Source organism: Dermacentor variabilis, chromosome 1 (assembly GCF_050947875.1).
Source record: "Dermacentor variabilis isolate Ectoservices chromosome 1, ASM5094787v1, whole genome shotgun sequence".
In the NCBI taxonomy this organism is placed as follows: Eukaryota; Metazoa; Arthropoda; class Arachnida; order Ixodida; family Ixodidae; genus Dermacentor; species Dermacentor variabilis.
In genome coordinates, this window is record NC_134568.1 from 254,345,166 (window position 1) to 254,489,344 (window position 144,179).

The window sequence follows — 144,179 nt, forward strand, 5'->3', positions numbered from 1 at the left end:
GCCAAGTTTGCGAATGATAGCGTTTCCTATGCGATCGCTACAGGGGCTGTATATTTGGTGGCGTTTCGTATAACTACGTAGACCTCTTCCTTCGTTATGGGTCTGTCGAGTGTGGAGTTTTCTGCGCCTTTATACTGTCCGCTATAGTTGGGCGGTAGGTGATTTCCGAAGCATTTCTCTCGTGCTTTCTCGAGCAGCCCAGCTTCCGTACCTTCGAAGGTGTGAAGAAGTCTCACAAGTACCTTATTGGTTTCTCTTTTGGACTTCAAGGGATCAATGAGTGCTCTTAGAATATTCCAAGTGCACGCCGTATTTAATGTGGTAGCCAAAAAGTCGATTAGTTGCTGCCAGTTCAGGCGAGCTAGCCGGGTGGCGTAGGCTTCAGCCTTGACTGTTATTTCAGCGATTTTGAGCTTTAATTGCTGTTATGCTTCTGGCTCTTCTAGCATTTGACTAGACCACGTCTGGCTTTCCAGAATCGTAGAAGATGCCCGTCTACCACTTGTATGTCTGCTGTCCGTTCTGTGTGTTTTGTGCATTAGTTTCGGACCTGCGTGAGGATTTGGCACCATTCTTTGAGGGTGCTTATGTTGCCAAGCCGTTCCTCACTTTCTGCTCGAAAAGCAGTCCAGTCGGTTATTTTGGCTGGTCCAATTTGTCTTCTCGCAATTTTTGAAACTGTTTTTTCGATACGTCGTTCTTTTAAGCAGATAGACTCAATTTCCTTTTTTTTTTCTTTAGATACGCTTGCACGGTCAAGTCTAGATTATTTGTTAAAACCTATAGCGGCGCGCTTGAGTATCACTTCACTGTTCGGAAGCGGTCGCGAGATTTTTCTTTGAAAGTAAAACGCGTTGTTTAACCGAACAGTTTAGAAAGTGATTGTACCGTTCCGTTAAATCGTATCTTGCTCGGACACAGAGAAGCAAAGCGTTGGTGCGTGTCTCGCACGTGTATTCATAAGACGACAGCGTTTTGAGTATCGCTTAGAGCGTGCGTGGTAGAAATTAGACATGAGCTCGAGTCTTCGTGTAGTTTGAAGCGCGTAATTTATTCAATTTTTTGTCATTTATTTAGTGCGGGTACTTTGCTAACCAGAGAAAGAAAATATCAGTACGTGAGCCGCACGAAAGTGGAAGACTTGAGGAGCTTATTCGGAATATGCGTATTGTTTTGAGGGGAAAGCCTTGACTTCACGGCCTGTGCTTGTCTCACCAGACTTTTGCAGAGAATGCCCTCTCTGGTGTGACTCCAGCAACCGTGGTCTAGGTGACGTCCTTGCCCAAATTAACGAAAGCGAGGAAGTGCATCCCTTGCTGTTCCTCAGTCGAAAACTGAGACCGCGAGAAGAGGCGTTTAGCACCTCGCAGAAAGAATGTTGGTGTCTATTATGGGCCATTGAAAAGCTGGAATGCGATATACAAGGCACGAAATTCATGGTCGAGAGCGAACGGGAGATTGCTGAGATAGTCTCATTTGGAAGGAATACAACTTCGACGTCAACTATAGTAAAGGGAGCCGGAATAAAAGTGCAGAAGGGCTAAGCCGGGGATTTTAGGCAACGAGCTCAGAGTACTTTTTTTTAGAAACGTGTTTTGCACGAAGTGCTATCGATGTTATTGAGATAGGCAACCTAATTCTGCCTTGCCGAGAGCTGACCACGACGAGAAAGGATAGAGACAGAGACAGGTGTAGAACATTGTAAAGCGATGCGGGGATCATAGCGTCACGTAGGCGTGTCTCTCGGGCACGCCGACCAGTCGAGTTTTAGATAAGGGGGCGCAAGTGTTGGGGTCCCCAAGCGCTAGGGGGCCCCAACAGTAAGGATCGACGACGATCCTTACTCGACGACGACGCTAGGGGGCCCCAACAGTTAGGATCAGTAAGGATCGACGGCGAATATCTCAGCAACCTTCGGTTTGCCGATGACATTGTTCTATTCAGAAATACTGCAGACGAGTTGCAACAAATGATTGAGGACGTTAACAGAGAGAGTGCAAGAGTGGGGTTGAAGATTAATATGCAGAAGGCAAAGATAATGATCAATAGCTGGGCAAGAGAAGAAGAGTTGAGGATCGCCAGTCAGCCTTTACAGTTTGTGAAGAACTACATTTACCTATGTCATAAACGAGAAGAGAGGGGGTTATCGGGACCCTCGGTTAAACCGAGGGTCCCGATTTTTATTAGTCATATGATAAGAAGCCAACAAACACTGACACCAAGGACAACATAGGGGAAATTACTTGTGCTTAATAAATAAACGTGAACGTTCTCGTGACGCCTGCGGCAAAAAGGACGTTCCATGTCCGCCGCCAAGGTATGTGAGTGGTGGCGCTGGCTAACACTTCCAAGGTTCTACTAGGACACATAAATACCCAAGAAAGTGGATGGGGAAACAGCGCCGCGGTAGCTCAATTGGTAGAGCATCGCACGCGAAATGCGAAGGTTGTGGGTTCTGTTCCCATCTGCGGCAAGTTTCTTTTCATCCACTTTAATTTCCATTAATTTATCGTTTCTTTATTCCATTTATTAAGCACAAGTAATTTCTCCTGTTTTCCTTGGTGTCAGTGTTTGTTGGCTTCTTATGATTTACCTATGTCAGTTATTCACAGGGAACCCTGGTCATGAAAAGGAAATTCATAGAAGAATAAAAATGGGTTGGATCGCGTACGGCAAGCATCGTCAGCTCCTGACTGGAAGCTTACCATTATCATTGAAAAGGAATGTGTACAATCAGTGCATTTTACTGGTGCTGACATATGGGGCAGAGACTTGGTGACTGTCAAAGGAGCTTGATAATAAGTTAAGGACCAAGCAAAGAGCGATAGAACGAAGAATGCTAGGCATAACGTTAAGATACAGAAAGAGAGCGGTTTGGATCAGAGAGCAAACGGGCATAGCCAATAATATAATTGACATAAAGAGAAAAAAATGGAGCTGCGCAGGTCATGTAATGCGCAAGTTAGATAACCGTTGGATCATTAAAGTTACAGAATGGGTACCAAGAGAAGGGAAGCGCAGTCGAGGATTGCAGAAGACTAGGTGGGGCGATGAAATTAGGAAATTCGCGAGCGCTAGTTGGAGTTGGTTGGCGCATGACAGGGGTAATGGAGATCGCACGGAGAGAGAGGCCTTCGTCCTGCAGTGGACATAAAATATGATGATGATGATGATGAAGAAGAAGATGAATCTAAAATTCTAGTCTGCATGCGCGCGCGCGCGCGTGTGTGTGTGTGTGTGTTCTCAGGGAGATGAACACAATGAAGCCGAGCACACGATGTGTCCACACGATATAAATGTCTGGTGGGTTCTGTAGCTTGTATAGTATATTGAGTGCTATTTTGGAGATAACGGCCTTTCTGAAAATTTCTACATAAAAATAGGAGTTTGTAAAAATTGTAATTTGACCCTGACATGTTGTTGTAGCGAGCACAATCGCTGCCTCTTCTGCCGAGTCGGCATCGCTCAGAATGAATGTTGCTGCACTAGGCTCTTATCCCGTTCTGCCTGTGACGCTTACCGCGTGCGCCGTCTTGCTCGGCTATGGAGCGGCATCTTCCCCGTACGCCTACTTGAGTGCTTTGATTCTTGCCTCTCGTCTGCCCTTGGGGTACACCGGGTGCATGTTTGAGGAAACATAGCGGCTGATGCTACAGCCTGAGGTCATACCAACTGGGCATTGCCGAGAGGTGATCGTACTCCGACGCTCATCCCAAAAAGATCAGAAACATTTTAGAACATTAAAGTTTAGACAACCTCATCCCACACTTAGTGGGGAGGATGCCGTGCAGCTGCGAAGACTCCAAACAAGTTTTATCCCACACGCCACATTACTGCAATCGAGTACAGCTGTCAGCTCTGCGGAATAACCAATGCGCTCATCATGTGATTTGGGGGTGCAGCGGTGTCGCGGACGCGCCAGCAAATACAGCGCTATTTGAAGAGCAAAGGGAGCACCTGCTGACCAGACACGAATGGTGGACGGAAAGGAAGCCGCACACTTGAGGGCGACATACACAAGATCGCCGGCTCTATTTTCAGGCGAAGCTCGTATTGCCTCCGTTGTGTCGGCGTTGCTCTACGAAAAAACCCAAGCCGCGCGAAATTGTGCGGCTGCGGCTTCGAACTATACCGACCCCCGGGTTGCGGAACAACCACATTAGACGTCTCATCGTACGCGTCCTTTAAAGCGGAGTCATGAAGAAGTAGACGCAGCTAGAATACACTCTCCTCCTCCGCCCTTCACTCCTCGTTTTTTTCTCTCTTTCACGCTCCCTCCTCGACCGTGGCGCCGCCACGGTCGAAATCTAGCATGCCGGAAATCTAGCGTTCCCCCTGCTGTCCAAGCTTGCTTTGTCCCTATTGGGGGCGAGGACTTACGGAGTCGCCATCTGTCGGAAGCGCCTCCCTTGCGTAGTATGAGGGATCACCCGGCGCGCTCCTCATAGTTTCGCTTACGGAGCTCAACAAAGACACCACGCGGCAGCCCTCCTGGTCATTTATGTAAGTACTCTCAAAACAAGGGAAGTTTTGGCTGTCGATATAATAATCTTGGGCAAACTGAAAAAGGACAGAATCGTTTACAGACGCTATCTCGTTACCGAATACGTACAGTGAACGCCAACGCGCGCGGTCGCCGCGATGGAGTCTCCCGAACCGGCTTCTTGTGTGCAAGGTAGGCAAACGCTGAGGGTAAACTATGTGAAATATGTTCTGAGTGGGCTGTCTGTATAACCAAATGGAGCATAAGAATGAAGCCTCAATGCAGCGACCGACTGCGCGTCTGCATGCATGTCCGCGCACAAAGTTTCGCTTTCGCTGTGAGCGCGTTTTCGCACCGTGCCGTGAGCTTTAGGCCGCCGCATATGAGCATTTGACAGTACACTAGCAACCATTGTTGCGTGGACGCTATCATAACTGTTCAAAAATAATTTCGTGATAGAGACTTCGACGCCTACGGCGACTGTGATGTGCCGTCACGACGATTCAATCTTTTTTGTCTTCTAAATGCTTGGACATTTTCATATTATTTCTCAAATTGTGTCGCACTTTAAGTTTATCGGTATTCTCAGCGTGCGATTTCCCTCTGCTTCTTTTTCGTAACCCAGTGCATTAATTCATAACACAAACATGACCATATGCCATTCCCTTTTTAATGTGCGTCTTACCGCTCCCTTTCCGTTCCAGTGAACTTGCCAGTATCTAGCATCAACAAGTTCATAGACCAAACCGTCATGACATTAGCCGGGCAGCGGGCGCGGGCGAGCGTCTCAGTGCGGGTTTTCTACTACTCACCGAACATCGCACTCCCGGCGCCGTAGCAGAAATCTTCCTTGCGTCTGTGGTTGCTGCATACCCGAGTTGTAGCCGATGGCTGCCTGCCAGTTCTAAGTTTGGCGAACCAAGCTTCACGCAGATCCTTGTCCTGCGGCTACGTGTGAGTAAGGCTGACACCGGGCTCCGTTGCGTACGTCCGGCACTGCGGCACCGAACAGTAGCCTACCATGGTGCACGCCTCCAAAGGTAGCCACTACCTATTATAGCGATCTCTCAAATGTTGTCAAGCAGACACTCCAGGACAGGAAAGCTTCACCACTGCATCAGAACCGCAGCGCAGGTGGAACTTTAAACTTTCGTTTTCAGCTCGTTTCGGCGCTTCCGAAGCAGCCGGCGCGGTCGCTGTGTCCACGTGATCCCTCACAGTGGTGATCCCTCACGCCACGCGACGCCGACGGCGGCGCCAGCTTTTCCAGTGGTGGAGCTCGCCCCCAATACTTGCGCTGCTTCTTTCGAACGCAGCCATAACGCAGCTGTCGAAAGCGTGTTGTTCAGCCAGGTTTCGTTGACAGAGTGATCTGAGCAACCGCATGTGGAATGAGACACTGTGTTAAGTTAGGCCGGCAGAGTGGGGCCGGCAGAGAGTTAGGACGGCAGAGTGAGCCGGCAGAGAGTGGGTTCGTTCTGCAGAAGAGCAGGCTGCGTTGAAGGAACGGCAGCGGGAGCGGGCCGCGCGCCATGCGTTCGACCGAAGAACAGGCAGCGTTCCACGAACGCCGCGGGAAACTCGTTCGAGAACGAGCTCGTCGTACACTTGCCGACCCCGCCAACCCTGCCGTGAGGGAGCGCAAGCCGAGGCGCTACTGAGCATGGTGGCAACTGCCATCACCCCGTTTTAAAGGGGACGCTCCTACCTTACATCCATCCATCCTAGGCACTACGACAACAAAGAGCCGCGGATCCCGAGCTTCGCTTTACAGTAGTAGTGGAAGGGGGGTGAATTCTTTTAATAAAGTATTTTATCATCATTGAAGAGCGGCACATACCTAGTGACCCAGTTTTTTTTTTTTTTTGCAAACACTATATGTTAGTCCGACGCCTGGTTTCGAACAGAGTTACCTCAGCACAGCAACCCAATGCTCTAACCACTAGACCATGTGCTACCCAGTGACCCAAGTTGGGAGGAGAATAAAGAGCCAGGCAGAGGGGGAACAAACAACTCGGGTCGAACCATTCCTATGGTGGCGGATTAGCCAGCGAAGTGAACTTCGCGTCCAGAAACATTCTCTTGAATTTGGAATTCACCCCTGTGAAACTCGAAGCAGGTGGCAACTCGCGCTTCTGCCGCTAGGACGCAGACTCGAACGACCTAGCTTGACGCTCGCGAGCGGCTTCCAGTGCGCGATCTTCATCAGTAGCTTGCGCTCGACGCCGACGATTGGACTCTCGCATCTGCTTTCGCTGGCCTTCGAAGGCAGTCACTGGCAGCATTCTCGACTTTCTCACGGGCACGTTGTCGTTCGTTAAAAGTCGCGTCTCTGCTGTCGACGCCTCTCCTCGTACTCGGCTTGTTCCTCGGCCGTGCACATAATGCGTGGGCTTCCCACTTTTCCCATTTTTGTTGGAGTGGCAACTGCTTCAATGGTCTACCTCTGCAATGCACAATCCGGCGCTCACACACCACGGCGCACATCCCCGTTTTTTCCGCCACAGCTGCTGCGCCGTTGTATTGAGGGCAGACGGCATCAACGGCGGCCAGCGCGGTTGCACTCCCCCACTGCACAGGTGCGGCTCGTGGCGAAATCATGCATGCTTTTCTTACGCGCCGTAGCATCGTTCGTTTTCTTTTTGTTCACTTTACGGACGTTAGCCAGCCCAGATACCCCCCCCCCCCCCCGCGAGGCCATGCATACTGCTTTCATACAGGTCCGTCAGGTAAACCGCTTCGCTGTGAAAAATAGTCACTAGAAAGTGCATGAAGTAGCTCAAGTATGCTAATCACATTAAACAGGGGTGTAATATTCAAAATGTCCTTGTTCAAACTCTATTGGACAGTTATCGGCACCCCCACCCCTACAATATCTCAGCAAAAACCAATCACAGAGACGTGCAGTAGCACTCAAACATGACTTTGCAGAGTAGCATCTGCTGTTTTCACTACTATTCCTACTACTGGAAGCATACAAAACATGCATGAATACTTGTGACTAAAGCCCCTTTCAGATAAGCTCGAATGGTCCTATCACAATTCACGTCAAAACTGAAGAATGCACTTTACTAGTACTACTGATATGCTGAAGGAACCTTGAAAAGGCTTTTTCCCCCAAGACCCAAAGGAAGCCTGCTAATGGTGCCTTTCAAGGCCTGACACTGTTACCGACTGGTATATTACAAACCTGAAGAACGCATTATTTATTTAATACTAGTTAGACGTATGACACTGCATCCAATGCATTTAGGTGTCTTATGCAAGTTACACACAGTCAGCACAGCTACAAAACAACGAAGTCAAGTTGATGCACCGTCACACATTGTTCAATCAACTCGGTAGTGTAGCGAAGGCAGCATTCTGCCTACAGTGGTTCTACCTTCCGCTCTTGACATGAGGATTGTGTGCACGCACACTTGCATTTCCACTGAGCAGCTCTGCGCAATTTTCTAAGAAAAAATGCCAGAATAGTGCACATTCACCATAAAGCATTGCCACGCTTTTCATCAAAGACCTATGATCAATCATCTTGTGGCATCGTTTTGAATCAAGGGACATCACCAGCTCTTCCTGCAAGGTGCGCTGTCCATTCCTAATGAGATTGTCTTATACCCCTGTCACACAGGAAGATTTAATGTCATTCGAATCGAATGGCATTTGATGCATCGAATGCCATTCGGTCTCTTGCGGTGCTACACAGTAAAATATAATGGCATTTGCAAATGATAGCAATGACGATCTGGAACAAAATTTTTGAAATTCAGGGAAATTTTGTGCCTATTAAACGTGTTTAATAACTTTTGTGAGTACTTTTAAAACGGACGAAAACATTTTGACGCCAATTATTCACAACTAAAAGCACTTTGATCAACACATCCAATATGGCCGACTACCGCAACAGACTCCTGATGCAAAGAGTAATAGCGCTTGAGCAGAGCCCATGGTGAAAATATCAATGCAGCAAAAATAATTATTCCTTTTTATAAGTCTAAAAAAATATATTCTGACATTCGGTTCGAAATCGAATGCGAATGAGTTCCCCTAACTCATTTGATGGCAAATGTCATTCCAATCGAATGACATTAAATTTTCCCATGTAAATACCGATTAGTGGGATTATATGCGAATGCCATTCGATTCAAATGACATTAAATCTTCCCATGTGACAGGGGTATTACACTGTGTCTGTGATATGTACATAAAGTGACCATTTCTCCCAGTTTACTTCCAGTAAAACTGCTCCAGCTTAACTGTACACATAGTTGATGCGGCATCCTGTAGAGGATGGTGATGTTGGCATGGCATCAGTGATTGCATCATCCTGCGGCACTTGAAATGTACTTCAGATGTACCTTCAGTCATTCGCGCTGAAAATACTTCACAAATTTGGGTCAGTTATCTGGAAAACTTGCAGTAATGATATAATCATGTTTGCCTGGCTTCAAATCTGGGGTGAATATATTTTAGTTAAAGAATCAGACCACTTCTCCCAAGCATCATCTCTCCCTGTCAGGTGTGCGTCATCCCCCCGGAAGATCCATCTTTGCAAACTTAATGTTATTCCAGGATGTCTGAGTAAGCTCAAACCTAACCTAACATACACTGCTTTTGATTTTATTTTAAAAAGCAAATGATGTCTAATAGAATGAACAAAGGGTCTCAGGTGAATATCCCAAGCTTTTGAAGTACCTCAACCACACATGCACTAGCAGAGCATTAACCTGCATCAGGTCTTGCATGACGCAACAGGTATAGCAAAAGATATCCAATGAGCTTGTTTTCAAGGGCAAGAAACATAATTCTACTGGTACTAATACGCTGACAGTAACCATTTACAGCGGCGCCTTGCAGAACTCATTTAATTTGTGCTCCACGGGCGGCTTTGTACTGCACAACGTTTATTTAGTGGGAAATGTTTTTCCACTGTTTCCAGTGAGAAATGTATCAATTCGCTCCCCGAGTATGGTTATTGGTGCAAGAATGTGAAGATTATTAATGCAGATGAGAAAAACAAACAATTGACAATTTACCAATAATGAAGGATGTTCGAGATCCAGATAGAGGCAGAGGATGGAGGAAGGGCGATAATTTCCACCAGTTTCTATACCCATATGTACATTCATCTAGCTGTCTCCTTCAGCTAGATGAGGCGGAAGACACTGCCCTGAAACACTTTCTCCTCCCTCTGACATGGAATTTTTAAAAGATCTAGGAAAGAAGAATAGATCTAAGGTCACCTGCCTCTCCGTTCAACACATTTCAGAAGGCGAGACAGTAGCAATGTGAGAGCGAGGTTAGGCAAGGGAAAATGGTGGTCCAGGAACATGGAGGGCGAGTACGTGTTAAGGCGAGTCTGTACATGCATGAGTTTAGTTTGTTCCCAGGAACTGGGTTCACTCTACGAGTCAAAAATTTCAAGCAAGTCCAATTCGCTCTGCGAAATATTCGCTCAGCAAGGGACCACTGCATACGAAACAATCATAGTAGTACTGACATTTCTGATGCAACAAGGGAATGTTGTGCATGGACTACGGACATCTCAAAGGAACAGGAGCTTGTCGCAACCATGAAGAATAGCCTATTTCACTAGCTTTTCATAAGCGGCAGCAAGGTTACTAAATTTAAAGCATACAGATAAGTGCAATCCTGTGCAAACATCCTTCAATAGAACAGTAGGCATGATTCTAAATGCAGGAAATAAATCCACATTTTCCTGTAACAAGACACACCTGCAGCTTTGCACCAATGTTTTGGTACCTGACGAATAATTTCTTTAAGGAAAGTATATACTATTACACAGGAAAGCAGGCCCCTTCTAAACTCTTTTTCAGAGCATACACTCCATACTGAATATATGAGACAAAATTTTGCAACAAGTGTAATTACAGGCTCTTAAAACACAATAAAAAACAATCTTCCAAACTTATTTATTATTTTACTAAGATGTGTCCTCTCAGGGGAATAATGCAAATCAGGAAATTTCAGACACAGAGTAAGCAACCGGGTTAAATCTTCAGCACTTCACAAGGCACAGAATTCCAGAAGAGCACCACTTTTTCATACAGCATAAGTGACTATATTATACAATGCTCACAGCCAACATGGGTTAGAAATTTCAAAGCTTTTAGTTAAACATAACTGCACTGGCAGGCATACATTAATGCAAGAAATGAAGTTTGGAGCATTGCATGGTTGACATATTAAGGCAATGCTTCAACACATTAAGCAGCAGTGGCACTACAGAACGGTGCTAGTGGCAGGCTAAGTGGTGCTTGCAGCAAGTGAGCTTCATGATGTGACCCTACAAACAGGGTATGCAGCTAGCCCTTGTTTGAAGACTGTTATATCATTTACATACACTGCTTCTTGTTTTTCAACCACTGACTCAAGGAACTGCAAAGCATAGGTCAAATCTTCACTGCTGATTTCTTCAGTGCTGTTCTGATCCCGAGGGCGCTTGGGTTGCTTCCAGGGGTGCACATTGTGCATGTGCTCAATGCATCGTTGGTAGGAAATTGTTTTGCCCTCAGCGGAGGCATTGTGGATGTCACCAGTGCTGGATGTTGGAATTTGAGTGGGTGAGTATCCGATAGGCTTGGACTCTGCAATAGCTGCCTCTCCGTAGCCAACAATTTGAATTGAGAGTTTTCGTCGGTGTGACTCTCCAGGGTGCTTGAAAGGGAGGAAAAGTTTACAGCATTCTTTGAATTCCTCCAATGTCAATGTCTTCAGGAAGTCAATTTCACGCTGTAGACGATCAAACAGGTAGTCAAAAGAAACTATCTCTGCCCAGTATCTGTCAGACTCTTCTTGAAGGTACAGGTCAGAACAGCTTTTTTGTTTCACTAGCGACGAAACTTGTGTTGCAAACTCTTCTTGGTTGAGCTCAGCAATTTTTTTCGCAAACATAGAAAGGAAGAGCTCAATTTGTTCATCCACATATGAGCAAGTAAACTTCTCAGCAGAGCAGCACACACCAACTGTGAATCCAACAATACCATTAGTATTCCTGTTTGAACAGTTAACATCGTACCCAAGCTGCGATTTTGTTCTCAGGATGTCAAAGCAAGGTTCCTCCATGAAATCGATCATAAGCTCTGCAAGTGCATGCTGCTTAACAGTACCAGGCCCAAGTTGGTAATAGTTCACAATCATCGAATTGTGGTCTTCAATGTTAAAGGAAGCAACTCTGCAATAATGACTGCCAAGGGGAACTTCCATCACTCTAGACTCTGGGATCATGCATGTGGGAAGAGGTGTACAACTAAGTTTTTTCACAACAAGTTCAGCCAAGGCAATGGCTTCAGAAGCAGTAAAGTTTCCATGAGCAAGGCCTTCAACAAAAAGCTGTTTCCTGAACTGCTCGACAAAAGAGAGCAGTGAGGACACAGTAACATCCTTGATGATCATTCGCTTCTCTATGTTTGACCAGTGGCACTGCTGAAGTATAGAGAATCGAGTATCTGTGCAGAGGTGCGATGGCTTCATGAACAAATTGTAGTAACGCTTGTGCAGGTGCTTTTTGAGGTTATCAAAGAGCTGTTGCCTCACTTCAAAGGCAGCTAGATGATGCAAAATAACATCAAAGAGCACTGGCAATTTCTCATTGAAGCCAACAACTCTTATAATTAGACCATTCTCATTCACTGATATTGTGAAGTCAAGGGATGCACAGACAGCAGCATTAGTTTCCTGACTCATGTTCTGGAGCAAAGAGTCACAAAGGAGGTCCATAAGGACAGCATTTTCAGCAGACACATACATGACAGGTGATATAAGCTGAAAGTACACACAAGCTTTAGGCACATTGAATTTAGTGTCCTTCTTGTACCACAGGCGAAATCGCTGATCTTCATGTAGCTTGACAGGCAGTTCTGATTGGTGCTCATTCTCTTCCTTCAAGGTGAAGTCGGAGGCAATGTACTTGTTTCGTTGAGGGACCTCAAAGTATGGATCAGGCACAAGGTTGGACCATGCTGAAAGCCACTCTAGTGGAACCTCCTGGGTGCAGTATGGTGTCTCAAGGTATGGCTCCTTCTTGGTGCAGATGCCTTGTTTTTGGTAGCGGCAGGAGATGATCATGATGTTGGCCTTGCTGGGGATAAGTTGGTCCAGGCACTTTTGAATTAAGGTAGGGTCATACTCAAACAGACAGGTTTCACCATCTAGATAGTGCTTTGGTGGGTAGAGCTGCATGTTAGCACAAAGTCGTTCAACATAGTCCAACGGACTTTCCTCTTCACACCAGCGAAAGTTGTTGTCGGCCACTGTTTGGATTTCATCAAAGATACTCTTGACAGGTCCTGCTTTCTTCACCATAGCTAAGAAGGAAAATACAGCTGTGAGCACCTCCTCAACATTCTTAAGCCCTTCTTCAGTCAAGGAGATTGTGATGTTAAACAAGGAGCAAATGGCGTTATGATGAAATCCAGTTCCCTCATTTCCAGCAACAAGGCCAAGGGCCCAGGATCTGTCCCTCAGATAGGCCAGAATACTACCATTCCCTTCATGCCCCACAACGTAAGAAATGTATTCCAAAGGCTTTGTTCTATACTCATGAAGCAGGGATGGCAATGCCCAAGTAATTGAGACATTGTTCACTTTCTTAACAGGCTGCACCTTATACAGCTTGGCAAACTGCTCCAATGGGAACGGCTCACAAGAAAGAAAGCTTGCAAGTTCAGACACAGGTTCACGTACTGGTATTGCAGAAAATATCTCTCTGACCATGCGTTCCAGTTCATCCAGGGAATGCCTTGATTGCACAGCAAGAGTCATAAGTGCAGGGCTGTAGTGCTGTTCAAAGAATGTGCGTAATGCAGCGTGGACATCTATGCCATCCTTCTCTGGCAGTTTCTTCAAGGAAGCTGTGTTACCCCACATAAATTTCCTCATAGGGTGTTTTTCACGGGCAGCGCTACCAAGTAACTGCTGAAGACGACATGAATCGGAAGGAAGCACCAGCTGAAATTCATTGTCAATGGCTTCCAACTCTCTTTCCATGCTCTCCTTCCTCATAAGCGGCGAGACGAAAAAATTTGCAAATATGTCCAACGCTCGGTTCAAGTGCTTCTGGTGCACTTCCATCTTGTAAACTGTTCTCTCACATTCGGTGTAGGCATTGTCACTACCTCCATGCTTGTTCAGAAAAGCATCGAAAAAGTTCTCACGTGGGTACTTGTCACTGCCCATGAAGACCATGTGCTCAAGAAAGTGCGCCAGCCCTTGCAGATGCTCTGGTTCATGGAAGCTTCCAACGCCAACGCAGAGAGCGGCCGCTGCCATTTTTTCTTTCCTCACATTGCCGTGCTGCTTGCTATCCGCACGGGAATGGTGTCCTGACTCAATATCACTTTCAGGTTCACTCTCGCTGGCACCATGGACACTTACATCGTCGTCACTCATGCTCTCCTCAGAAGTAACGTCTGAAAATGGTCGTTCCATCGACTGAGGTTGGCTCGAGGACCCAGAACCAAGTTCGGTTTTCGTCTCGCAGTGCTCCTCCTCCGGACTTTTCGAGCGCGGAACATCTTCGCATTTGGCAGAGCCCAGGCAGTTTGCTATATAAGATGCAATACTGTTCTTCGGAAGCGAGGACACATGTGTTTCCTCACCCAAATTCACTTCCGGTAGTAGTTCTGCTCCAGCGAGGCAGTCGTGGCTTACCTTATTTGAGCTAGCAGGTGACGACGTGGACTGCCGTGACGAAGAAGAACGTCTGGACGAGGAACCGGACATGGGAGACAGTGGGCGCGACTTGTGGTCGGACACCAGCAGTGCGGTAAGACCATTTTCCAGCGTAATCACCCTGTACTGCCTGGCATCGTTCGGTGACTTGACAATGTCTTCCATTGTAACACGCCCACAGTCTCTTTCCGCAAGGTATTCCAAGGAGCAAATGGGTCTGCTTGGGCGATATTTTAGCGCGGAAAGATCGCAATGCTCACGCACATGTCGAAGGAGCAATGTTCTGCGTCCAGCAAGAGTTTTCGTAACACGAAACGAGTATGTCCAAATGGCACAACGCCGCCACAGTACTGCCGAAAAAGACACAGTTCCACACCTGGGTCATAAGCAAGAACCGGGCATCAATTCTTCACTGTAGAAATCATGCCTGCATTCACAGTTCACGCGTCCTTAACACGGTGCTTTATATGCCGAATAAAAACTGCATGTTCTGTTTTTTGACGAATACATACGGCGAGGCGGCAGTTCAAAAGACTACCACAGATCCGCAATACCTGGGAGCCAAGCTGGCCGGACCACAGAACACCTATACAAACTTACAGAAGGGAAACTGTACCTTCCACAGTGCTACGGAAATAAGCATAGCGGTGGCGTCGTGAACTAAAGTATGCGACCACAGGTGGCGCTGTACAACAGGAAACGGAAACGTGGTTTCGCACAAGCTTTACCAGGTGTTCTGTGGCTTTACTGTGTTTCTGGCTGCTGCGCCTCGCTCGTGCTCCCGCCAGTTTAGTTGCTGTGTAGCAAACGTAGCGCCTTCATATTTATGTAGGCGCTACGTTTGCCACACAGCAACCAAACTGGCGGGAGCACGATCGAGGCGCAGCAGAATACATGTAGCGCTGAGTCATATCGAGTTAAGGCACACTCTGAACTGACTTTTAAGGGCATCCCGAGCGGTTTTTCGTTTATTACGCCGCCGTTACCCTGAGTTAAATTGTGCCGCCGCGCTCCAGCTGTTGCATTTCGTGTAGGGCTACTGACAGAATGCGCTTTCCAGGTGACACGATGGCCTCGACTGGAATAAACGCACACGACACCAAAGATTGAGTAAGCCTGAAAATATTTTATTTGCATTTTACAAGTACAACAAAAAGCACACGTCTACGCATCCACACAAACGCAGTTACATAGTCAAGAACATAGTCAAGAAATGGCTCATTAATAAGGGTAGCACAAACGCACAAGAAAGAAGACCTAAGCTACAAAACGTACGGTCGGCTGCTAAGTATAATAATTTCCCTGTCACCGCGTGTCACTTTTATACAGCATCGTTACAGCACTACCAGGCCGGGTAGTTCGGCGGAAAGAACGCAACAGCTTATACGGCCGTCAGCTGCCTCTTCCTTACGGGTGTCATAATTATCCTAATCTCCGCATCAACGTCGTGCAAGTTCGCATACAGGTATCTGTATCTGAACCATATGTGCCAGCTTAATACACGTGTAGTGAAATTACGATAACCACTGCGTCTTATCAAACGTATTGGTTTTGCAAATGCGCATTACAGCTGACGGAACGACATACTGTAAGTGAAGCACAAGAGAGCAAGGACAAAAGGAGGATACAACACTTGAAGAAATGAAGAATTAGTAGGCATACAGCAAACAAGCGATGACGGAGAACACACAATGATGATCGGGTGTTCTGTGACATCGGTTTGCGTACTTGCGGTGTTATGGAGATCAACGGCATAAAAACGTACCTTCAAGCGTACTCCCTCAACCTCCGCCGCATTCATTATGATAATCAACGCCTAAACAAAATGAGGCACTATTCTTTGCCAAGAGTAGACCTTTTTACAGCAAGTCTATGTAATGACTCGCAGACGAAACCACAGCATGCTTTCGAAAATGTTTTACCGCCGTAGTATTCGAACGCCAACGGCCAGGAAACACATCGATACCAATAGGCTGTCGGCTGTCGGTGGTTAATCGAGCACAAAAACCTTGACGCTATGACTAAAAAGCAGCTTCAACAATCAAATTTTTAAAAAATCAACTGCCTATTTGCCTGAGGTAAGAAAGCATCCTTAGACACCTCGATTGTTTATGTCAATGGTTTGTGTAAATTAAAAAATTCAGCATGTTCAGCGCCCCTAGCAGAGAAAGCACAAATTAAAGTATTCGATCAAATTACAGTAGCTCCACTTGCGCGCTTACGCTGAAACGCGCCTCGATTGATTTTTCGCCCTCTGTGGCCATTTGTTGAACTTGAGAGTGTGCGGGGCCTGGCCGGACATAGAGTTTCCTACAAAATAGGAAACTCTATGTGGCCGGACATAGAGTTTAGTGAGAAACTCTATGTGGCCGGACGAGCTGGCCGGCTGGATGGATGGATGGCGGCTATACCCTTTGTAACGGGCGGCGGCGGGCGCCACCTAGCCTTTTGCTCCCCCTCCTATTTTTTTTTTTCTTTCTTTATATCCTCTTCTCCTTAAACTAGTTTTCACTCCCCTCCTCCACCCAAAATAACTATCTAAAAAAGTATAGGAAACATTATCTCCCCGATTTATGGTATTATCTCTCCCTTGACTTCTCCCCTTCGTTACTGCCCACGGAGGAAGGAAACGGAGGAAGGAAGGCCCTACCTGGTCCGCGCGCTAGGAGAAAAGTGTGGCGGAAATGACGTAGTAGGTTCTCATTTTTTTGCTGCTTTTTTTATTTTTTTTTTCTGTATGGCCACGTTTGTTGGGTTACAATGGCGGCGTTGTTATGGTTTTGAGCGCTCACACGTGATGCTCTGGTAGGTTTCGTGCCGTGGCAAAGGCGCTGTATGGGCGAGTTTGCGTTAGTCACCGTGTCTTGTTACGCTGTGTTACCTGCACCGTGCTCTGCGTGATGTTGCGCCCGCGCTCCGCGCGCGAAACCACGCTCAGCGCGGCGTGGTTTCGCGAAAGATGTAAACAAGAGAGGAGAGTGGCCCAAAAGGTGGAGCATCGCCATGAGCAACGCCAACTTCCGGCTTCACTTTTGCTTCACAAAGAGTGACGTCAGGGCCTCTCCTTAGTTTCCTTCCTCCGTGGTTACTGCCACTCTTTTCTCGTTTATTTGCCCTCGTTCCCCGGGAAAACCCAATGCCCCTTCCATATCTACCACTGTTCCCTCTGCCAGAGTCGGGCGAAGGTCTGTGCATCTCAGCACTATATGCTCTGTGGTCTCCATTTCGGCTCCGCAAGCTGTGCACCAAAGTTCCATGTCTTCAAATTTAGCCCTGTATGTTTTCGTACTCAAAACCCCCGTCCTAGCTTCGAATAATAGTGAGCTGCCCCGCGAGTTATCAAATAAGATCTCTCTCTTAATCTCCTGTTATTGTGACCTATACATAGATAGCGCTGGCTTTCCGAGCATTCTTTCTTCCCACATTTTTCTTTCCGCCTCCTTCACCTCCTTTCCCACACTAGAACCACGTTGGACACCCTCCCTCGGCTATAGGTATCTTATCCCTCAGCTTCCTCGTTCTGAGTGTCCACTTTGTGTTCAAACTTTTCATGTATGGATATTTGTACACTTTTCCTGCCCACCTTTTTTCCTCCAGTGCTGGGAGTCTCTGTTCATATTTTAGCTTACTTATTGCCTCTCTACCTTCGAATGACGTCCATCCCATGTCCCCCTGCACTCCCTCATTAGGGGTGTTCCCGTGCGCTCCTAAGGCCAACCTGCCTACACTTCTCTGTCTCGTTTCCATGCATGCCTGAACTTCCGATTTCATGCACAGTACTGAATTTCCGAATGTGAGGCCAGGTACCATAACCCCTTTCCATACGCCCCTAACCACCTCGTACCTATTATAGTTCCATAGTGCCTTGTGTTTCATTACAGCTGAGTTCCTTTTCACTTTTTCAATCATAATTTTTTCCTGTTCTTCCAAGTACTTTTTGCCCTCGTTTAGCCATATGCCCAAATACTTGTATTTTTCAACATGATCAATCTCAGTGCTTTGTATTTCCAATGGTTCCCCCCTTTCTTCATTGTATACTATTATCCCAGACTTCTCTCTACTGAATTGCAGTCCCAATTTTTTCTCCCTCCTCTCCACATATGCTCATTAGTTCCTGTAGCCCTACTCGGGTGTCAGCAAGCAGTACAATATCATCTGCATACATCAGTCCGGCTAGTACTTGAGCTACCTTCTGCCCTTCCAGCATATAGCTTATGTTGGTTCCTATTGTGCTCTGTTCTAGTATCTTTTCTATTTGGCTCATGTAAATCATAAAAAGCAGAGGCGACAATGAACAGCCCTGCCTGAGACCTCTTCTCCTTGGCTCGCGCTCAGGGTTGCCAGATCGCTCCAACCACAGGTCGCCAAATCGGCCTTCGCAGTAGCCCAAATGTAGCCAAAAGCAATGCCTCATTGCCAAAAGGGAAACATGTGCGTAGCCCCAAAGTAGCCAAAAAGTTCATGGTTATATTGCGCTCAGTTTTACACAGGCGATATTAAGAGGAAGCTTTAGCTCGGGTGCTCCTATCTAAATACATGTAAAAGCAGAATTCGTTTTTCATTGCAACCACTGCACCAAATTTGACGAAATTTGTTGCATTTAAAAGAAAAACTTAAAATCTAGTGAGTGTTGGTTTCGGATTTTTTATTAATTCAATTTTTTATTAAAAAAATGGCAAAAATCGAAATTTTTCAAAAAACGAAACTATGAAGTTTACAACTCTGTAACTCAGCAAAGAAAATTGATAATACAATTCCGTGAACTGCACCTAATAGTACATCTAAAGCGGACAAAATTGATACGTTACACATGAATGTAAAAAAAAATATAGTAAAATGGAAATATAGGTTTTGCAGAACCCAATGTAAACAACGTAACAAATCCACGTAAGATGTAAAATGACGTATCGAATTTGTCCGCTTTCAGTGATCTGATGGATCTCGTTTACAGAACCGCGATATCTGCTCTTGATGCAGAGTTATGAATTTGTAAACTTCGTGCTTCTATTTTTTTCAAACTTTCGAATTTTTGAAAATCTTTTTAACCAAACTCAGGACCTAAATAGAAATTCCACGACCAACAGTCACTAGAATTTCACTTGCCCTCTCAAATACAACAAATTTAATTAAAATCGGTCCTGGGGTTACCTCAGAAAAAACGTTTTTGCGTTTTTACATGTATTTGAATAGCCCGCTTCGGAGTTGGGCCCGAGCTAAAGCTTCCTCTTAAGAGGAAGCTTTAGCTCGGGCCCATGCACTAGCACCAGCTTGGGCGCATTATACTATGTGAGCGTGCACAAGCTGAATCGGAGAAACAGGTTTGCCACCGACTGCTACATAATGAAGTTTTCTAAAAGCTCACCGCATGGAGCTAATATGAATGTCGGCACTGGCATTGTGGTCTTTATTGACTACGTGAATTTGCTTTCAGTGCGTGGTTTATCAGTGCGCCGCTAGGTAAACAGTGCAGTGTGTACATATTGTGACATGCCCAAACAGTCTATCATAAAAATGTGTATAAAGTATGTTAAATATGGTCTTCATATTTATGCCTGATATTACTGCTATCTGCCACACAGCTAGGCTAGAGGCAACTCGGGTAAAGCTATTGAACACCAAGCATGTTCAGCAGCTCGATTTCCAGTCCTTCAGGGGTACACTCAAAGACTATTCCTTGCAAAAGATTACTCGCAAAGGACTCTTCGCTAAAGAATGGTTCAACGTAAAGGGAGCAAGAACGGCATATTTTCATATTAAAAATGCAATAATTCCCATTACGAAAATGTTCTTGCATTAGCAGCAAAATTAAATTCTGGGGTTTTACGTGTCACAACCACGATATGATTATGAGACATGCCGTAGTGAGGCACTCCGGTTTAATTTCGACCACCTGTTCTTAAACGTGCACCCAATGCACGGTGCACGGACTTTATTTGCATTTCGCCCTCATCGAAATGTGGTCGGCACAGTAGACATTTTGATCCCGCGACCTCATGCTTAGCAGCGCAATGCCAAAGCCACTAAGCACCACGTCGGGTTTAATAAGTTCTTACCGTGTTCATAATAGCTAGGTGCTAGTGCATCATGATGTTGGACATATTTTTAAAGGCAACCAGCCAACGGCGCGCAGCTCTTCCGAAGCTTCGTAAATTTGGAACCTGACCATCTCTTCAAGAAACGTCCAGGAGCGCTCCTCAAGTCAATGGACGATCGTACCTTGCCACATGGTTAAAAACATTGTTAAACAAACAGTTGCAGTAAGTGCGTGTTATTCTGCTGACAAAATAGGTTCGTAATTCAATTTATTGCCAACATTTAACGAGTGACACCCTCGTAAAGTGCTCAACAAACCTGAAAATATTTTTTTTCTATTTTTTTGTTCTCAACTATAGATTTGACACACTAAAGAAAGCAATTTCATGTAACTGACAAAGTATTCTTTTGGAACTCCATTTTCATTCATTTCATGGTAATAGGTTGACTGTATGATGAGAAAAAAAAAAGATATGGAAAAGCTTTATTGGTGCAGTGGTTATTATTAATGAGTCACGATGGTCGAGCCATTTAGTCTTGCCATTGACCAATGTATTACTCTCACTGCCAGGTCCGCTAGCCATTTCTGGTAATTCGGATCCAGGTTGAGCAGGTTGGCCTCCCACTGTGCCGTGCATCTGCTGTCTGGTGTTATACCTTTGAGTTTAGGATTGCGTGTGCAGTACCATAGCGTGAGGAGTAAATATACCCCAGTGACCGCAGTGCAGGCATTGTGGCGTTGGATAAACGTCGGAGTAATACTTCTGTAGGGTTACCAGGACTGGAATTAAGTGTGTTTGTGTGGAGCTGTCGGAGTAACAGCTGGCGAGTAAAGTGTGAAGAGCCGGGAATCTACTCCTGCTAAGACGAAGCTCGCGCAGGATCTATCTGTAGGTCACATGCAATGAAGGGCGGTGAAGGGAATGCGGCCGCTGTGTCTGGGACTGGAGAGTAGATCTTTTATTGCCAAGTTGAGAAGCAATAGGGAGAGGACTGCAACTTCAGGGGCGGCTCCCGCTCCCAGCATGATTATAGATTGGACTTGAGGCGCCCTATAGCTAGCTTTGCCTACCGATATTGTAAGAACACCCGAACGTAGTAGTAAATTCTGGCACTGCAATTAGTTTTCGCTAGGGCACAAAGTACGGCCGAGTTCAGGACGTTATCAAAAGCCCTTTGGTGATCAAGGGACAGCATCACGCATGGTTGTGTGCAGTCAGGGTGGAGGTATATACATCCCTGTAGACCAGCAGAAGTACATTGATGGTGCATGGCGAATGGTTTTCACCATTCCTTAGGCTTGGTGAAAAAAACAGCCTGCGGATAGCATACAATACTATGAAAAAAAAAATTAAATTAAGTTCCGGGGCTTTACGTGCCAAAACCACAATCTGATTATGATGGGCACAACAAGAACAAGGTGAAAGCTGGAGCCAACGTTTCGCCAAGTGGACTTGTCTTCTACAAGGTGACCTATGCTTTCCTTGCCACAGTATATATAGGTGGGGTTCTTCTAAAGGGGAGAAGGTGTAAGGTGGGTTAGCGACAAGGGGTAGAATTGAGAATAAAGGAGTGCTGTGCACAAGGCCAGTGACACGGCCATGTGTCTCTGAAAGAGATAATAAAGAAGCGGCAGAAACCAGTGCTCATGAAAAAAAAAAAATCAAAAGAAAATACTGAAATGGAATAAATAAATAAAGAAAAGAAAAGAAAACGAAAAAAATATCTAAGCTACCAAACTTGAAATTTAGCATAGCAAATAGATTCTAAAGCTCCCTTTGACATGTTTATGGCTATTGGTTGCAATGTCTTGAACTTATGGATAAGGTATGATTCTCTGTATTTTCTTTCTTGTTCAGAATGGAAATTTGACTGTAAGATGTAGTTTAAGTTTATCAAAGTTATCATCTGGTTGGTTGAAATGCTCAGCAACGGTTTTGGGAAGCTTTTTAGCTGTGTCCACACGATGTCCATTTAATCTGACGTTTATTGATTGTCCCATTTCATCGATATATTGTTTCATACACAAGGAACATTCAAGCATATAAATCACATCCGAACTTGTACAAGTGAAGCTAGATTTGACTTCGTGTATATAACTATTTGCGGTGCTTTTAATTTTAATGTGGCTTTGAAGGTGCCTGCAGGTTTTCCACCGGGGGCGACAACATGCTTTTATTATGGGGGAATGATGTTGGCTGACTTTTGTATGCACTAACATGACTTTAATGTTCTTGTTGCGGTGATAGGTAACCCTTGGTACATCAAGGAACACTTTCCTCAGACACTCGTTACTTGATAATATTGGGTGGTATTTTGGTAGGATGTTATGTTTGGGAGTGCATTATAAGATTTTGTTATAAAGGCTGGCGGTCTGTCAGATTTTGGTGTAGGCTGTTTTTTCACTCATTCCGACTGTCTCTCCAATTTTGACGCGACATCATAAGCTCTATTGAGAGCAACTTGACGATAGTTTCTTTCTGCTAGCATTGTTTTGAAGTCATTTAGATGGTGGATGTAATCGTGGTCTTCGCTGCAGATTCTTCTAATTCGTCTTGCTTGTCTGATAAAAATTCTTTGCTTGCAGTGTTGTGGGTGATGACTGTTGTAGTCTAAATATTGCTGGCTATCCGTAGGCTTCCGGTAAAGTGTCGCTCTCAGTTTTCCGTTTTTTATGTAGATCGTCATGTCGAGGAAGTTGATCTGACTAGGAGAGGGGCGAGCAATAAATTTAGTACTCGGGTGAAAGTGATTGAAATGGCTAATTAAGTCAGTTAATGCGCTTGTGTCATGTTTCCATATTATAAATATGTCGTCAATGTAACAAAGATAGGTGTGGGGTTTTAACGCGTAGGATTTCAACAGGTCTGCTTCAAGCTGTCCCATGAAAATGTTCGCATACGTGGGAGCAAATGGTGTTCCCATGCTAGCGCCAAAAGTTTGCAGGTAGTGAATAGAATCGAATTCGAAATAGTTGAGCGTGAGAACTAACCTAATGAGCAACAGGTAAACTTCAGGAGCGTGCGCTTGGGAACTGATTGCGAGGGATTTAGAAACGGCTTCAATCGTTTCAGTTTTCGGAGTGTAACTTTTGTATATGCACATGCTTACACATCTGTATATTCTTTGCTACTACAATTATTCATTGGCACTGGTTCTTCATGCTGGTCACTTGCAGAGCTCAACACTTTATGTAAAATGCTGAAAATGAAGAAAGCTGGCAACCATACCTCATAATCCCATTTCATTTTCAATTCTCATAATCTGTCACACTGAGTAAACAATCACGACAATGGCTGCACGGCAGCTTCCAAGCCAATGACGAAAGGCATAATGAATAGACTGTAAAATGGATTGTCATGAAACATGGCCCAAGGCACTTTGCTTTGAAGCAAAGCAAAGCACATGTCCTCATGATATGACTAATTAAAAATGGGCCCCTCGGTCTACCCCCTTTCTTTTCGTGTATTACATAATGAGGGTCTCGAATACGGCAACATGGTAGAATAGAATACGGCCTTCAGGTAGCATGGTGGGTTTATTGACCGGTTGCCTTCACCCAAAAAGATCACATTCTCGTGACACCTGCAGCAGAAAGGATGTTCCACATCCGCCGCCAAGGTCTGTGAGTGGTGGTGCCGGCTAACACTCACAGGGTCTACTAGGAAACAAATACCCAAGAAAGTGTATGGGGAAATGGCGCCGCGGCAGCTCAATTGATAGAGCATCGCACGCAAAATGCAAAAATTCTGGGATCGTTTCCCACCTGCGACAAGTTGTTTTTTCTTCCACTTTCATTTCCATTAATTTATCGTTTCTTTATTTCATTTATTAAGCACACGTAATTTCCGCTATGTTGTCCTTGGTATCAGTGTTTGTTGGCCTCTCATGATATGACTAATAAAAATCGGGCCCCTTGGTTAACCCCCTTTCTTCTCGTGTATGAGCAAGCAAGGTTATATAAGTTTGAAATCTTAATGAGACATTTTTTCCACATACTCAAGTGAATTAAGAAACTGAAAATTGTATGACAATTACACATGTGAAGGCTATACGGTCAAGCCTCACAATAATGAAAGCTCGAGACAATTAAATTCTCGCACAACAAAATATTTTCGTATCCCAGTGAACACCTATAGAATTGAATGCATTTCACATCTCTCGACAACGAAACATCATTTAACTGCCGTCTGGCATCAATGAAATCTGCCAGAAGATTAGATCCCCACATTAACTACCCATGTACAAAAAGATGTTCAAACGCATTTGCTCCCGACTTAAATTGCATAAAATAACACCATAGCGCACTTCTAAGGCTACCGCCATTTTTTGTTTAGAAAAGCAGCAAAGCGCCGAATGCAATCGCATGTGCCGGGTATACAAGTCATGGCTATCATGTTTTTTTTTTTATTGCCTGTTTTAAATGGCATGGCTGCATCCCTCTAGAGACTGACATGTGACGATGGTTTCTGCACACCTAGTGCAGTGCATTAACCTGTGGCTTGGTGAAAAAGACGCAGCAATAAAAAGGAAATCCCATCTCACCAACGTGGACTTGTTTATGGTGCCAGCGTTGACGGTGCTTGAGATGGCAGCCGCAGTGTGGGCTGCTATGCCTTCGGCCATGAGTGAGAAGTGGGATCGCATTGTGACCACGAAAGTGATCACTTGAGCATATGCGTCCCCACCTTCAAGAACACTGATTTCGGTACGACTATAGAAAGGCATCGCATGCGGATTTGGTGTTGCCGAACGTAGATTTGCATGCTGGGGCTGTATTCTCAGTCAAACTCTTTTGAGGATACAAGATACTATCAATTTCGTGCTGTGCACTGGATGTGTCGGTATCTATGGGCGAAAAACTGGAAAAGCTATTGGACAAAAACTGTTGCATGCAGGGAATGCAGTTTCTGCCCGCACCTTCATGTCCTGTGCTGAGTACCGTGAAATCTTGTGAAAATGATCATATCTCTGAAAGTGATTGACTGAGAATGCCGCTCCATGGAGGTGCTGCCATTGCTGACCAATGCATGGGGCGCATATTGTGCTGTCGGTATAGCAGTTATATAGCCTCAAGCATGGCTTGCCAAAGTAGGAATTTTGACAGTGAAGTTTAGTGCTGCGACGCATTCCCTTTATGTGCTGTCTCAATTCACAACAAAATTTTTGTGAAAGCAATTTTCTTTTCTCTTTGTGATGTTCTACTGTATACAGTCCCTTTATCTTCCCAGGCGTTCAATACGTTGTTGCAACTCTTTGATGTCTGCGTCATTGGCATCTGCTGCTTGGCTCAGACGCTCATTCTGCTCCTGCAAACAGAAATACCGGGGCACTGAGAAAACGAATGGGACCTTGCTAGTGATATCCACATAATGTCGGGCGCATATTGCAATATGGTAACGTTACTGAAGACAACACCATGTCCACTGGATAAAAGTGTTTTTCTCCAGTGGCCATGACAACACACACACATAATGTATGTGGTGGCAGCAAGGCCTCCCGTTTGAACATTTGGGGAAGAGGGGGGAGGCCTAGCCTCCATCAGCATAAGGGTTCCTTGTTTTTTACAACCTATGCATTCTAATGGAACCCGCAGATGTGCATCTGCGTATACCAAGCGACACCATGTGAGAATTTAGAAACTGAGCAGTGGAACTGTGGTGATACCAAGGAGGTGATACCCTTTACTCAAAAGACTATCGTATGTAGTCGTATATGGGTCGACCTTTTTTTTTCTTCTTTTTCAGAAATGTTACCCAACAAAGTCACAGTTTTGCCAGACAGGCGAAGTACTGATTGCAATAGCAAATCATTAGTCAGCTATACGACATAAGGTTAGTCGTTTTATCAGCTGCATAAGCTGCAGTAAAGATTCGCTTACTGACTAAATTAACAAGCACATTGTCACATGCGCACAGGCAAACAGGAACACATCTCACCCTATGACCATCGACATTTGCTTTCAGAACGCTGGCATGTTGAAGAGCAGCAGCAGTGGCAAGCTAATTCCCCTTCGTGCTGCTTCTTGCTTCAACACTAACTATAGGCGCACGAGAACACAGTGAACACAAAGACGTCAGCTATCTCAGGTCAGCTAGCCTTTGAACCCAGCACAGACTGCCTCCAGAACGGGACGCACGTGGCCACGCTCAGCCACTGCAGCTGGAGTAGAAGAGATGTGCACTAACTTGCCCCCTCCCCCATCTTAGTGTGTGCATGTCATCTTGCTACTTCCCTTTGTGCGCATAAGAAGATACCACTGCATCAAGCCACCATCTTTCTCGGCTCACCCTCGCAAGCTTTCATTCGCACCTACAGGACGTGGCATGCGGCCACAAGGTTATCGCACTTGGACTTTATACGGAATGTTATTGCAACGAGGACAGTGGAAATTTGCCTGGAGTGTCCAAATAATTGCTATCGCAATTAAATGCATCATCAATGTATATTCATAACCAAAGAGTCTCACCCTATATACTAGTGAACAAAGGTAGCAAAAGTACAGAGCTAAGGGGGTCCCTGCGTCAAGCCCACCATAAAGCCAATCTGGAAATTATTCAGACTGTGTTTAAGAAACGTTGCATATTCAACACATTCGACGGCACTGAGAACAACATCGTTAATGGTGCTGAGCGCACCTGCGAAGCATTCGACGAGAATGACTTCTATGGTAGTTGCGACAAAGATTCAGCTTGTAGCATCCACTTGCAAGATTTAGTAGCGGAGCTTACAGTAAATAATGGTGTGTCATGTTCAAAGTTCTTCATTTTTCTAAAAAGGTATGGGTCGCCCAATATTCGTGTTCATCCCATGTTTGAATAAATACGGCAGTACACTTGTCCTATCTTGCCTAAGGGACAAGTGCATAGGAGTACACAAGAAAAGTAGGGCAGAGGTTTACAAAGCGTGAGTGACCACAGTTTAGCCGGAGAGATCCAGTGATGGGGGTTCCAGTGACAGGATTTGCATCAAACAAAAGCTCTTCCAAATGTTCTCCCCCAGCTGGATGAAGCTTGCGTCTGTCACCACAGATGGTCGGGTGTTTAGCGGGCTGTTGCTGCAGGCTGAGAGATTTATGGCAGAATGTGCCAAGTTCTCAGAAGCTATGTGTCTCTGCTAAACAAGTGCTTGGAGTCTTCTTTTCATGTGTACATGTCGCAAGTATAAAATAAAAAGATATAGTCTTGGCCCAAGTTTTAATGCAATTAGCATTCTGAGCCTACTTCAGCAACATTGTGTCTATCTATCTGGCCTCTTTACGCCGCTCTTCCCAGTGACCCTAGCTGTATACAACTGAGGCCACCAGGTATATGCTAGCTGCAGTCTTGCCGAGCAGACAACATGGGTCACTGGGTACGCAACCGAATTGACAACTTGCTGCTGGCTGCTGCCCAACCTAGCAAACAATTTGAGTCACTGAGTATTAATGAATGAATGTGTGATGTTTAGTGGTGCAAGGGCCAGGTATGGCCAAAGAGTGCCATGCCAGTGTTAATGAGTTTGCAGTGGAGTTATGATTTTTATGAAGTTGATGAGACGTGGCTGTAAAGGGGCCTTAAAAATAGTCGCTATAAAGTGCGTAAAATCTATGCGTAATAAAATTATGGCGATGACAAATGACCGGAACTATGAGCATTAAGATGCATTTTGAGAGAATGATACGATATATAAGATGCGTCTGATGCTAAAATTGGCTACAGCACTGCTGCCTCATTAGAGTCCTTGAAACACAAGGGCCTGGAGGCATGTGCTATGCAAAACACCATAGCAGTATCCTCTGGAAAGAGGATGCGTTATGAGCTTAATGGGCTTATAACATGCAGGACATCATTCAAGAAATCGAGGGCTGTTTTGGTGTTAAAAAGCGATTCCTTACCAAGAAACATAGCTGGGTGAAGAGGGATGCGATAACGGTATGCACGAGGAAAATGTTTCTTTCTCTCAGCTTCGGCTTCTCTCAGCAGTCACTGAGTATATTCCCAAACAGACAACTTGCAACTCAATATTTACATAACATAAACATAACCATAAATATCTCTACCAGTAATGGATTACCCATCACCAAATTACATATGTACCACCACATGAATGCTAATTGCATTAACGTAGATAAATCATCTCCAAAGGATCTGTCCAGCCTCTTACACCACTCGTTAATACTAAACAATTCTTTAAAATTTATCCAGTGTTGGGTAAATTTGAACCTGTGCCACATGGATTCCTCAAGCACAGCAGTACGACGCTTTAGCACTGTGCCACAGATGCCCATGAGCAGAGAGGGATTAATTCTCAGCATTGGTATGCACTGGTGCACAGGGGGTGCAATCTCAGAGGTCACGCAATCTCGGAGGGGGACCTCCCACATGCCGCTAGATGGTGCAGGCATCCAGAGGGAAGCGCGTGAGATGAGCACGGCTCTTTGTGTTTCAGTGGCGGCAATACAGTGTGTCACTATACTACTTAAAAGCTAACTGCATTCAGGTTGACAGTCGTCATGAGATGGGTTCTGCTGGAATTTTTTGGTAATATTTATTTGTATCTGTTTTCTTCCTTGAAATTAGTCTTGTGCCTTACCACTGTCAAAAGCAGGAATGTGTGGGATGTAGGCTTGAACTGTGTGTTGAGGAAGACTAAGGAAAACTTGCAGCGTGCCCAGAGGGAAGAGCAAGAGAGGAGTACAGTACCTGGCTGCAGTACAGGGCTCATACATGACCTGTCTCGACGGTTGCAATACAGTGTGTTGCTATATTGCTTGAATGCTAATCATATTAGCGACGACAGTCATCGTGAGATGAGTTCTGCTGGAACTTTTCGTTATGTTTATTGGCATCTGTTTTCTTACTTGAACTTAGCTTGATCGTGCCTTACCAGTGTCAAAAGCAGGAATGTGTGCAATGCAAGCTTCAACTGTGTGTTTAAGAAGAACAAAGAAAAGTTGCTTTATGTTGGCTAAATCAGCCACCACTGGCCAGGATAGCACTAATTCAGTCTGTGCAGGGGTGCGGAACTGGAAATGTACGACATTTGGTGTTGCAATTATTTAGATGTTTGGTAAAGTGTAGCCCATTGGATCTTTGTTTTACATCAATAAGATTACTTTCTTGAAGCAACTTCAGCCCAGCTACTTTACTGAAGAGCCTGTGGCACACGTTGGTACATTACAGTTGTTGGATTCATCATCGCCCTTTCTCACAAGGTGAGATGCCTTTCCCCAGGACAAAGTAAAGTCCTAATCTCTAGACAAACTATTGTTATTTCGTTTTGTTATCATTCCGCTTTTGCCTGCCCACACTAAGAACATGTCTACCTCACTTGTAGCAGCTGAGCACTGAAGCTGGCAAGCTGGCTTAGCACCATAAAATTGAAGGAGAACCTGACTGCCTTTGCGTTAGTGCATACTACGCAAAACAGAAGAAGAAAGGTTCATTATGGCTCCTTTTCTTGCACATTATTTCAAGCTTATGTGAGGAGGACATTGGCAGCACAACACCTTCAGCCAGATGTACTAGGATTCCCCTTTATAACTGTTCATTTCATTAATTATTTGCCCACCTGGGAGGCTATTTTGTAATTGTCTACCTAGTGGACATGTACATTTTGGCTGCTGCTGATGTGCTGATTGGCTGGGCTGGGGGAAACAGGTGAACACAGCCAGTTTCCTTCTCACTAGTTCAGCTCTAGCCACTCGGCGGTGTCCGAAATGGACATTTCACTAGGTGGACACTTACAGAATACCCTTCCTGGTCTGTTCTATGCAGAAGAAAGGTCACACGGCCACTTGCTTTGTGTACTTGCTCACTCAACTCACTGTTTACGTTTTTTATTGGAGCTTTTCTAACGCGTTTGGTCTCTCTCCCAAGTACAGGCAGTGAACAGCGTCATCTTCACTGAAAAAAAATTAAAACATAGAGAGGATAAAGGCGGACTTTTCTGACAAACAATGCTGTGCTGTGAGCCATCCACAGCAGCTCACATGAAAAGACAAAAACAGATAGGTTGGTAAGGGAAAAAGTGACCGGAAGTGAGTAAGTCGCAGCACACACTGGAGGCATGAAACAAGCAGCACAATAAGCAACCCCATATATTTCTTTCTTGAAAGGCTGAAAATCATAGTTCTTTGGAGAGAGACCAGCCATTATATTGTCCCTGTGAATACCAGTGACAGTACCGTTTCTTGTGCACACAGGGAACATCAGCAACAAGGTCCTCAGGAAACACATACCGGCCAACATGTGAACCTGCCAACTTGACTTTCTGTGGATCAGCACATATTCACTTTATTCACGATGAATTGCCTTTAGACACAACACACAAGAAGCAACAAACTTGGAAGAGCAGTGACTGACAAGCAGCACATTGTTTTGAGATAACTGACTTTTGCAGCGACTTTGATATTGCCGATTTTGTCTGATATGGGAACTTGTCTGCATAAACTAAGTATGCCTCTGATGTTCTTTCACCATCAGAAGATCTTGAAAAATATCTTCAGAGACCAACCAGCTAAATTTTTTAAATAGTTTTTTGTAAAATTTGACACATTCGTATATTGGAGAACGAGCACAAATTCATGAACTTTACAAAAAATGATCAGGAGTTGTCGGGTATAGAAATAAGATCACAGCCTGGCTTTCAGAAACACATGCAGCTCTCAAGAACAATTGGATTGCACAGAGAGAGAACAAGGAAGAGTAAAGTTCTTGTGGCTGCCAAGTTCTCACTAATAAAACACTTTCGCAGTCTTCTAAACAGCAGAAACATGGGCCAAGAGCGGGTGTCAGGAGTCGGAATGCTTCCAAATATCTCAGAGCTGTTGGCCTTTAATTGCACTGCGAATTACAGAAGCCAGAACACAGAAAGTACCCTTACTTGGGATAGTCTGTTTCAGTGATTCTTGTGGTTGAACAAACAATTATGATGGGTGTCGCATGATGACAACCACAAAAGGTGTTGAACGACCACAAAGCCAGGTTCCCGAGTTCCATCTGGACATTTCTTGGGTGAAGACGGATGCCATACATCGATTCGAATCGCCCTGTGCTTAGTGAATGAGCTCACTGTGGTTGAATTCCAGTACTGAGCTCAGTGCAGAACCAGCCCAGCACCTCCTGCACGAGCCCTACACTACCTCTCCGGTGAGTACAGAGAATGCTGTAAACTCATTCAGCATGAAGCCAGCACCAGGCGAGACGAATGGTGACATGCAGATGATGCCATGTTGCGTTGCTGAAACAAATCGTAGGGTGCAGAACCTCAACTAATTCAGGAAAAGTAGGTGGATCAAACGGACCTCCAGTAAAGTTTCGTTTGTTCTCTGTCCTCGCTTCACCGCTGGAACTTGAAGCTTCTCGGACGATGATCGGCAGTTGTTGATCAAACGCAGGCAGGAAGCGATGAGATCAGATGTACAAGAAATATTTATAGGTAAACTTTTCTATATACATGCAGGTAAAACAAATACATTACAAACTTGAACAATTGAGAAACAAAGTCTCACTCTTCGACTGTCTCAATGACTGTTAGAGCCCAGACTCATTTTAACGTACATAGTACGGAGGCTCACTGATCTATCAGCAATCCTGATTTCAGCCAAGTCTGAGGGACAGCATGTCGTCCCGATTTTTATAGCCCAAATACACAAAGAAAAAAAAGGCGGTAGGGCTGTTGGCCCGTCCCACAGGTTCAGTTGCCAATCAGAGTCAACCGTTTGTTAAGCCACAACCCACAGGGATGGGCTTACTCATAAAAATAAACATATTGGAAAACAAAGCTCTGCGAGGACAGAGAACGAACGAAACTTTACTCCTCCTATGTCGGGCAGTTGGCCACTGAATGTGAGTGAAGCTTGCCCGTTATGACCCTATCGACAATAAACTTGCCACCTTGTCATGAGCCTACCAAAGTCTGCCTGTGTTTGTATCTACGTGTTGTAATAAATTTTAAGTATGTTTATGGAATACATTTATGTTTCTGTAGAGGGTTCATATATCATTCCGCATATCTTCCTAACGCATTATGACATTATGTACTTGTTACCTGCATATGCAAACTTTTCGCTACCTCGTAAGAAATTTGCACCCTCCCCTTCCAGAGATGGGAAACTCTACATCTACACACATGCACACCCCACCACTTATGTAAGCAAACAACATTCTAAACAATTCTTACTTGTATCATGTCCACGAGATCTTTACAGTTTGAGCCCCCGCTATTGGCAGCAGGAATTTTTTTGCAATCCACGATGTCCTGCACAAGCAATGTCAACGACTTGCAATCTCTGAAAGAGAAAAAAGGTCAGCATGTAACTACAACCTCTGCATGCTTCAACATGGTGAGTTCCTCCATGGTGGCAAGGCAAGCTGCTATGCTCCGTCTCGCCTACTCTGTGCAGTAAACACTAAGGCCCCTGTCAGCCAGCTGCGTGTTAGAGAAGGAAAAGGTTGCCAACTCTGGGCTATTAGCCCAATCAGGTGCTGTGTACCAATCTACATGCCGAGAAAACACTTCAAATTGGAGCTAATGTAAAATATTGATGTTGAAACATGTCTAAAAGTCTAAAAGCTTTCAGCTGTACCTGCAGCTTAAACTTATTAGTATGCACCAAGTGTGTTACTGAAGTGTTACAACATAAGACATATGTGCATCTGTTACAAAATTAATATGTTGCCCTGTATGAAGGCACTCTTATTTCATTGTTTCTGTCAATAATGATTGGAAATAGGCGAAATTGCTGAAGAAAGAGAGTGACAGAGACAAACATTTATTAAACAAAAATAAACAAAAGGGCATGTCACCTATAGTGCTTCCAGTGGGGTGACTAGATCAAAAGTCTACTGTATCCCTTCGGCAGGTATGACAAGCTGTTGTACACAGCTTTGCGGTAAGAAGGGTTCCCTCTTAGAACAATCCAGTAGTTTAATGTAGTGAATGAGCTCTATAGCCCAGCAAGGCAGATGTTTCATAGTGTGGATAGGACAGACAGTTGTTGTTTTCCAAACACAATTGCAAGAAATAATTTATATAATTCATGCACCTCAAGTATATTTCAGTTCAGGTGTGAAGTCCATATATGAAGACGCAACAAAACACTCCAAAAAATTCAGGATTGCAAACCTGTTGTGCTGCTTCTATGTTTTTAATCACTTCAGGTGCTGTGTGCCCAACTGTACATGCCAAGACAGCATCATAAGCAAAAGCATTGTTAAAAATTATGTTTAAAACATATCGCATAGATCTTGAAATACTTCTGATTGGACATGCGCTGTAAGCTTGAATAATGTAATGTGTTTTAGTAAGACAAGTTGGAAAGTAGGTGGCTGGGTGTTTGTTCTCGGTGTCGGTATGTCATCATGTAGCAGGTTCACTTGTACCATTGTTTTTGAATGTGATTAGAATTCTTTGCCAATTTTTTTGCACAATGTTTTACACCAGGCATACTTTTCAAGTGCCTGGGCAGGTGCTTCCCAAGTATTAAAACTAAATTCTGAGGTTTTACGTGCCAAAACCATGATATGATTATGAGGCATGCTGTAGTGGGGGGCTCCAGATTAGTGTTGACCACTTGAGGTTCTTTAAAGTGCACCCAATGCACACTACAAGAGCGCTTTTGCATTTCGTCCCCATCAAAATGTGGCTGCCGCGGTTGGGAATGGAACCCGCAACCTCGTGCTCAACAGTGCAATGCCAAAGCCACTAGCAACCATGGCAGGCGCTTTTCAAGTATGACAGACATGAAATAGTTGATGTTCTTATATATGATGATCCTGTAAGACATTTCGCAGGCAGTGCACATTCTCTAAACTAGACTAAACTCACTGAAGAATTGAAATTCTTAGTCTTGTCGGATGGAAGTACGGGACACACATTTGCCATACAGCATTTGCTCTCCTGCAGAAATCGCAGATAATTTGAAAGATGTGTTACCACATGCACTTGAGCAAAGGCCATAGTTGTTTAACCCCTTCTGTGCCACATTAATATCTGAAATTCTGACCAAAAATGGCCAATTTTTTATTGTGTAATTTTTTCCAAGAAACACTGCAGACAATTTATGAGGTGTTTATGAAAAATCTCAACGATTATTGCAACTGAAGCTTAACAGCACTATAGCATATACCATGCAATAGGTGTGAAAGGAGAACATGAAACTCTTGTGTTCACCAGCAGAGTACACTTGGAAATACTCCAATGGATCACCTGTGTACTCCACATCAAACATTGCACCTAGAGATGCCAAAAATGGTAGATGAAGCAGGTACACAGGGGCTTTGTCTATGCCGAGTTTGCACCCCTGCCTGACGCCAAAGTCACCAGAAGCAGCACTCTCAGATGAGCTGAATGCATCGATGGAGTATCTCAATGTCGTCTTCACTCAAAGAGCAATACATCTTTGGAATCACTCGATTAATCGCTGAACTCAGCCTTTTCTTTCTTGCAAAGAAGCCAGCAAAGTTTGAGCTGCCAACCGCAACATTTTGAAGATCCCCAGTTGCCAAGTTGTTTTACTTCATCCGCAACACTGAACTCGCTCCTGCTTGCACTGCCCCACATAGTGTGCTGCAAGCGACAAGAAGGCACAACAAAGCACTGGGATGAAGCCAGCTCGTCGCTGGAATCCCTAGAAAATGAAAAATACCACTGAAGAGCATAGCTCAACCTTGACCATTTTTAACGAACACGCGTGGACTAACCCAGCTTGTCCAAGGCACGGAAGGGGTTAAAAGCTGCATCCCCAGCTTAGCAGCCCAAATTTAAAAAGAAAACAAAAAGATTGTCTGCTCTTCAATTCTGAATACATGGAATGTAGTGTCTTTGGGCATTGTGGTGAAAAACTTCAGTCAGAGGCATATTTAACGGCACGGAGGACAACTGTACCTCTGAGTTTGATGACGAACCGTGACAGCAATGGTGACAGCGACCATGCTAAGGACAGACGAACAACAGGTGCATGGTGTGCATATGTGAAAATAATAGTGTTTGCTTCCTTGGTACAAAGGAATCATGGGAGATTATGCACAGCTGGAAAAATTTGACCAAAGTGGCCCTCCCCTGTGTAAGGGCCACACCCCATCTAGATCATTAAAAAATTGGAGTAAATTTTGGGGCTTAACATCCCAAAACTGCACAGTGGGTTATGAAAAACTCAGAAGTGGAGGGCTCCTGGTTATTTTTAACCACCTGGAGTTTTTTGAACATGCACCACACAAGAGTTTCTTTTATTTTGCTCCCATTAAAATGCAGCTGCAGTGAACAGGAACTGAACTTGGGACCTCCCGTTTATCAGCAAAATGCCATAGCCACTGAGCCACCATGGTGGGTATGAAGAGGGATAAATTTTAGCATTGTGACACGCATTTTTGAATCTATAGGCACCAAATAATGGATGCCCCTTTCCTTAAAGGAATATTGAAACAATCAAAAAGCACATCAAGTGCAGTGCAACTTCGAACATGAAATAGGAGACTCAACAAGTCGCGAAAAGTAGAGGTGGCGGTCACGTGGTGTAACAACAACTAAAGAGCCCGCCAGTAAGCAAAGTGTGGTGTTCGAAGGCCATACAATAACCACGTCATGAGAAGCTGTCAAAATGGGCCTTCCAATTGTGCACTTATCTTGAAAACACGGGGACACACTCTCTCCTCTTTTCCCATTGAGTGCTGAATGGACTCGGCTTTCCTCAGCGTGGACACAGTGTGTTCACACATGCCAGTGGTGTCTGCTACCACTAGACTAACGCAACAGGTTTCGATAACTTGATGAGCCTCCTTTTTTATGTCTGAAGACACACTGCTCTTGGTGCGTGTTTTGAAATGGTCCCATTAAAAATAGCATAATTAATTATTTGTTGCACTCTTGGGGAATTGAGGCTACATAGTGTAATTACTGTCTCAACAGCTATTCAAAAAGCAATAAAAACAAGACAAAGATTTCCTCTCAGTACACCTTTAAAGGGGTCCTGAACTACCCCTCGGGCTTGGTGAAAACACACAGTCCGCTGATAACATACGCTGCTGTGAACATCTGAGCCAAATTTTGCTGTAGTGCGTGGTGCGTGGATCTCGCAAGTGGAGCGCTAAGTCACCCTTTTCTCAAACACTCTCTTTGCAACAGAAGCCTGCTCCTCACTCTTTTCTGGACGCTTTATTTTGTAATACAGCAGATTCCCTTACACTGCTGCTATCGGTGAATAGCAGACATCAATCAAGATAAGTGTTTGGATCAGTGAATTTCTTCTTACTGTTACTGTGTATATTTATTGATGCAGTTTAATAAACAAACTGAAGTAAGTTGAAATCTTTTAAATTTCGATAATAATTATGTACTTTTGGAAGAAGCTGACTATTGTCTGCTCACACTCAGCCGCGGCCACCCATGTAGGAATTAAATTTTGGTCACCCTGCTTATCTGTGTCGTAGATGTCGGGTCTCACTAATTTCAACTATTTTCGAACACTGAACTAGACTCGAACTACACGAAACTTAATATCGGCTCACACGCACACTTGCCAGCGTGCACTCACTCCAGGCTGCTCCTGGTTAGATGCCTTGGCAGACTTCGCTTTGTATTGCGCTATTGATAGCACTTCAAAAGGCGCAAGTTGGATGTGGCTCCTATTCATCGGCAAGCTGGTGCAGGAGAGAGCCGATCCGCACCACGCAGCACGGCCAGACTCGAGCGTATGAGTGCGAGCGTGCATTCAAGCCCCCTGTCGTGCACAAAGCAAACGTTGCACATATGCACCACAGTTGCATGTAGCTGCGGCCTGCTACGTAGCGTCAATGCCGTGGCCACCATGAAGTGCCGCGACGACTTCACTGACTAATTGACAGAGTGCACTGCGGCGCGCTGAGGACAACCATGTTTGGCAAGTCGTAGGTGCTCAAATTGGAAGTAGTGGCATCTACCTGAACATTCAAAATCAAATATGAACTGCACGCCACGGTGATGTCTAGCAGGTGGAGCGTTGTGGGTATGCCTACTCCACTGTAGCCTTCGCAATGCAAGTCATCGAAGAAGTGGAAGCACCAAATAGGGTACGTTTGATTGCCAATAACTCTGCTTGCGCTGAACGCATTGAAATACTTTTTGCGGCAAGGTATTTCTGAAATAGTCTACCTTAACTTCAAATTAATTTCTCGACTTCTATAGAAAGCAGTTCACAGCCCCTTTTCTCCCGAGGAAGTTCGCCTGAATAGCTCATTTACATATGAGTGCCTAACAAACATGAAGATCAAGTTGGATATTTTTTCCGTCTTTAGTGCAAAGGAAGGAGCAACCTCATAGAAGCTGCTAAACTAAGCAGCTTGACGAGGCCAGCACCCGCTTAGCTGGTGGCATAGTACAGCCAGTTGCCCAAAATGCAAAAACACTGCTTCATTGTAATATTACCTAAAGTAGACATGAATAAGAAAAATGAAAAGCCTGCACACATGTAAGCACGAACAATTACAACATTATACGCATGTAAAGGAGAAATTCATTCCCAAAGTACACAATAAAATACATTGGTGTTCCAGTTGTTTTTGTACTTCAATGCATAATACAGCATTCTGTTAGGAACAAGAGTGCTTTTTTACAGCAAATTTGGCAGCGCATATATTGAAACCAGTGCCATCCTTAGAATTCGTTCCCAGTGGATATGGCCTGAAAGCTCACTGGCTATAATCCATAAATTGCAATATGTACTGTAAATTAATTAGTTAAAAACTCAAGTGAAATTTTGTTATTTAGTTGATTGTGCATTTTGGTTTTTCTTGCAAGTAATGTCTGCCCCTTCGAAAAATCTAGCTAAAGGACTATAATTGTGTGATCTACAACAGGTGATTTTTTTTTAATTCAGTAGGTTTTAAAAAAAAAAAGCATCTGGTGCAGAAGGCTTTGACGTACTCAGCCCACTTCTTATCAGCCACTATTTTTGTCCCTTCTTGCTTATGACTCTCCTTCAACTTCTTTTCCAGTGTTGCCAGTTGATTGACGGCATAGTCCATCTTGTCCTTCTCTTTTTCTGAAACCAGAACACAATGATGTTTCAAAGAAAATGCTAGAACCTGCCCTGTTGCCATTTAGAAGGCTCTTGACACACAATTGTGCACACTACTGTAATTAGTTACCTTTACAAAAGACAAAGCAGCACATCTGCAACAACGGTGGCATTTAACCATACAAAGCCCAACATATAATTTTGGATAAGCCACATGGTCTCCAGGCTAGCTCCTCTGCCATATGGTCTCAATAACTAATACGTCTATAATATAGTTTACTTCTCTCTCCCTATAGCATTTTGTTCTAGTTTTTTGTACGTTGCAACTTTTATTCTTGTCTTGTTTTTCCCAAAATGCACTTTTTATTATTGTTTTTCTGCAACACAGCATAGATAATGTTTCACCCAGTCAAGATTTACATGCCGATTTCTTGCATATTAAGGTGTGCAATGAACTAGGATTATTGAAACACTCTACTAATTCTTCATAATAGGACCTCCCATTTCAAAACATATCCTTGCAAAAAGCCAGTATTTTTGTGCGTTTAGTCTTTGAAGGGGAGATGCAGGTCGAAAAATCAGTATTTTTTTTTTACAATTTTTTTTTTACATTTCTGCTGCAAAATTATGCTTCAGCATTCTCTTTTTATGTGTACATAAATTAAGGGGTTTCTCCAACCAGAAGACTGCAAAAAATAATTCTGATCGAGGTGTGGTAGCTGTAGAGGTTCAATTTTTCCATTCATACTCGATTGACAAGGCTCCCAACTACAAGGTTTTATGGTGTAAGAACACGTGAGCACCAATCATGGTTGAGCTGGCACCAGCTCATTCTCTAATTTTTGCCAGTGCTCAGGTGAATGCCATGTTTTCGTACATATGAGAGGCTGACAGACAAATAGCTGTTGTCTCGCTGCATTCAAGGCAAAACTCAAAAACACTTATGAGTCTCTCAACAACAAGATTTGGCTGCTGTGTCCCAAAACAAAGAGTGTTCACTTCTAAAGCCATACTGTGGTTCAACAAATGCCACAAAGGCTTTGAGGAGGTCCTACAGGAGTTGGGCGTTCTTCCATCTTGGGAGTTGATCCTTCTGAGCAACCAGACAGACCACAGAAGAATCAAAAGATTTTTCTGGAAAACAGACAGCTGAAGCTAAATCTCAACATCATAAGACAGTAAAGAAAGCCTGCCTGGAGGATCAAGCACATGACACAAAAGACTTGCATTGGGCACTCACAGGGAAAACAAGTGAATCCATACAGGGTGATATGGGCTGGACAAGTTCAACTGAGGGATAATCAGAGTAAAATTGATTTCGAAGAATGTCTGAGGAACATGAAAGAAAGTAAAGGGGTTGTGAGAGTATTCAAGTATTTGTACAGGAAAAATATAGACCCACAGGGGAGGAAAAGAACTAGGGAGTTTACCAGCACTTATTCAGCCGCTAAGGTAAGCAATATTGCAACAAAGAGTGTTAAACACAAAGTCCAAGAGGCTGAGGCAATCTCCTGGGTGGCAGCAATGAAAAAGAAACTGGCTATGAGTAACTACCTAAGAGGTAAAAACGAAATCAGGAGAGAAACATGCTATGATAACTCAAATGGAAGCTTTTTACTTTTCGAAGCGAGATCAGGATGCCTTAGAATGCGTAGTTATAAAGGCAGGTACACCAAGGAAGAAGAAGCTTGTGACTGCTGTGGTAAAGCTATGGAAACGATGAAACATGCTTTGCTAGAATGTGAAGATATCTACCCGACTGTCAGTTTAGGTTCCACTGGCCTCCTTCAAGCCATGGGGCCCACGCATAGCAGGAGGGAAAGTAAACAGACTGTAACACAGATATAGGCGGTTGAGGTTCAGTGGCAGAAAAGAGGAGAGACCACGAACAATAGAGGTGTACAAAAAAAAAGTTCCCAATAATGACTCTGAAAGTTCGATGCTGGGCATTCATTGTCTGTAGAAAAATATGTTAAGAGATTTGGCAAAATAAGAAAAATGGAGCTTGATGACCGAAGCCATCACTTCGTTTCAAAGGGGACACTCATAGCATCCATTTATCATTTGGGTGCACATTTTGAAATGACATTAATATTATAATGAACGATGCAATCATTAATTATTGGTCACATCAGAGCCTCTATGGTTTCATTTAATGATTTTCAGACACAAAACAACTCATTAAAGCATAAAAGTGAAAAACAAATTTTTTTTGTCCGTGGTTCTTAACAAATAGTGTTTTGTTTGAATACCACATTCAATTGTTCCCAACTCCCCCACTGTGGCGTGCATCAATGAAATCATGGTTTTGGCACATAAAACCCCTTGCATTCAATTCAATTCACATTAAAGTATTCTGTTTGTTTTGATATCGTTTTTGTCTCATTCAAAATGACAACTGGCGAAAGCCAGGCACCAGATGTCAAACCCTATGTCACTGTTCAGAAGCATTGGCTTCTGAGCAATGAGTTCCTACCATGAACTTTATGCAAAGCGAAACTACTGTGTGGCATTCCATCCTTACCTATTTGGCTTGGTTTGAGGTACTTGAATTCCTGAACAGCTCGAATCTCGTGCACTTGTGCCTGTGTCTGCAATGTACCAAAATGCACTATTCAAAACAAGAAGGCAAAGTGCTGATTCAAATGGGCAGGTTGAGCTGTGACTATGGCTCAATGTTTAGCAGGTGTACTACATACCTTTGATGCTTCGAGGTACAATAACTTGAGGACTTCGTGTGCCTTCAGATCTTTTTTTTCCTTTTCGATAGAATTTCCAGATGAAGTTGCCATCATTTCAGTGACCTGCATGTCAGGTCACACTATTACACGGACAAAAAATAGAAATAAAGCCGATGTTTCCATGTCAACAAAGACAAACTACCCATGTCACCTGTATGCTTATCCAAGCAGCTTTGACAGCTCCATAAGTTCTCAAGTGTCGTCTCCATGATCACTGCATGCGCGAGAACACCTCCTTTATTGAATATGATGTCATAGCATTCTTTAAAATTTTTTTGTTTATTTTCTCAGATACATCAACGGAGCCAAGAGCAAAGTATCTTCTTCACGTGCTCTGGTTCATTTCTTGCTTTCTGTACTTGCTGTGGAAGATCACAGCAGGTTTAGTTTGTGGATGTTGAGGTGGGCTAGTGTTTGACGACATCTAAGCTTGAGGGCTTCAAGGTCACACTTCACAGCATTGCGATGACACACAAAGGGTGAAGGTGAAACGCTGCTGCGGCACTCAACCACCATATTTTGAATAGACTGAAGCACTGAGCATGAGCCAGTAAACCAATTTTCTGGGCTGCTAGAGTAGTAAGGAATGTTGAACTTGCATTTTTGTATGAAAATATCTTAATAACAGCATTCTGAAAATACATGGACTCCAGAGATGAACCTGTGTCCTTTCTTGCAAGTAAAGAACTAACTTTTCTTAGATTTGTCAACATCTGGCTCTTACACAAGGTTCCATGCAAATTCCACAACTATTCAAACTATCTGCTTCAATATGATTCAACATCAATTATTATTTGCTGGGACATTGCTTCGAACAAATAAAAATTGGATATTTGCACAATTCTAGTAAAATCGCAAAAATGGGCCAAGGCCATTTAGAACATTGTAGAGTTTTAAGTAGTCCTGACACAATTTGCCTTTTTTATTCATACAGAGCTGTGAACCAATTAACTATTTTGTTACCACTAAAAATGTGCTCGTTTTTGGTGCCTTTATGTATTAAAATTTTATTTCAAGAAGCAGTACACACACCGACATATAAAATTTTAGCATGATTACTGGTGCTTCGAATGGATGTACAGCAGTAATAATTTCTCAGTAAATTTTTGAGAGTTCTTATGTGACATTTCAGAGGAACACTTAAAAAGACACGAGCAAAGGTAATAATTTCCTATTTTTAGTACAAGTACCGAGTAAAAAGAAATCTGAAATATACAAAATATGCACCTGGTCCCTAGTTCTCAAATTTTGTTAGTCAGATCACGTCAAAAACTTATTACGAAGATTTGCTGACATCAATACTAGCAGGGCTGGGCAGTATTGAAGCTAATGTATCTTAATTATTATCTTAATATACTCTTTGGGTATCCTGCGCACATCTGTATTAAGATACATTTGACAAAACATGTATCCGTATCTGTATTTTCAATACATCGATTATCGTGCAAGATAACGCCCAAAGCCTAACAAATGCAAACGAAGGCAAGGAAATGAGGAAAACATTTATTCTAAGAGATGGCATTTTTATGCTAACTCACATTTCTAATAACAATAAAAAAGACACACACACATATAATCAGGAATAGAAACGATGCATCAACACAGTGCCACCGTTTAACACTGCACTTTCCAATTTTAATGAATGGCAATTGTGCACTGCCTCTATTATCTTGGGAAAGCTGGATGATGAAACTATTGAATCCCAGCCTCAGCGACTGCATTTCAATGGAGGCGAAATGCAAAAACCCTTGTGTACCGTGCATTGGATGCATGCTGAAGAACCCCACGTAGTCAAAATTAATCTGGAGTCTCCTACTACGGCATGGCTCATAATCAGATTCTGTTTTTGGCACATAAAAACTACAGAATTTTTATCTGGATGATGAAACTTCGTGGATTACAAAAAAATTTGAGTGTAGGACAAGTTTTGCAGTAGAGGGATTGAAAATCTGCCATGAAATAATTGATGTTCAGGTGACAGCTTTCATTTTCCTACAGTACAAAAGCAGTGTTTGGAAGAAAAATTTATTATAATGACCATTGGTAACTGTTACTGTTAGTAATAGTTAATGTTAATCACTGATACCGACACAGACGCTCCACACTTAAGTTTGAAGACGCAAGAGTGGTTTCAGTGCAATTACGGCACTTGTAGCGATCACACGTTTCTCTGTGCATCGCTGTGCTGTGTGGAGTCACAGAATCTAAAAAGATGTCAGATTATTCCACCATAGCAACACCAAATTTGGTCATCAGTTCACCATGCTTAGCCAGCAGCATGAGTGGGTGTTAAAAAGAATGTAGAATGTACACTGTAAAAACTTTCCGGAAAAAGAAACGAAGAAGAAATATATAAATTTTGAGTTGTTACTACAGAAAATTGCTCTTTTGATTAACATCCTCTATTAAAATTTGATTACAAACAATTATTTTCTGTTTATGCTGAAGCACCAAGTTTTTATTGATTTTAACAGAATTGATTCCTACACAGTAAAGTGAGAAATTTGCCATCAATAGTATTAGCGAAATTAGATTTCTTTGTCTCTTTACCCACCTCAATTAACATTTGTGTGCACCTTAACCAGCCATGAAAGTTTAGGCAGATAAATATGAAATGCGTGAGACATCTGGTCTTAATTTCTGAAAAAGTACAGCTGCTCTACAGGCAAGTGGTGCCACTCGGAGCATGGCTATAAATACTGGTATAGTAAAAACTACAATGTGTCGCATAGTGCTGGGTGTCTTGTCACCAGCTTTGTTGTCTTTTCACATCTCGTGTGTTATAGAGAGGGCACGGCACCTGGCTGACGAACAAGATGCCTAAGCCACTGCTACTGCTTTTGCAGGTATTGCCGTGGATTTTCACCATCACAAGAATGAACAACGGACTACTGGCTTTCTTCCGAGTGCCTCGTGGCAATGATACCATGGACTGCACTATCTTTGATCATCGTTCCGCAAGTGTGATGTCATCACTCGACACCGTAGCTAAGAGGCCTCGATGCGACATCCGCTTCAGAGAGCACAGCACCTGGCTGACGAACAAGATACCTAAGCCACTGCTACTGCTTTTGCAGGCAAGTGCTATGGACAGTATAGTTGTTTATCGTAGCGACAACCGCTTTTTTATAGTCTTGCCGTGCCCTCACAAGTGTTGTGATATTTTGTATGACTGCTGTTCAATGCTTCTCTTGTTGCTTATGGTGGGAGATGTTGAGGAGAATCCCGAACCAAAGGTAAACAATATGCTAGAAGAAATTATTCGGAATCAAACTGCGTTCGCTTGTAAGATGGATGACATTAAAAGTGAAATTGTCACACTGAGCGCAAAGACACAGGATACAGAGCCTCTTTGATGCAGTTGATGCAATGAACAGCAGGATTGGGAATTTAGAAAGCATAGTTCAACAGCAGGCTGCAAAGCTAGTCGATTACAAGAACAGAAGCCGACGTAATAATTTGTTAAGTCTTTGATGTCACTGAAACAGGGACTGACTCTGGTGTAGAAACATGAGTCAAAACTAAAATAACTTGTTCTGGAGAATACATTAAAAAAAACTATGGGTGTACAGGTTCATACAGTTGAGCGAATTCATCGCCTTGGTAAACCACAACCAACAAAATGTAGACCAGTTATTCTTAAGTTTCATGACATCAGAGAAAAGAAAAGTTTGCTGAAAAAAGGTGCAAAACTAAAGGGTACTGTTTGGCGTATTAGCCCTGATTATGCCAAAGAAACATTAGATATATGCAGAAAACTATGGGAAAGCGCAGCCGCAGACAGGGCCAAGAAAGCAAAGGTCCTGCTCATTCATGATAAACTTCGCATAAACGATACATATTTTTGGGATCACAACCGCAATGTACGCTGCCTGCTGTCTAAAAGCTTAGGGCATAGGGCTGACAACAGAAAACAGAACAGGTCAGATCGGTCAAGCAGCACTGATGATCCTGATACCATAGGCAACACCTCCGGCTCATCATCACAGATATAGCTACGCCTTTTAAGTTTGAATGTGCAAAGTATTGTAATTAAGACTACACAGTTAGAATATCTGCTCCTTTCACAAAGCCCACATGTTGTAATAACAGAAACGTGGTTGTATAAAAGTATATCTGACTGTATTGTTCGTCCCGTCTATAGAATGTTTAGGAAGGACAGGGACACACGTGGTGGAGGTGTTTGTATCATAGTAAAAAAACGCTGTATCTGCTGTATTGATGGATTGCGGTGTTGCTGAAACGGTTTGGTGCAAGATTACATTTCATGGTATTGCCTACATAGTTGGAGCAGTGTATCGTGCACCCTCTGCCTCGCCTGGGTTGCTGGAAGACCTAAACACTTTCCTACGTGCAAATGTCAAAGCAGATGCAAGTTTAATAATGAACGGTGATTTTAATTTTCATCACATAGATTGGCAAAACCCATGTACTGTTGGCTTCAATTCATCTAGAGTAGAGAAGCTACTGGAGCTTATGTTCATATATAATCTAAATCAAATTGAACAAGAAGACACACAAGTAACGGCCACATCGCAGTCATTGTTGGATCTGGTGTTTGTGTAAGCTAAAGTAGGTGCTTATACTGTTAACGTTGAGAATGGTATCTCTGACCACAAGATGGTTATTGTTACAATCACAGTGGGAACAAGCGTTTGTTTCAGGCCCTACATCCCTGACCATTAAGGATTATGGACGCGCGGATGATGTTTCCATCCTTGACTACCTGGACTCTGCGTTTGGCGACTTTGAAATTGATTTCCATACTAAAACAGTAGAAGAGTTGTGGCAGAACTTTAAGGTAATTGTACAACACTGCAAGGACACCTATATCCCTAAACGCGTAAAGAAGACAAAGCACCGAAGCCCCTGGATAACCAGGAACATAATTCATATGAAAATAAAAATAAAAAGAGTACGTAAAAGCAAAAATAAATCTACTCATGTTTCCTGACTTCGAGCTGAGTTGAAGCAAGCCCTGCAAGATTCTAAAAAAAAATTCTTCAATGACACGCTTAGCCGCTTCCTCAGAACATCACCGCAAAAGTTTTGGCGATACTTCAGTGATAGGAAGGAAGAGGTACAGGAAATCAGGAAAGACAATAATGAATGAAGACCAAGGTTTATGGAGTTTTTGGGGAATCCACCTGAGAAATACACCAATTCATTGTGTCATCTCTTATATATATAAGGCACAACCAAGCCTCTTTTGCATTTGTGAATAAGAGATCCATACAGGCCTTAAATGTCACAAATTTAGTTAACGTTTTTCTTCTGTTGTTGCCTTTGGGGAGTGTTTGTTTATCTACAAGAAAATCTTTTGCAGTGTATTTTCACTCTAGGCTATGTGTATTTACATGACTACAGCTGCCTTATACTATATTTTACCGACAGGTTTGTACACATTTTCTCAACTAGGGTATCTTAAAAACCCAAGGCCTAGGACTTGGTCACTTTGCCTCACTTTTCTCGTGGATGGATACTTTGACATGCTAACAAAACATGGTCAACAGTTTCTGCACTATTTCTTCACACAATGTACGAGTGTCGTCAATAAGCTTTTCTCTTATAACACCACGTTTTCATAATCACATATATGATCTGGCTTAGTATGTTGGTAATGAGCACTTTGAATTATAAAATTTATATCTGAAGTTCAGTCTTTTTCTGTTTTATATAGTTCTATAGCTGGATTTTGTGCATTGCATCTATCCAGATGCTGTTTCTCGATCTCTCACTTTGAAAAAACATTTAATTATGGGGTTTTACGTGCCAAAACCACTTTCTGATTATGAGGCACGCCGTAGTGGGGGGGCTCCAGAAATATGAACCACCTGGGGTTCTTTAATGTGCACCTAAATCTAAGTACACATGTGTTTCGCATTTCGACCTTGTGCTTAGCAGCCCAACACCATAGCCACTAAGCAACCACGGAGGGTATCTCCCACTTTGAGTGACGGTGTTAATTTAGTAACTAACTACTGGTTAATTCTACGGCTCATTTTCTCTACAGTGGGTTAGTGTTTTTACATATTTTTTTGAATGCCTTCAAAGCAGGAAATAAAGAAGCAGTATATAAAAGGCTTGACATAAAAATTGTAACAGCGCAAACACATGCAACTACAAAGTACCAAGGACGAGACACAAGCGCTGACTGTCAACTAAATTTTATTGATGAAATACGGATACCTTATATAAGGGGAAAGGCAGAAGTGAAGGGGGGAGGGAATGATACAATCGGGGAAAATGACATTGCGCATCGATGAACGAACGTGCCAGCAGACAATGGAATCAGGCGCAGGAAAACAAGAAAACTAGAAAAAAGTAAAAAGTAGAAAAAAAGGCGATGGATACTAATATACAATCAAATCAGTAAGCGGTCGCTTCCAAAAACTGAAGCTCTGCAGCAAAAAGCGATACAGAGGGGTACAATACAATACAAAAGCGATACAATTTTTATGTCAAGTATGCACCAACTCGCCCAGAAAGAAGTTTTAATGATATAAAAGGCTATAGTGCTGTTTCCAAATCCACGCAATCTGTACTATAGGCTGCACCATTTAAAATATTTCCAGGAAATTTCTATCATGACCAGTGATACTCGGCATGGAACACCACCTGCTGTTACATGGTGCACTCTTTTTTTGTTCAACCACCTGACGGTGACAAAGTGCAAGTAAACTGAGCAATTCGAATACCATAATCACAGGCATACAGCTGCACGCACTATGAACAATGTTTTCTGCAGTTGTCACTCAGGCTTGCCTATTCTGCCTAAAAACAAAGTTTGTAACATGACAATTAGTTTATAAACTTTAAGCATTACTGCCATGTATGTCTCTGAATACGTGTCAACCTATTGAGTGAACTCTGGTGTAGGTCTTGCAGCTCACGATATATACTTCGTAACGATTATAAAGGCCACATGGAAAAATTTAATTATGCACAGTACCTCCGTTGATCTGTGGCAGTATTTTCAAGTAATCACTGTCGGGGATATGATCATTCTCATGAGATTTTACGTAACAGGGCCCCCAGTGCATCATCTACTACAGGCGTACTTGGAACAGTGCACAGTGTGGTTTATCTATGCGGGGAGTACTGCTAGCCATAAACGGCGACCCATTTGGGGCAGAATTACATGAAATCTCACTAAGCAATTGTATCCACGAATGTGATAATTAAAAAATATTGGTCCTGATGAGTGTTTTAAGACCTATATAGAGTGTTATGGAACCACAGTATATCTAATACCTTGTTAGAACAATGCTTACATGCTAATAAAGAATACAAAAAGAACAAGGTCTGATGACAGGGGAAGGAACTTTCAGGCCAACTATTGTAAACTTGCAGAGGTTTCTACAATGGGTCTATTGAGTAGTTAACTAACGTATTGAAGTAGCTTAAGATACAAATGGCAAGAATTGCATTGGATACAATTGGATCTGTTATAGTATCTTGTATCTGTATCTCAAATACTTATTGCCTTAGTATCTTTATCATCATACATTTTTAAAGTATCTTGGCCCAGCCCTGAATACGTACTAGCCATAGTGATGCCCATACTATACAGGAAAGGAATAAGGGCACTTTACCCGTTGCGGTGGCGGAAAACCAAGGACAACATGAATTCCTACAACGAAATTGTGAAATGGTACCGACTAGAGCGAAGGACTATACCGCCACCTCATCCGGGCTTGACCCGTAAAGACGCAGTTTTATATCGACAACTTCAAACGGGGTCGTTATTCACCCCAGTGCTGATGAGGGACGTGTGTCCAAGTGTTTATGAAAGTGATCTTTGTTGTGTGTACCGAAAGGAAAGAGCCACTGCAGCTCACATCCTTTGGGACTGTGCTAAGAATCCGCACGAAGCTGCAACGATGACAACGATCCCGCCGCGGCTCGAGGCCGCAACGAGGTGCTATGACCAAGATGTCCAAACCCAGGCCGTCCAGCAGATCTCGGCGGCCCTCGAAAGGCAACGACCGAGCGAAACCGGAGGGAGGCTGCCACCCCAAAAGAGGGGCAGGCGCGGTCGACCAAAGGGAATAGTGCGGCCGCGGCCGAAGTACAGGCGCCACAGGCCACGAAGACGTCATGGCTGCGTCACGGTAACGCCTCCCTAACAGGGGAAGGCTAATCGTTCTGCAGGCATTCACAACAAAGTTTCTTCACTCACTCACTCACTTGCACAGACGGTGTTCAAAATGTAAAAGATTAGATAGTCAAGCTTCAGTTGAAGGTCAGTCTAAAATCGACTGCCTGTTCTTGTGCGAGAGAAAACTCCACACGACGGGAAGGATTGCTCACAATAATTTGCACATATGCTGACGAAGCACTGACGGATAAAGCGACCCATGGTGAGGAAAATAAAGTTACACTTGATATTAGTCGAACACAATTATAAAGGTAACATGCACTCATGAGCATCTACCATTGTTTGAGACATCATTAAAATAGCCTAGACGTCAGATCAGAAAATTAGACACCCCAAAAGAGGCTTCTGTGTCTTCACTGCTGCTGCCATTTAAAAATTGTGTTGCTGAGTTGACGAAAGGACCAATTTTTCGACTTTCTATTGAAGAAGTGCTAAGAGCACTGGTGGCTAGTTTGAACAATACTTCCAGTCGAGGTTTTATTTTTCAAGACTACCCAATCTACCGAAGATTGTCAAATCCGCCAAATTGTGAAACTTCAGTCATTTCAGACTGTGCTTGACGTTGCTAGTAGAATAATGGAAATGTTTAACGATACATAGAAATATTGTCAATCAGATTGATTTCTGTAAGCATGGTAACGAGAGTCAAGGTCAGATGCAGGTCAAAAAATCAATTTGTTTCTTTTTAAAAATTATGTTTCAGATTTTATTTGCAAGAAATCAAGGCCTTTCTCCAATCAAAAGACTACAAACAAATTATTCTAATTGAGGCATGATAGTTATAAGGCTTCACTTTTCCATTTGCACTCGACCAATGAGGATCAAAACCACAAGTTTTGCTTAGATGGTGAGCTCTCCTGGTGTAATTGCAAGCAAGCACAAGCCCTGGCTGAGTCTACACCAGCTCATTCTCCAACTTTCACCAGTGCCCAGGCCATGCTTCTAACCTGAATGCCTGACTTATGAAAAGCTGTTGTATTACTACGCCCCAAAACAAAATTTACTTCACACACTACTGTGGAGACACTGCCACTCCTATAGGCATTCTGTGTTTCGGCAAGGGCCACAAGGACTTGGAAGAAGTTCTACAGGAAGCTAGTTCACAGGGGTTCTTAGGGTATCACCTATGCTGAAAGAAAATTTTGAAATTTCACTCTTCTGGAAAGACTAGTCTACGTTCTGGGCAAATTTCATGCAAATCAATCATTTGTGATAGTAAAAAAAAAAAGTGCAGAAACCTTTAGCTTCGATTTAGCTTTTTTTCAATACTCAGCCATTTTTACTGCTTATGCACAAAAATTCTTGTAAATGTGACTCAATCTCGACCAAATTTTGCATGCACAAAAACAGGATGTCGAACGAAGAAGGGACACACAACATGCGCAAACTTCAACTGGCTTTTATTGTGACAGCGCCATATACATACATACATACATATATATATATATATATATATATATATATATATATATATATATATATATATATATATACGCTTAATATAATACGCTTAATCAAATAAGTCACTAATGTTTTGTGCACACTTCGCCTGACAATGTGCAACAGCAGCCAGCCATATTGAACTGAGGTTTGCGGTCTTCTCTGCGGCAAAGCACGAGAGCGACGCAAGGTAAAGCTGCACATCATGAAATCTTGCTGTTGCCTCCCTAGTCAAGTCTTAGTTCGTTTACAGGGTCTTCATCACTGTTGCCCTCTTTGACATTCGCGACCTTTCTGCCTTCGATGGCTTCAAAGAAGTCGTTGGTCACCAATTATGATAATATCACTATGTCATCTTCAGCTGTGACGTATTCATCTGCCATTACACTTGCTGCTGTGTAACAAACAGTGTATGAATTGAGCAATTCCTGGAGCAGTGCACCAGGAATGTAGTGCTCAGTGACATCAGCACGCTCGTCAAGTGCGTTGCTAGCGTGGCCGTTAATGCTGGTGCAGAGCAGAGTTCAGTGGAATCTGCAGCGGACAGTGGCGGCACTGCTACATGGTGTTTCATGTAAAACAACTTAAATTCCTTTGTTGTCCAGACAAATTCTTTGTAGTGGTTTTCATTGTAGAGGCGTTCAACTGTATCTAGGTTTCATTGTAATGGGCAGCAATTTTGATTATGTGAAATACAGAAAACCCGAATCATCAATGTTCTCAACAAATATAGTCGGAATTCAAAATTTGTTTCTAATTATTAGTGAAAATTTTCTGGCCTCCTTGAAATGAATTTTCTATAAAAAGCAATATATGCTATCTTATAAAACTGCCCAATGTTTAGTATAAAGCCCTACCTTAAGAGACTTTTCCCACTTTCTGGGGGCACAGAATAGGATATTAAGAAACTGAAAAACATTAGAAAATACGAGATTAAACTTTATAATCTGTATATATTTGACCAAGTAAGCTTTATTATCAACGAAAATGGATCTCTAAGGCACATCCCTCCTTATTTACAGTATGAAGTTTCAATTCCTTCGGCGCACAACAAATATACTGTCCTTTAATGCGAACATTTCAAAATGTGCCAAAGGCACTGTGGCTCCATGATCAAATGGCATCGGAGTGGTAGATCACATATCACAAATCACCGATGCAAGCCAGACCATCATTATGCCACTGAAAACTGAGCCTTTGCTGCACAAATTTGGCCTTTCCTTTCTGTCTTGGTGCACATTCGGCATGAGATGAGAGGAGACACCTGGAAGTTCAGGGTGATGCTCTATGTTGCCCAAAAAGTGATGGTAGAAAAGTTTGTAATGCAGGCTTATCCTGTGCTGATTACAAACAAATATACGAGTCGGGTTGAAAGGAAGGTCTTATCTAGTGAAGCAAGACTTAGCACACATCTAGAGTCACTCAAAGCACATCCAGGTTTAAGTGGTAGATGCGGTCTGAAAAGTTGGCATGTGCTTCCATGATTTGCATACACACACTGTTACATCGAACGTGTGGTAGCGTTTCATCGAACGTGAGGCAATGTTGCATCAAACACGCTTCGATGTTGCATCGAACACTGCGCAAGACTGCATTGCGACTGTGTCTGGTAGACTTGAGTGTTTGTTCTGCACATGTGCGATGTGAGGTGATAGTTTTCTTTGTTGCTGCGACGTGGCCTGTAGGCCAGATGGAATAAAGATGTTTCACAAGTATGTCTCGCCGATGGTCGCAACAAACTGGTGACGAGGATGGGACACTGTAAGATGCACTGCAAATGGCTACGTCGGGTGCTACACTTGGCAAGCTGCCGGAGTTCGACCCAGACACCGGGGACATTGAAGTCTACCTCGAGTGACTCGAGTACTGCATCACTGCCAAAGACATTGCAGGAGAAAAGAAATCGCAGGCCTTCTTGACTACAATTGGTGAAAAGGCTTATGGAAAGCTCAGGGGCTTGCTTCTTCCAAAGACGGCCAGCAAAGCGACATTCGAGGATGCCGTTGGTGCACAGCAAAAGCACTACATTCCCAACAGTTATAGGTGACGGAAAGGTATTGCTTCCACCGACAAAAACAAGCGAAGCATGAAAGCGCGACAGACTTCATTGTGGGTCTCAAGAAATTGGCAGCAATGCGCACATTCGACGCGTTTCTAGAGGAAGCTCTGCAGGACCGATTAATCGCCGACCTTCAAACAGATGCTATATGCTGCCAACTGTTAGCCACGCCTGACGCTGCACTGACCTGGGAATGCACCTGCACCATCGCTGTGGCTATGGAAGCCGCGTTGAACGACACTCAGCAAATGGTCTCGACGAGAAACGAAGTTCTTGCTGCGGGCGTCTCCGACCTTCACTGGCAAAGACAGGCAACAGGACAGCGTCAACAAGCAAGCATTGGCAAGAACGCCAGGAGCAATGCATTCGCGAAGGCTGGAAAAATGGCGTCGCATAGGACTAGTACAAGTACCTTTGTGTCAGTAGTGAGTGAGTGATTTCCCATGGGAAAGGGCACACTTAGATTTTGCAGCTAAAGAAGGGAATATGTTATTGATTGCTGTGGATGTGTATTTGAAGTGGCTTGAAGTGAAAATTATGCAATCAATGACAGCTACGAAAACGGTGGAAGCTGTATATTTTCTGTTTACTTCGCATAGGCTTCCAGCTTAGGTTGTTACCGATAGTGGCCCTCATTTTGTTGCTGCAGAATTTGAACGCTTCTTGAAAGCTAACAGTGCGAAACATACGCTCACGCCACCGTACCACTCACAATCAAACGGGGCGGCCGAACAAGCAGTACAAACTACAAAAAAGCACTTCTTAAGCATCTACTAGAAGATGAAGGGAAAGGGAAAAGCCAATCGTTGCGGCACAGAATTGACAACTTCTCGTTTTCTTACTTACCTTACTTTCACAGGTAAAACGCCCGCTGAATTCTTTCTGCGATGCGAACTGATAACTTGGCTAATACCCCTGTCACACGGGAATTCAAAAGTCTTTTGAACAAGATTTATCCCGAAAAAGAGTTTCGCTCGCAGACACGCGACAGGGAGCGATCACTTTTACGGCTGAAAAGGAGTAGCCTCGAAACCAGTGGGCGCCAGCAATTGTCATATATATATTTTTTTAAATACTAAGCAAATACATAGTTTTCTGTCACTTTGGCTCATCGCAAAAAATAATTTCATGTCTTGCAGAAGGTGTAGTAAACCCAGCAATGCTCATTTTCTTCTGCAACCTTGCAAGCAGGTCAAACACTCTCTAAACTACAACAATAAATTTTTACATTAACATTTCTTAATCTGGAGTTGTTAAATTTATTTGAAAAACATGTAATACGATAAGTTTTCACTTCACATTTTGAGATACGTCAGTTTACTTTGGTCGATTTTGTTTCGAATGCTAACACCCCATTTTCCATATATTATGTTCAGAAGGAAACACTAAAAACATCATCAGTGCCATGTGTCTGCTGCGCAACACCTCTTCAAAAAAAAGTCTTTCAACTAGGTAAAAGACCGCTTACGTCAAAGAGTTTTTTTAGTGTTCGTGTGACAGCAGTATAACATTGCTTCAACGAAATGTTAGGAATGAACTGCTGGACAAAGTGGAGAGAATGAAAGCGTCTGGAGACAAGCAGTGGGGTATGTCGCAGTCATTTTCTGTCGATGATTCTGTTTTGGTGTGCTCAGTATGAGGCGAAGTTATTAAATGGGTGCCCATAAAAGTGACACATGTGAAATCGCCATGTACGTATTTGGTCCTTATCGGAAACTGTGTGTGATACGTATATGCCGATCATTTGCAAAGGGCTTCTCTGGAAACAGACGAGAACTCTGAGCCTCGTGAAACTGATTTGCCACATGCTGCAGAAGTGCTTGAGCCAAGTTCAGCAGAACCACCGGATGCCCCACTGGTACATCAACAAGAAACACCCAGCCCTGACAGTTCCCCATCAATCACCATCAGAAATGCTACCGAGAGCGACGGCCTCCGAACCATTGGGGTTATAGCCACTCGTAAAATCTATGGGAAGGAGTGTTACGTCGAACACACGGTAGCATTGCATCAAACACATTGCAGCGTTGCCTCGAACACGACGCAAGACTGCACCACCACTGTGATCAGTGGACATGACTTGAGTGTTTGTTCTGTGCATGTGTGATGTGAGTTGAGTGTTCTCTTCGTCACTGCAACGTGGCCTGTAGGCCAGATGGAATGAAGACGTTTCACAAGTACGTCTCGGCATTGGTAAAAAAAAAAAAAAAGAGAAAGAAATTAAAGCAGTCAAATATAGTGTTAGTACTCCTTTACCAGTCTTAGGAGGCATCACTTATTTCCCACATAAACATTCGTAGATGAATGTCAAATTGCCCTACATCCAACAGCAAGCCACAAAATTTCTGTAGTACAGTGTTCTTTTGGGGACAATATAGAGCAGCAACAAAATCATTTAGGCTTACACTTTTCTTCTTTTTGCAATTTCGCTGTGCTGCCTCGTCTTTTCATATTGATTTTCGCTGTCACCCTGCACCTGAAAGATGTCAAAATGTTAACCAGGGGTGTTCGAACAGTGAAATTTTCTGATATAATCGAATACAAAATATTTAAAAGTAATGACCACCGAATATAGAATATTTTCTCATGAAATATGAAGTTTATGCAGGGTCTGTTGGGTAAAAAAAAAAGGAATCAGGCTTATACTGGGTGTTACAGGTAACTTGAGCCAAATATTAAAAAAAAAAAGCAGTTAGCCGCAGCTGGGTGAAACAATGTGCATATTGTTTGCCATCATGTGGCGGTATTCAGAGTGTTATATTCTGCTTAACTAGTTAAATAACTAAGCTGAATTATGAACAAAGATTTAATATTTTCTTTAGGGGCAAGTGCATTTCATTACGTTGTAGATGGAGTTTAGAAACAACTAATCAGATATTTTGTGGCAATGTAGCTCCTGCATGGTGCTCTTTTCTGGCATTTAAAGAAAGCTCACAATAGTATATGGAAAAAGAAATAAAGAAAACATGACTGCACTATCGTATTACAGCGCTCTCAACTGTGCTTCGAGCAAATTAAGCATGTGCACGGCCTTTAAAGGCCCGACTATTGCTTATCAGAGTAATGCCGCCATCTCTGATAAGCAATAGCCACGCTACCGCATGCTTCATTGACCACTGAAAGCCACACATGCTTCCTTCGAGTGAAACGCAGTTGGGAGCGCTGAAATACAATAGCGCATGAGCACAGTCACATGTTTGTTTTCTTCATACTATTTTGCAGACTTTCCTAAGATTCCAAAATAAAGCACCACGCTAGAGGTACGTTGCCACAAAAAAAAATTCACCAACGGTTACGAAGCTCCCCGATGCAAAATTTGAGCACAGCTCTATATGTGTTTCCGTTTCACGATATATTGGCTGGCGCAGACAATCTGTCTCGCTCATGTGGGACGTTACAAATGGAGCAAGTACGCCACGACTGCCTCGCTTATCTGGAGATCGTGGAAGCCAGCACGTGGGTGACGTCTGGCCGCGATTCACAGCAGCCACCGCAGACAGACCTCCACTCATGCAGTGCTTTGTTTCCATACAGACGACACGCACTACTCTGGCACCATCTCGTAGCCATCATCGCCACAGAGCCCCTCTTGCCACAGCACTACGCTTTCCTTCTCATGCTTTCGCCTCTTCCGCTTTCTGCCTCATGGTTCCGCTGCACCCTCTTCCTCCATGCACTCTCTTTGCTATCGCCGTCTTCCACTGCGTTCGCTCTTTCATCCTTCACTGTGCTCATTCGCTCATTTATGAGGGACGCTGACGCTTGCCACAGGAATGAGCACCTAAGTGCTGCTCTCTAATAGGACATTTGTCCTTGAAGTGAATATTAAAGCTTTTTTCATAATTCATCTTAGGTAAATAACTAAATAAGCGGAATATAAAAAATACTCCGAGGAGTGCCACATGATGACAAACAATATGTTGTTGGTTTCACCCAGCTGTGATTTACCACATTTTTAAGATCCTTGGTTCAAGTTATGTGAAATACCCTGTGTACATTGACACACGCATGTAATACCGTTTGCAACTGGACTACCAGTCAGTTGAGGAGCCTGTAAATGAGAAACTACGTTCGGTTATCTAGTGAACCATGACAATGACAGTAATGAACCAAGAAAATAGCATATTACCGGATGCATACATAGTGTTGCGTCCACTAAAGGAAAGAAGTGTGACACTACAGCAACCAACATTATTTAAGAGAAATGCAAACATGATGAAACCTGCTAAATAAATCAGAACAAATTCGTATATAGGCAGCCTAAAAATTAGCCATTCTTACTGAATTACAGGAAATTACTGAGCAGAAGGTACCTGCTTCATGCGTTCACTCAGGAACTGGTGACCTTATGCAACAACTGCAGTTATCCAGCAGCATAATCATTTCGAACCGTTCTCGCTTCTATTGCTCTCTCCTTTAAGACTTCAATAAGTGCCTTTATCCCTTACATATCCAAATAAATGAATATTCAACTTCAAACAGTGAATTCTCGAATTAGATTCATGTTAGATAATTCACACACCCCTACTTTTAACTGACCCTTCTCTCCACACTGTAATGGCTTTGGCGCTGTGGGTACAGCATAAATGAAGAAAGCATGCAAAACCCATTTTTTGTTTTTCTAGTGCAAGTTATATTTTTAACAGAGAAAATTAAGGCTGAACATTTTTCTCGAATTTCACACCCAAACCATAATGCCAGTACATCAGTGGGGCATCACAGGTTTCAACAAATTTTGATTTTGCTCTTTATGCAGAGTAAGTCTCAAAACCTGCTCGGTTAAGCTTTGGTTCTTTTAGAATGCCGTATAGTCAATCTTTACTGATATGCAAATGAGTAGACGCTGTTCAAGTACACATGACAGCGAGTTTGATGCAGAAAATTCCAAGGCAGTGTTGCCAAAAGGCTTCAGCTTTTGTTTTTTCTGGCTTATCAACTTTCCGTCATGGCAAGAATGATTGTTGTGAGAGTATTATTGACTAACAAAGCTTAATATTCATCTCAGTGACCCATTAGACTACCATATTTAACACATGGCTGCACTGATTTGATGCAGCAGGTGTACGATGGCTAGGCATTTAAGAGATCAGTGGTCAAACAAGGGATGTCCTTGCTTCGCCGCTGTTGATCACTTCATCGCCATGTTCACCTTGTCTTTTAAGAGGCACCTGTTTCAGAATGTGCCATCCTCTGAGAGGCTTTCAAATGGGTGGGACCTTTCTAGGTCACCTGCATGGTTCTTTTTTAATTGCTATAAGGGAATCACAATGGGCTATTGTAATCTTTCAAGTAACCTTTTGTCCATTTAATATTGCTAGTAATCCCTTTCAGGGGGAATACTCCAGCATGGTTAAATACCATTATATTAATTAAGTGGCTGCAATGACTGCAGATGGGTGCACTTGCACAATTCAAGCTGTGCACACTCCCCATTCCTCACCTTGGTCCTGGGTGAACTTTGCTGGTTTAAAATGCTAAGCTGCCTATTTGAGAAGAACACTGTTCCTAGAAAGAATGCAGCAATCGGATGGCCAACTTTTTTTTCCCCCTTCACAAAGGTTATAGTACTGAGCATAAATATATATATATTTTTTTGAACATGTGATACTTAGTGCAAGCATGTTAATGCCGCACATGCATGTACTGCACTGTGCTGTTTCTTCCTTTGTGTTCACAGGAGCCACATAGCAGTGACATCACAGAGCTCTACATAGATGTCTATCAATAAACACAAGGGGGCTTTTTGCGTGCCTCCAGGAAACTGAGTAGACACACAAGTCGTCATTTGCGCTGTTGGCTCATGGCCACATGGAATAGTTCGTCTCATATTTTGCATGCAACCAACCAGGGTTGAGTTGATGTTGAGTTTAGGTAGCCCAACATTGGGTGTTGCTCAACTCAAGAAACCTTAAGAAACATATTTTCAAATGTTAGTACCCCTCCTTTACTCCTGTGACGAAATGCGAAAACACCTGTGTACTTAGATTTAGGAGCATGTTAAAGAACCCCAGGTGGTTCAAATTTCCAGAGTCCTCCACTACAGTGTGCCTCATAATCATGTTGTGGCTTTGCATGTAAAAACCTCGCAATTTTATTTTCCATCTTCCTGCAACCATAATTACCAATGCACAAGGTTAGATTTGATGCATACTGCAACAAAACGGTATTATAAATGTTGTGCAATGAATATTTTATACAGCAATATAAAAGTTAGAATTTGCAGTCTTCTGGGGCTGTATATACAAATATTTTCTCTTACAAGTCATATTTCCCATTGGCTGGCCACCTTCGCGAATATGCCCAGCATCAAGATTGGCTGAAATATGCTCTTACAATTCTCTCCAAGAGCTTTTTGTGAACACAGGCCCTGAAATGTAGCAACAAATTTGTCCTGCACATGCCGACAGGAGTGATTCTCATTTCTTATAATTGCTTTTACTGTTTTTACAGATTAACAGTTCCAAGTTTTTGTTTGCACTTTGAATGTGGTGCGTGCATTAAGTGCACAGCTACAAATAGATCTTTTTCTCACAGGAACGAATAGTTTAAGTTGTGCATAAACTGTGGCAACATTTAAACGAACACCCCTGTTTTCTTCTCATTTCCGTAGCGCCCTATATGTAGGCGCCTACCACAAGAATGCTGTCTCTTACTGCCTTAGTTGGGAATATTTCCAGCAATCACTTGTGTCAGTGATTAGCTGCACCGTAAACAAGGTTACATCAGCAATATTCATATACAGCTTGGCGGTTGTGATCCAAAAGCACATAGCGGTGATATCATCTGAAAACCAGTACTTGAACCAACAACGGCTATAATCTACCATTATTTCAAGCATACGACCATTAATTCTCACCACGTCATTTGTTAGAGTGCTAGTACAATTTGCTCCCCCTCAGTAAGCATTGGTGCCAGTCAACGAACAGTGAAGTGCCTAATAGCGGCGGATTACCTAGCGGCACGAGGGTAGTTCACGTACGGTGCCCGGCTGATTCTTCAGGCTGGATGGAAATTTTAATTCGAACCACAACAAACTTCGCGCACTTTGAACGCAACCCCACAACAGCAAGCGGAACCCACGTTCGAGAGTGCTACCGTGCTACCAGGCCCCGCACACTCTCAAGTTCAACAAATGGCCACAGAGGGCGAAAAATCAATCGAGGAGTGTTTCATCGTAAGCGCGCAAGTGGAGCTACTGTAATTTGGACGAATACTTTAATTTGTGCTTTTTCTGCTAGGGGCGCTGAACATGCTGAATTTTTTACTTTACACAAACCATTGACATAAACAATCGAGGTGTCTAAGGATGTTTTGTTACCTCAGGCAAATAGGCAGTTGATCTTCTTTAATTTGATTGTTGAAGCTGCTTTTTAATCATAGCGTCAAGGTTTTTGTACTTGATTAACCGCCGACAGCCTATTGGTATCGATGTGTTTCCTGGCCGTTGGCGTTCGAATACTACGGCGGTAAAACATTTTCGAAAGCATGCTGGTTTCGCCTGCGAGTCATTACACAGACTTGCTGTAAAGAGGTCTACTCTTGGCAAAACATAGTGCCTCCTTTTGTTTAGGCGTTGATTATCATAATGAATGCGGCGGAGGTTGAGGGAGTACGCTTGAAGGTACGTTTTTATGCCGTTGATCTCCATAACACCGTAAGTACGCAAACCGATGTCACAGAACACCCGATGAATCATTGTGTGTTCTCCGTCATCGCTTGTTTGCTGTACGCCTACTAATTCTTCCTTTCTTCAAGTGTTGTATCCTCCTTTTGTCCTTGTTCTCTTGTGCTTCACTTACAGTATGTCGTTCCGTCAGCTGTAATGCGCATTTGCAAAACCAATACGTTTGATAAGACGCACTGGTTATCATAATTTCACTACACATGTATTAAGCTGGCACATATGGTTCAGATACAGATGCCTGTACGCGGACTTGCACGACGTTGATGCGGAGATTTGGATAAATTATGACATCCATAAGGAAGAGGCAGCTGACGGCCGTAAGCTGTTGCGTTCTTTCCGCCAAACTACCCCGCCTGGTAGTGCTGTAAAGATGCTGTATAAAAGTGACACGCGGTGACAGGGAAATTATTACACTTAGCAGCCGACCGTACGTTTTGTAGCTTAGGTCTTCTTTCTTGTGCGTTTGTGCTACCCTTATTAATGAGCCATTTCTTGTCTATGTAACCGCGTTTGTGTGGATGCGTAGACGTGTGCTTTTTGTTGTACTTGTAAAATGCAAATAAAATATTTTCAGGCTTACTCAATCTTTGGTGTCGTGTGCGTTTATTCCAGTCGAGGCCATCGTGCCACCTGGAAACCGCATTCTGTCAGTAGCCCTACACGAAATGCAACAGCTGTAGCGCGGCGCCACAACTCGGGATAACGGCGGCGTAATAAACGAGAAACCGCTCTAAAAGTCAGTTCAGAGTGTGCCTTAACTCGATATGACTCTGCGCTACATGTATTCTGCTGCGCCTCGATCGTGCTCCCGCCAGTTTGGTTGCTGTGTGGCAAACGTAGCGCCTACATATATACGTAGGCGCTACGTTTGCCACACAGCAACTAAGCTGGCGGGAGCACGATCGAGGCGCAGCAGCCAGAAACCAAGTAAAGCCACAGAACACCTGGTAAAGCGTGTGCAAAACCCCGTTTCCGGATGGATGGATGGATGGATGATTGTGGCTGAACCCTTTGAATCGGGCGGCGGCGGCGCGCGCCACCTAGCCTTTAATGGTTCTATATGCATGCACACCTATGTATTTACTCCTTTACTTTTGCGTTGATATTGTCCACCAATCAGATAGCCTCCGTTTAGTTATTTCTACCTGTTCAAAGTCTATTCTACTTTCACTGTCTTTAAAACCCAAGGCTTTGAATAGTTCCCCGTTAGATTCAACTGCAGGGTGAAGTTGTTTACAAGCAAGTATAAGGTGTTCCGCCGTTTCCTCCTCCTCTCTACACGCCTCGCACACCAAATCTATCTCCTGGTATCTGGCTCGGTACGTTTTAGTCCTCAGTACACCTGTCCTGGCTTCGAACAACAATGAGCTTCCCTTAGAGTTATCGTAAATATTTTCTTTGGCTATTTCTTGCTTAAACGTCCTGTATGTCTCCAATGCCGATTTGGTTTGCATCTCTGTACTCCACATACCCCTCTCTGCCTCCTTAACCTTTTTCTTGACAGATGATTCCTTACTTGTTCCCCCGCTACTGCCCAAGTATTTGCTTGTCAATTTTCTAGTTCGCTTCCTCCACCTCGTGTCAACATTCCTCGTGTATAAGTAACTGAAAACCTTAGCCCACCGAATTTCCCCCATTTTTCTCAATCGCTCCTCAAATGCTATCTTGCTACTAGCCTCTCTGCCCTCGAAAGAAGACCATCCCAGATCCCCCTGCACTCCAAGATTTGGTGTCTTGCCATGTGCTCCCAGAGCGAGCCTACCCACACCACGTTGCCTAATTTCCAACTGTTGCCGGGTCTCTGTTCTAATACATAGAACTGCATTGGCAAAAGTCAGGCCTGGTACCATTACCCCCTTCCATATCCCTCGTACTACCTCGTACCTATTGTAGTTCCACAGTGCCCTACTCTTCATAATGGCTGCACTTCTGTTACCTTTAGTCGTTAGATATTTTTCGTACTCTGTCAGATACTCAATGCCATATTATTTATCCACACCCCAAGGTACTTGTATGTATCGACTATCTCCAGCGTGGCCTCCTGTATCTTATGCTCGCCGCAACTGTTATCATTAAAAATCATGACTGCTGATTTTTCTTTGCTAAACTTCAAGCCTAACCTGTCTCCTTCTGTACCACATATGTCCATTAATTCCTGCAGATCTTCTGCATTGTCAGCCATTAATACAATATCATCCGCGTACATCAGTCCTGGTAATGACTGTTCAATCAATTTTCCTTGCTTGAGAAATGATAGGTTGAAGCCGAGTCCGCTTTGCTGTATTTTGGCCTCTAGACCTTGTAGGTACAGCATAAACATCAGAGGAGACAATGGGCACCCCTGCCTAAGCCCCCGCCGAATCATCACAGGCTCCGAAACCTGCTTTTCCCATTGTATAATCACCCGGTTACCTTTATAGATATCTTTTAAGAAATTGGTTACTCCATCTTGCACTCCTAAAGTTTCCAGAATGCCCCACAAGCCCTCTTGAAGTACACTGTCATAGGCTCCCTTGATGTCCAAAAAAGCCAGCCATAGGGGTCTGTGTTCCTTTTCAGCTATTTCAATGCACTGTGTTAGCGAGAACAGATTGTCTTCTAGCCTCCTATGCTTCCGGAACCCATTTTGTAGCTCTCCAAGTACCCCCTCGTTCTCTACCCATGCCTGCAGTCTGTCCTTTATAATCTGCATAACCACCCTGTAAACCACTGACGTCACTGTTATAGGCCGGTAGTTATTTATGTCAGCTTTGTCCCCCTTTCCCTTATATATCATTCTCATCCTACTTAGCCTCCATTCGTCAGGTACTTTACCATCCACTAGCATTTTGCTCACCACCTCTCTCAATGCTTCCTTAGATTTCGGGCCCAATTTCTTTATTAACATAATTGGAATACCATCGGGGCCTGCCGATGTGCTACTTGGTACCCTCTTCTCCGCCCTTTCCCACTCTTTTTGTCCAAGCGGAAGCAGTGGGTTGACCGGGCTATCCCTCTCCGACGTACTGCATGTACCATTTTTCTGTTTTGTAAATTTTTCCCTCATCATGGTTCCTATATGCTCCATTGCCGCCTCTCCTTCTAACCGAGTACCTTGAGCTGTTACTATATACCTCTGCTCTAGGCTTGTCCTATTACCCAAGGAGTTCAAATGTTGCCAGAATTTTCTAGCTGCCTGTTTATCTTTTTTATTGCTTATTTTTTGACAGCCATTGGGACCCTTTTGTCTTGATTTTCTCGTTGATCAAATAAGATGCTTCCCTTTTGCATTTTATGTAGTTTACCCATTTCCTCTCTACTTCTGCTTCAGGTTCTCCCTTACTTTTGGAATACCTGTGTTCCCTGGAGGCTTCCTGACGTTTCTTTATGGCCTTCTTAACCTCTTCATCCCACCAGCTCTTGCGTTTTCGTATCCCTTACCTTGTTTTCCTGACTCGCGCCTTACCTAGCTCACGCTCAAATAGTCTCATTAACTTTGGGTAAGTCCAATCAGTTTCAGTACTCTCTGATATTTTCTCTTCAATTTGTTTGGCCGCTATTTCCACTTCGTCTTCTGAGTAAAAAATCACATCTGGCGTTTCCTCGCGCGTCGTTCGTGCTTTAGTTTCCCTCTTAAAACTCAACTTGATACGTTTGTGGTCGCTACCTATACTTCTGGAGCCCTGTTCATCTATAATCATGGCTCCTAATCTATCGTACATCCTATGTGACATCAACGCATAATCTATTGTCGAGTGTCGACCCCCTACCTCCCATGTTATGATCCCGTTAATCCCGTCACACTTTTCAGTAGAGTTACAGACAACTAAGTTAAGCCTCTCACACATATCCAGCAGCATGTTACCTGTGGAGTCTGTGTACCCATCCATATCTTCAACATGCGCATTCATGTCTCCTAATACAATTACTTCACATCCTTTTCCTAGCTCATTGATGTCCGCTGCTATACAGTCCAACATTTTTTTGTTTTCCTCTTTAGCATTTGATCCTGTCCAAAGGTATACAAAGCCCAGAAGTGTTTTCGCCCCTGCTACTTTTCCTTCTAGCCATAAATGCTCCTTGCATTCTTGTTTGACCCTTTGCCAATTTGTATTTTTATGAATGAATGCTCCAATTCCCCCACCCTTTCTGCTACCCTGCACTCTGTTGCAATATTCCCATGCATAATCAGGGTTACAGGGCGGTTGTTCCATGTCCCTAAGATGTGTCTCTACAAACCCATAAACCATTAAGTTCTCCTGCCTTAGTTGTTCTTCGATTTCCTCCCATTTTAGCCTATTTCTGCCACCTTGCATGTTAATGAACCCTATGTCTGACTTAATTTGGCTCTTGCGCTTATTCTTGTCACCTCTCCTACAGTACCGATGTTCGCGTGTTTGTGGCTCCTGCCTCGAATCGTCCGCCGTTTCCTGTTGTACAGCGCCACCTGTGGTCGCATACTTTAGTTCACGACGCCACCGCTACGCTTATTTCTGTAGCACTGTGGAAGGTACAGTTTCCCTTCTCTAAGTTTGTATAGGTGTTCTGTGGTGCTACATTTCGCGCATGCGCAGCAACTACAAAACCTCGGTTGCGATGTGGCCATTTTAAGGCGGTGGGGGCGTGGGGGTGTGTTGCCATGCGCTTGCGCACGCACGGTTTCAACGCGGCAACATCTATAGTTTGAGTTTGTGCTGCCGTGTTCGTGTGTCGAGGTTCACGAGTTCCGCCCAAAGCGACAGCTGTGATACGCATCAAAAATTGTTGCAAGAGGTAACAGCAGTAACAGTGCGTGCTGTTATGCTGTCAGTCACTTGTTACATAGGAGCGATTGCTTTCTGGACAAGTCGCACGGCATGGATCATGTGGCTGCAGCAGATAACGTTTCGTCTCAGGTAAGGCGCTTACAAGCAGTATCAGGCGATGCCAACGCATCGTGGTACCATTTCATGCCGAAGCATTATTATTGGGCAGCTCAAGCGTATATCTTCATTGATTTTGTATTACTTCAGGCTGACGAAATAGAGGCGTTGAGCGCAATATATCAAGACGACTGGAAAGTGGAAGATGCTGCTAATCGCGTCTACAAAATTGTATTGTGCAGCGAATCCACCGGCGACAAGCTGAGTTTTCAGGTAGTTAGTGACCCAAAGCGCATATGACGGTCATTATCTTGATAATGGAAAAAATTTCAGGTTACGCTGCCACCTGAGTACCCGTCTGAAGCACCACCGTTTTACGAGATAAGGTAAGTACACGACATATTGTACCGAAGCTGACTGTCACCTTCTGATCACGGCCTTGCAGCTAACATATGGGGTGTGTTAGTTGCTGGCATACGTGCATTTTGTGCAAGGACAATTAGCTGGGAAATGCAGACACTATTCTTAATTTTGAGCAGAGAGTGTAGGCACTCGGCACTCCTTAGCTTGCCCGGTGTCATGTAATCATTATCTTCATTTTCTTCTTTATTAAATTTTTAGCGCGCCATGGATGACCCAGGAGAGGAAAGCAAGACTCTTGGCTGCCCTGGATGATCATTTTTAGTATGTCACACTTCACATACTGTTGTCAAGTGCAGTTACATGGCATCATAAATTCTGCACTGTTACTTTTTAAGAATGAGCTGCACAACGTTGTGCTGAGAGTGTTCCAAAGCACAGTAAAAGCCGCCTGTAAGCTGCAGTTTAATAAGTTTTAGAACTACATGCATTTTCGAATTTGGCGAGGTGTACGTGCATGCCCATTTTCAAAACAAAACACAGTGGGAACAAACGAAAACCGGCTCCAATACCTGTATTACTAGAATTATGCACTTAACACATGAAGTCACTGTTTACTTACAACTTGGGTGTTCTGCAGCATCATTGAGAGAAACCCCAGCTCTTTCACATTCAGCCTGGCAGCATTGTAGTAAAGATAACAGGGAAATTTGGCATGTGCTGCAATGTTGTTCAATGATGAACCATGGAGCAATAAGCAAGAACTTGCTCAATGATAAGGCACAAATACTGCAGGAGGGTGGCAATACTTGAATTGGTTCACACCGGAAGGGCGTTCCAGCAAATTACTGCATGGTTTGGCTACAAAAAATCGCAAGCGAATGCAACATACAGGAATATGTCACTGTAGACCGAGTCAGACACAGAAAGTAAATAGATTGTGAAAGAACAGCAGAATTATTTCAACAATTGAAGCAAGCAATTAACCAAGACCTGGGGCTTTATATGAACAACCTCGCAAAAGCAATGGGCATGGCGAGGTCCAGAATCAGTATGGCAGTGCTTGAAGGCCTGCAGTACACATCTTTTGTATTGAGAAACCGCCATATTTTAACTGCTTGACAAGTGTGACAAGAAGCTGATCGTTTAGGCTTTCCTGCATGACCTGAAGGAATGCCAGTGCTGCCTTCCTGAGGTTCTTGGATGAGAACTGCAGTCAAACAGGATGGTGAACCACCATGATTGTTGCATATGCCAGAATGTGACTAACATACCTGCAATTGCGTACAACAAGTTTCCCAACTCTCTGGTGGTGCTGCCTGTAGTCAGCAGTAAAGGTGACTTCTGATGGCCACGTCAATTTATTGGAAACAGTTCTGAAGCCCTGGATAGACAAAGTGGCTGCTGGAAGGAATTACTTGTTCCAGCAGGACTCTGCTATGGTGCACAAAAGCAAGGAAGACAGAATTGTGGCTTTGGGACAATGTGCCCTACCACAGGTCTCCCAATTTGTGCCACCCCCCCCCCCCCATTTCCAGTACCAACTGCAATCCGCTCAGCTACTATGTGTGGGGCGTCGTTGAGGCAAAGCTCTACGCAAAATGCCACAAGACCAAGAATGCCCTCAAGGCATCCATAAAGCATGGTGGTGATGAACCTGGAAGTGAGGCATGTATGCAGCCATTTAAGGTCCAGAGACGAGAAGATTGTGGCAGCTTGTGGACGTTTCTTGCTCTACACAAAATTCTTTATAGACGCATTGATTTTTCCCTTCTACTTTGGATGTTCTTTTTTGCATAGCAACTATTCCTGATTTGCCTCGACGACTGTTGCAAGTTTTATAAGGGTTAGGGCATGTGCCTCTTTGGTTCACAGCAAGTGTATGTTTTTGTAATAGTGACTGTATGTGCTTTCTGCATGATGAATAGGGTGCTGTTCAATACAATTAATTTTCTATTAATATTTGCTTCCTTAGCATGCACTTGGGATGTTTGGCAAGCCTAAATTACAACACAAATATGTTATTACAGTAATCATCTGGGTGAAAACATCCTTTACGACTGGATTGAGATTGCTCGCAAAGTACTTGATGAAGATGCTGCAGAGTGTGAATCACTAGCTGCCAGCGATGATGAAGCGCCTGAAGTGGTGGAACAGTTTCAGCAGCTGACACTGGAATCTGATCGATCTTCAGGTAAAGTGCAATGTCTTGCAGTAAGACTGCGGCTACAGATTTTGAACTGGCATTAATGGGGCTAAAACTTGCAAAAGATGGGGTGAGCAAGCTTGCGTGCAACAATAATCATACTTTTTTATATATCAAATAACATCTTACTACTGCACTTAGCTTCACCAATATCTCTGCCATCAGTAACTTCTTGTTGCAGTACTGAAATGTGTTGGACTGTCGCACTTCTACGGCAAATAATCCGCTCCATCCTCTGATGCGAACCCTGGACAATTCTTCCACTTGGCACTTCTTGAAGGTAATCTGGGTGACGTTTGGCTGAAGATATTAGGACTGATGGAGTGGACTGCCTCACTAGTGTGGTAACCAGTCGGCTTCTGCCACTGACATGAACCCGCAACACATCTGTCTGCATCAACCACTTGCCAAGTGTTGTAGCTTTGACGGGGCGGCCGGACAGAGGATCTACAGCATGAGGCCTAAACGGCCGGGGCGCGCAGCGCCGCATGAAAAAGCCGGACTGCTTCAGTCAGGGACCAGACCAAGAATGACTTTATTTCCGCGAGTGGAAACGCTGCAGGCCTCTTACGGCATTTGGCGCGGAGTGGCGCCCTGTCGCCTGAGGGAAATAAAATCATTCTTGGTCTGGTCCCCGACTGAAACAGTCTGGCTTTTTCTTGCGGTGCTGCACGCCCCAGCAGTTCCTCATGCCGTAGATCCTCTGTCCGGCCGCCCCGTCGAAGCTACAACAAACTGGCGATGAGGATGGGATGACTGCTGGCACAGCCAAAAATTATCTACACCGTTTTAAGAAATGCCAGCCACCACAAAAACACCACCTTGGTAGCTCCAAGGGACGTGTGCCGGAGGTGGCAGGAATAAGGGAAAAGGAGAAGCAGCAGCATGTGGCTACAGCAGTGCGGCTATAATTGGCTGCCGGATGTGTTTTCTCAACATTTTCTTCGAGTTTAAGGACAACCACAGTTGCTGGCGGTATGAGCCTAGAGCCAGCAAACCACCGTTACTATTTCATTCCGCACATGCTAAGTGGGCAAAAAGAGGTGTGGCAAATGTGTGTTTCAAGAATGCTCTGTAGAAATCCTGCCCGCGTTCAATGATGGAAGCTGTATAGTGTCGGTCTGAAAGGTTATCGAAAGCAGGTTACCTGTGCATGTGCAGGTCTTTGTTGCAGAAATTCTCTTCAAAAAATTGATGAGGTAACCAGAATCACAGAATCTAGTAATAAGAAAGCTGGTGTACAATATATTCACGTGGTGTCCCATGATCTAAAGAGAATAGCACAAAGAGAGTTTTGGTTGTTTTCTTTACCCCCCGAAAAACTGTCTTCATTGAGGAGGCTGCCGAGTCAGTATTTTTTGCATCATGCTTAATTACATAATTAGTTTTAATCAACTTCTCAAACATAATAACTATATGAAAAGTGTCAATGACAAAATTGTAGAGCAACATGAAAAAGTCCCGATACAGCTTTCTGCACTTTAATATGTGCTGCATAAAAGTGTTTTTCTGAGCATGAAAGAAGCCCACAAATACACGCAGAGTCATCATCAGCAGGTCCTGATTGCATTTCATCAAAAATGCTGAAGTGTACACAAATATATTCATCGTTTCGAAACTTTTTCAACACTCATTATAAATGTTGGCACTGCCCTCGGACTGGAAGGGTAGCGAAGGTGGTTTGCCATGCATAAGTCGGGTGATGTACACCCGTGAGCAAAAGTATACGGACAATAGGGTCTCCAGAAAAAACTTTATTTCTTTGCAATTAGCATGCATAAACGGAAATTGATGAGTAGGCTGGAATGTTCCCAATGCTAAGTTTGGGCTGCAGTCCTCAGTTTCAAGTTGCATTCACAGGCTGCAGAAAAAATTGCCTTTATCGCGCAATCCCTAGTCCATATACTTTTGCTCATGGGTGTACATTCTCCCGATATTTACCGTCCCATTTCTTTAACATGCATTCCTGTCAAAATCTTCGAGCATATAAAATACTCGCACCTTATGGATTTCCTCGAGTTCAATATTTTTTTCAGTAATTCCCAACACGGGTACCAGAAAACGTTTTGGTGCGAAGCGCCATTGCCATCTTTCACTAACGACCTGTTCACTAAACAGACCTGGGATTTGAACCAGATTATATATTTGTGACACGAGCAGAAGGTTGGGACAGAGACAAACAAGGTCGCCTGAACACTGCCTTTATTCTCAGTCTTCCTCCTTGACCACTAGTTCACCGTACCATCCTTTTACGGTTCGTCGCACGCTTCCCCCTCCCCTCCAAGAGAGACGTAAGTACAGGGACTGATGATACCACCTTAATCGCTTCACATGAACGATGGCAGTCTGGTGACGTCCAGCAGAGCTCAGGTGGCCAAGGCTGGCTCTTGCACCCCGGACGACATATGCATGCCCCGATCTTAAAAGGTTTGGACACGTGGCAGCCATGGGAAATTGGGTGTTATCTTAGTGAATATTTTATATAATACTGGGGGTAAGCTAATGGGCCTATAATTTTTCAATTCTTTAACGTCTCTCTTTTTGTGGATTAGTATGTCGGCATTGTTCCAGTTCGCTGGGACACTTGAAGCCAATAGTTTGCATACAGGGCTGCCAGTTTTTCTATATGTTCAATGTTTCCGTTGGAATAATTCTTGCAACATCATGCGCTCTCTGAAATGACTGAACTTCAACTATTTGTCAGATTGGGAAGTCTGGAAATATAAAACTTCTACTGGAGGTATCGTCGAAACTAGCCTCCAGTGCTCCTAAAACTTCAATAAAAAAAGACACAAAACTTGCACTTTAGTTGACTTGGCAAGATAATTTTTAAATGACAGCAGCAGTGAAGACACAGAAGCTGTCGAGGACAGTAGAAGACTAGGTGGGGCGATGAAATTAGGAAATTCACAGGCACAAGTTGGAATCAGTTAGTGCAGGATGGTAATTGAAGATCGCGGGGGGAGGCATTTGTCCTGCAGTGGACATAAAACAGGCTGATGATGATGAAAAAAAACTGTTGATCAAATTGATCGATTTCTATAGATGTGGTAACAAAATAGTTAATTGAACTCCAGTGATTCTGATTCCTTGGCAGTTTGCCGTTACTTTGAAGGTGAAATGGTGAAGTGATGCAGGCCTTTTAGCTTTCCAGAGGTACTAGCTTGCGTGAATAACTTGCTATCCCTTGCAACTTTCAAATATTTTGCTCGTTAGAGGGGCACCACTGATGATGGTCAGTTCCGAGAGACGTTGGAGGGATTTTGCCTAGGCTTCGTGCTCAGATGTTCCATTTACCAGTAGACTTCAGTGTGTGTCCTGCTAGCATTATTCACAACCAAAAGTGAATTCACAGTTGTTTACAAGCCTCAATACTCTTGTCACTTAAATGATTTACACAAAAACCTGCCATTTTTCTGCCACTTTAAAGGGACACTAAAGCGAAACAGTAAATCAGTTGAGACAAATAAAGCCTTGTTTGAGAACCCTGCAGGCAGTCATTTCAAAATAATATGAGTAAACAAAATTCGAAGTATCAGTATTTGAATTTCGCGCTGAAACCCCGATGCCGGTACGTCAGTGTGACGTCGGGGATACCAAAGTATGTTTTCGCATTAGGGCCTCGTTGGCTGAGTAAAGGTTCCCGAAACTTTCCATGTTCAATATTTGGTTCCTTTAGAACACAGTGTAATCAAGCTGTACCGCTATATAATTAAGTAGGCCCCACAAGATGCCATCAAAATCCATGACGTCACAGCGACCAGGTGCGGGAACTTCAAGGAGGCATTGCCACCTGTCTTTTGTCCTTGCACTTTTTCTGTTTTACCAAGCATCTTATCGTGGTAAGAGTGGTGTTTTCGGTGTCATAGAAAGGTAATTTACTGATGCAGAAGAAATCATTTTTCTCTTTAGTGTCCCTTTAAGCAGCTCAGTTTTTCTGCGATATTTCTGAGAATGATTCCTGCCTTACTGAGTAGGCAGTATCTGTTCCATCTGCCTAGCACCACGAACTTCACAATGCCAAGAGGTTTTGCTGCAGCAATCATACTAGTGCATTCCATTAAAAAAACAGTAGCTTCAGTAATCAAAACTAAGCAGATCAAACTGATCAAATTTCAGGTTGTCAACATAGCTTATGTTCTTACTAATGACAGCAGTAAAATGAGATGGTTTCCTAAATCCGCATACCTTTGTTGACTGCTTTAATTTCAGCCTTAGATCTCGGAGATGGCTTGAATATCTTTCACGGTGGAACACTCGAGGACCGTAGAAGCATATTCCAAGGTCATCTTGCTGAAGTTCACAGCGTGAGAGAGGTGCGTGGCGTGCGAGTGCATGATTCTTGTTTGCTACATCGCAATGATAATTTGCTTCGTGTTGGTTTAAGGAAAAAATCCTCATATGTCGTAACAATTTCTGTTTGTAGTGTGGCTCGTGCTTTGTGTTATGCATGATTTTCCTCAATTTGCTTTATGTTATACACATCATGCTATGTTATGTATGACTACAGGATGAACAATTTTCCCAAAACTAAAAATTGTCAGCTTATGTGCAAGTCAGTGTGCATGGTACTGGCATTTTAACTTTTTCATTGTCATTCAGCTGTAGCAATGAGGTTTAATTCGGCAATCTCTTGCTGGTATATACAGGCTGTAGCAGCTATTTAAAAAAAAAGAAGGAATCATTTTGCATGAATGAAACTATGTAAATATTGTTCACAGTTGAAAAGCTACCAGTAATTTTTTTGTTCATTACATTTGATTAGTTAATTTCAATTGATTACCAGTCACGAATTACTGTGTTAATTTGCAAGAATCCTATTAGTGACTTGTAGAGAGGTATAAATAAATCAGACTGGCATGTTCTCAGCAAAATACAACTAGCTTGCTTAATTCTTTGAGCTAAAAAAGGAAAGCCCTATAATGTAAAAAATACCATGTGAATATGCATCTACCTGCATTTAGAAGGAACGCCCTCAAACAGGCTCACTGGGTACAGAAGGTATTACGAAAGATATTGTAGCACAAGAGAGAACTGTGCACACACTCATTCCATGGCATGCCAATCAAGAACTATTAGTGCTCGTTCTGTATGAACACCAAAGCAATGTGCTTTCACAGGAGTAGCACAACAGATAAAGCCACAACTCTACCACTTCTTGTGCGTGCGTGCGTGCGTGTGTGTGTGTGTGTGTGTGTGTGTGTGTGTGTGTGTGTGTGTGTGTGTGAGAGAGAGAGAGGGAAAGAGGGAGGGTTTCCCCGTGAGCCTGTGTGAGGGTGCTGCTTTCTGATGCAGTTAAATGATTATCACATGGCATTTTTCATGTTTCACGGGCTAGTTGTATCTTGTTTAAAAGGTGCCAGTTTAATGTTCCTTATAACTGTCTACAACTCACTCTTAATATTTTGTCAATTAGGACAGTAGTTAACCAGTCAGATATTCTGATTCTAAATAAAGAAATGAATGTAAATAACAAAATATTGCTGGCGGCTTAAGAACTTGATTGTGAACATCTACTTGGTTCTGTTCGTATGAAAAGAAGGTTTATTTTTAATACTTTGTCACTGTTAGCTGGGACACCTTATGTAGGGTGTCCCAACTATCAAGCCTAAAGTTAAAAAAATAACTGATTAGGCTGTATCGGGAACGCAGCTAGAGTGGGGTACATGAGACGTCTTGTGGATTGGTCCATGGGCACTTGTGTACAGAAATGGTATAACCGAGTGCACAAATGACATTTATTCACTTGTTAGAAAGCTTACATGCCTAACTTAGGTTACAGCTGTTGGGCATCTTACGGTCTAATTTTGTAATTGTGTTTGCTTCCTATTTGTAGTGGACCCGTTTGTTATTGGGAGAATGTTTAGGCACTAGGGTAAAGAAATGCCCCCTACTGGTGGTGCCTGGCATTGTCCTGCGCCGCACCTGCCGCACTCATAGATGGTTGGCACTCCTGCGCTTGCCTCCATTTCTTGCGCTTGCACTCCCTATGCAGATGGAAATGTTCCGCCGTGGTCAAAGTATTGGGGCATCCCTCTGTCCTACTGCCCGAGTCTCTTCACACCATTTCTGTACTGTACGTGTCGAATCCTAGGGGGCCATAGCAAGTGTGAGATTTCTGCAAAAATTGCATACTTGTTAACCTTATAACTCCTGATTAGTACTAGTTTGAGTTTGATAAATTATACCTACTGTGGCATAGTTAGTTGTTTCAAACACAACCATTCCTGCTTGAATGGACAAACGTACTACCAAGCTACACCTCTCTGAACACCACTCACCCACTGAATTTAGCTGATCGCATCATGCATGGCGTAACAATGCTGCCATCTGTGCATGAGACACATGCATGGTCAAATAATGGCTTCTTTCCTCTACACAATGATACCAAAGTAATGCACGTGGGTAGCACAATTTCAAAGGTATAGGCAATGCTGCATGTTTTCATTACTTGTAGTTTAGCAAGCGACCCCCTTGGACCGTTTTTAAAGACATTTCATGCCAGAAGACATGGATCATTATACGTGACTAAGACCAAGTGCATGTTGTTTAGAGTCTTGTTGAGAAACCACCAATAATTTCCTTGCCCCTGACATCCAGTTTAATTCAGTTTAATTCAAATTGATTGTTTAACTGTTTTATTGTTCTAATTGTCAAGATATTTATTAGGCAGTTGTATATAGTCGTAAGATATGCCCAAATGAGGTGTTTCGGGCAAGGTACACATTGTGTGTATACCTTTGCGAACCAATAAAGAAAGCTCGTGAAATAAGAAACACACCATGTGACTGCGCACCTGTACATCCATACAGAATAGCAGCCCCATCAAACATTCTTAGCAGAAAAGCAGGCTGTTCATCTGTTAGTGGGCTAGGCAACAGGGATAACAGCATGCATGGTCTTTCCGCAACATGCTAACGGCTTCCAACGATTATTGCATATCAAGATCAAGGAAATGCACTGCTCTGAATGGCGAGCCTAAGATGAACAGCTTGCTTTCCCTCTGAGACTGTTTGATGTTGCTGCTATTTTGCATGCACAGGTGCGCATTCACGTTATTTTTCTTATATCGCCGGCCTTCACTACTTGCCAGAAAATGTAAACACACAATGAAGCACCTGATTTTGGCCTGTCTTGCAATTCCCTAGAATTGCCTAATTCACAACTTGACAATTAGAATGATTAAAAGGTTAGATAATTACTTTTAATTAAATAATTGAATGTCAGTTGCAAGGATACCGCTAGCAGTTTCTCAACAGCAGTCCAAGAAACATGCACTTGGTCTTACTCAGGTAAATGATCTGTGCTGTTTTAAAACTGTGCATGATAGTTTGGACACCCTGTATGCTGTGTGTGCTCTAGTCGGCATTGGGATGTTTCTCAACATACTTCTCACGAAAGGTTCCTGCAGCACTTTTGTTTCTGTAAAGCAATAACATGCTTCTATGCATATTGCATACTACAGTCTCATGTTGGCCGATTTGTATTGGTTATTTAATTGCTTAGTTAAGTGCAGCCCGGTTGCCCCAAAGACTGAGTCATGTGAGTTGCAGACCAAGTATACCATTTTAAATGTTAGGCTGTGTGAAAAGGTTAGTCAACTTAGTTATTTTTTTTTTGTTCCCCCACATTGCTTTATTATTTTGCTAATGATAAAGACTTGTAATAGTGTGCCTGTTCGTCATTCAAAGGTTGAACAAGTTTTGGATGAGCTGAAGACAAACAAAAAGATTGCAGAGGCCACACACAACATTTGGGCGTATCGGTATGCTGATTCATCATTTCACAATATTAGGGGCGGACATACGGCTATTCACAAAATGTGATAGTAGCCATTTCCTTTCTAGCCTTCTTCAAGCAGAGCCACGGACTGTGCTGTGCAAAGACTCTGAGGATGATGGGGAAACGTATGCAGGAAATCGCCTTCTTCATCTTTTAGATGTAAGTTCAGCTCCAGCAAGTAAGGTTTGTGCGCAAGGGGAATCGAAAGTAAATGAACAGTTTCTGATGCTGTGATGCACACAATATTCTAGAATTCAGGTGACATGCAGCTCATATGCCAGAGCTCAAGTGCTTTAGACTTGTCTACTGCTGTTTCTGTGTTTTGAACAAGTTATGTGCCATCACAGCTAGGTTACCAGAATGCCATGTTTCATTTACTTTTGTTCCCATGTATACTCGGCAGCATGACCTGAAGTGATGCTTGTATGCGCTGATGTGGAGTTTGAAATTAAGATTAAATGTAAAATTTCATTCGCATTCCTTAAAGGGCCCCTGAAACGGTTCAGACAAATTTTGTAGACGCGTAGGGTACAGCTTAAGTAGAACATTCGCACCACAATTTGAGTGAAGCATTACGTATTAATGGAGCTACAAGCGATTAGAAGTTACCCTCCTCCCCATCCACGCTTTTCCTCCTCAACTCGTTCGCCGAGCGAGCGGGGCTACGCTCCACCTTCACTGGTCCTGCGTCACGATGCGACGTCACATCGTCCACTTCCGGTTGTTTTGGAGCCCGCCCCCGCCCGCGCGAGACCTCTCCGCTAGCCGCTTGGCTGTTGACCCCAAGCGAGAGCTATCGAAGCAGCGTGCGTTGCGAGCATTCTGTCGTAGCGCCGAACGTGTCTGGTATTCCGTTAACCACAGGCAAGCTGGTCATTTCGGCAAATCACTGGAGGCATAAACTCAAGCTGATGAAGGAACTTTGGCGTAGACGTATGTGAGCGGCCTGATCGGTCTACGCGGTCCAGACACTTGTTGGCGCAGCGCTTAACCAGCCAAACAAAGCGCTAATATTGCTCTAACCAAGTGTAAAACATTTTAAACATTCATAAAAACAATGTGTCGATGATTACACTCCTGCGAAAAATACGTACCAGCAGCAAAGAAGAATATGCTTCGTTGCTGCTAGTGTGTATGGTTGCGCTTATGCCACCAGGTGGCTGCACCGTGCAGACCATTCACATTTGCCCTTCTGCTCATCTCGGCTCATCCCGTTACGGCACAGTCAAGCGGCCAGACCCTGTCCCCTTGCGCTTACGTTTGCCCTAATACGGGACTCGCGAAACGCTGTTGCGTTAGTAATCTTCCGGTGTAAAGTGACGGCCACAAACGCGCAAATCCTGGCGCCGATCGGATAGCGGTAGTCCGATGCGCAGCAGCCAGTTCGCTCGTACGCTGCCTTGCAGAGAGACACGATGTCGCAGCTTGACATATTGCCAGTCGCTACGTTTTCAGTCCACAAGGCAACAAAGTCGAATCATAGTGCTCGCGAAAAGACTGAGACCAACTGTGACCGCGGAGCTCTCGTCAAAATGGAGTACGTTTTAACACAAGCAGACGGCACTTGCTGTGTGCCGGAAGTGCTTAATGTACTGAAAAATTGTTCTTGTGCATTCTCTTTATGTTACTTTCTTTTCATAAAAACAAATTAACTAACATTCCAACTATTACGAAGATTATTTGTTTACCATAAAGTTGGAAAAATTATTGATCACGCGCCCTGGTCAGCCAATCGGATAGCTCGCCCCACTGACGTCATATGGGTGATTTTGGTCATATGGGTAGGGGTAAAATTCCGCCGAGCAGTGCACTGCGATCAGCAGCGATGTGCATTTTTAAAACCTTATAATAAATTACACGCTTTATGCAGAGCACTTAGATGTGTCAATTAATGATCAGAAGGACCTACTCCAACGACTCAGTACGTTTGTAGAAAATCGTCAAAAGCATTTCAGGGTCTTTTTAAGTGGCTTGGTAATGCCATTTCACATTCTATGTTCCTGCAGTATGTGCTGTTCCTTGTCTGTGCCAAAGCATTTTCCATGATCCCCATCCAAGCTTACTGCACACTGTTATTGCAATTAAATGCATGTTGCCACATGTGCATCATGTGGTGATGCTGTTCCATTTCTCTGCTGGAAAATTCTGGCTGAACCCATCTCATGATGGATGCTGAAGTTAATGTGATTAGCATTGAATCAATGAACGACACCATATTGCCAACACCAAAATGTGTATGCAGCCGCGCTCCTCTATCGTACTTCCCGCTACAAACATTGTGCCATCTAGCGGTGTTGTCAATTCAACACCGCTAGATGCAGGTTCAATTCAATCAAGCACCAGAGAAAATTTAAAGTATTGTGAGGAAGATGACGAACGTGCGAAGATGGCTTTTTTTTTGTCACTGAAGAGCAGCACATATGTAGTGGCACATACCCAGTGACCCAAGTTGGCATCAAAGAGGTTCGTCGAACAGCGGCACATAATGAGTTACCCAAATTGTTCCGACGGTTGGTTTCAAACCTTGTTCCCTCAGAACAGCAGCCCAATTAGCTACCCATTAGACCATAGACTTACCTAGCCAGTGACCCAAGTTGCAGGGAAAATGATGATGACAGACAGACAGACAGACAGACAGACAGACAGACAGACAGACAGACAGACAGACAGACAGACAGACAGACAGACAGACAGACAGACAGACACAGACAGACAGACAGACCGACCCTGGAAGGTTTGTGAAGTACCCTAAGAATACTAATCGCATTAAAACTGCTGCATATGGCTTTGCATCACTATTCTTGGTCTAGCGTCTTAAAATTCTCTTCCTGCCCATCCTCAAAAGAACTAATGCTTGTTCCTGCTCTCTCAGATTCTCGACGTGACAAATGTTCTCATAGTTGTCACTCGCTGGTATGGAGGAATTCACCTCGGTCCAGATCGCTTCAAGCACATCAACAAAGTGGCCAGGGATCTCCTTGAGCAACATGGCTACATTAAAAAGGTGCCAGCACCCAATTCCAAAACCAAAGGAGGAAAGCACAAGAAAACGAAGAGCAAGAAAATGTGACTGGCATACTCCGAACACTGGCTTCTAATCAGTGCCAAGCACTGCCACTGCCATAGTTTGACACTAGAAAAGGCTGGGTAATTACGTGCCAGTGGCAACTGAAATACTCTAGAGAGATTTTCATTCTAGAGTCCAAGAACATTTGTGCCCATGTCGAAGGCTGCTATGAGCAGTGTTCCTGTGGAGGGCTGAAGACAGAGATTTCTTGCAATATGTAGAGGTAGTATTACTTGTGCAGTGTTTTTCTACTTAGCCAGTTTGTAACATACAAGCCATGGCATTTAATTAGGATTTTATTGGATGCTTTTTACCAAATATTTTTAGGTGTTACCTAGAGTAATCATGATATGTGTAAGTGCCTGCATTTTTTGTTAGTTTCATATGTGAGTAATTTCCTATGCAGCACTAGCTTCACTGAATCTACATTGCTTTACTGCATTTTCTTTCTGAAATTATGTTGCAAGTGTCATCTCAGCCATTACCATATTGCACATGGTGCACAATTTCTGTTTTTTTCTTTTTTTACTGTCAGCCTTTCAGCACATGTGAGCCTTCTATGTGCTGCATAGCAGCATTGAGCACTGCTTCAATTGTGGCAGAGCCACAGCTTCTCACAAGAAAGTTGCACTGGTGCTGTAAATAAGTTGTGTGCAGCCAATATGTAGATCTCAAACATCTTAGAACAATGCCATACATGTCTAAATGATTTTAAAATTGTGTGCAGTGAAAAGGCATAGAAGAAACGCAGTTTGCAGCAGAACTAAAGTTGGGAAAGGGAAAACTGAATGCTTGTTTTGATAACAGCACATCTGTAGTGTATTTTGACACATGGAAAGTTAATTTATCTACAAGTGCTTTCACGACAGTTGCTTGCAGTATTGACTGTGCCCTACTCCTATAAGGCATGGTTTCAGAGGTTGCAAGCTTCACACTCCAAGTCACATGGTGATGTGGTATAGTCAGAGAGCCTAAGATTATTAATATCACGCTTGTTGGCAGCAAGTAGTCTGCACTGTAAAAGTTGCGAAGTCATTTGTTTAGTTACTGTCAATAGAGAATAGCGTTTTTATTGATGCACTGAATATTTTTATTTGTTGGTTTTAAATGTTCCCAAATGAGTCTGTGATGTCACTTGTTGGCTATTTACATTATACAATATTGCAACACACACACACACCTGTGCTTCAATGTCTAGTTGTCTTGCTCTGTGACAGCCTTTCTTGACACTGCTACTTCATGAATAAATACGTAGGTCTAAGGGAGAGAGACCATTAAATATAAACAAACAAAAAGAAACATATGTAGTAGCTTCCTTGTTGTATGCATTTTGTGGCTAACTTACTGTCTGTACCGCTCTACCTTTCATTTAGGCTGTCGGTGGAAAGTGTCAGTTATTAAAAAAAGCTTTAAAGGTTTATAGCATAGGCTGTAACTTTCAACCACGAACTATAAATGGCTAACTTTTCCAGTGCACAGCAGTGAAACATTATTTACTAGCTATGAAGAGAGCAACATACTCCTTTAGTGTTGTTAAAGCTGAGCAAGATATAGAGCCCTATAATGCACAACTATTCCATTCCGATTTTATTCCAATCTTGCGACGTCAAATTTACTGAACTAACAATGCAAGCATAGGGCAGTGATCCGCAGCAGTGTTTGAACCCGATCAAATGCCCTCCTCGGTTATAGGAGGGCAGTTTTGTTTACTTTCAAAGCAAATAGCTATCCCGACAGGTTTTTCTTATCTGATTGACTGACAAGAGGCGGGGAACATGCAGAAGTGTAGAGGGTTTGTTGGAGGCAAGCTAGCACAGTGAAAGTAAATAACCGGGTAAGGAGAGTGGTGCAATTGGTTCACTTTCCCATGCTTAGCTTGCAGTGGCTGGTAGAAAATCACGGCAGCATGCAATCGGGAGTTAAAAATGACACTAATATGGGTCCTCACTACAGATAACTTGGCAGCATGATGTCGTATGCGTGAAGAGGTTCAACATTATATTGCCACGCAAACTTTATTATACGCAAAGGAATCTGTTCACGCCGGCAGCTCCGCGTAGCCAGTGCCACAGCGATCAGCAGTCTTCTGTCCCTTTTGGAACAGGGCACTCTCCAGCTATTCCAAACAAATTTAAGTTTTGTTCAGCATATTAATGCACCTTTAGCATCTGTGCATGTCACTTTGATGTGGCGAGTTTTCGTGGTTTTGCAACATCGCAAGGCACAGCCCGAAAAAATTGACAGACAGGTGGAGTGGGCATTGTAATTTGACCAGTCGTGGAAGGCTAATGGCAGAAATGAAATAGAAACATTGGAATAGCTTTACATTGTAGTGCCCATCTTACTGTTAATTAGATGTTGCAGCGTGTTCAGGTCAAATGACCCAATTTAGAATAAGCATTCAGTCTCAACCTTGCTGAAAACAAAATTTTATTGGTCGAAAATATTTCATTGTGCTTATCTGAACTTATAAAGGGGGCACTTAAATACAATCTTGATGTGCTTATATTTATAGTAAAGCACAGTCAGCATTGCATTTGTGCTTAAAGAACCATTCCAAGTCCAGCCTATTCTGCCACGACTATGTTGATGGCTTGGAAGTGGTCACGATGTTTAGGCTATTATTTGAGGAGCTCCATCTACAAAAGCCACTGGTCGAATTCCCACACGTGTTCTCTCTTACTTGCCATTCTTATTGCACTACATACTTCCCCCTCTGCAGCATTCTCCAGAATTCCTTAGTGCTATACTGAGGTTGCATTCTCTATAGTCAAAAGTGCCAGATCCACAAATTTCACTGTTAGCACCTTCAGCAAAACAAGTTGTGCTTATAGGTAATCTACCTACCTGCAAGTTCCAATACAAATTATCTGACACTCAACTATGGTAGAGGTACTAAGCTTGTCCTGCTATATTAGTGAATGGATACCTACATGTTTATAGACTTTTAAACAACATTAAGGGAAATTAACTAAGCAAAAGTTCAATACAGTTCAGAAATATCCACTAAAAATATTGATGAAATTGCAATCGCATACTGTGAATCTGCCTTAAACTCAGCTTGTGTGAAGCCATGGTCTTGATTGTACTGATACTGATTGTACTGGTCTTGATAGGCGCAATGGCCACATACCTACCTGGATTGGGTAAAAGTTATCCAAAAATTTCATGGTGGCATGGCCACCCCTTCTAAGTTGTATCTAGGATCCTGATTCCCAATTAGGCATTGTGCAGAGATTTATCAATCACCATCAGAACTACAGGAGAGAAGCCAAATTCCTGCATCATCCTCCCCTACCACCTATACTCCATTTCTCAAGTCATTTGCAGGACTCCTTATCCACTGGGAAGACGCAGTGTCCCTCAAAGTGTGTTCATCTGCTCACCGCCACAGAATTTGTGGCATACAAGGTGCATACACAAAGCTCCTAACATGTCGTGTATCGCTATAATGCGTTATGTACCAAGCAAAAATGAAACTCTCTAATCCCATCAATAATTGGACAGTTATGCCTAGAACTATATTCCACTACGCAAGGATATTACCTGTGAATGCCTCATACCTTCGGTAGTACTGCAAATGACTTGCAAGATGGAGTATAGGTACCCCACCCTACTTCCCATTCTGTTCCAAGTGGAGGACAAATAGTCCAGAGCGGAAAAATATCCCTAAAAAAGACCTTATAAAGACGTTTTCAAATACTTGCCCAATGGTCTGAAATATGTTCTTTGAGACACTCCATGCCCATGGTTGTCTTCAACAGACATAAGTGTTAAGCACTCATTAGTACTTGTGGCAATGGCAACCAAATTTCACAACTCTTCCAGCCCTTATAAGGCGCAATATTTCAAGCAGGTGCATGCACAAAATAGCATGCACCTTTTCGTTAGTAGCACTTGTAACAGTCTCTCATAGCGCAACTTCACCGAGTGCACTAGCAAATTGTTGCGTGTTGTACCATGTTTGAACTTTCTTCACTTGGTACACTGCTGTAAAATTGGTCACCAAGTGTTTTTTTATTCAAGAACAGTGCACCTTATGTGACCTCACATTTCAGATTGCAGAAATGATCATGGATTGCTTTTAAGTTGTGAAATTTACATTGCTATTTCACAGTCCTCACATGCATTACAGCAAATGCCAGGACACTGGGATGTTACATCTCCACAGTGGTCATAGGGCTACCACGTATTTTGGTGCCATTGGGCAGGTAGTCATTTTAATGAAAGCTGCATTTGAGAAATATGAAGCCTTTGGAAAGTTTGTCAGTTTCAATTGCTTGTGGAGAGTATACTTTGGATCACTTTTACTACACCCTGTACATGGTGTTTTGTAGTAGACTGCATGCTTTTCCTGTTGTGAATTTCATAACTGCATGGAGTTCAACTTGTGTGACATTGTATTGTCCATCATGCTTGTCAAGTCTTGTGGGTTGTGTAACGGTGCTTGTACTTTTTGAGTGTACAAATACACAATATTGTAACTACCCAGTGATCCCTTGCTTTCTATGTGCCGCCACTGTAGATTGACGTTTGCCATACTTTTATTAAAAGTGCTGCAATTTTATAGCAATTGCATTTCCATTGTGAGTCACCAACACAGGATAGCGTTTGTGTCCACCCTTGCTGCAAGGTTACAAGTGGTGTCCGATCATCAGTTAAAGTGAAGGGTATTACACAGCCAACTTCATCACTTGCCACCAGGTTGAACCATGGTGCATTCAATGCTCCACAGTGCTGTATAACAGCTTGACTTGTAGCCTATTGTGCAACTTTGAAATGTAAAACCCTATAAATTAAGATAGGGATGTGCAAGTATTTAACTGATAAAATATAAGGAATTTCTCAAAATTTAACCCATAGTAAGGCCAAAGATGTGACAGACAATAATGCACATACACATTGGAATACGGAAATGTGGCTGAAAAAAATCCACACACATTGTGGTTGTCTGCTATCCAATTTGCATGCCATCTGCTAGCAGATGTACTCAAATATGCTGATGCAAACTTCATACTCCTGCAAAGGGACTGGTTACTAGAGGAGTTCATCTTATGCACAGTAACTTGCTTTGACTTATGAGCAGTAGGTATGTAATATGCTCCACTACACTCGTGGTGTGTGTATATTTCTTTTTTCCCAACCTAGGTGATTTGCAACTGATAACTTGGTGCACTTCAGTGTGAACACATCAAGCTTAAGGTTTCACAAAAGTACCACAAAGTTTTGTTAGCTGTAGATGTTACTTGGAGCTTCATGTCCACCTAGGTACAGATGAGACAACACAGTTTCAAGGAGAATGTCATTAAGGTAGCACGTAAGTTACGTAGCACTTGTTTGGGAAATTAGCTTTTTAATACAGTTTGGTGTAATGTTCCAAGTGCAACACCAGTTAAAATGCTGCTTACGCGAGTCTGGAGAACAGATACGCAAGAACTGTTAATCTTACAGAACATATTGCACAGTCATCTGCAAAATAAAGTTTACTAATGTTATATGGCAAAGGAATCCTTAATATAAACCTGGAATAATAAAGGTATGGATCCCTGTGGAACACCAGTCTACTGTGACCTCGAGAGAATTTCTGTGGCACCTGTTTTTAAATATTGGTCCTCAGTTTAACCTCGCGCTAATGATGTCCTACCTTGCACAAAATATCTCGTTTTTTTTTCTACATATCTCGAATCTACAGTATTGCCACGTTTTCACTGGGCAATTGTAATGTATCAATTCATTTTCATGCATTTAAATCTTATTCTTAAGCTTGAATACTTGATGCAATGACTTTTCTGCCATGTCTGTCCTGGACAAAGCCAGTTTGCTGCACTTTTTAAATGTCCAGTATTTTCCAGTCTAACAGAAGCTGCACAGTCACGTTCCACTGTTAATTTAATGGGTACCAAGTGGTCGACTTATTTTGCATGAAATGTACAATTTTCCTCAATACACGGAAGTGATGACGTACAACTTATACAAAATGGCAGTCTACACTTTTCACTGCCAGTGCAAAACATAATACCATATCCAATTCTAAAAGTTTCAATTATTGCATGTGCACAAAGTTCAGTGGGGCCTGAAACTGTGGTGCACCTATTCTAAGATTACTTTAATAATTCCTATGTTTACTGGGACAAAAGTAAAATTAAGCTGCTATTACCACATTACCTATGCATGAAAGGTTTTTAAAGCATACATAAAAGAAGACAAATCGGAGAACAAGTATTACAAAGTACTATATTTTATTTAGACAATCGGTGACAAAGAGTAGGCGACACTTTCATTTGCATCTATCCTTGGCAGACGAAATTCAGTGAAAAGAAAAAGAAATGGCATTCTTTACAAAAATAATTATCCAAACATTATTTGTATATGTCATAATGACTATAACACCATGCTTTGAGGACAGACAATGCCTAAAAGTAAAATTCATAAAGAAGAGACCATGCCTACATTACACATAAAGTTTATCAACAGTGCTATTTAACTTTTTTTTTTCAGCTACTGTAGTTAGCATCTACATGTTTGAAGGACAGATATGTCTGAATGAAAATTGCGATGAGAAAGCTGCAATCATGTTTAAATGAACTCCACAGAGCTATAAAAACAAGTAAAGGCATCAAAAGCATATCATGTCTCTCCTTCATTTTATACCCACTTTCATAAAACATTTCACAATCTAGTACATGTTCAATGATGATATTACACTCCACTAGCTTCATTAACCTGGAATTAGTGTCGAGATACACTGCTTTTGGCAATAGCATAGGTTGTATTAGCCTCCTTGCTAAATAATCTAGTACAAACTTTCAAACATAATGAAGACATAATATGACTTGCAGCAATGCCTCTGCTATGCTTATGCTGTGTAACAAGTTCTGTTTGCTCATGTGCACAAGACATGCACTAGTGAAGTGCACTGTGGCTATCTTAATTAAAAGGGGAAAAGAAAACAACATGGTCTATTGGGAAAGTGGAAACAATGCAACTACTTTGTATGCCAAGTGAGGGCAGTGAAATCACTGCAAGAAGTAATGTGTAGAAAAATAAGTATCAGCATTAACTGCAGTACACATAAAATCAAAGCTAGAAATGTCAATATGACTAAGTTTGGCCCATTAAAAGAAGCAGCAGAGAGAGACCAGGTACAAAAGTAAGATTAGCCTAGCATTACAATGCCCTCTCTTCTGCTACACGGAAATATATCTTTACAAATGCCATCTACTGTGTGCCATACCAACAGGCATTGTAAAGTGAAAGCCTCCGACATATTCACACAAAAGTGCGTGTTGCATAAGCCTGGCCTACAAGTCGGGATATGCCAGCAACACAAAGCTGTATGGCCGATTACTTGCAAATAATTTGCAAGACATCATAACAGCTCCAAGCACTAGTATTGATGTAAAGTAAACATACAAAGGCCTTCAGGTGTACACTTCTCAAGTTCTGACTTCCCACGGATATTTTAACCACTGCTTTGCCTCGCTAGAATAGCTGCCATTGTAAAAACCACAAGTCCTTGACAAGCGTCACAGTACACTTACATCTTCAAGCTTCGTTCATGTGCTCATACAAGCTTCTCGGTGCACACAATCCAGCACCATGTGTGCTTGCATTAGCTTTGAGAGCGCTCTGTCCATCCCCTGTCGAGACTTAAAAAACTTCACAAAGCAAGAGCCTTGGGTAGTGTAGTGCCACAGGGCCCATCAAAATGAAACCTGGGAGAGAGGACAAATCATTGGATAAAAAAAACTAGGCAGCAGTGTTGCAAAAGCTTACTAATAATTGGAGGCCATAAACCAACATGCTAGTCACAATACGTTTTCTAGCTTTTACAGCAAGACATATTATGAAACACTTCTCTAAATTGACATAGCCAACAGTACATGCCTTATTTAAATGAACTATTATAGAATGGGATACCATGGGTAATTCTCCATAGACGACACTGTTGCTCATGTTAAATTTTCAGAAACAAGAGCTAGCATGAGTATACATGTACACAAAAAAAAAAAAGATGCAGAAATAAGCCTGGGCTTTAGAGCATCAGAAAAATTGGCAGTTTTGCCTGAAGGCAAAGCACTGAAAGCAATGACAAGGTTTAGGATTACGTTCTCACTCCTCGCACGGTGTTCTAGCAATACGCAGAAGTGACATTGCGCAACACACTATGCAAGGCTACTGCTGCGCAGCAGGACCAGCACCCTACTAGAAACCAGGCGTGTCACAACGCTGGCACAGTAATAAATGTGGACAGTGACATTACAAGCATCTTGATAGTACGTAAGATGATAGAAAACTATTGGCATTTGTCAATGCCCAATGAAAGGATTAGGCAGATTTAGCTTGACGTTTAGCTATCCGTTCTGCTCTGACCAGAGTATGCACCACAGTGTGGAAGCCAGAACATTTCGGCTTAGTTCCGATCCACACACCATTAATGTTATTTTTTGTTTCGTTTTTCAGTATTCAGTTACAGTTTGATACTCTGCTAGTAACATTACTTTTTTGCCTAGGTTTTTCTCTATTGTATCTGATCCTTTCACTACCAGGCAACTGGTACCTGTGAATGGCGTAAATAAAGTAGAACCTCATTAATATGTTCCTGTTATCTTTTCCTGGTGGTTGCACTCGTGAAACACCAATCCCATTTAGGGTTGTGTGTTTGCTACGTTCCCAACTCGAGCCTCAATAGCAAGGCACTGCCCTTTAGTATGTTATTGTACAGATTTCCTTCCAGATCTCTTGTCTGCCATATTGGCAAATCCCAATGGCCTTTTCTGTTTCCATTCTTTGCATCCACTTTACTGTCTGTTTCTCTCGCTTTGGGCTGTCTATTTGCACTTCCAATCACCCTGTACTTGGTTTTCAACTTTCTTGAACTCTTCCTCCGGTCTGTATCCACGCTTTTGAGGCAGAGACATTTTTACACTTTATCCGTCCATTTGTTTCATCCATGTCTCCAAGTCTTTCTACAAAACTAATTTTGCTCTGCACATATGGTTACTCAGTGCCACAACCGGTTGCCTTACCAGGGTGGGTATGTGTGCCCGCTTATGCCAATATTTGCCTGAGCTGTTTTGCTTGGTGCTACATCATACGTCTGTTTCGCCAGTTACACGTAAATATCTCCTTCAAAGTAGACAGAAATCAACATCACAGCTAGAGGTAAGAATAACAACAGTGCAGCAGCAGTGCTTTGTTAATGAGCCCAGAACATCCACAGCTTGCATTTGCTTGGCAAGATGCATTCAGTGCACTACAGTACGATCATAAGTCATGTTAATGCAAAGATAACTTGTGATCACGTCAGCAGTTGCACGCATCACTCATCGCAGTATCATAGTTTCTCATGTCGCCACATTTTTTTTACAATAGCAATTATAGACACACTCCAGGCAAATTTCCACTGCTGCTGTGATGTTCCGTATAAATTCGCAGTGCAATAAGATATCATCACATCCCACATACCATATGCTGCAAGTACGAGGAAAGGCATGCCAGGGTGAGCAAAGAAGGATGGTGGCTTAATGTGCGCAGTCTCCCCGCTTGCCCAGTATTGTGCACGCACGTATGAGGAGTGAGGTGAGCATGCACTAGCATCTCCGCTTCTAGCCTGGCCGTTGCTGCGCATGGCGCAGCCGAGCGTGCTCTACCTTGGAGGTAATCTGCGATGGGTGCAAAAGCTACGCAAGCTGAGATGGCTGGTGGCTTTGTGTGCACTGTGTTCTCACATGCCTAATGTTAGAGATCGCGTAAACTGAAGTTTCGGAGTCATGTTGAAGCTACAGGCAGCACTAACCATTTGCTTATCGCTACTGCTGCTCTTCATCATGCTAGTGTTGAGACTAAGTATCCACAGTTATGGAACGAGATCTGTTCATGTTTACCTGTGCATGCATGACACCATGCTTGTTAATTTAATTAGTAAGTGAATGTTTACTGCAATTTAGATGGCTGATAATACTACGACCCTTTCTTCGTGTAGATGTCCAATACCTTGCTAGTGCAATCAATACTCTGCCTTTTAAGCGAAACTGAATTTTCTTTTCTCCATTTCCTAGCTCGAATTTCCTAGATTCGGACAAATTTCCCTTTTCCCCTGAACAAAGCGTAAAATCCCTGGGTCAACAGAAATTTCTCCAAGTTTGGCAGCACCGAGACTTCATGACAAAGTGGAACTTTGCTCACCCAAAGTTTTCAGTGCCAGGAGTGGATTCCAGATTAAACTCCGCAACAGGAACACCCCGAGCAGCAACTTCAGGAGCGAACATTGCTGCCGGGTATACTACAGATGAAGTGCCAATCTGAAATTTAATAAAATTGGCAAATAAATTATATGCCTCCATCATTTCCTAAAGCCAAAACTGCCAGGTAAGCAGGCACATATATTACGCTTCGCATGTGTTTCATACAATAGATTTTTAGCGTGTCCGCTATTCCGGCAAACCGGGGCGGTTTGGGAGGATTACCGGATAGTCGGGGGCGTAAATGTGAGCGGCTGGATTGGTGGCGCCAGCTGGTGGTGCAAAGCTCAACCACCCAAACACAGAGCCAATTACTATATTCTTCTTAGCTAGGGTGTCAATTTTCAACAGCAGCGAAATTGTGAACACAATTACGCCGCTGCCAAAAATTTGCACCAGCAGCGAAGCAGAATAAAGTAGGTTACTGCAATTTTAGCTCTGTGTTTGTCTGATTGAGCTTTACAACACCAGGCGGCTGCACCGCTCCGGCCGCTCACGTTTACGCCCTCGACCATCCTGTAATCCGCCCAAACTGCCCCGGTTTGCCGGAATAACGGACACGCTAAAAGCCTCTGTTAATATGCTTGACAACTTTGAAAGCATAAAAGCTTGCATTAAATATTCTGATAATCGATATTCAGCTTTCTTTTCTTTCTTGAATCGATTCAACATTTGATTCAAAATCTACTATTTGGTATTCGCACACCTCTACTTTCTTTTTATATACATATACACCATACAAGTCAGTTGGGGTAATTAACTAGAGCAATCTTAAAACTTACAGCTACATATACACAAAGCTTGCCACCACAGATACAGCACTGTTTTAAATGTTGCATATTTACACATATGTGCTGCAATATTTGTTCCCATGCACTGTCTGCATTTCTTACACCAGAAGTAATTGCCCGTTCTTTTTCTTTCACCACAGCAACTAAACTGCTTTTTTTTTTTCCACATGAAGGATAAAGGTCAGAATGCAGTTTCTGCTCATCCACTCACCACAAGGCAGAGGTCGCACCGCTCAAGTTCAACATTTGCCTTGGCAAGAACATCTGGCTCTAGCGACTCTCCAAACCAAACAACATGCGGCCTCAGCAATCCAGTGCACTTTTTGCACCTGTTTCAATATACAAGCAAGTACATCAGCACAAATTACACAATAAACCTTGCAATAAAATACTTGAGTTCAAATATGTACATTAACATGTCTCAAATTTTAAATTGTTTACTCAATTGAAATAAACAGCCACAATATTAACAAAGAACAACACTGTGTGGGATTCTCTATCTGTGTCAGTCGCCAGTCTCATTGCCTCATGCAAGAGGGAGAAAGAATAATCAACGAAACAATATATCAGATTTAATAACAGAGACAAAGAAACATACTGGATTGTCTGTATTAATGGAAACAAACTTAATAATTTTTGTGGTAGAGTTGCGATTCCGTCACATCAAATTAAATTATGGGGTTTTATGTGTCAAAACCACGATATGATAATGAGACACACCGTAGTTGGGGGCTCCGAAAATTTTGACCACTCTGGGTTTCTTTAACCTGCACCTAAATCTAAGTACACGGGTGTTTTGGCATTTTGCCCTCATCGAAATGCTGCCGCCGTGGCCGGGATTCGATCCCGTGACCCTGCACTTAGCAGCCGAACACTAGCCATTACGCAACCGCGGCGGATTATTCTGTCACATCAATCGAGTTATTTGAAGATGCTGAGAGTTTTTAAGACAAATTGCAGAGTAGTATTAGCCAGTTAAACTTTTAGCAATTAACTGAAACATGTCCCATTTGCGGTATTCAAGCTGAGTAGTAATGATGCAATACCCATTTAGCATGAATCCTGTGCTTGGCATCAGTTTGAGAAATATGTCCTAAAAATTTGGGGCGAAATGCACTAATGTTCCTGTTAACATTTTATCAGCATTACATTTCCAAATGTGTCTTTCCCATGGGAGTGTCTTTCCCATGGACTAGTAGCACAGACAAGGACACAAGTAGGCGCTGCTTGTGTGTCTGCCTCTCTCCTTGTGCACTGTCTATGCTACAACTCGCTCATTCGGCCCGTTGACTGATGTGCAGGCAAGTAGCTTCACTTTAGTGTGTATGCAATTTGTGCCTCAAAAAGCAGACCCTGCCTATTTTACTGTGCAAGTTTTGAAGAGCTGCTGCATGCATAAAAAGATTCAGTGGCGATTCAGGGGTGAATGCAAGAGAAATGCGATGGGGCATTACGTCACACCTCTTTGAGGTCCCAGATCATGATTTCAAGCACATTGAGTACATTGCAAAGTGTTGTTCAGGAGCTCACTTGACCCACTTCCTGCCTCTTCGAGGAGCCAAGTGCAAATGACAGTGGTCTGGAGCAGACCACTGTACACATTAAACATACATATAAGCAAATATACATATAGATTTTACTCAAGCCTTTGACCGTGTGGTTCGTAACTGCCTAATATATAAAATGAAGCTGATTAACATTGATGAAAAAGTAATAAACTTGATTAAAGAATATTTAAGTAACAAAACGACAAGTCGTGTAGTTATTAATTTGCATTTATCATTTCAACCTGTTAAGTTCAGTGTGCCTCAAGGTTCTGTTTTGGGACCCATTCTATTTTTAATTTATAGAAATGATATTCCTCAGGGTATAGACTCTGAAATCCGGTTATAAGCCGATGAATGCATTTTGTATCGGCCTGTAAAATGCTAGGCTGATTGTGTTAAATTACAAAACGACTTGAATACGATTGAAAGATGGCACTACATTAAACTCATAAGATTTTAGTACTTGCAGTGAAATTACAAAGCACACATACTTCCTTAACGGTGAAGCCCTAGTAACTGTAGAATCATTTAAATACATAGGTGTTCATCTTTCTCCAACCTTGTCTTAGCATAATCATGTGGGTTAGTATATTGCTTCTGTATAGAAATCTCTTGGCTTCTTTCGTCGTATGCTTCGTCAGGCTAAGAGCGATACAAAGCTTCTTGCATATACTGCCATACTTCGCTCAAAACTTGAGCATGCCTCATTTATATGGAACCCGCACCAGATGCATCTCATTAACAAATTAGAATCTTTGCAGAACAAGGGAGCTCTATTTATTGCACATAACTATTCCCAACATTTCAAGCATTACCAAAATAAAACATGACCTAGGACTCATCTCGTTGCAGACTAGAAGAAACGTATCTCTGTTAACATTCTTCCATCAGAATTTTCACCACTCAAATATCTTCTCTCAGACACACATCTTACCTGCCAAAAGGAAATTCCCACAAATTGATCACGAATTTAAGGTTGTACAACCATTTGCATGCACTAAACTATTGAAGTTTTCATGCCCACACTTAGCCATTTCAGAATGGAATCATCTTTCAAAGTAATATAGCCAAAATAACTGACCACACCATATTCAAAGACACACTTACTGAAACTTTCGGAAACTAGAAACACGAAACACTTGTTTTTTTTTTACATTCCTTCTTACATTTAAAAAAAAATTTGCCTACCTTGCTATCACCTTTATTGTAATTATTGTTATGATGCCAGAGGATGTACGATTATTGTTCATATAATGTAAGATTTATTTTTGTATGATGTCAGATGAGAAGAAACATATTGGTTGTATGTAGTATGTACGACTTCATATAGGATGTTTGACTTGCATGTATGTTATCTTACTTTTTCTGTATGTCAACTGTTATCCCCCCCCTTCCTATGTAATGCCCGAACTGGGCCTTTAGGGTAAATAAATGACAAAAATATATGCATATACACTTTGTTCCACTTTGACACTCCTAATGCTAATGCATTAAAATATAATACACACCTTGGCAGCTCACCCACTGGTATTGCAGCCTCAGGAGCATCAGGATCGGGAGCCCTGAATGAACATCATACGTAAAACATTTGTCAAGGCGGCGCTTTGATGTGGCTAGGGGAGGCTAGAAGGCATGGGCTGTAAACAATTTGCAACATAAAATCTTGTTTGATATTGGCAGTTACTCTTTCGTGATTATGACACTGACAGAAGGGATTTTGCACAGACCAAGTATAACAGTGAAGGTGCGATACTTTGAGTAACCCACCATGTTTGTTTGCTGTCACATTCTTCCTGCAGCATGTGCTCTTAAATAATATGGTTTTCAATGACGGCAATGGAAGTCGACGAGACAGCTTATGCTAGTGCATAGCATCTTTCCCATCCTTTATTCAAATCTTATTTTACTTTCTGCACATGCAAAAATTCATTTCCTAGTCCCAATAAGTTTCAGCCATAAGCACAGAGTCTTCTCATTTCCCCCAATGAACTCCTCGTGTAGCTCAACAAACAAGCACAACCGCTCAAGCTGCAGAAGTGGTTCCTTGATGGTGAAAGTAGATGGTACAAGCGTGTGCTAGTACCGCTTGCTTTACTGGGCGTGAAAGCAGACACCATGAACACACTAGTTGCAGATAAATAATTAAACCAACAATTGAAGTTACCAACTGCTTGCCTGTCAAATTTATCTGTCCACATTACGTAAGAACAAAGCACTGAGAAATCGATAGGCTATGCCGAGATTTCTCACACCGCTACACACTGCAATAATAAACAAACCAGCATGAAGAGGACCAGAATAAAACAAATATGCCACAAACATTGCCACCCCGACCATTCATGAAGAATGACACAAACTTTATTAGCACATACTTTTGTTTTCAAGATTCCTCAAATGTGTAATAATGCAATATTTGGCAGACATCGTTACAGCCACCATGTGCTCCATGCACTGAGCTTGTTCATTCAATATGTTCAAACCTATTCAAGGCCTTTTTAAAGAGTAATAAGAGGAAGAACTGGCTGATGCAATTTCAACGCATAATTGTAAATGGCACAAAAAAGCACGAGACCACGAAAAAGGCTAGACGCACAATGTGCACCTACAGTTATGTTTTTTGTGTTAATTCAGTGGTTTACCCTATTCTCAGCTGTGGGAATGCCCCTTAGCATTTTGGAGCAGCCAATTGAGCAGGCAAAATCTTACTTTAGGAGCACATACTCCTGTGTTTGGAGCAGTTGTAAGGTTTCCATGAAAGTGCACACAGAGGAATGAAATGTAGTTTACTGTTCTTTTTACTTCGTGTAATCATTTCCTCATAATACTTAGGTGCAAAATAAGCGATTCACCACAGCACACTATGATGGCAGCGGTGAGCCTACATGAATGACATGCTACTGTCTGGGCTGTGCAAACCTGAGGAAGTTAATTAAGGAACACTAAGGAGACGCCATAAAGAGAAACACTCAATCAGTTTATTATTCTGAGGAAATATTCTTTCAAAGCTCCATTCAATTTTACAGTAATATAGGAGGATTATTAGAGGAGCAAATGAAGGTCACAGTTTCCCTTATTAAACTTTGCGCCGAAACACCAGTGCCCAGCGTGACATCACAAATTTCAAAGTACTTTTTCACACTTGGGCCATTGTGGGCCAGTAAACATTCTTGAAATTTGCAAAGTACTGTCCTCCACTCTTCTAGGATGGAAGGTAGTACAACTTCACTGAGGAAAAGTTATCTAGGCCCGAGCAGTCCCCGTCAAAATCTACGAAGTGAACCACTCATCTTTCGCTTTTGCGTCTTTTCTGGCTTACCAAGCCTCTTTTTACAGTAAGACTCTTACTTTTTTTACAGTAAACTCTTGTTGTTTTGATGGGTAATTTACTAATCTGGCTGAAATTACTTTTCTTTTTAGTGTCATTTTAGGAAGGATTGCTTCATAGGCTTGATAATCTGCGTAACCTGCAAATTTGTTTTATGAACCATAATCACAGATGCAAGCACACAATGTTCTTTATTCCGCCACTGATGTGCGCATATCAGTGGCGCAGGACAATTTCACAGGACAAGGCGTGCAGGTCTAGGCCATTTGCTCGTTTGTGCTAACTTTTTACCACAAGCTTTACCAAAGACTTAGCTGACAAAGTGCATAAACCATAGTTTAATACCATATCACCATGCATGTCGTTATAATGCTCGATGCTAAATTCAATGACCTCAAGTTCTCTGAAAAAAAAGTAATATGGTGCAATAGCTGCAAGCAAGCCACAGAAACAAGTACAGTGGACACTGATTACCTATCTGTCTACAGATGCTACCGCTCATCAGCCCTCGATGCGTAAAACTAATGCATTGACCATACAGTCATGAAGCCAGCATGGTCACCCAACTCACTGTAGTTTCATGCATGCCTTATGGTTGACACGTAAATGTAACAATCAATTCGATTCTGTCAGCTGTCGCAATGGCAATCTTGCTGGCGGTAACACCATGAACGAATGCGCCCAATGAATGCAGCAGCGCCTCGCTTTGTGTTGCATTGGGAGGCAGCTTACCAATTTTCACACCACCTAAACTATATTGTAGTGCAGCAGTAGCGCAATTTAGGCAAAAAAGATCCTCTTAGAACAGTATTGGAGCAGCAAGCTCCCGCTGACGCAGACAGGTGCAGCATTTTCACCAATGAATTCTTTAATGGCATGGAAAAGTTGGAAAAGTGTAGTACGTGGGCCAGGCCAGCTGATGCATGAATGTGTGCTTAGGCCAACTGCAACAAAATATCCGTTAAGATAAATTTGTTACAAATGAGTGGTATATAGCACTGAAGTAACCTTGGCAAAGCCGCAGGGCTGGTAATTGTATAATTTTCTTATAGCAGCCTTTAATAGCACCTAAGCAGACAATGTATGCACCTGGTGGTTGTCAGTATGACACAAAATCCAGCACACCACAAGATTTCTCAGCGCGACACAGGAAGCGGTGAGCACCACCTAATGTCGGAGGTCATGCCGAGGAGCCACGGTTTCTAGATCATGCATCACTTCCCACAAGTTTCAGTATCAGAAATGACTTTTCTTGCGAGCTTTTCTGCAATGCCTCTGTTCATATTTTTAAACACCAAATATTGCGCAAATGCTCCTGTATATCTAAACTAGTCTTAAGATAGGCTTCTTACACAATCCGAAATTTCATTGCAGTTAGCCTTTAAGAGAGCATTATTTTTCTTTGAATAGAGCAGAGAATTCAAATGTGGAAATTCATTATTGTAAGAGCACCTCTTTTCCTGTGCTCAAGGACACCAACAGGGATCAGTACACTGGATGTTTTGGTTTCTACTGCAACACTAGTTAACACAGTCACTGTCAACAGCCCATAAGAAGCAGTTTAGCTAAGCACACGCATAAGTGTATATAACACTGCAATGAACAAGTTGAAATGCCAGTGTTGTTGTATGCGATACTTTTACTATATGAAATATGTACTAGTATTTACTGTCATGCCAGAATTCTCAAATATCCACTTTAAGACAAAATGCTATGTACTCGTGGCAAAAGCATCAAGTGAAAGAGATTCGCCTACCCTTTGCCGGCAAGGGCAGGAGTGATGGGATTGTCCTTGTTGACGTCTACGTGCCCACACTTTGTGCACCTGGTCTTGAACAAAGTCCCTTTTTTCAAAGCAGACAAAAAGATCAGATATATGTAGCATCAACCCTTCCCTGTGGCTACAACAATGACTGCAATTAAGGGGTTGTGGATTATTCAAGACACCAACTGTGTTTTTTTTCGTTACACATGTGGATTTCTTTAAAATGGAAAACAAGAACAAATTCTTAAAGCATAAGCCTTCTTACATGAACTGAATTGAATTTTGGGGTGTTACGTGCCAAAACCACAATTTGATTATGAGGCATGCTGTAGTGGGGGAGTCCAGATTAATTTTGACCGCCAGGGGATCTTGAAGTTGCCTTCAATGCACGAGACCTTCTTGCATGAAGTCTTGCTTTAAAATAAAAATTAAGTAGCATTACAGAGTCACCAGTGCCCAACCTAGCTGCCAATTTGCCCGTTCAATATCACTTCACTACAGAACCACAACACTGCAGCATCAATGTATAAGGAGAGTAAAGTTTCTAAATGTTCAACGATTGCCAATATTATCTTTCAAAAACGTACCATGAAGCTCCAACAAGTTTTTGGTTCCAGCTGCCCTGTGCAGTTCATCAATGTTTTGAGTGATAACAACAAATGTCCGTCCCTCTTTCTCAAAGTGACTTTCAGCTTCTGCTAAAGCTTTGTGCGCCTATGGAAAAAGGAAAATATAAAATGACATTTCATAATGTCTATGAAATCCAATGTAACATAATAATAACAATTACTTTTCCAATGATTTTCTCAAAAAACACATGGAGAACACATTCTCACAGACTGAGACAAAAAAAAATAGTATGTTCAAACACACAGTGGTGCTTGTACTTAGAGGTGAGTCAAAGAAACTTGTCAGCACATGCCAAACTAACTTGCTGGCAAGTATACAATGTAAAACAGACCATGTAAATGAACTATTCCTTCAGCTATTTCTATAAGATAACAAAATCTTGATTTGAGCAGGTTGCTTTGTTTGTAACTGCTATAACTACAGAAACAACAACAAAAAGAAAAGGATGACACAGTTACACAGGTAATGTGAGCAGTAACTACCTTACCGATTTATGTTTACAACAAAACAAAAAAATTTTCATGCTGCAACTGCTGTGGAAAAAAAGAGAGAGGGGAAAGAAATAAATTTGGCTGGGGGTTATGCAGAGTATTAAAGGTGACAAATTGTTTAATTTATAAGTAAGTTGGCAAATAACGCAGATAAGCAATGATAAAAATCAGGATGGAAGTTTAGTCAAACATGGCAAAGCAATACCCATGAACGGAAGCTAATCTAAAGAAATAGAGGTATAGAAAAATGCATTTGTCAAGACAATATCTGGAGCCATTGCAGCAAAGGTAATTCCCTAGCATGGAAAGCTACAAAAATGACAAACATGCTGTGTCTGAGACAGGGCCTAAGCATGAAGTGCTTTTTGCTGCATCATTAGCACTGCTGGGTTATGTTCACTCAGTCTTGCTCACACAGCAGAAACATGACTGCAATCAACACTTTCTCCTCCCCCATTTCTAGCAAGCATGCTTCCTTGTGCTTTGATTGTCGTCATTGCCAATTTTCTCGAAAGTGCTCTGGTCAGGGACAAATTGCAGTTTTGAGCATTCACAGTCGACCCTTACCTTATACTGTCACAGACGTGGTTCTAGTAAAAAAATATTTGCAAAATGATTCACTGTGTGTAAATATGTGCGCAGCTGCAACTGCTGGTCCATGGAAGCACAGAAAGACCAATTCTCAAAGTAAGCACAATGACAACTAAAGCCCAAAATGTTGTTTTCTATTGTACACAATGCACAGCAAGCTTTTAAACTGGCTTCCTAAGAATGCAGAAGTTAAACAGACAGCACTTTTGGGTTGTATAAGCACCCAGTTCAAGGCACATGCACTCCTCCAACTCAACTACAGCACTTTTTGCACAAAATGTAACAGTTACAGGCTACTTCTTTCTGTGAAAATGTACCCCTGCAACCAGAAATTATAATTTTATGCCTGTACAGTGGTGCCTCAGCGAACAAACATATTGCAGAGCAAACTGGGCTCACTAGTGATATTTAACTCGCACAACCTGGTTCCTCTGAACAAACCAGATGTGTATGAGCATTTGCAGTCCTGTGCTGTTCCCGACCCTTCCTATTTATTTGCATAGTCCTCGTCCCTCCTTCATAAATATGCTGGAGAAAAGGAGGAGGCAGGTGATTTTAGATCAGTTCTTCCATCTTGGATCTTAAAAAAAGGAGAAAGGATAGGACATACACAGGAGGAAATACCTCACGGCACTGTCTTTTGTCCCATCTAGCTGAAGGAGGCTGATGCAGACTGAACTAAGAAGTACAGTCAAACACCTTTATAAAGAAGCACCTGGGATCTCCAAAGTCCTGCGTTACACAGGTCACTTCGTTGTAAAGCAAAATTAACCGTACGACTCGCCATAGAGTAGACTAAGCATATTTGGCCAAAAAAAAAATAATGTTTATTTAGCGTGAATTCTAGTGGCACTTAGTGATTTAAGTAACCGATTTTCTTCTGCGCATTTCGTTTGATGAAATGTGCGACTGTAACCAATGTTATGGTAATGAGGTTAGTAGCATGCTGTGTGACAAAATCAAGGAGTGACAGAAGGTACAGTTGCAGACCCTCAAATGCCGCCATTGCCTGCCTTGTCAAAATTCTTGGTTAGTCTGTAGGCTCTGCTGCCTTCGTCGACCTCCATTCCATCCTCGATAGCCTCAACGATGTTTCTGAGCAGATCATTACACTGGCTGTAAGTAAGGGACTACCACAAATACTGCGGCATCCGGACACTCCTGCATGGTGGCACTTCCTATATGCACCCCTGCTCTGTGGTGGCTACGGAGGAAAGTGGTGGCACCGCTATGTGCGTTTGCTGTAAAGTAACAAATCACTCTTCGGGGATGCCTATGCTCCTTTGCTAACAGGAAAATTTGTTGTAGTGGTATACACTGTAGAGGCATTCACAAACACATGGCAGATAGCAATTTGTCTAGGACTCACAAAATCCCTCGTTATACAGGTAATTTCATTATAGTGGCATTGGATTGTTTTTAAAACTGCAGATGCATGTAAACAGTAGTGTAATGGGTCCCCTTTCCTCCACCTCCTCTCTCCGGATTTTGAACAATGTCCTTCCTTGGTAAATACATTGACAATTTGCTTATAGTGCACAACATTTTTCATTTTTGAATGATTAACCGAGGTCCAGAAACGAATGGGTTGGTTTCTCATAGATTGGTTTCTCATCGAATGCCTCGCAGGACAAACCTGTGCGTAGAAAAAATTAAGTTTGTTATACGAAGCACCACTGTGCACACATTAAGCACCAAAACCAGTTTCCAATAGCAAAGTCAACTTGAGACTGGCTCCAAGTAACGGAACCATGCACTGAGTCTGTTTAAGGATCCAATAAACTGTGCTTTAAATAGTAATACAGAGTTGCCAACAAGTGAACAACAATATTTTAGCCCACAATGCACTTTTACACTGCGATAAGCAAGCTCTATGCAAGTATTAAAACATACAGACACTGCGCAGCACAGAATTCGTCGAAATTGTGTGCCTGAATTATTGTCTTTCATTGCCTATATGGCGTGCCTAATTCTCAGTGCAACAGGTGCAGCAGCACGACCGCACTTTCACTGTCCAGAAGCAACACTCATCACAAGTTACTCATCTGCACTCGCATATCAACTGGAAAGAGCCGGTATTAAATGGGAAATATGTCAGTGCATAATCACTTACAAAATATTTAAGGAATTTTGTGCGTGAAACCATCTTCCCTCCATTTTCATTAATGTGCAGCATTATGCATGCTTTATGATCTGCATCTGTTCACTACACCCCCCTTTCTTTTCTTAAACATTCAGAATGTGTTTTCCTAAGCTTGGAGCATGAACAACTGCAATGCTCCCGTAGATAGGGGCACAACAGACTTTTCATTATTAGTTTCACAGCAAGACTTCATGTGAGCATCACTGAATAGACAATAGATTCCAATATGAAAGAAGCTACCGCGGCTATGAAAGCACAGCGGCTTTATCAGAAACACTTAAAGGTCAGTTCAGATACTTCGGAACATATGCATCTTACGAACAAAACAAAGAATCTATACAGAAGCAGCATAAACCTCACCGCATTTGGCTTTTTATGTAGCACTAGATCTCGTCGGTAGTGGTAGAACTCCCAAACCAGAGATGGGTTAGCCAAGAAAGCAGTTGGTGTAGCAAGATCCTAATATGGAAAAGTCCCAGAAGTTGTATGAAGTCACATGGGCAGGGAGTACGTTCTGACTAATAGTCAAACACTACGAGATTTGCTAACAGTATAACAAGCAAACGCACGCACGGAACTTCAGCCACCAATAAACAGACTTTACTACATCGCATTTCATGCAAGCGACATAAAAAAAAAAACAGCCAGCAATTACACAATGCATCATTTAGAAATGAAATGAAAAGCACACCTAAAGATGTGTGTTTCTTCATGTGCAAAACACTACAAGCGAGCGAACTCACCTGTGCATTATACTTTCGCCAGAGGCCCGCAGCACCACGGAAAGTTGGCACGCCGCTCTCGGCACTAATGCCGGCTCCCGTAAGTGCGACTACGTGCCGGGCCGATTTAAACACTTCGCGAAATGCTGCCATGTCTGAACTGGGTTGCCTGCGTGCATTCGCCATAGTGTTGGGTCGAGACATCAATGCGCCCGTGACACTCAGTGCTCGCCTTAGCATCACACGTGACGCCATCCTGTCGTAAAGAAAGAAGTCGCGCAGTCAAACACTTTAGCAGCGATGACTTCGCCCACTTTCGAGTAACAAATTCGCCCAGTAGCATCCAACGCGAAGCAGCAATAGTTCCGAGAGAGAAGGACTGCGACGACAAATAACAGTTTAGCGGAAACATCGCACAAATACAGTCATTCAGCTCTACAAATCACGCAGGACCGTCGCAGACTACACCGATACATGCCACAAGATGCCGATGCCATATAACACCTATCGATACATGCAATTCGTACGCTGCATACAACTCCGCGTCAGGAATATCAGCATAATATTCATACCGTGATAGTGACAAGGGAGCGAGCTTTGTTAATAAATGCGACTGCTGCTAAACACGAACTTGAATGCTTGAACTCAAAGTCACCTCCGACCATTAGCGAATGCACTAAGATAAGTACGATAAATACTCGCACACGCCTTACCAAGTGCGTACAGGTAGTGAGAGGCGAAAAAATAAACATATTGCAACACAGTGCCGCTATTCCCATAGATGGCAGCACACGGCTGCTGGCTTGAATCTTGCTTCAGTTAAAGGTCCCTTGCAGCTCGTGTACTCTTGTCTGTATGCGTGCTGCAAAGCCCGTCTGTTATTTGTTGTCATTTCTTCGTTGCATTGCACGGAGGAGCAAGCACGATCCACATATCGAGTTTGCTCTCATTTCGACGGAGCTGCATGTTCCACGCTGCGATTTGGCAAATGCGTTCTTCCTGCCAGGCAACACTATATCAATATTCCAGAAACGTTGACATTCGCTGAAAAACTTCAATATCTGTCTTTATTGCGTTGTTTCATTTCGCAGTTTCCTTTTGTGCCCTGTCACTCAACTTCAGCGCCCACTGGCCGTCTTAAAGCAAACTATAAAGCAAGCGACTGTTGCGACAGCTGGCGGAGTATGCGGGTGCGACCAAAAGTCCGCGAATGTTTTGAAAGATGTCATATAGGTGTTATGCGGGTGCGACCAAAAAGTCCGCGAATGTTTTGAAGGATGCCATATAGGTGTTCTGTGGTCATATGCATCGGTCATATGGACCTCTTCAAGAGGGCCCGACCATCGTAACTCAACAATAACAATCGCTGCACACTCTCTTGCTCTCAATTACGAGCAGGATAAGTAGTATATCGTGGGCATGACTTTAAAATGCTATTCAAATATTGTGCGTCTGCATCAAATAACAGACAGAATGTATTGGATGGGTATAGGTACCTAAGATATACAACGTCTTTGTGTTAGCTTTGACCTGCGGTATAAGCTAACAAGAACGCATAAACGTTGGGACTGCTTTTTTGTATCAACCATTTACACGCCGCGCGCCTTCTCCTCGTCTTGCACACCTATGCTAAGGTGGCTACCCTAGACACACCTCCTTGAAAGATCACCCCCCTCGATGCTCCCTTTGGCGTCGGTTGCTCGCGCGGTTCTCCTCGATAATTTATTCTTGCATTACACTCTAAACACGGCAACTTTTATAAAGACGCATATTTGTACATTTTTCATAGGCAAGTGGCGCTCTCTATAAACCGTAAAGGCAAGAGCCATGCGCGTGGACTTCGACGTGGTAACGTGGCAGCTAGTTGGCGCTGCAGTTACATATGTTACAAGTTTAGGCCTCGCATTAATTTAGGCATCATATTAATTATTACTATTTTGTACAAATTGTCATCATTTAACTATAAGGCAAGTATTGCACCTTTATAAATGTTGGCGTGTTTAGGTAAGTAACAGAAAGCGCATTAACGAACTTCATCATCAACATTCATCATCAGCCTATCTTTATGTCCTCTGCAAGACGAAGGCCTCTCCCTGCGATATATCTCCATGCAATTACCCCTGTCCGGCACCAACTGATTTCAACTTGCACCTGCAAATTTCCTAATTTTATCACCCACCTAGTTTTCAGCCGTCCCTCACCGTGCTATGGCTCTAGCCACCATAACTGTGCTTCCCTTCTCTTGGCATCCATTCTGTAGCTCTAATGGTCCACCGTTTATCCATCCTACGCATTACATGGCTCGCCCAGCTCCATTTTTTTCTCTTAATGCCAATCAGAATATAGGTTATCGCCGTTCGCTCTTTGATCCACCATCGCTGTCTTCCTGTCTCTTAACATTACGCCTAACATTTTTCGTTCCATATCACTTCGGCAAGCGTAGCCTCGTCGCCCACAAGCTTGGTGCACAGTGTTTTTATTGTTTTATTGCCACAGTAATTATATGGACACTCCAGGCGCGTTTCTGCCGTCCGCGTCGCCGTGAGGTTCCGTAGAAAGTCCAAGGGCGATAAAATCGTCGTCGCACGCTGTACGCTGTATGAGCGAGTGAAAGCGGGTGAGCCGGCGCTCGCGGCTCAATCTCGCGCACTCGAGGGGGGGAAGCAGGGGGGGAAGCAGGGTGGAAACGAGCCGTCGTCCGTCGCGCACGATGCTTCGGGGGAGGGTCACGCGTCGTCAGCTCTGGCCTGTGCCGCAGTGGGGCCATCCACAACGTCCTCCTTAAGCTGCAGAAAAACGTCCTGCGTAGAGGTTAGGGTAGTAGCCGAAGAGTGCCTCCGGAAAGAATTGGCTGTCTTCAAGGAAGGGTTGTAGCCGCAAAAGTACAACGCGCTCGGAGAGTTTACCAACACACGAAGTTGAGGATATAGGTCGGAGATTTTGGAAGGACAGTGGCTTGCCTTGCTTAGGAATTAGTATGATGTCCGCATGGCGCCATTCCTGTGGAAGCGTGCCATTCCTCCAGTGGTCATTGTAGAATGCAGTTAAGTCTTTAATGGCCCCATCATCTAGGTTGCTTAGGAGTCTGTATTGAATCCCATCAGCCCCGGGTGCGGTGTTGCGCCTAATGCCCTGTAAGGCCGCCCTAACCTCGGCTTCTGTAATATCGGCGTCTAGGGAGGTGGCGTCCATGTGTGGGTAGTCTCTGTAGGTGGGGCGGGTGCCTGTAGCAATATGTAGCGTTGCTGTAGAGTGTGAAGTAGAGTAGTGTCATCGAGACCTGATTTGTGGAGGATGCTAGTGTGTATATTGGTTTGCGTAAGGTTTAATAATGCGCGGAGTAGCGACCAGGTCCCAGGTGTGCTTAGCGTGCCGCTGAGGCGATCGCAAAGGTTATGCCAATTGTTGTTAGTGAGAGTGCTCGCGTAGTCATCTGCCTCCGTAGTTAGGCGGGCGATACGCAGACGAAGTTTCCGGTTATGTTTTTGCCGCCGCCACCGCTGGGTCACGGGCCTCCCAGAGATGGAGCAAATGGAGATCTACATCGGGCGTCTCTGTTGTCGCAGTGATGTGTTGAGTTGCAGTTTTTAAGTCCGTTTGAAGTTGTTTGATCCACTCCTGAAGGGAGAGGGTGTCCTGAGGAGCTAGGGAGGACCGGTTGCGCCTAAATTTATCCCAATTTGTTATCTTAACAGTACGTTCAGGAGTGAGTGTTGGCTCTACCTGCAGTTCAGTGGCTAGAATGTAATGGTCGCTGCCCAAGTTCTCCACGAGATTGCTTCAAGAGTGTTGACCTACCCCTCTGACCATCGTGAGGTCACGGCACGTGTCTCTGCTTACGCTGTTGCCTAGTCGTGTTGGTTGATCTGGTCCTGCCAGCAGAGTCATGCGATGGAACGCAAGAACCTGAGCAAGCCGGCGTCCTTTCGGTGTTTCTGTTTGGTAACCCCAGGCCGGGTGCGGGGCATTGAAGTCGCCTACAATGACCATGTGTTTAGCCACCTTGCATAGATGTGCAAAAAGATGTCCGATCTCATGCTTCCTCGCATTAGGTGCGCTGTAGATATTAAGCACAAACAGGCTGCTATGGGAGCGAGAGCACGGGACCAATTCGAGAAGTACGTGCGGTATGGGTGCGGTTTCGAGGGTGTGTTCGATAGCGGTCAAATGTTTGGACACTAATGTGGCTGTGAGGTGTGGCGTGGCTATTTATTGTGTCTGTGTATGTGTTGTAGCCGGGAAGTCTAGGAGTACAATGCACTTCCTGTAACGCTATTACATAGGGGGGATGGGGCTGTGTGGCGATGAATTGCGTAAGGGATCCGCGTTTCCGGCGGTAGCCCCTGCAATTCCATTGCCACACGCTTAGGAGTTGGGGGTAGCGCATAGCTTTCATTGATTACGAGAAAGCGTTTGATTCAGTCGAAACCTCAGCAGTCATGCAGGCATTACGGAATCAGGGGGTAGACGAGCCGTATGTAAAAATACTGAAAGATATCTATAGCGGCTCCACAGCCACCGTAGTCTTCCATAAAGAAAGCATCAAAATCCGAATAAAGAAGGGCGTCAGGCAGGGAGATACGATCTCTCCAATGCTGTTCACAGCGTGTTTACAGGAGGTATTCAGAGACCTGGATTGGGAAGAATTGGGTATAAGAGTTAATGGAGACTACCTTAGTAATTTGCGATTCGCTGATGATATTGCCTTGCTTAGTAACTCGAGGGACCAATTGCAATGCCACTGACCTGGACAGGCAAAGCAGAAGGGTGTGTCTAAACATTAATCTGCAGAAAACTAATGTTTAACAGTCTCGGAAGAGAACAGCAGTTTATGATAGGTAGCGAGGCACTGGAAGTGGCTAGGGAATACATCTACTTAAGGCAGGTAGTGACAGCGGATCTGGATCATGAGACTGAAATAATCAGAAGTATCAGAATGGGCTGGGGTGCGTTTGGCAGGCATTCTCTGATAGCGAACAACAGGTTGCCATTATCCATCAAGAGAAAAGTATATAACAGCTGTGTCTTACCAGCACTCACCTACGGGGAAGAAACCTGGAGGCTTAATACGAAAAGGGTTCTACTTAAATTGAGGAGGACGCAACGAGCTATGGAAAGAAGGATGATGGGTGTAACGTTAAGGGGGGATAAGAAGAGAGCAGATTGGGTGAGGGAACAAACGCGAGTTAATGACATCTTAGTTGAAATCAACAGAAAGAAATGGGCATGGGCAGGGCATGCAATGAGGAAGGAAGATAAGCGATGGTCATTAAGGGTTACGGACTGGATTACAAGAGAAGAGATGCATAGCAAGGGGCAGCAGAAAGTTAGGTCGACGAATGAGATTAAGAAGTTTGCAGGGTCAACATGGCCACAATTAGCACATAACCGAGGTATTTGGAGAAGTATGGGAGAGGCCTTTGCCCTGCAGTGGGCGTAGCCAGGCTGCTGATGATGATTATGGTATCAAAAGCCACGTGACCAAGTGATGACGTCACGTTACCGACGTTGGATCTGCTGCGGCTCCCACTGGGAAATCCCACGGTGAACAGCCACGACGTCGGACATACGCCGTGGCCCACACCCAAAAAGTTGACTTTGCCCAATTCGAAAATTGAGTTGACCCAGGTTCAAAACCGACCTGGCCCACTCCAAAAATTGGCTTGGCCCATTCGAAAAATTTGGGTGGGCCACCCCCAAAATTCTCTTTGCCCAATTCGAAGATTGAGTTGAGCCACGTTCAAAAACCGACCTGGCCCACTCACAAAATTGACTTCGCCCACCCCCAAAATTTACTTTGCCCAATTCGAAAACTGAGCTGACCCACGTTCAAAACCGACCTGGCCCACTCCCAAAATTGACTTGCCTCACCCTCTCAAAAAATATGGGTGGCCCACCCTCAAAATTTACTTCGCCCAATTCGACCACGTGACCAAGTGAAAAAATACCGCGCGGAAAAGTCACACTGTTTTCGCATTCAATGCACGTAAGAGACATGAGTGCCTTTTGCTTTTTCGTACTTGCGTTTTTGCAGCACGAAAACGGATCGACGTTACGCAGCAGATTTGGCAGAGTCGGCGTAAAGCTTCATACAAGACCGGTGTAACGTGACTCCTTTGATAGCCGGGAGTCAGCTGGTTAGCCAGAGCCCGTGTTTTGTAATGTTCAATTTAATTTCCCATTCTTGCGATCCGTCGCACTGAGTGGCTGATGCCAGTGCTGACGGCGGCTTCAGAACCGATGAAGGCGGGCAAAAAAGAATGGAAAATTAAATGGATAGTTGAGATTTCTTCGACCATTCTGCGTTTGTAGACACCTGTTGATTTGCGCAAGTTATGCTGAAAAAGTCAGCCGCCAGGCACCAATTCCAGTCGGGACACAAACCGCAAGTACTAAATTAGCTAGTCCGCACTGCCTGACTGGAAGGATGTTGTGAAGACCACAAGGCTAAGAAATCGCTCTGCTAATAGAGTCTATAGAAGGCACCCTCTCCGAAGATTTAGGCCTTTTAGACATCGATGGTTTCGTCACGTCTCTTCCCGCGTGATTGTTGGGGATCCCCTACGCTCCGAGGCACCGGGATCGGCTAGGCGCCTCACAACGTTGGGTGCTTCGCGCACGACTGAAGACGGCGCGCTTCCTGCCCGCTCTCCTCCCTTTCGCGAGGGCGAGATGCACGCTTTCACTCGCACTGGCGTAGCCAGAAATTTATTTCGGGGGGGTTCTCTGCCTACAACTAACCCCCTCCTTCACCTCTCTCTCTCTCTCTCTCTCTCTCTCTCTATATATATATATATATATATATATATATATATATATATATATGGAAGTTGTACACCACGCAAAGACAAACTGCTAGTACTCCTGGACAAGAATGTTTTAACAACGAGGACTACTTTCATTACTAAGGCGTGCAGCCACTTCGCATCAATTTATGCTATCATCCTTATGCTATTTTGATAAACGAGGATATTAAAAAAACTCAAATTTCGTGTACGAATTGATGCATTCATATAGTTCGGTGACCTAGCTAGTGCATGACTTGGAAAAATTTACAGCGCTAAAAACGGGGACAAACAATAACAAGACAGAGCACTATCGTGTATCTTGTATCTTGTATCGTGTATCAGCCCAGGCAAAAGTGCAAATCACCGTTGTTTTCCAGCCAGATCTTCTACTAAGTGGCCTAGCCACGGCTACGTACGGCAGAGGGTGGGCACTATTTTACGTCACCTATCACTCAATCACTATAGCTTCGATAGTATTATACGATGCAAGTTTCACTTACTTTCGTTGACCGGCTGTCCGACTTTTTGAAGAGATGTTTGGAAGCAACTTGCGATCATGGTATTGCAGTCATCACGCAACGCATATTGTTATTTGATCACACTCGGGAATTGATGAGGCAGACAGTCCGAAGCAGCGGCTGCTTCCTGTTTAGAAGCCTTTGTGAAAATTACGGCACCCGTAGTCCGCAGTAAAAAAAGGGCCAATAGCTCTGAGACATTTGAAAGTGTCGTGTCTCCTGACGCCCGTCTATTCTGAAAATTGCCGAAACGTTAGGATGGGCTCTCCGCAGTAAGCAGCATGTCTTACGACAGGGCAGGTGAGCCTCAACTAGGCGACTGGTCACAGCGGCCGTCTGGTGTTGAGCGATCGGGCAGTGACGAGACGCTCTCCCGATGTCCATAATTATCCGCCAACTTGGTTCTTGACGCATTTTATACGCGTCCCCCCCATCACCCCCCCCCCCCCCCCCACGTATCCATCACCCCACTCCACTTAAAATTATTTTCTGTTACTCGCTGTCATACACATTCACCGGCTTGTCGAACGGCGCGACGGTTGCTAAAATTCCTATATTTCTGCTTTTGCGTGGAGTTCGAAGCCATTCCATTTACCCTCCCACCTGTTTGTTGTGGCGGTTTCTTAGCTTCCCTGGCCCAGCACCCCCGTCTTTGATATATTTTGTCGTGGGCAAATTAGCGTTCTGTAGGTCTTTCTTGCCCTGTTTTTTGCCCTGTTTTCATTCGTAACGGCGTGTGCAAACTAGCCTAACAACAAGCTCTTCTCAAGTTTATTAACATAATGAAAGTGTGAGACAAGGGAAAGAAAAAGAAAAATATGCAACAAGCATCGAACAGGAGTCCTTGTTCGATGCTGACGTGTCGGATCAAGCTCCTCTTGGCTTGCACTCTGCGCCGGGTTGGTTTAAGTATAACGGGTAGTTTTATTGCGATAGCAATTATATGGACACTCCAGGCACATTTCTGCCGTCGCCGTAGCCGTGAGGTTCCGCATAAAGTCCAAGGGCGATAAAATCGTCTCCACGCGCCCGTACGCTGTACGTGCGAGTGAAAGAGTGCGAGGGCGAGCACGGCTCAATCTCTGGTTGCAGAATCAAGCGTCTTTCCTTTCTCTAGATCACTATCATCATCTCAATCTCGCGTGTGAGAGCGAGGAAGGCGGGCCGGAAGCGAGCCTTCTTCTGTCGCGAGCGAGGCACGTAGGTGAGGCAAGGTAGGCGGGAGGGGGCCGTTTTTCTCCGGCGGCTGCTGACAGCGTGACCGTGCGGGCGCCGCACCTTGAAAGCGATCTGCGATGTTTGCAGAGTGCGCGTAGTGCTGGTAGCTTCGTATGCGCTGGGCTTTCGAAGTTTCGTTCGCGTTGAAGCGAGGGATGGGGGCACGAAGGTCAATGCGATCGCTGCTGCTGCCGCGATTCCTCACTCCAGCATTTCGACAGCGAGTTCCCGCGCTCATCGAGCGAGGTGTGTTCATGTTTACCTGTGCGCACGTGGCACCGTGCTTGTTAATTTAGTTAAAACACGTTGGCGGGTTAGCTAGTTTGAATCCATGATAGAATGTGTAAGCGCGACTGAACGATGGCGTAGAAAGAAACAGACACACGGAGACAGCGCCGTCTCTATGTGTCTGTTTCTTTCTACGTCCTCGTTCAGTCGCAATTACACATTATAGCATCGTTAATGTATATGTGGTAAGGAGTGTTTACAAGTTTACACGGGCGATAAAACTACTCTCCTTACCATAGGTGCCGACTACGGGCGGGGGGAAGGGGGGGAGGTTCCGGGGCCCGAGCCCCCTCCAGAGTTTCCCGGGGTGGCTGAGCAGCCCCCGCCCTCCCCTGCGGGCGATGCCGAAGCTCCCTCCTCCCCTCCCCCCCCCCCCATACACACACCTAAAGTGTAATTACCAGAGTTTTGTCACCCACATCATTTGAGGGTTCTTTTAACTTTCCTCGACCTTCTAACTTGAAATTTTACTGGGGCTAATCGCTTATACTACATCATTGTTGCTCGACGTGCACGGCTTTTAATTCATACGTTCGCTTTATTTCTGCAAATCCTGACAGTAGTAGGACATGCGCATTAGAAGCGCTAGCGGCGGCTGCCTCATCCGTATTTTCTCGCTTCAACATTGTTTTAAGTTTCCACTGTATACACCATGCACATCTGTCGGCGTGCCATGCGCGCGAAACGGTTTGCTTTTCTCTTCCATTTCTCAGTTTTATTGTGATAGCAATTATATGAACACTCCAAGCGCATTTTTTGCCGTCGCCATGATGTTCGGTAAAAAGTACAAGGGCGGCACCACCGTCGCCGCTTGTCGTATGCTGTAGTTTTATGGAGGCAAGCAGGGAAGCAGCGCGTGAGGGAGGGGGGAGGGGGGCTGGCGTCTTCGATGTACGGTGGCGCGCGGTCGCGCGCACCGTATCTTGAAAATAATCTGCAGACAGCTCATTACTCTTGTATGCGCTGTGTACTATCCGCGTCAAATGAAACGTGAACAGCGGAGCGCGTGGCCCAAGCATAAGTGAAGGTGTAGTGCGCGCCGTCCAGTCATCCCCATTGACAAGCGCACACATCCGATTTGGCCGCACGGCGCTCGTTTGGGAGTCAAACAAACGGCCCAACCGTCGCGGCTGCCAGCCATACCGCGCTGTGCAAACTTGCTGATTTAGACAATGAATGTGGCGCACAAGCGGCAAGCCCCATGAGAGAATTTATAATGACGGTGCAAACTGCACTAGGCGCACAGCTGGATCGCGCCGATAGCACTTACGGTTTCGGCGAACTGCGCGACATTACTTGCCGCAAACTGCAATATTTTAGCTTCTCTTTCATATTTATTTTCTCCCTTTCATATGTAAGAACCAGAACAGAAGCGAAAATATCGCGCGTGCGGCCACACCGGATGTGCGTGCCTGTCAGTGGTGATGACTGGACGGCACGCATTATGTATACATTCACTTATGCTTGGGCCACGCGCTCCGCGGTTCACGATTCATTTGACGCTGATAGTAGTCGCCGCTCTTGCGTTCAAGCGGTGGACCGCACGAAGGTCACTTCGCTCGCTGCTGCGCAGCCGCGTTGGTAACACCAGCCTTTTGACAGCGAGTGCCCGCGCTCATCGAGTGTGATGTGTTCATGTTTGCTCGAGCGCTCTAACACCATATGCTTTTTAATTGAGTTAGTAAGCGAATTTTCCCAAATTTATACGGCCGATGAAACTACTATCCTCACTTCGTATAGCTGTGCATTAATTTTCTATCGCTATCGATGCTTCGCCTTTGTTGCGTACTCCAGGGTAGCGTACCGTACTGCTGCCGAGAAGTAGCGACGCCTGCCTATCGAAGCTCGACCGACATTACTTATTGGGTAGCGTGGCGTTGTCGGCCGGCTGCAGGCATCCGGTAGATCATGGCGACCAAGCAGGGGCGAGACGATTTGCTAGTGCGAAACTTGCACTGTTTATTCAAAGGTAGTTGAAAGAAAATAAGAAGAGCATGAAGTATGAAGTCTCAAGTAAGAAGTATATCAAAGTACATTTCGGAGCCCCTTAAATAGCTCTCTACAAGTGTGGGCGGGATCTTGCTTCCATCGATGACACGTGACAGGCACGGAGAGAGGGCCCCTCCTCCTGCAATACCAAGCACGGGCAGGAGAAGTCGATCCTCTCATCGACGAATCCGGGGAGAAGGTCGGGTGAATGACCCCTCCGGTGCACGTGGGCTCCGGTTCAGGGGTAGGGTGAATGACCTCTCCGCCACGTGGTGTCAGATGCCAACCCTAACAGCATCTCCGGCGGGGGAGGAAGATCCCGACGTGTAGGGGCCAGCAGCCGCTGTACGAGGGATCGGCGTTTCGGTATCAGGATTCTCCGTAGAGGTCACGAACCCTTCGTTCGTAGCAGGTAGATTCCGGGGAGTGGTCTTCCGTCCTCGTGGCGCTCTTGACTTTTCTCCTTGGTCCGGTCCGGTGAAATTGGTCTTTGCAAGCAGGTCTCGCAACTTTTCGTCTCCTGCGTGGGCAAGCAATCACCCCAGAACAGTGCCCGACCCACAACCGCAAAGCAGCGAGCACAAGGCCACTCTCCCCCAAGACACACCCGGCTTTTAACAAAAAAAGAAAACCCGCTACACCTTTCCCATTTCCTACGCGCGTCCTCCCCCCCTTAACACTAAAAACAGCCATTTCTTGAAAGCGCTAAGACGTGGTTATTAAAATCAGCTAACAATCGGCTTCACTTCGGAAAAACATATGAATGCACGAAAAATATGCCACGGGAACCTGGATGAGCATGAGGCTTTCGATACTCTAGGGGCAACGACTTAAACCGTCGGCATTGCCGTTAAGCTTACCCTTCTTTTAGCGAATATCGAAGGTGTACTGTTGAAGAGCCAAGCTCCAGCGCAAAAGAGGACCGTTTTTCGTAGACATGGACTGCAGCCATGTGAGGGGACAGTGGTCAGTCTCTATGGTGAATCTTGAGCCAGCGATATAGCAAGCTAGCTTCTGTACCGCCCAAACTACGCAGGCGCATTCCTTTTCTGATGCACTGTATGCTTCCTCACGAACTGAAAGCTTTCTACTGGCGTACAGTACAGGGTGTTCGTTCTCGTCATTTTTCTTTTGACAGAGCACCACCCCCATACCCCTGTCACTGGCATCACACTGAAGAATGAATGGCTTAGAGTAGTCGGGCGCGTTCAACACTGGCTGACTCGTTAGTGCGTTCTTCAGCATACTAAAAGCCTTTTCTTTTGCGTCATCCCACTTTACCGTTTGTGGTTCTGTTTTTCTGAGAGCATCCGTTAAAGGACTCGCAATCTCGGAATACCGCGGAATATATCGTTGGTAATAACCAGCCAAGCCAAGGAATGATCTGATGTCTCGCTTGGTGCGTGGTTACGGGAAGTTGTCTATCGCGGTCAGTTTAACCTCGGAAGGCCGACGATGGCCTTGCCCTATTACATGACCTAGATAAGCTACCTCCGCGCGCCCTAATTGGCATTTGGGAGCCTTAACAGTTAAGTTGGCCTCTCGTAGCCGACACAACACGGTTCGCAGGTGTTGCATATGGTCCGCCCATGATGAAGAAAAGATAGCTATGTCATCGAGATAGGGAAGTGCAAAGTCCTCCATTCCTCGTAGCACCTGGTCCATAAGGCTAGAGAAGCAATATGGCGCATTCTTCAATCCAAAACTCAGGACTTTCGGACGAAAGGTTCCCATCGGGGAAATAAACGCTGCAATTGCCTGCTTGCCCTCTCGGTCAATGGAACCTGCCAATACCCTCTGACTAAATCGAGCGTAGAGATGTAATTAGTACTGCTCACTTTCTCAAGCCTTTCCTCGATATGCGGTATTGGATAAGTCTGGTCCTTCGTGATTAAATTGAGCCTGCGGTAGTCGATGCATGGCCGCGGCTCTTTTCCTGGGACCTCAACCAAGATAAGAGGCGAGGTATAATCACTCTCTCCTGGCTCGATTACACCTAGCTCTAACATCTTGTTTATTTCAGCGGTCATGACTTCACGTTGACGAGGCGAAACGCGATAAGCTTTCGAACGAACAGGGTCCGACGAGGTTAATTCGATATCGTGAACGATCGCAGTCGTCCTGCCCGGTGTGTCTGAATATACGTCTTTAAATTCAAACACGAGTTCCCTCAGTTCGGCCCTCTGAATGGGATTCAACTCCGCCTGTTCTACTAACTTATCAATGGTCTCGTCAATGTCCTTTGTCTCCGTCACTGCTGGTAACTCTGGAAAGTCGACAGGCATTTCCTCAGGTTGGTTAAGGGACATGTTCACAATGGCTTCCCTCTGCCTGTAGGGTTTAAGTAGATTGCTATGGTACACTTGTGGTGTCCTTCGTTTTCCGGGTACCGTGATTACGTAGTTTGTTTCAGATAATTTCTGAATTATGTCAACCGGTCCTTCCCATTGAACCTCTAGTTTGTTTTTCAACGAGGGTTTCAGGATCATTACCTTTTCCCCCACTTCAAAGCGTCGCGTGCGAGCCGTCCTGTCATAGTAACGCTAGCCTTGCTTTGTGCCTTACGCATTTCCTGCCCTGCTAATTCCTGAGAAGCGTGCAGACGGTCCAACAGCTCTAGCACGTATGCCACAACCGAAGGATCGTCTGCCCGGCCTTCTCAGGCTTCTCGAACAATGCGGAGAGGGGAGCGAAGGCAGCGTCCGTAAACGAGCTCTGAAGGTGAAAAACCTGTTGATTCGTGCGGTGCAGTTCGAAGCGCGAACATTGCTGCAGGCAAGCAACTCTCCCAATCGGCTTTGTGCTCATAACAAAGGGCTCGCAAAAGCCGTTTCATGACTGAGTTGACTTTCTCTGCCGCGTTTGACTGCGGGTGGTACACTGAGCTATGGATAATTTTAATACCGCACCTTTCCAGAAACGTCGAGGTCAGTGCGCTCGTAAAGACGGATCCTTGATCTGACTGGATTTCTGCGGGAAACCATACTCGCGCGAAGATAGATAAAAGCGCGTTGACGATCTCCGCCGAGCTTAGTTCTTTGAGATGCACTGCCTCGGGAAATTTCGTTGCGGGGCATATTGCAGTAAGAATATGTCGATAGCCAGACTGCGTCGCAGGAAGTGGTCCCACTGTGTCTATTATGAGCCTGCGAAATGGCTCCGTGATAATGGGAACAAGTTTCATTGGCGCTTTAGCCTTATCGCCGGGCTTGCCTATGCGTTGACATGTGTCGCAGCTTCTTACAAATGCTTCTATTTCTCGAAAGCAGCCGGGCCAGTAAAATTCCTGCAGTAAGCGGTCCTTTGTTTTACGAATGCCCAGATGCCCTGTCTAAAAGCCCCCGTGAACCAGGTGCAGGAGCTGCTCACGATAGGGACGCGGCACCACGAGTTGGTCGAATTGCACACCCTTTCGACTGGTGTACTTTCTATAAAGGACGCCTGCCCTCTTTAGGAACTTCACGTTCTGTTTGGCTACACCTTCTTTATCGTCAGGCCTTAGGTTACGCAGGGTGGAATCTTTTTCCTGCTCAGCAATCAATGTGGCAGGGCTTACATTCAATAACCTTTGCCTGCATTCTGCCTCTCGGGACATTTCAGGCTCTGCTGCTTTCCTGACTTCTTCATTAGCTGGTGTACCTTCCGCATCATCCCCTATAGGGCTGTCCTGTTCGGTACTGGTGGACGAATCCTCCTTCAGACCTGTTTCCTCCACTACTGGACCCTCATACACCGCCTTGGCCGCGAGCTCCCGTGCCTTGGAACGAGTTAAGGCTTGCACTATGCCTTCACTAAACCCGATTCCCCTGCGTCGTAGCAAATCCTCAGATTTGTTAGAAAACAAATATGGATACTGAGGCGGGAGATGTGCCGAGACGGCAGCTTCAGTGTCTAGTACTCCAAAAGGTCCTTCGATACGAATCTTGGCCACCGGGAGACAAACACTGGAGGTTTCCACGGCTTGCCTTATCCAAGTACATTCTCCCGTGAACTGGCCTTCCTTTACGTACGACGGATGCACTACGTCCATTGTGGCTGCCGAGTCGCGAAGCACCCTACACGGTTTGCCGTTTACCACGAGGTCTCGAATGTAGGGTTCTAGCAATTTCAGGTTTTCCTCGTTACTAGTTAGTGACATCAACACTAGTTTGGGATTTTTGCATCCCACGGAGATGTGCCCCGTTTGCTGGCAGTTGTAGCAAACTATTGGTTTCTTGGCCTCCAAAGCCCTTTTCTTTTGCCTTTCTGCCCTCTGTTCGGGTGACTCCTCCCTTCCCTGGCTGTTCTCGTCACTACTTTTCACTGAATCTGACCTTTCCTTTGCTTTATACTGATTCGACTTCGACCAACGCTCTGGCTTGTCGGGTCTGCATTTAGTCACCTCCTTCTTAGGAGCTTCGTTGCCTTCGAACGCACGGCGGGTTACGTACTCCTCAGCGAGATTGGCCGCCCTCGTGATAGTGTCTACGCCTGGCATATCCTGAACCCAATGCTTGATGTTTACTGGCAGCCGGCGGTAGAACTGTTTTAAGGCAACGCACTGCATTGTCTTTTCGGCATCGCCGAGTGCACCCTCTTCTCTGAGCCATTCCTTCAGGTTTACCTCCAAGGTGTGCGCAAAATCTGAATATGACTCACTCTTGGTCTTCTCGACTTCCCTGAACTTTCGCCTGAATGCTTCCGCTGATAATCTATACTTTCTAAGCAGGGTCGCTTTGACTTCATCGAAGTCCTCTGCTTCTTCTTTCCCCATGCGGGCGATAATATCAGCTACCTCACGTGGCAGTAACGTAAGCAAGCGTTGCGGCCACGTGTTTCTCGCGAATTTTGCCTTCTCACACGAGCGCTGAAACTGCACCAGAAAAAGACCTATGTCCCCTCCTACTGCGTAGGGTGCCATCAAGTCTGTCATTCTGCGCTCGCTTTCACGTGCCTCTGTGCTAGGTCTTTCGCTATTTTGTGCTTTCAGAAGCTCAATCTCTAGGCGCTTCATTTCGAGTGCGTCGCGTGCAGCACGCTCTTCTTTGGCCTCACGTGCTGCCCGCTCGCGCTCCTCTTTTGCCTCACGTGCAGCCCGCTCGCGCTAGGCTCTTTTTCCTCTTGGCGCTTACGCTCTTCTTTTTCCTCTAGGCGCTTACGCTCTTTCTCTCTTTCTTTAATGCCCTCTAGGCATTCCGTCAGTTCCTCGTCGTCTGCCCCGGTCGCTTCGATCGCCTCAATGATCTCCGGCTTTCTCTTTGATTCGGCAATTTGGAGGCCCAACTCTTTGGCCAAGCTCAACAATTCCGGCTTCTTTAGCGCCTTCAAATTCATGGCTGCCCTTAGTGCTGCTAAACGTTCACTCTATACAACCTTGACGTACTCAAACTTCCCTCAACGGTTTAAAGAAAAATCACTGCTATGTACTTTCCAAAAAATACGTAAAAGCCAAGTGATATCTCAGTGAAGAAAAGCCGTGCACTCACCATATGCAGTCATGATCCGGACACCTTCTTTCCGAACGTTGTTGCCAGGACGAAGAGGCTACGATCTCGTAGTTGTCGTCCAAGTTGGGGTCTCCAGGATTCCGTATCCCACCGCTGCCACCAGTTTGTTGCGTACTCCAGGGTAGCGTACCGTACTGCTGCCGAGAAGTAGCGACGCCTGCCTATCGAAGCTCGACCGACATTACTTATTGGGTAGCGTGGCGTTGTCGGCCGGCTGCAGGCATCCGGTAGATCATGACGACCAAGCAGGGGCGAGACGATTTGCTAGTGCGAAACTTGCACGGTTTATTCAAAGGTAGTTGAAAGAAAATAAGAAAAGCATGAATATGAAGTATCAAGTATGAAGTATCTCAAAGTACGTTTCAGAGCCCCTTAAATAGGCTCTCTACAAGTGTGGGCGGGATCTTGCTTCCGCCGATGACACGTGACAGGCACGGAGAGGGCCCCTCCTCCTGCAACACCGAGCACGGGTAGGAGAAGTCGATCCTCTTTTCGACGAATCCGGGGAGAAGGTCGGGTGAATGACCCCTCCGGTGCACGTGGGCTCCGGTTCAGGCGGGTAGGGTGAATGACCTCTCCGCCACGTGGTGTCAGATGCCAACCCTAACACCTTGCGGCCGAAATTGCGACTTTTTTCGTTAGTTTGTTTATAATTGTTAAAGTTAAAGCTCATTTCTTCAACAGCTCATTTTCTTTCTTTTGGTATATTTGAGACCACACTGATGTCCAGGATTTCTCCTGGACAGGGAAGTTCCCCTTGGGCAGCCGCTCTTCGAAAATTTGGAGGACGCCTAAGCTTCGCCTTTAACAGTGGAACGGGATAGCAATAAAAGATTCCTCACTGCTTCTCATGCTTCCCGGCAACTGGAGCGCATGTAACAGTAATGTTTACCGGGAAACGCTGGCCGCGAATGCTATGCACGAAGACGGGCTTTGTGGTAGAAACGCGGCCTCTTGCGTGGGCCACGATGCGACGGAGGCGAGCACCAGCTGGAGGTACTGCAAGGAACCAGGCGCGCCGCTCCGCGGTTCCCAAGACACCCATCGCACTGGCGCACGCAAATGGCGGACGCCGCGGCCCGTCCGTGTGTGTGAAGGGGTTTCTTTGAGTTTTCACGTAACAGAATTTTCTCGTATAGTCAAATTACAATCCGACGCTATCATGTCTGTAGATTGTGTGCAAGTCGTACTTTGCTATTTTTCTACATATTTTAGCTTGAGAAATTCAATTAGTTCAGAACCTTCCTTGCGCCACATGGAGGGCCTGGATATGGGTAAGCCAGCACCTTACTTGACCGCACCAAGTTGGCGTCGTTCCCGCTAGCAGCAAGTGGTAATTATAAAGATGAGACACGGTTCTTTTAAGACTTTCGGGGGGGGGGTGCGGAGAACTTAGGGCGGCAAGGATGACGTCATCGACCCGCATTTTGACACTAAGATTATTAGCCTGAGGTCTGCTTTCTCGGCTAAGTAGGTGTGTAGAGAAGCCCACTTGCAGTGTGCGACGTGAAAGCACTGTGTGGCCACTTTAAAAGCATATACCACGTGGCTTCCTAATGTCTGTTTTGGAGCGAGCTACACAGCGTTATGTCATTACTCATGTCATTACGTTATGTCATTACGTTATATCATTACTAATATGGATGAGATAGTTCAAGTGGCTGAGGAGTTCTATAGAGATTTATACAGTACCAGTGGCACCCACGACGATAATGGAAGAGAAAATAGTCTAGAGGAATTCGAAATCCCACAAGTAACGCCGGAAGAAGTAAAGAAAGCCTTGGGAGATATGCAAAGGGGGAAGGCAGCTGGGGAGGATCAGGTAACAGCAGATTTGTTGAAGGATGGTGGGCAGATTGTTCTAGAGAAACTGGCCACCCTGTATACGCAATGCCTCATGACGTCGAACGTACCGGAATCTTGAAAAAACGCTAACATAATCCTAATCCATAAGAAAGGGGATGCCAAAGACTTGAAAAATTATAGACCGATCAGCTTACTGTCAGTTGCCTACAAACTATTTACTAAGGTAATCGCAAATAGAATCAGGAACACCTTAGACTTCTGCCAAGCAAAGGACCAGGCAGGATTCCGTAAAGGCTACTCAACAATAGATCATATTCACACTATCAATCAGGTGATAGAGAAATGTGCGGAATATAACCAACCCTTATATATAGCTTTCATTGATTACGAGAAAGCATTTGATTCTGTCGAAACCTCAGCAGTCATGGAGGCATTACGGAATCAGGGTGTAGACGAGCCCTATGTAAAAATACTGAAAGATATCTATAGCGGCTCCACAGCCACCATAGTCCTCCATAAAGAAAGCAACAAAATCCCAATAAAGAAAGGCGTCAGGCAGGGAGATACGATCTCTCCATTGCTATTCACAGCGTGTTTACAGGAGGTATTCAGAGACCTGGATTGGGAAGAAATGGGGATAAAAGTTAATGGAGAATACCTTAGTAACTTGCGATTCGCTGATGATATTGCCTTGCTTAGTAACTCAGGGGACCAACTGCATTGCATGCTCACTGACCTGGAGAGGCAAAGCAGAAGAGTGGGTCTAAAAATTCATCTGCACAAAACTAAAGTAATGTTTAACAGTCTCGGAAGAGAACAGCAATTTACAATAGGCAGCGAGGCACTGGAAGTCGTAAGGGAATACATCTACTTAGGGCAGGTAGTGACTGCGGATCCGGATCATGAGACGGAAATAATCAGAAGAATAAGAATGGGCTGGGCTGCGTTTGGCAGGCATTCTCAGATCATGAACAGCAGGTTGCCATTATCCCTCAAGAGAAAAGTATATAACAGCTGTGTCTTACCGGTGCTCACCTACGGGGCAGAAACCTGGAGGCTTACGAAAAGGGTTCTACTCAAATTGAGGACGACGCAACGAGCTATGGAAAGAAGAATGATAGGTGTAACGTTAAGGGATAAGAAAAGAGCAGATTGGATGAGGGAACAAACGCGAGTTAATGACATCTTAGTTGAAATCAAGAAAAAGAAATGGGCATGGGCAGGACATGTAATGAGGAGGGAAGATAACCGTTGGTCATTAAGGGTTACGGACTGGATTCCAAGGGAAGGGAAGCGTAGCAGGGGGCGGCAGAAAGTTAGGTGGGCGGATGAGATTAAGAAGTTTGCAGGGACGGCATGGACACAATTAGTACATGACCGGGGCTGTTGGAGAAATATGGGAGAGGCCTTTGCCCTGCAGTGGGCGTAACCAGGCTGATGATGATGATGACACAGCGTTAAAATGCAGGCGGACCTGGAAACGCAAGGACGCACTCCAGTCGTTGTCGATTTTCTCGCGTTTGAATTTATCTTGATTATTCAAGCATGATACTGCGTGCGTTCCTAATGTCTGTTTTGGAGCGAGCAACGTTCGACGACAGAACGATTACCACTCATTTTAATTCTTAAAAGTTGTCCGTGAGTATGTCGCAAAAGTTCAAAAATAGAATTACGCATACAGCTTCGAACTCACTGCGTACGTATCTTTCGCACCACCGCTACGCTGCTGCCGTACCACGCAGAAAAACTAGATTTGCTGTTTGGAAAGAGTTCCGTGACACTTAAGGTCTGCAGTGCGGCACGTTTTAAAGCACTAAGATCCCTTTTGCAAGTTTTCGATTCACCTAGACATCCAGCAATATTGAAAAAAAAAAAAGCTATGCTCACCTTTTCTTGAAGCAGATTTGATCAAATTCTTGCACGCATCGGGCGTAGGAATTACTTGTGAAATCATTTACCAGTTCCTCTGCCTTTCATTACGGCACATAGCAGTAAATCCTAATGTCATCTCTGACATTAGACTATCTGTAATCAACTAAAAAAAAAGCCAGTATATCCTATGAATTTCGAGAAGAAGAAAGAAAGAATTCAGTTTCTTACGGAGGCTAGGAAAGAGAAAGTTATGCCGTCTAGCATTGCAGCTGCCACCTGTGCTCGTTGTTTACCTTTGTTGCACCTCTCCTCTCTAATCTCACTATTTAAACGCAAAACATTCGCAAATTTTGTTTTCTCTTTATATTTCTGAATTTATTCATTCACCACCAATACAAGCGCTTTGTGCCTGCCGAAATGGGAGCACGAGCGTTGGCACAGATCGCGGAAGCAGATGACAGCGAACATGTTATACGCCACGCAGCCTGTACGTTCTGTCCCTAGCGGCAAAACAGTCGAACTAGTCCATGCTGGGCAAAGGGCAGTGCCTCTTCTGGCACTGGCAAGGGACATCTGTGCAAGTCTGGAGTTCAGAGGCCGTGAGTGCTGCAAGGTACTTATGAGAAAGAGTATATAGGTGTGCCGAGAGCAGATAGCTTCGTGTGCGCTCTGTTCTAGTCGCTTAGTTCGCACTGAAGAGGCAGCACGAAATTCAATTCGCTTCCTGCTGCTGCCGCCCTTCCTCACGCCAGCGTTTTGACAGCGAGTGTCCGCGGCCATCGAGTGAGATGTATATATGCTTGCCTGTGTGCGCATGACAACCATGCTTGTTAATTTAGTTAATATAAGCGAATTTTTTCGAGTTTATACGGCCGATAAAGCTGCTATCCTTACTTCGCCTTTCGGGCGAAACTGCGACTTTCTTTTTTTTTTCTTTTGCTGTCTTGTACATGCTTTACAGATTTTGAATGTTTTCTGACATGAATACCTTATTGCATTCGCATTCTGTGAAGTGCAAAACGATTGCTGTCTGCTGCAGTCCTTAATAAAATTCGCGTGCTCCCGCGCCCGATCGTTAATGCAGCGGTTTGCTAAATGTAACACCGGTCGTAGAACAGAGGAATGTCATGGACAACTTCAGTGGTGTAGGCGGTGTACTTTGTCCGGTGCTTTTTAATGCATGAGTGGCCTTTTTACTCGTCTGAATTTACAAGTCTGCCCATCTTGCTCAACTTGTTGCATCTTTATGTGTACTCATAGTGAATAAATATTCAACTACTGTGTAAGCTGTCGAGAAGGTTCAGGTCCACTGATTTCAGTGCATGGGATCCGAATTTTTTTTCTCTTTATTTCAGTTTTCTTCTAGCTCAAATCTGGGCTTTATCTCTTCAAGAATTGTCTCCTCCTGAATAGCAATTCCACAGCGCAGTAATGATGTCGCCGGCTAGCGGCTCTCCCGTTTGCGTTTTTGTGCTCCTCCCAAGTTTGCCACGCTTGTGCGCTGCAACTGTTTTTCAAGTAGAGGTTGTGAACTGTTTCGTGCTGTCGCCTCGCATCGCTTGTCTGGCGGCGCGATTGAGAACGTTGAGGTAGAATATGCGCATCTGCACGTAACGTTGGCTATGCGAAATGTGAATAATTTTAGTATTGCTAGCTGGCTGCGAATTCCATGCATGATTCAGCGCATACAGCACGGCATTACACCACCATTGTATGAGTTGTTTGTCCCTTAAAAGAACCTGGGATACATGTTTGCTCTCGACTGACCATGCATGGGGTCTTATTTGGGTACGCATTTTATAGTGATCAAATTCTTTTTTTTCATAACTTGTGCTGCGGCCGATTCTGGTGACAATCGACGAAGTGCATAGAGAAATGAAAAATGAAATGGGTCATTCACAAAATACGGACCTGGAATTAAGCCTATACAGTCGACTTCCGTTACTTCAACCCTGACGGGACCGACGAAATGTATCGAATTATCCGGCGGGTCTAATTAAACACGTAGAAAAAAAATAAACGCCAAAATACTGCTGGCAGAGAATTAATAGAAAAATGAAATGGATCATACACAATATACGGCCCCAGTATTAAGCCTATACAGTCGACTTCTGTTACTTCAACCCTGACGGGACCATGCGATAAGTATCGAATTATCCAGCGGTTCTAAGTAAACACGTAGAAAAAAAAAAACGCCAAAGCATTGCTGTCAGTATCTGCCCTATTCTAACATGCACCTGAATCAAACACTCGTCCGCTTGCTAAGTGTACAAAACAGCAAAATAACGTAGAAATGACATTATGAAAGTTCTTAAACGCACCAGATTTTTATAGCGATATCAGTCATACGGGCACTCCAGGCGTATTTCTGCCGTCGCCGTGATGCTCCGTATAAAGTTCAAGGGCGATAACATCGTCGCCGCGCGCTGTATGCAGTATTTGCGAGTGAAAGCGCGCGAGAGGGTGAGCCGACGATGGCGGCTCAATATCGCGCGCGCAAGGGAGGAAAGCAGGGAGGAAGCGCGCTGCATTCCGTCGCGCGCAAGGCACCGGAAGGAGGGAAGGTAGAAGCGGTATTCTACTCCGGCGGCTTCTGCGTATGACGAAAGTGATCTGCGAGGGGACAGAGAGCGCGCCGGGTGCTGACAGCTTCATGTGGGCTGTTTTCGCCGCTTGGTTCGCGTTAAAGCGAGAGGCAGCACACGGTCACTTCGCTCGACGCTGCTTCCGCGCTATCATTAAACATTTACCTTTTTATGATTATATCCATTCCCTTTCATCGAAAAGATTCGCTGATCTGTCATAGGTAAAAAGAAAACTAGTAAATAAACTTACGTGCTTGGAATCATAATAGCTATTTAGTTCAGTATTGATCACAGTCAGTATCCTCCGAGACACGGATGGTGAAGTGAAACTCGTGGCGGGAGTGGTCTATGAGCCGTGAACAAACAGCGAGCACAAAGCTAAATATTAGTGCATACTCACTTGCACGCAAATGAGTATCACGCTAAAAATCTCTTCTACTCTAAAGTGCGTTCTTTATTCCCTCTTCCGGTGCCTTTGTTAATACCAGCTTAATTACTGAAAATCCCAACACAGATTAGTATTAGCCTATACAGCTATTGTATTTGACATATAAGACATTTATTAGTGTCACACGAGTGGCGCAACTGTTTGTTGTGTAATGAAGCGGACGCGCCTCGTGTTTCTAAGAGCGGCTCGGAGACGACGACGGCGACCCGTGCTGTGTTTAGCAAGAGAGCTCGGGCTGTTCGCTGCTGCTAGGCTGCTGTTTATCTGCTGCTCCTCGCCTTCAATTAAACATCCTTACATTTGGTGGAGATTGCTGGAATCCCTCAAGTAAACCTGGAGCTCCGCAATCGTACGTTGCCCACCGTCACCATGACTGATGCGACCTACGCACCGATGGCACCCATGGCTGCCCCTGTCACTTGCGCCGGCGTTCGCCGTCAGCGTGACCCGGCCATCTCTTGCGGGACCGGAGCATATGACGTCGAAGACTGGCTGTCCTCCTATGAACGTGTAAGCGCTCACAATAAGTGCACTTTAGAGTGGTCGTCCCATGGGACGACCACTCTAAACTGAATAACGTCATCTTTTACCTTGCTGATGTCGCCAATCTATGGTTTAAGAATCACGAATCTATTTCGAATTGGTACGCATTCAAGACACATTTCGCCGAAGCGTTTGGCCGCCCCGCCGTCCGCAAGCTACGCGCCGAACAGCGTTTACGCCAGCGAGCACAGGGCGAGACTTTCCCCAGCTATATTGAGGATGTCTTGGATCTCTGCAGCCGTGTTAATCCAACGATGGCGGAGGACGAGAAGATCAACCATATTATAAAGGGTATTGAGGACGACGCGTTTCAAATGCTACTGGCCAAGTGTTAAGCAACGTCGCCGTCCTTTTCAACCTGTGTCTGAGTTTCGACGAATTGCGCCGCCAACGTAACATCGCCCGCCAAAACGTCCCATAGACTGACTCGGTCTCGGCCATTGCAGATGCCACTGGCCATACCGATCCTTCTGCTCTCGTCCTTCAGCTGAAGGATTTCATTCGCGAGGAAGTGGCCTGCCAGCTGTCGCTGCTCTCGAACAGCCAGGAGCCTGCCCCAATACCTCCGGCCGTACAAGCCATCCGTGCCCAACTTGATATTTGCCGCATTTACCCCCGTTCGCCCGCCAGGTCCTGTGACAGCACCGCTCTCCTATGTTGACTACCCGCCGTTCTTCGCATCTCCGACGGCACCACCCTCTTATGCAGACTACCCGTTGCGGGTCACACCTCCGCCGCTCAACTACGCTGCCGCTGTCGCACGGCCATCCCCACCGTCATATTCCGTCCCACCACCAACGCACCGGATTCCGCCTGCTCCCGTTCCACGGCAGTCACCCCAGCTTCTTCGTCGAGCCGACACCTGGCGCACGCCAGACAACAGGCCCGTTTGCTTCGCCTGTGGCATTGCTGGCCACGTTGCGCGCTTTTGTCGTCGCAACATGCCCTCGCACTGTGACGCCTTCGATCAGTTTCCCTACGCGCCACAATGTGCCGCTGAGATACGCCGCCAAGATGACGCTGACTCGCCGCTGCACGAGGCCCTTCGATCGCGGCCGCCGTACAGACAGTCGCGTTCTCCGTCTCCACGTCTACGGTCGCTGTCACCTATGCGCCGTCAGCCACCGACTGCCGAAGGAAACTAACTATAGCGCAGTTCCGGAGGCAAGAACTGCAAGCTCATCGAACTTTCTAAGGCCTCAATTTTCACCACAGAATGTCATTGACGTCCATGTCGAGGGAACATCTGCTCAAACGCTTATCGGTACCGGGGCCGCCGTTTCCGTCATCCATGAAAATCTTTGTCGCAAGCTGAAAAAAGTCACGACCTCTCCATCTGGCATGGCACTCTGCAATGCTAGCGCGCAACACCCCAATGGGCATTGAAACTCCCTCGGACATCCGGATAAGATCCCGACGTCCAAGTCCTACAGCAGTCGCCCTGGGGACATCCAGTGGATATCATTATCGGACTAATTTTAACATCCACTTCTTATCCTCCTGCGGACATCCTTAGGTCATTCGTGCTGGACATTTCGCCAATGTCCTGAGCATGACTTTGTTCGGATTTGAGTGACGAACTGCTCCCTTGCTGAGCATTTCTGCGCTTGCAAATACCAACGTAGAACTGACCTCGAGTTCATTCAAGCTATAGCCACAGCTAACTTTGTTCAATAAAGGCATCAACGTTTGTCGGCGAAATATCAACGAGTCTTCAAACATGCAGCATAAAATAAACCACATTCGATCTAATTCTACCCGCCCGTGGGATTTTCTTCTTCTGGTGGACAGCATACAGGTATACCCACGGAGGCAGGTTAGTGGACTGGTTCTAATTATAAAGCACAGCGTGATCGTAAAAGGTACGTGCATGCGCATGTGACCGCCTCATTATTATTACTTGCAGAGCCATCTGTGCTTACAGTGCTCACGCGTTATCACGCATATCCTTTGTGAGCCATCACGCTCGCCAGGCATCGATGTGACCAGAGATCAACTGCGCCATTGTATAGTTGACGTCCATTCACGACGCTTTTCAAATAATAATTAACAGCAGCCACACATTTGGAAACTTCATAAATATTTCGATCATCTCTAAAGATGCATAAAACGCGCCGCAAGCATACCCATTATGCTACCAGCGCAACCTTTTCTGAAGCTTAGCATACCCTGCATTTCTCTTTTTTGCGGGAGGCTATTTCTTTTCATCGTTCGGGTTCTTTCCGGCAATATTTTTGGAAGTGTGCATCGGCAGTATTTCACTGGTGGCATTAACCCTTTCGTGTTTACATTGATGTTGTGACAGTTAACAACACAATAATTTCCAGTCATGCGAAGAGGCGCCGTCGGAAACAAGAGACGTTTCGCGCGCAGCGCGAGCCAAGCGCGGGCGCGACCTTGACGGGAAGCGGCGAAAACGTACACCTGTGGGAGGTGAAATCGTTCCGCCAGGAGAGAAGCGAGCACCATGCGAGCGCTGGCGTCTAGGATGAAACTTGGCCTGCGAAAAAGGCGCGAAGGCGAGCGTTACGCGCGTTTATTGTGAGTGCAGAGGCGCCATTTTCAGTTGTCACTACGGCAGCGCAAGGTGGTCAAGGCTGTTGTTTCTTTCTCCTGGGCTCCTGGCCGGGTTGGCCCCGCAGTAAAGGTAAGCTGAAGCGTGCCTGGAATTTATACTATACCATGTGTTGTCGGTATGGTCTACAGGCCACATATGCGCAGTAGTTAGCGTGAGCGCCTTTCATATGCAAGGAGGTGCTGCTGTACGCGATTGCTTGCGGTAGGATATGTCGCTGGGAGCTGCTACTCACTATTAATACGGTGTAGTGCGCGTAAAGTATGCAGAAAGCTCGCAAGAGATTTGCTGAAGAGAAAGCGGCACGGGAGACGAAAAAATCCCTTCAACTTCTCCATTCTGCGTGCACCGGGCAGGAGTGTTCTTCGACCAGTCCATCTGTTGTTTCGCAGTCCTTGTGCAAACGGTTGGAAACTGTACCTCGTGTTAACGTGAACGAAATTGTTCAGGAACCCGAGTCGTCAGAATATGACACACTTTCAGAAGACGCCACGTTCTGTGACCGCGATTACTCCAGGCGATTGAGATTTGGTGCAGATGGCATTCCACTTCGTGAGTCCAGTCCTATAGCTTCATCGGGTTCTGATGTGGTAACTCCACAAATACGTTTTCGAGATTCCCTGCGTCTATGGGCAATTGAAAACAACATTAAAAGGAAGGCCATTACTGACCTACTGAAGCTTCTGAAGTCCCAAGAAGACCTTTCTAAATTGGACCTTCCCGGTGACGCGCGTACCCTCTTGAGAACACCGTGCACGCAAGGTAAATACCCGGTGACTGCTCTGAAGCCAGGTGAATATTGTCATTATGGTCTTGCTGCAGGATTGCGGTACACTCTGAGAGCCGTGAAACAGCTCCCACGCATTCTTAGACTTACATTGAATGTGGATGGATTACCGCTTGCAAAGAGTTCCAAAATGCAACTGTGGCCAATTCAGTGCCAGGTCAGCAACTGCGGCGCTGATACCTCACCATTTGTAATTGGTTCTTATGCAGGGCCTTCAAAGCCACTGTCTTCAAATGACTTCCTCAGACCTTTCGTTGACGAAATGCAGCATCTGTTGACACATGGGCTTGTTGTCGATAACCAAAAGATTGAACTGAGACTGAAAGCACTAGTGTGTGATGCCCCTGCACGGTCCTACATAATGATGTCGAAAGGTCATAGTGGCTACAATGGGTGCCCAAAGTGCACTGTTGAAGGCTCTTATGTGGCAGGCAAGGTTGTGTTTCTTGATTCAGATAGCCCTCTGCGCACTGATGAAAGCTTCAGGGAACAGCATGATCCCGAACATCACAGAGGAACCTCTATTCTCCTCGAGTTGCCCTTTGATACAGTACGTGATGTTCCTCTTGACTATATGCATGTTGTCCTTCTCGGCGTTGTGAGAAAACTCCTTTCCATATGGGTATCAGGACCTTTGAATGTTCGGCTCGGTCCACTTTCTCGTCTCAAGTTCAATGAACTAAGCAGTACTTTGCGTCGACATATCCCACGTGAATTTCCACGGAAGCCACGGGGACTTGATGAGCTAGATCGTTGGAAGGCGGTTGAATTCCGGCTTCTTTTGTTCTACACAGGGCCAGTTTTGCTCAAACTCATTCTTCCAGATTACCTCTATGAAAATTTTTTGGTTCTTCATGCCGCACTTTCAATTCTAGCCAGCAAGCAGTTATGTGCTCGTTATGCTGACTATGCAAAAGATCTTCTCAAGCATTTTGTAAATACATTTGCTAATTTCTATGGAAAAGACCATGTGTCTTTCAATGTTCACTGCCTGTTACACCTGCCTGACGATGTAAAGTATCATGGTGCACTGGATTGCTTCAGTGCATTCCCTTTTGAAAACAACATGCGGCAACTGAAAAAGCAGCTTCGCAAGCATGGAAAACCCTTGCAGCAACTTGGAAAGCGGCTATCTGAAGCACGGTCAAGCAGTGTCGGAGAGCTTCGTGAGGAAGGCAGTGTTGTAACACCCGGTTGCCGTCATGAAAATGGTCCACTTCCTTCCACGTGCTGTGTGCCGTGCTTTCAAAGTGTGAAATGCTCAAGTTTCACCCTGAGCTTGGACAGGCAAGACAATTGCTGTATGCTGGATGAGCACATTATTATTATACGAAATATTGCCTGCTTAAAGTCAACTAAGGAGCTCTGTATCATTGGTCAAGAGTTTCGTCGAAAGGAAGACCTTTACACAGTGCCTTTTCAGTCTTCGAGACTGGGCATATACATTGTTTCAGATCTTTCAGAACTGAAAGTGTGGCCTCTGCATAATGCTCGAAAAATGGTCAGGCTCCCATGGAAGAAGCAGTTTGTGGTCGTTCCAGAGCTGCATTCAATCTAACTTGTGCTGTTTGGAAAAATCTCTTTTTCGGAATTGAGACATTATTTGTGTTCCTGTATAATAGAAACCTTGTTCCATTGTTCCCCCACGAGCCTTGGGCTATACCGAACTTCAGCATATGCCAACAAATTGTATAACACTTTTAGCAGTTGCCTTTACGCATGCTAACAATGCCAAGCTGTACTTTGGTAAGTATGATTGTTTTCCTAATGCAATGGAGTCCATGCAATTTATTTTTCGCAATTATTTTTTGGGGAGATACCTTTTAGCTGCCTTAGAGCTTTTTAAAACTTGAAGGGGCCCTGTAGTAGCGTTGCCCTGAACCACTTTTTATCGAAGGGGAGAAATGTATTTGCAGTGAAAATGGCTATTCCAGAAATACTTTGCAGCAAAAAGTACTTCAATGCGTTCAGCAGAAGCGGAGTTATTGGAAATCAAACACGGCCTCCGCTGTGCACCCGTTTCTTCTTCAATCCCTTGCAGTGCGAAGGCTACGGCACAGTGAGGCGTGCCCACAACGCTTGACCTTCTAAATGTCACCGTGGCGCGCAGTTTAAATTTCATTTTGGATGTTAACGTAGACGCCACGACTTCCGCCTTTGGTGCCTCTGACGCGCTAAACATAAGTCGACCGCGGTTGTCCTCAGCGAGCCGCAGTGCGCTTAGCCAGGGGACTCGTGGCAGCAGCCCAGGGCAGCCGTGGTATCTACGCCATGACGGCAGCTTGATGTAGGCTATCGGCAAATAGCAGCCGTCTAAGGCAATGACGAAATAGTGCGTCCGATGACGAAATACAGCACCTATATTATAGAAGAGAGTGACCATCGACAGGGCCTTCTGTTGAAAAGAGGGCGTTTGAGAGAAAGGTGACTTCATGATCCGCTTGCGAGCTCCACACACCGCGTGCGACAGCAAAACTTTGCTGAGATGTTAATTCACAGCAGCGTACGGTATACCCGCGGACTAGGTTATTTCACCAAGTCCGAGGGGTGGTTCAGGGCCCCTTTAAGCACATACAAGAATTTAACCACATGGAAGCAAACATGCAGTTCAGCTTGACAGACAGCTATGTATGCATATTTAATTTCTATAGTCACACATCATAAAATTGAAAATTTTTATATTAACTGATGAGATTGCAAATGTGGCATTTAATACAAGTAATACTTTGGAATCTCCTAAACATGACTACTGGCTTGTAGATGCCTAAACATCCAGCAAAGCTGTGTAATTGAGTCTTTACCACACCGTCAAGGTCTCTAATTACTAAAGAAATCCTAAAGTTAGCAGCTTTGAGACCTAGGCTAATTTGAAGCAAATTTTTAACATATGCGCACTGTATTGCAATTTCAGGTGATTGTAAGTTTACACTATTTACACTAAACAAACTATTCTCATAGAATAGTATATTTGCAGTCTTTTGCTCCGTAAATTGGTAACTCGTTCCACGGAAGAAATATTTTTATTTTTGTTTTGGCGTGGCTGTTGCAGGCAGGTAATTTTTGAGCTCACACTCAGGTTTGTTAATTTATTATGTACCTTTCCTAATACAAAATAGCAAGTGTTTTGCCACATTATAGTGGCAACAACATTGAGATTTTATTACTGGTCAGAGTTTTTAAACTTGTTCAAGCATGTGTTCTTTCTTCAGATGCGTTATGCTATTGTTGAATTCACCAAAACTGAAGAAGTGGAAGTTGTTCCTACAAGTTGGATCTCCGACAACAAGTGTTGGTGGCCAGCTCACGCAAAGCCCGAAAAGCTTACTTCAATGGTGAAAAAATCACACCCGGTGGAGTCAACGTGGAAACAGTTTGACATTTCTGTAAAAGGGTTATTTGGTAGGTGCCATGTTTTGGTATGGTGATTCTTTTAGAACAAAATGAGAGTCAAAACTTGACCATTGCACTGTCATTTCTTGTTCAGCTACATACGACCATGCACGTAAAAAGCTGAATAAAAGTCAGTTCACATCGGACCTCAGCAGTGACCCTGACACGGTTCAGAAAAGATGTCGCCGAGCACCATTTATATACACGGACTCGGAAGAAAGTGACTCGCAACCTTCTCCAAGCTCTGTGAAACAGCTGCGAATCCCAGAGGTTCCAGAAGATTTTCCGCAGAGTGAGTTAAATGTGGTCACTACAGCTTTGTAACGCAGAAAAATATAGCTGTTGTAATTAAAATTTAATGATCGCTTTATTCGTACGATGGTGCCCCTTTAAAGCTTTCTTGTAGTTTATGATTGCTTGCTCTGTCTAACATCTGTGACTGTGTCCCATGTTTTGTCGATCTGTGCAAGAGAGCTCTGTGGGGACAACAGTGCCATTCAGGTTCTATGAGCTAATTTCAGTACCTGTGTAATTGTTACTACTGTAGTGCTTGTGCAGTTGGTAAGTGCTCTTATCAGTAAGAGTAGGTTGTCATCTATATTCAAGGAAATTTGCAAAATGTGACATTTAACCAGTCAAAATTTCAGGATGATTTCTAGATTATATAAAACTTTATAGGGAAGGGTCTGTTATGAGCAAAGTGTGATATGTGCAATGTTTCGTTTCTTAGGCCTGGCCTCATTTGGCCGAGCGTCATCTTCGGGAACTCAAAGAGACCATCAAGCATCGGCTTTGCCTACTCAAGCATCAGCTTCATCTAGTCAAGCGTCAGCTTCAGGTCGTCAAGCATCCAGACTTGGTTCTAGAGACACTGTGAACATGGGTATGTACCACGTATGCTGTATTACTGCGTCATATTTTGCGTGTGCGCCTAATTTTCATTTAATCTCAAGCTGCATTTTGTTTGATATTTATCGAAGCTGAACTCCCTGCACTCTTTTGCTGTAGCCCGAGTAGAGGTCCCTGGGGGTACAAATATTGTGAAAGAAGTTGAAGTTTTATCAGGTATAGGGTTCCTAGGTTTGTAAGTGCAGTTCATCCTTTGCAGATATTATTTTAACTGGATTCATAAGTCGAGTTGCTCTACGGGAAGTTCGCATGTTTGCCGCTTTTTTCGGCAACCCAGTTTTCGCCAGCATGGCAATCACTGGCTGTTTGCCGTGAACTTTCAGGCGTAGACACGGATGTGTTGCGTTCGTTGTTGCATTTTCTATCTTGATGCTGATTTTATGTTGGGATGTCTTTTTTTTTGTTAAATGTTTACGTTGATATTTTTTTTCAGATCTTGCAACAGACCAGGAGGAACTGGCAAATTTGACGGGTCAGCACGACAGGCAGCAATGTATGCATGTTTAAATTCTATAGCCGCTCATGATAAAATTGAAAAAATGTTATATTCTCCGTTAAGATTGTAAGTGTGGTATTTAATAGAGCAATACCTTGGGATCTCTTAGACATGACTAGCAGCTTGTAAGTGCCTAAACACCCAGCACAACTGTTTAAACATTGCACCAGCTTTTGTGGATAATCATAAACATTCTTACTTTTCTTGCTGAAAGTGGCTAAATTTTGATAACATAGAAAGCTGGATTAGTTGGTGCACGCTACAACAGTTTATGCACACATAATGGGAACAGCGCGAACAAGACGACGACGAAGTGAAAGGGCACAGGACGAGAGCTGACAGGACAGCGCTCGTCCTGTCAGCGTTCCCATTATGAATGTATACCAACTCACTCAACTTTCTACTTTAATACAGTTTATACATAAAGGCGAAGGATAGCAGCAACACAGGCCTTTTACTAAAACAAATGTTAAAGTGCTGGATTATACGCCAGTTAACTTTCTTGTTGTAAAATGTGGTATCAATCCGCCGCGTCTTGTGCGCGCTGTCAATGCGCAGGCGCCAAGTTCTTTTTCTATGTTCACTCCTCCTTTTCCCCTTTTACTTTGTATATACGTGCATTAAACGCTTCTTCGTTGTTCTCGGCTAACCACTGGGTCGTCAACGTCTCCCTTCCTACATGACGGCAGCTACGCTGCCGCTGCTATGTTACATTTCTTATGCAGGTACCATCTGTAAAAACAAACTTGCTTTAATTCCTTCACCTATAATCCGAAAAATGACTCTGCTGTTGGAAAAAGTATTCACATACAGTTCATTTATATGGCAAGTTCGATGCAGTTCTTTCTTACACATTATACAATTATTCAGTTTCAGATTTTGAGCAGAATGCAACACGGCTGCTGAACATCCTTCGTTACATGCTTCAACAACAGGGAGAAATGCTGAATATGATTTTTAAGACATTGTCTTCCAAGCTGTCTTCCACCTCAGTAACACCGTGCACAGCTTTGATCGAGCAGCCTTTCAGCTGCTTGGAAGAACTGCTTGGATTTGACGAGAAAATGGATAGAGAAGCATCAAACGCTTTGGTATGTTTTCACGTCTTTTCTAGTTTATTTTGCTGTAGTTCGTTGCCAGATATGGGCAAGTTAGGATGTAAAATACTTTCCTTGGAGCAATGCATGCATTTAGTTTCTCAATGCTTCAGGACTTATTCATTTCCTTACATGTGTCATGTGTGTTCATGCAGGTTAATGAGTTCACGCAGCTTGGGGGCAGCGATGGAAACTGGGCGACAAAACGAATACTGGCATACTGCATGACAGATGAGGTGGCCGCGAAGTTTTCCTGGATGGGGCGGAAGGGGAAACATTGTTTCTCAGCCCTGAAAATTGCCAAAGTAGTGAAAGGTAAGCGGCATATAGCTCTTAAAAAAAATTCACATAAATGTTATTGCAACTCCATGCACAACCCTAATTCGATATGGACAGGCCATTTAATATGCATCTTGCATAACTTTTAATACATCATATACGTTTGGGAGCGTTAACCAAATGTGTAAAGTGCATTAACTCTAGGCTGTCCCATGGTGAACATGGGTTCTGCATGGAAACAGCTTTCAAATGTGTATTGGTACATGGTAAGTGGCTCAAGTTATTCTCGGATAACTGCTTAAAATAAGGAACATACGTAGTGCAGTGATGTTTGGAACGTTTAGCTTCAGGCTTGGACAGACAAGCAAGTAAAATGGAAACCAGGACATAGAGCACAAGTGACTGTAGCTCTAGTTATTGGTTTCACAAGCTATGTATAAGGGTATCTATGCAGTGCCGCATCATTTCCAAGGATTTTTGTAAATGCTGCATAAAGCTCTGGGCTCACATAGGAATGATTCATGTAGCACGGTAAGATGTAGTATGCTAACGTAATGCAGTGCCACATTCTAGTAGAAAGGATGCTTAAGTGGAGCTGTTTCAGTGACATGCTGTAAAATATATTTCCAGCTGCTGCAAGCAAGGCACCTAACAGCACTCCAGTCATCATCGAGGCTGCCATAAAATCTTGGTTGCGGCATGCACCCGAGCGTCTCGTGGCCAAAGCCCAGAAGCAGCGTTCCAGAATGGACGAAGTGCACCAAGTAACAGGTGAATTTCTCTGTGCAGCATGATGAAAGGCACGATGGCCACACATGCTTGTTTTCATTTCTTGAACTTGACCCAAATAGGGATACATCTTACGCCTCGTTTTTGTTACCACTTTGTTTTCTCTTCCTAATACACTGTAATAACAAACAAGAATCTCCCTTACTGCATTGCTATCATTTTAGTCTCAGAATAGTGTAATACTTGTAAATTGTGGGGTGTAATACACCAAAGTGGCATCACACAAAGTGGCATTAGCAGATACAACCTCGTTGTATCTGCTAATTAATTGAATACTGAAAAAAATATACCTATATATGGACTGTTAAAAACTCCTTACACATAAATTGCTGTAAGACTAAGGCTGTATTGTTTCAAGCTAATTCAAAATCTTGTGCACCATCTAAAAAATTATTTCTCACCAGTAATGAAATCGAACTTTCCTCATCTGTGAAAACGATTGATGTTATCTTTATGGGATTATCATACTCAGCGCATCAGTCAAACTGTCCAGAGTGTTAGGCATATTGCATAGGTGTCAACATGTACTACCTGTACCTCAATAACTCTTAGTGTTTAATGCCCTCTTTTTCTTCTCATCTTTAAATACTTTAATCTCCCTGCAAAAAATGTATTACGGTCTATTGAAGGTGTCTCTTGTAATGCGCACACCACTGAATTTTTGTATGACTTTGGAATCGTGAGAGTTGATTATTGCTACGAGTACCAGCTCTTCTGGGCTGTTAAATCTGAAATACGCAGATGCAGTACGTACATATGTAATTTAGCTGCCTTGCAACCTAATTCAGCCCGCTGTCTAACTTGACATAGAGAGAATGGGTGTGCACGATGTCCTCGAACTAATTATTGATTCCACATTCTTCGTTTCTGTCTTCCAAGTGTACTAAATAAGTGGAAATTGACAATTGAAGTACTTTATGAAAAACCGCGTTATTTAAAATGTTATTACTTTCATAATTACAGAAGATCAATTTTTCGTCTTATGTAAATGTTTTAGTCATTCTTTGTTGTGAAAGACCACATACGTATATGAACGAGAATAAAGTGGATGGAAGACGGTGCCGCGGTAGCTCCATTGGTAGAGCATCACACGCATAATGTGAAGACGTGGGATCATTCCCCACCTGCGGCAAGTTGTTTTTTCATCCACTTTCGATTCCATTAATTTATAATTTTTTTATTTCAGTTAGCCAGTACAATTTCACCCATGTTGTCTTTGATGTCTTTGTTAGTTTCTTAAATGACATTATTAATAAAAATAGCTTTTTCTCGTCATACCCAACCACAAATGCACATTTCTTATGTACCATATGTGGTTAAATAAAATCAAGCTCAAAGCGACTCACGCTACGAGGGAAAATGTAATGGAGAGGTCCGAATGAAATACAGCCACTTGGGGTTCTTTAACACGCACTGACACATGCCTCCTTTTTGCCTCCATTGAAATGCGACTGGCACAGCAGGAATCGAACCTGCATTTTCTGGGTCAGCAGCCGAGCGCCAATACCACTGAGCCACTGCTGCGGGCTAGAATACTTGACTTTAAAATTCCTTTTCTGGTGTATTGGCTGGAGTAGTGCCTTCATAGACTGCAGTTGATCATTTGATATTACCCGCCGTGGTTGCTCAGTGGCTATGGTGTTGGGCTGCTGAGCACGAGGTCGCGAGATCGAATCCCGGCCACGGCGGCCGCATTTCGATGGGGGCGAAATGCGAAAACACCCGTGTGCTTAGATTTAGGCGCACGTTAAAGAACCCCAGGTGGTCAAAATTTCCGGAGTCCTCCACTACGGCGTGCCTCATAATCAGAAAGTGGTTTTGGCACGTTAAACCCCAAATATTATTATTATCATTTGATATTGTAACATTATTTGTGCACAATTTTATGCTTAAATTCATTGTTTTCACAGTTTTCTTCCCCTTTGAACGACTGATTGCTGATATTTGTGTCACTTTTCAGATTCTGAGTGACAAAAGGGTGTGAAATAGAAGGCATCAGTGGGCATTTTGTCTTCACTGAGTACTTCATTGAGTGAAGGGCAGCCAGTCCACTGCAGTCTTTCTTTCTCGCAAGTCATGGCTGCATGCCTTTGAACGGCCTTTTTTTGTGTGTATCGATCTTAATAGATTTGCTGCTGACCTGTCTCCTTTCTTTTAGTCCTCTCACTATATTTCTATTATTTTGTAATCGATTCCATTGCAGTATTTTTGTCAGTCTTATGCGGCTACTTCCGTTGCAGTTTGTGTTACCACTAAAAGAAAGCTGAACTAGCTGGTAAATGTTCACACTTTTGCATTCACCACAACATGCATAAATGCACAGTACCACTTGTGTGTACTTCCTGTTGTCCATTGTCATGTTACGTGGTATTGTAGGAACCATGCTAAAGTGTAAGCTTACTACTATCTTTCACAATTCAAGTGATGGCTAAGTTCTAGTGTGTTGCAAGGTGAGGCTACGAAACAGTTTGTTTACATTTTATTATGCCTCTTTTGTGTTACGATGTGGCCGTGAGTCGGAAAGGCTGCTAGTATATTGAGCAGTACTGCATGAGGACTCCAGTTTCAGTATATATCAACCTTTCCGTTCATTGCTATTTACTTCTTTTCCTCAGGAAGAGGCGGCAGTGCTACTAGCATGTAGCAAGTCAATGCTACACATATTTCACATTTAACCATTCTGTGTCACTTCCAGTTTTATGTTTATTTGTTACAAACAATAATTTCCTTGATAGTTATTTTACTGTGAAGTATTTATCATTTATACTGATCTTTGCTGGCAGCAAAAAGTCTGCTCTCTTCTAGTCGTTTTACTTTTATGCGTAGCGTTGTATTTGTTTTCTTGCTGTAAGCGCAGAGTTTTTATCTAGTACATAGCGAGAATCACTGTTTCAGTTCTTATTTGCATTTTGTTTTACTGTGACTTACCTTTTCGAGAAGAAACAGTATTTTATTTGTAGTGCGTTGCAAGTTTCTCACATTTCAGCTTCTGTTTGCATAGTTTTGTTCATATGCATGTGTAAACCAAGGAGGGATCATTTGCCGTTTCCAAGGTATTGCTAGAATATGAAAAAAAAGGCACAGTCCAGATAATTTATGTCTCAGCTGTGTGATATTTTAGGTGTGAGAATTGCTAGTACCTTTATGTTCCTTGTATACTCATTACTGAATGTAGTGAAACGTGATAGCGTACTGATCGCCAACTTTTTTTTTCGGGGATAGGAGCCTCACCTCAAGGCTCATTCACGCTAAACAAACAGTGAATGCCTGCGCTCTGTTCATGTCTCGTATTCCATGTGGCATTCTGAGCTTTTTTCTCATGCTCCCTGATGTTAAGGTGAAGAATAAGTGTACTATAGTGAAAGAAGTGTACCATGCTTTTGAAGTACCCTGAGTGCTACACCTGGCCCTGCCCACCTTGATGTTTCTAAAGATATACTACCGATAGTGGTGCTTAGTAAACACTCTTATATTATGTGATCTCATCTCACTCTTGTAGCACTTGGGGGCTGGAAATTTTAATGTACTGCTGTAAAAGCTGTCACCTGCAGACTTTGTCTTAGTTTGTGCTAATAAGTTGTTGGATTTTATTATAATGCAGGACTGTCACATGCATTCTTTCTCTGAATGTTACAGGTTTGCAGTATATCAATTGTCTCGTGACCAGTTCTGTGTTTGAGTACTTGTAACACTTGCATCACTATACCGGCTCTCCATGTATTAAATCGCGTTTTTGTAATGGAAATGAATAAAAATTTCTGTGAAAGTGATTGTCCATCTTATGTAAACTTAGCTTGCTTTGGAATCTTTGTTCCATGGGTGCAAGTGGTATTTTCATTGGTGCATGTCAGTATACTGCGTCATCTTTGCAGCACAGATTCTACACAAAGCTAATGTTTACGCTAACTGTGCTATTCAGACCATTTAAATAAAAATGAACATCCTGTAGACATCCCTTAATGGTCCACAGTTCGTCGTACGGATGTCTGACGGACGTTTAGCAATGAAAACCTAAACAAATTCTTGCGTCCGAGGAACATCCGTATATCCGTTCTAGACATCCACGGGACACCCCTCGGACTGCCAATTAGTATGCGCCTGCTAGTCCTGTGGATGTCCGCCGTACGCCCTTAGGCGATCTGCGGACGTCCTATGGATGACCAAGATATCTAGAAGTGGTAGTCCAGTGGACGTCCAGAGGAGTTCGAATGCCCATTGGGATACATTAATCCTACAGCTGCATGCACCGCTCGTTTAGTCATCCAAGACGTTTTGTACATCGAGTTTTTTGTGTTGCCTTCCTGTTCTTATGATCTCATCCTTGGGTGGGTCTTCCTGTCACGTCATAGTGCCATCATCGATTTTTCTCGCGCGCAAGTGGCCCTTTTGCCGCTATGTGATTCGCCATATCGATCAGCGCCGACCTCAGTGGTCAAAAAGTCTTTGTTGATGATGATATTGATCTACCTCCGGAGACGTCGGTGCTTGCGACCTTGTCATGTACTGCTGTGCCAGACTCAACTGTGGCGTTTACGCCATTTGACATGCTAGCTCACCGCAAGGAATTATTTCTCCCGTTCGCCGTCCTCACTGTTAGGTCTGAATCCGCTTTGATACCCATCTGTAATCCGCACCCGTATCCAGTGACCATAATGCGCGGTGAGACCTTGGGATTCGTGCAAGCTGTCACGTGTATTGAAGACCTTGACGTTCACGATGGCGGCCCCCTTTTACATCTGGACGCCATAACTTCCGTCTCATCATCACTACCTTCAGCAGTTTTCGACAATGCCATTGCCGCTGACCTCTCGCTGTCTCATCGCACTCAACTTCTTAGTCTACTGGACGAGTTCGTTTCTTCGTTCGACTGCAACGAACCATCCTTGGGTCGTACGACAAGTGTATCTCATACTATCGACACTGGTTCCCATGCCCCCTTGCGACAGCGTGCGTATCGCGTTTCCGCAGAAGAGTGCCAAGTTATCACGGAATAAGTGGACAACATGCTGCAGCGCGGTGTCATTCAGCCTTCTCAAAGCCCTTGGTCATCACCTGTCGTTCTAGTGCAAAAAAAAGATGGCACCATTCGGTTTTGCACCGACCATCGCCGCTTAAATAGGATTACAAGAAAAGACGTCTACCCACTACCTCGGATCGACGATGCTCCCGACTGTCTGCAAGAAGCCGAATACTTTTCGTCTTTAGATCTCTGCTCTGGCTATTGGCAGATTCCCATGGCTGAGGCTGACCGCCCAAAGACAGCTTTCATCACTCCCGATGGCCTGTATGAGTTTAACTTTATGCCTTTCGGGCTCTGCAATGCTCTCGCCACCTTCGAGCGCATGATTGATACCAACCTTCGCGGACACAAGTGGAAGACTTGTTTATGTTACCTGGATGACATAGTTGTTTTCTCACAGGATATTCCGACACATCTAGCCCGTCTGCATGAAATCCTGACCTGTCTCACATCAGCTGGCCTACAGCTCAAGCTCAAGAAGTGCCGTTTTGCTGCCCAAACATTAACTGTCTTAAGTCACGTCTCGAAAACGGTATCCTTCCTGATTCCAACAAGCTTCGTGCAGTCACCGAATTTCCGAAGCCCACATCTATCAAGGCCCTGGGAAATTTCGTAGGCCTTGCTCTTATTTTCGACGCTTCGTGCAGAACTTCGCCTTTATTATCGCACCCGTGACGAAGCTGCTTACCGCAAGCAAAGGCATTTCTGCGTGGTCATCAGCATGCGATGAAGCCTTTGACAAGTTACGCGAGTTGCTGACTTCACAGCTGCTTCTTCGCCATTACGACCCAACTGTGCCGACAGAGGTTCACACCGACGCCAGTGGTGTCGGCCTTGGTGCGGTCTTGGCCCAACGGAAAGCCACGAATGAAGAATACATCGTGGCTTATGGCAGCCGTACCCTTAAAGAAGCTGAGATGAATTACACCATTACAGAGAAGGAATGCTTAGCCATCATTTAGCATTGGGCAAGTTTTGTCCTTATCTCTACAGCCGTCCTTTCCGCATCATCACTGACCATCACGTCCTTTGTTGGCTTTCCTCATCGAAAGACCCGTCGGGCCGCCTCGGCCGTTGGGCGCTTCACCTGCAGGAATATGACATTCGTGTCGTATACCGCTCTGGTCGAAAGCATTCCAACGCTGACGCGCTCTCTCGCTCGCCAAGGACACCTGATGTGGCTTCTCTTTCCGTTCCTTCTCCGACCTCAGACCCGTCACTACTGACCGCTATTGACATGCCCTCTGAGCAATGCAAGGACCCATCGCTTGCCCTTCTGCTCGACTACCTTGCCACTACATCGGTCGTTCCTTCAACGTGAACACTACACCGTCAAGCAGCCCACTTTGCCATGCGAGACAACACCCTCTACCACCGCAACTATATGCCTGACGGTCGGAAATGGCTTCTGGCTATCCCTCCTCACATGCGCTCCGATATGTACGCGTACTTTCATGCTGACCCTCAAAACGTCCACGCTGGCATCCTAAAAATCTTCACACCAGGCGGCGTCAACAATATTACTGGCGTGGAATGTATCGGTTTGTACAGCAGTACATTCGATCATGCACCGCCTGCCAACAAAGCAAAACTCCCCCACTGCACCCTACTGGCCCACTACAGCCGCTACCGTGCCCTGTTCGACCGCGTAGGCATCTACCTCTATGGCCCGCTCCCATACAGCGGACGTGGAAACCGTTGGATTATTGTTGGCGTCGATCACCAGACTTGCTACGCCGAGACCGCGGCTCTTCCTGCCGCGACTGCACATGACATTGCGATGTTCATTCTCCGCAACTTCGTCCTTCGTCACGGTGCTCCTCGAGAACTACTCAATGATAGGGGTCATGTCTTCTTGTCAGAAGCAATACAATCCCTCCTTTGCGAGTGCCAGATCATTCACCGGAAGTCGACCGCGTATCACCCCCAAACGAACGTCTCACAGAGCGCTTCAATCTAACATTGGGAGACACGTTGAAGATGTACGTCTCGTGTCCAATTGCAATAATGAACGTGTTAGCGCATGTAATGGAGAAATTTATTTACACTTGCATGGTATCCTTTTGCAATAAATTTGATATTATAAGTTCCTCCCAATACGGTTTTAGACGTAGGTTAAGTACAGTCGATCTGCTTGAAGAATGCAACGATTATATATCTAAAAATATTGATGAAAATAATATTGTGCTTGGCCTTTTCTTAGATCTGACAAGAGCTTTTGAAACCATAAAACACAACATCATGATGTACAAACTAGAAAGTATTGGTTTCTGAGGTCCTTATTCGAAATTCTTTTCCAATTATTTTTCAAACCGTATGCGTGTTGTTTCTATAAAAAAAATATATATAGTGATTTTACATCAGTTAATTAGATATGGTGTACCTCAAGGATCGGTCTTGGGACCTCTTTTATTTAACATTTACGTAAATGACATTGCCAACATACAACTGAACACTGCAATATTTCAATACACTGATGACACTGCACTACTTATATCACACGAATCGTATTCTGCAGCCGTTAAACTACTTCAAGAAGACGCAACACGTGTGATTGATTGGTTAAATGCTAATCAAATATATTTAAACAAAGACAAAACCGCCATGATATGTTTCAGAAATCCTCATAAAACTGTTAGCCTAGACCTGTCCATTCAATTACATGGTTCTCAATGTTTAAAATGCTCTTGCCTGTCTCTACTGCTATCCTCTTCTGTTAAGTACCTTGGTCTTCATTTTGACGACCGTATGTTGTGGGATGTCCACATTGACTACGTAATGAAGCGTTTACGAACGGTAGCAGCTCAGTTATACACACTTAAATTTAACACACCTGTTAAGTTGCGAAGGTTAGTTTTTAAAGCTCTAGGCCAGTCTGTGCTCAGATATGGTATTTCAGTTTTTGGTTCCTGCTCACAAACGAAGGTAGATCGAGTGGATAAGCTATTGCATAGGATAGCTGCGAGCATACTGTATGGTACCGCTTACGATTGTTCAGACAATGACGTGAGAAGTAATATTGCAGGTGTTGAGTCCTTTTCGGATCTGTTTGTACAAGTGATACTTCTTCGTAATATTTTCTCGAATCGCCACAAAATAATACAGAGTAAACCTAAAACGCTAAGAAAAACATGCCTTTATCAGTTACCGTGTATATATACGAACTATGGTAAAAAGTGTCGAGAATATTACGTTCCTTTTTATTTTATAACCAGTTGCCGAAAGAAATAATTCTAACAGCATTCCCAAAAAGAAGCCAAACAACAAATTAAAGCATGGTTACTTCATCCTCAAAATACTTGACAGGTATTGTGTGCTTATGTTTTTTAAACAGTTCCTATCATTATTTACACTTTTGTCTTGTAAACAAAAAGATCGTGATCTTATTTATTTATGTGTTTCCCAAAGGAATATAGGGAAATTTTATTTTTCAAATTAGTTTTTTTTCTCATGCTACTAACACAGTAAAATATTCCTGTTCAGTGTTCTCTTCAAGCTGTTGAGATATGTAACATATACGTCATACTTCTTTTGCTAGCAGCGAGCTAGCACCTCATGTCTGCCGTGACCCGCCCACAAGCGAATTGTGCTTATGCGGGCACGATATGTGTAACAAGCTGTGAACTGCTGAAATAAAGATGTATGTATGTATGTATGTGTGACCACTCAAATTGGGACACCATACTCCTGTTCGTTACTTTCGCTTACAACACCGCGACACAAGCGACCACCAGTCTTTCACCTTTTTTTCTCTTGTATGGGCTTCGTGTCCTCTGGATACTATCCTGCCCTACCGTCCTGACGCTTCCGAGTGCACAACTATTTCAGAAGTCACCCGATATGCTGAGGATTGCCGCCACGCCAGCTGGTTCCAGCGAGGATCAGGGTCGTCAGAAGACAAGATGCAACAGTCATCAGGCCACTCCCACCTTCCCTGCTGGTTCCCTTGTGTGGCTATGGATAGCACCTCACATGCCCGGCCTTTCTTCGAAACTACTTGCGCGGTACCACGGTCTGTACTGGATCATCGACGCCTCCTCCCCTGTGAACTATATCGTTGAGCCCATCACACCATCGCCAGACCTTCGTTGCTGAGGTCGGGAGACAGTACATGTTAGCCGGCTGAAGCCTTATTTCGACCCCCTCATCGTCTCTGCTCCCCGAGTTGCCAGGATGGCTCCATTACACACCCGGAGCCAATGTAATGAAGCGGACGCGCCTCGTATTTCCAAGAGTGGCTCGGAGACGACGACGACCCATGCTGTTTAGCAAGGGAGCTCGGGCTGTTTGCTGCTGCTCCTCGCCTTTAATTAAACATCCTTACAGTTGGTTTAATTAATGTTAGCCTCTTGGGAATATGCAATGGCTTACACCTATTCAAGATGCATTACCAACAAGCCCACATTGCAATCCTCATGAACTTACATCATAATTCTATAGGCAATTCATATTAGCTGCACACAGGCACTTACCCAGGATTTTTTCTTTTTTTTTGGGGGGGGGGGGGGGCAGGGAGGGCACAA

General features: G+C 44.0%; 4 protein-coding genes across 12 annotated transcripts; 1 reads left to right on the forward strand and 3 right to left on the reverse strand.

Annotated features, from left to right (window-relative positions):
• Positions 1-10,351: 10,351 nt before the first annotated feature.
• On the reverse strand, positions 10,352-14,780 carry Nrd1 (Nardilysin). The gene has a single exon (XM_075673449.1). It carries the CDS (start codon positions 14,336-14,338, stop codon positions 10,775-10,777), a length of 3,564 nt encoding a protein of 1,187 aa, XP_075529564.1. The 5' UTR covers positions 14,339-14,780; the 3' UTR covers positions 10,352-10,774.
• Positions 14,781-25,313: 10,533 nt separating this feature from the next.
• Positions 25,314-61,043, reverse strand: LOC142561553 (uncharacterized). 8 transcript variants are annotated; one of them, XM_075673456.1, is made up of 8 exons: positions 60,849-61,043; positions 54,990-55,060; positions 52,772-52,882; positions 40,883-40,987; positions 40,708-40,774; positions 38,090-38,207; positions 32,372-32,480; positions 25,314-25,515 (listed from the first exon to the last, which is right to left on the reverse strand). In XM_075673456.1, the coding sequence occupies exons 3-8, from the start codon at positions 52,790-52,792 to the stop codon at positions 25,426-25,428; spliced, it is 510 nt and encodes a 169-aa protein (XP_075529571.1). In that variant the 5' UTR covers positions 52,793-52,882; positions 54,990-55,060; positions 60,849-61,043; the 3' UTR covers positions 25,314-25,425. The 8 variants fall into 8 exon arrangements, with proteins under 8 accessions (XP_075529571.1, XP_075529570.1, XP_075529575.1 ...); XM_075673455.1 differs by lacking the exon at positions 60,849-61,043 and adding an exon at positions 59,537-59,713; XM_075673460.1 differs by lacking the exon at positions 52,772-52,882 and having other exon boundaries at positions 60,849-61,041.
• A 3,732-nt stretch (positions 61,044-64,775) lies between these two features.
• LOC142561640 (protein IMPACT-B-like) lies at positions 64,776-83,093 on the forward strand. Its single transcript, XM_075673463.1, has 9 exons — positions 64,776-65,142; positions 65,260-65,382; positions 65,443-65,495; positions 65,731-65,793; positions 67,500-67,663; positions 71,888-71,991; positions 75,367-75,440; positions 75,523-75,616; positions 78,330-83,093. Exons 1-9 carry the CDS (start codon positions 65,104-65,106, stop codon positions 78,525-78,527), a joined length of 912 nt encoding a protein of 303 aa, XP_075529578.1. The 5' UTR covers positions 64,776-65,103; the 3' UTR covers positions 78,528-83,093.
• A 1,653-nt stretch (positions 83,094-84,746) lies between these two features.
• On the reverse strand, positions 84,747-101,673 carry Sirt4 (Sirtuin 4). 2 transcript variants are annotated; one of them, XM_075673466.1, is made up of 9 exons: positions 101,487-101,673; positions 100,795-101,029; positions 100,412-100,510; positions 96,784-96,910; positions 96,188-96,275; positions 92,615-92,668; positions 89,771-89,888; positions 88,713-88,828; positions 84,747-86,239 (listed from the first exon to the last, which is right to left on the reverse strand). In XM_075673466.1, exons 2-9 carry the CDS (start codon positions 101,026-101,028, stop codon positions 86,185-86,187), a joined length of 891 nt encoding a protein of 296 aa, XP_075529581.1. In that variant the 5' UTR covers position 101,029; positions 101,487-101,673; the 3' UTR covers positions 84,747-86,184. The 2 variants fall into 2 exon arrangements, with proteins under 2 accessions (XP_075529581.1, XP_075529580.1); XM_075673465.1 differs by lacking the exon at positions 101,487-101,673 and adding an exon at positions 101,346-101,486.
• Between the last annotated feature and the right edge of the window lie 42,506 nt (positions 101,674-144,179).

Coding starts and splice junctions, on each gene's coding strand:
- Nrd1 (XM_075673449.1), bottom strand. CDS start 14,338: ATGGAAGACATTGTCAAGTCACCGAACGATGCCAGGCAGTACAGGGTG.
- LOC142561553 (XM_075673456.1), bottom strand. CDS start 52,792: ATGGTGCAGGTGCATTCCCAG. Junction 40,775..40,882: donor TGTACCTCGAAGCATCAAAG/GTATGTAGTACA, acceptor GGTACATTGCAG/ACACAGGCACAAGTGCACGA. Junction 38,208..40,707: donor CCTCAAACCAAGCCAAATAG/GTAAGGATGGAA, acceptor TTCTGGTTTCAG/AAAAAGAGAAGGACAAGATG.
- LOC142561640 (XM_075673463.1), top strand. CDS start 65,104: ATGGATCATGTGGCTGCAGCAGATAACGTTTCGTCTCAG. Junction 75,441..75,522: donor CACAACATTTGGGCGTATCG/GTATGCTGATTC, acceptor TTTCCTTTCTAG/CCTTCTTCAAGCAGAGCCAC. Junction 75,617..78,329: donor GCCTTCTTCATCTTTTAGAT/GTAAGTTCAGCT, acceptor CTGCTCTCTCAG/ATTCTCGACGTGACAAATGT.
- Sirt4 (XM_075673466.1), bottom strand. CDS start 101,028: ATGGCGTCACGTGTGATGCTAAGGCGAGCACTGAGTGTCACGGGCGCA. Junction 100,511..100,794: donor GGCGAAAGTATAATGCACAG/GTGAGTTCGCTC, acceptor TTTCCATATTAG/GATCTTGCTACACCAACTGC. Junction 96,911..100,411: donor TACATAAAAAGCCAAATGCG/GTGAGGTTTATG, acceptor CTTTTTCCATAG/GCGCACAAAGCTTTAGCAGA.